General features: G+C 40.8%; 9 protein-coding genes across 11 annotated transcripts in view; 1 reads left to right on the forward strand and 8 right to left on the reverse strand.

The window, feature by feature from the left end:
• The window catches only part of STYK1 (serine/threonine/tyrosine kinase 1), a 22,470-nt gene extending 10,069 nt beyond the window's left edge, over positions 1–12,401 (reverse strand). Inside the window, exons 1-3 of the mRNA XM_075257543.1 lie at positions 12,236–12,401; positions 648–746; positions 261–389 (exon numbers count right to left, since the gene is read on the reverse strand). Coding sequence (XP_075113644.1) covers positions 261–389; positions 648–720 — 202 coding nt within the window. The 5' untranslated portion in view covers positions 721–746; positions 12,236–12,401. The remainder of the gene's footprint in view (positions 1–260; positions 390–647; positions 747–12,235) is intronic.
• Positions 12,402–33,083: 20,682 nt separating this feature from the next.
• Positions 33,084–34,545, forward strand: SYCE3 (synaptonemal complex central element protein 3). The gene is made up of 2 exons (XM_075288114.1): positions 33,084–33,192; positions 34,388–34,545. The coding sequence occupies exons 1-2, from the start codon at positions 33,084–33,086 to the stop codon at positions 34,543–34,545; spliced, it is 267 nt and encodes an 88-aa protein (XP_075144215.1).
• Positions 34,546–44,307: 9,762 nt separating this feature from the next.
• YBX3 (Y-box binding protein 3) lies at positions 44,308–56,786 on the reverse strand. Its single transcript, XM_075257583.1, has 9 exons — positions 56,533–56,786; positions 56,066–56,129; positions 54,580–54,613; positions 51,142–51,231; positions 50,639–50,761; positions 49,026–49,120; positions 47,726–47,900; positions 46,743–46,827; positions 44,308–44,877 (listed from the first exon to the last, which is right to left on the reverse strand). Exons 1-8 carry the CDS (start codon positions 56,630–56,632, stop codon positions 46,768–46,770), a joined length of 741 nt encoding a protein of 246 aa, XP_075113684.1. The 5' UTR covers positions 56,633–56,786; the 3' UTR covers positions 44,308–44,877; positions 46,743–46,767.
• A 1,935-nt stretch (positions 56,787–58,721) lies between these two features.
• GSTK1 (glutathione S-transferase kappa 1) lies at positions 58,722–64,542 on the reverse strand. Its single transcript, XM_075258133.1, has 8 exons — positions 64,423–64,542; positions 63,901–63,982; positions 62,831–62,959; positions 62,128–62,228; positions 60,783–60,818; positions 60,498–60,614; positions 59,554–59,647; positions 58,722–58,957 (listed from the first exon to the last, which is right to left on the reverse strand). Exons 1-8 carry the CDS (start codon positions 64,489–64,491, stop codon positions 58,914–58,916), a joined length of 672 nt encoding a protein of 223 aa, XP_075114234.1. The 5' UTR covers positions 64,492–64,542; the 3' UTR covers positions 58,722–58,913.
• A 1,433-nt stretch (positions 64,543–65,975) lies between these two features.
• Positions 65,976–80,604, reverse strand: LOC142183190 (glutathione S-transferase kappa 1-like). 3 transcript variants are annotated; one of them, XM_075258132.1, is made up of 8 exons: positions 80,475–80,604; positions 72,200–72,281; positions 70,489–70,617; positions 70,035–70,135; positions 69,183–69,218; positions 67,721–67,837; positions 67,428–67,521; positions 65,976–66,474 (listed from the first exon to the last, which is right to left on the reverse strand). In XM_075258132.1, the coding sequence occupies exons 1-8, from the start codon at positions 80,541–80,543 to the stop codon at positions 66,431–66,433; spliced, it is 672 nt and encodes a 223-aa protein (XP_075114233.1). In that variant the 5' UTR covers positions 80,544–80,604; the 3' UTR covers positions 65,976–66,430. The 3 variants fall into 3 exon arrangements, with proteins under 3 accessions (XP_075114233.1, XP_075114232.1, XP_075114231.1); XM_075258131.1 differs by lacking the exon at positions 80,475–80,604 and adding an exon at positions 72,954–73,116 and having other exon boundaries at positions 65,977–66,474; XM_075258130.1 differs by lacking the exons at positions 65,976–66,474; positions 67,428–67,521; positions 67,721–67,837; ... (2 more) ...; positions 70,489–70,617; positions 72,200–72,281 and adding exons at positions 74,925–75,225; positions 76,425–76,518; positions 77,261–77,377; ... (2 more) ...; positions 78,759–78,887; positions 79,380–79,461 and having other exon boundaries at positions 80,475–80,595.
• Positions 80,605–84,712: 4,108 nt separating this feature from the next.
• On the reverse strand, positions 84,713–85,660 carry LOC142219148 (taste receptor type 2 member 39-like). Its single transcript, XM_075288115.1, has one exon. The coding sequence runs from the start codon at positions 85,658–85,660 to the stop codon at positions 84,713–84,715; it is 948 nt and encodes a 315-aa protein (XP_075144216.1).
• Positions 85,661–87,291: 1,631 nt separating this feature from the next.
• On the reverse strand, positions 87,292–89,912 carry LOC142219149 (taste receptor type 2 member 8-like). Its single transcript, XM_075288116.1, has 2 exons — positions 89,255–89,912; positions 87,292–87,332 (listed from the first exon to the last, which is right to left on the reverse strand). The coding sequence occupies exons 1-2, from the start codon at positions 89,910–89,912 to the stop codon at positions 87,292–87,294; spliced, it is 699 nt and encodes a 232-aa protein (XP_075144217.1).
• Positions 89,913–119,781: 29,869 nt separating this feature from the next.
• On the reverse strand, positions 119,782–120,723 carry LOC142219150 (taste receptor type 2 member 40-like). Its single transcript, XM_075288117.1, has one exon. The coding sequence runs from the start codon at positions 120,721–120,723 to the stop codon at positions 119,782–119,784; it is 942 nt and encodes a 313-aa protein (XP_075144218.1).
• An 8,045-nt stretch (positions 120,724–128,768) lies between these two features.
• LOC142219151 (taste receptor type 2 member 40-like) lies at positions 128,769–129,710 on the reverse strand. Its single transcript, XM_075288118.1, has one exon. It carries the CDS (start codon positions 129,708–129,710, stop codon positions 128,769–128,771), a length of 942 nt encoding a protein of 313 aa, XP_075144219.1.
• Between the last annotated feature and the right edge of the window lie 14,469 nt (positions 129,711–144,179).

Here is a 144,179-nt window from a genome sequence, read left to right on the forward strand (position 1 = left end):
GACTCACAGTCTCTGTCTTTCCCTTCCTCTCTGGTTTCAGCAACCCACTGGGGAATTGCTCTACTATCAATTCCCTTACATTTTCTAAATTGGACAACCCTTTTAACTGTATAAGGTCCAGAGATGTTTAATGATTAGCAATTTTTATGATGTTTCAGCTCAGACAACACAAGATTGCACCTTACGTTAGAAGGATAATAATACATCCCTCATATTCCAGCATTCTTTGTCTATGGATTTTTATGAAAGATTGAATTTACCTTTTGCTCTTTTTTTGCTTAATTTCATTCCTCGATACCGCAACCAGAGAATAATAGCAATTAGGATTAGGGAAATTCCTATAAAAAGCACAGGGATCACGATCACCTCATACTGGTACGTTTCGACAACTGCAAAAGGAAAAACAATGATTGAAGTAATCTAAATTTTTTTACATTTTGCTGGATGACTTCAGTACGACCACTACACAGTTTATGGGGCTTTATAATTCTGGCTCTTCGCACTGTTTAGTTCTAGTGCCGGCAATAGCTAATATCATATGATTCGTGGAGGTTTAGCGTATTAGAACCCCACCATTCTGATATGTTTTCTATAAAACAAATATTCAAAACCTGGGAAGATCCCTTTAAGGACTGGATTATACTTACTGCAGAGTTTATCGGCGCTAGAGCAGTTCAGTAGAGTGCGTCCAGGTGGTCGGACATGTTGGTCGTCCATCATTAAAGGTGTTAGTTATTTCTTACAGTCTGTAAAGGCACGTGTAAAGCAGAGACGCATTTACAATCAATGAGTCTGAATGTATCTTACACATGGATAAAAACTTCTATAGGCTGAGCACCATTCAGCATCAGACTTATAGAGTTGTCCTATATATTGTATTAGTTCTCTATCTACAATATCTCTGAAAAGCTGATATGTTATTCTTAGGATGACACATCTATTAAAAAAGGCATTTGGGAAGTTAGCCTTTATTCTAGCCAAGGTGATGAAAGGCTGAGCATGCAAATTCCTCTCACACGTTCAGGATATTGCAATTGTAGGTTTGGTCCCATGTGATATCTGACTACCGTAACGCTCACGCAAAGTGTATCTGATATAGTAAGGCAGGCACCTTGTGTGTACACAGCACAATATGCAAACATAGTGAGCAAAGGTTACATTTAGACAGGAAAATGCATGCATTTGTGCCCATCGGATACCACAAGAACTATTAACATTTATTTCAATGGATCTTCTTTGACAAAAAAAAGATATATAGTATAGACTGATGGTCATGTGATATACAGTCCATGATCATGTGACAAACAGTCCGTGGTCATGTGATGAACACAACTCGTTATAGTCACTGTACAGTAATCAGAAATTTGCCTGGTAACGAGCTCTGCGCCTGCGTGTCCATCACATAACCATAGACTATATATCTCATGATCAAGGACTGTACATCATATGACCATGGACTGTATATCACATGACTATGGACTATATATCACATGATCAAGGACTGTATATAACATAACCATGGACTACATATATCACATGATCAAGGACTGTATATAACATAACCATTGACTATATATCATATGAACAAAGACTGTATATCACATGACCATGGACTATACATCACATGATCAAGGACTGTATATAAAATAACCATGGACTACATATATCACATGATCAAGGACTGTATATCATATGACCATGGACTATATATCACATGATCAAGCACTGTATATCATATGACCATGGACTATATATCACATGATCAAGGTCTGGTTTGAATCCATTGGAAGTAACCAGAATGAATGACAGTAAGCACAGACCTAGAAAAGCATGAAAAATTCATATTAAAAGAATATTGGAAAATTCAAGACATTTTTACACCCTGTTACATAATAGATATAGTCTTCAACTGAATCTGATAACTTGCTGCATCATGGAAAATCACAACAAAAGTCATAAAAAAACATTGATAAAGTAAAGTTGACGAAAACGGCAACAATTCATGTTAAACTAGTTTATATCTGTACCTCCTCATCCTGGGCCCATCTTCTGCCAATTTATCTCACTTTTAGTATGACGTCACTTGCAGTTTTTTCCAGGGTCACTTTAAGGATGAGGCCACATATTGCAGAAAAGCTACAATATAGTATTTTGCATCTTCCCCGGCCTCCTGCATGATCTGTAATTCCTGGTCAACCCCTTTAAGGGCAAATTAAGTTAAATGAAGGAATTGTGCCTTAAAGTCCTCTCCAAATATTGGCCCTGAGGAACCATCACCAGAAAGCCAAAGCAGGGTCCACATTGCTCTTTGTACATTTAGCCTAACATCATTAGTTCAGTCCCTTAAAATAGATAACAGGCTGCTGCTAACTGGTTTTAGCAGGACCAGGGGCATAACTTGAGGGGGTGTAGAGGATGCAGTCGCACTGGGGCCCAGGAGCCTTAGGGGGCCCATAAGCACTGGCCTCAGTATTGAGATTGCCGCTTCCATCTGGCCCATAAGCCAAGGAGACCCACAGATTACACGAACCACATTAAGGGTGATTAAACTCCTTAGCACCCGTAACCAAGAATTCAAGAATTCACTGTAGGGATGAGGTAGGGGGCCCCAGACAAAAGATGGCACCGGGGCCCACAAAACTTTGGTTACATCACTGAGCAGGACAGAGGCCCTATTACATACTAGCCCCCTGTGCAGCGAGCCAGGATGAACATGGAGTATGTTTACACTGTACTGTATCCTTCAAAGGTAGAGAAAGGCTGGATGCAGAAGTGATGAATTTGCTCTAGACAGGGACATGACTATAGGGGGTGCAAATGTAACATTCTACTATTTACTACTATTATAAATGGTACAGAGCCAGTAGGGACTCCATTACAGATTTTGCACTGGAACCCCCGGAGCATCAAGATATGCCCCTAGCTGCAGATTTTGTTGTTTGGTTTACAGTACAATACAAGTATAAGGGGTGTCCAAAATCCGGTTCACATGTCCTGAAAAATTTCTTAGCATGCTGTTGTGGAAGTGCCATGGATGTGCTGCACCGAGGACTCTTCTGCCACGTCTGTACCTAGCCAAGGTGTACTAAGGAACGTTAGAACTACAGTTAGACAACCTCGCCCTCATATTGTGATATCATACCTTAATCCATAAGTAAATAAGTATGTATAGGCGTGGACTGCAGTCTGATGCAGAGACCAAGCTCCTGTTACACTCTACAGCTCATGTGTCCAAAGTTAAACCCTTCAGGATGTCTCCAAGTCTCCAATGTAGACAAGAACAGACAATTTAATAACTTGTTCAAGCAGTTGTTATATTTCATTCAGCACATAGCTACAGTGTCCAGGGGCCTATCCGCTTACACTGTGCTACCTCAAGCATTACCTGTAAAGGTCACCGTGTCATGGGTATCTGCATATACATTGTAATCCCTTCAATTCTCTCTGAATCTAATTTCTATACATTTTTAATTTTAAAAAGGGGCTTTAGGTTACTATGACTAAAGTATCTGCAGAGCCCATGTCAGGCTAGTATACATAGCATATAGCAAAATACACCATGATACTCCATACAGAGGAAGATAGTGAAATACCCTGTAATATAATGATTTTCGTATTCTTTTCTTAGTATGGGGTTCTATGGGCAATGTTTTCCATCATATACCTATACAGAGGTATATTTACATCCTTGCATAGGATATACACTGTATATTATGAAAACTTCTTGACATATAACACAGAAGGCAAAACAGTGGAAACTACTTAATCTCCAGCAAACAAGCAGACGGGCGATGTTATATGTCATCCCATTTTCCTTGGTGTATGCAGTGTTATTCAACAGAGGAATCAACAGTTCTGATCACATGATATCCCATCTGCAGCCATGTTGGAACTGCTGTAGGTAAAATAAGAGATGGAGGGTAACAAACAATTAGGACAGTGGCACTGAGCTTCTAAAATGTCTCTAAACGGTCACTTACTTTTCAGACAACTAAGTCTCATATTACAGAAAATGTGATTCTGGATCAAAATGTAATACATTTTAAATATAATGTTACTACTTTCTGTCTGAAAACCTTTCTAAAGTTCCTGCCGCTAGATTTCTCCCTTTTAGCTAATTTGCAGTTCACTCTCACTGTTGCTATCCAAGGTCTGCCCATAGATACATTAGATAAGCAAGATGGGATCACAGTGAGTGAAAGGTGGAGGGGCTGATTCTCCTCACAGCCTCCACACATCTGCTAACTGATCTGTGCAAAGGACTGAACATTCAGCAAATCCCACAGCCTACAATGTAAGGCAAAAAAGTCTTCTATGTACTTGCATCTACTTCTGGCTGATTGTGTATTTGCCTTTACAGCACTATGGCAGTGGTTTATAACGGATGGGGGAGGTGATGGATTCCCTTTAAATATTACTACAATAGTTAGAGGATTTTAGGATATTTAGGTTTCACAATACTAAACTCAATTACTATGCAGCTGCAACCTTCTGTTCCACTCCATGCCCTACTCCTTGGTACAATAGGTTTGATATAGTTGAGATCGCTCAGATTACAAGGTCTTGTCTTACTTTGTAATATCCGTTAGAACAGTCCATTACAAAAATGAATGTCCCCTTTGATTCCACTTGTTTAAAAACAGATGTATAATGGATGGTAAGAAAATGTCCGTTACACCTCAGTTTTTCATGCTCATGTATCAAGCCTAAGACTTCTGATTTTGAAAGCTTTCCTACTTTGCAGCATTTCTATACACCAGTATTGTATGTCACTTATTGTGGCCACTGTACGCCATTACATGCTATCTGCAAATTCATCCATCAAACCATTATGTGACAGACTAAAATAACCTAAATGTTATATGGAGTATTGTGTCAATGCAAACTAGTTCATACAGATCTACACCTGAACCACCTTCATAAAGCTGTCCATTGTTCTGGTCTATAGGAGGATCAGAACAATGGACAAACATACCATTAAAATAGCAAACACATCCAGAGCAGGACGGACTCCATTGACTATATCAGGGTCCATTGATATAAAAGTCATACATGCAGGATGTTTTCATCTGGCAATTTAGAGGACACTCCGACACAGTCTCTGGACACAGATAGAGATGTAGCCCAATTAAGATGTAGCCCAATTAAGTTGACTTTGGGGTTGGTTGAAAAGTTAACTTGTTTGCTATCTCTGTAGATAAAGAGCTAAGACTGCAGTCCCCAATGGAGGCCATTGTGATTTGAGAAGAATGGCCACAAGAGCTGGCCAGGTCAGACACAATATCTTGAATTTCCTTAGACCTTTCGACAGCCTCTTTTAAAAAGCCTATTCACTAGGTTTGGTCAGTGATGAAAGGTCTCAAAGGGCCGTCTGCTGCGGGTTCCTGAGACCCTGTACAATTAGGTGATATTGTCAGGGAAAGTTTAGCCAAACTACAAATTTCTCATATAAAGGCCTTTGGGTCAAGTATAAAGATAACCATACACATTAGGCTTTGGACAGAATCGTTGCGGCCATCTGATTGATGATAGAATTTTTGGTACAAACAATCCCACCATTGGCATTAACAAACAAGCTTCAGCACAGGGTCCTAGGCATGGCTTATATAGCGGGGTCCCAAGGAAGGTACTTTTTAAAATCCATATTCCCTAAAAAAGTTGCAGTTAAACTTTGTGTCTCTAGGGCGAAGATTCAGTTCAGTACCCTAGTCCTTTATCTTAATACAATGGACAAAGTAAAATCCTTGTTGGAATCCTTTTCTCTCAGCACCCCTAGGTGGGTCCTTGTACCCTTTTACGTCATATGGATCATCTCCTTGATCCAACACTTTAAGACGCATTCACCACATATCATAAATGCAGCTTTTTTTGTTGCAGATTTGCTGCGTTGTTTTGAGCCAAAGCCAAGAATGACTACAAAAGGAATTGGAAATATATAGGAATTACTTATACTTCAACCTTCTGCTCAATCCACTCCTGGCTTTGGCTTAAAAAAAAACCACAGTCAAATCTGCAACAGAAAAAGCAGATTTTCCACAACGTGGGGCCTTAGCCTAAAGTTTTTTTCGTGACAGGTAGGGTTGAGCGATCGTGTTCGGAAAAAAACGGATTCTGATCGGCGATCGAGAAAATTTCACGATCGCGATCGGAATTCCGAACACGATCTTTTTAGGTGGGATCGGGATCGGTAGCATTTCCCACAATGCCTTCACACTGAGTATATAGTGTATACTCAGTGTGAAGGCTCCGCTGCGGTTCCATAGGAATGAATGGAAGCAGCCGACACACAGCCTTAACCCCCTGCGCGCCGGCTGCCTCCATTCATTCTAATGGGAGACTAAACTAACATGTCTCGTAGCTACTTACCTCCAGAGATGGCTGCTCTGCTGCTGTTTGCCTCGCTGCCGCTCTAGCTGCAGTCTTCTTCGCCTCGCGGCCCCCTCCCTGCCAGATTAGAAGAGTGTGGGCGGGTTAGGAGAGTGTGGGTGGGTATAGGGCGGGGAGATATCACGTCTCCCATCCCAGTACCCACCCACACTCTCCTAACCCGCCCACACTCTCCTAACCTGGCAGGGAGGGGGCCGCGAGGCGAAGAAGACTGCAGCTAGAGCGGCAGCGAGGCAAACAGCAGCGGAGCAGCCATCTCTGGAGAAGTGGACACCAGGGGGGACTGAGTAGCCAGAGGATTAAAAAAAATCCTCTGGCTACTTAGTGATTCTCTACACAGTGTGGATTCTAACAATTGTTAGATTCCATGCTGTATAGTGAATAGGATTGCTTTTAAAATCTGATCTCCGTTTAATAAAAAAATCCCATTGACTTGCATTGGGATCGGAATTGGGATCGACATCGGGTTCGAATGAAAAATGATCGGAAATCGGATTTTAAAATCGATCCTGAAAAGTCAGGATCGGCTCAACCCTAGTGACAGGATTTCTATCTGCAGCACTTCTTTGCTCAAGTTTTACACTTGTCTGCACCTGAATAAGAGTAGGTTCACACAACTGTTACTAACAACCTCCTCTGTCTGCCTCTGTTCTCCTGTTTTGTACGTTCATTGGGAAAAAAAATAAAAACAGTAAAAAAAAAAACACAGGTCTAAGATAAAGTCATACGTGCAGGAAGAAAGTTTCCACCACGTCTTTTACATTAAAGTGAATAGGAATTGACACGAGATGAAGGGGGCCCCATCTGTATCCATCACCTTATTGCCATTAATGTCCATTGATCTCATCCTATGACAGATCAGGGCGACGAACTATAAGAATAGTAGTATGAAGGAATTCTAACTTTCAAAATGTACAACCATGACCTCCTACTAACCTCCTACTTTTAGTGCTCTTTACTTCCCTATTACTTTCTATTGCTTTGTTCCTAACCTCCCTATTGAGTCCTTTGCTTTACTATTGATTCGATTGACGTAATATCAACTATGATGACTGAAAAGACAGACACAGAATTTGCCCAGTCTTGGCTTAACCTTTTGTACATTGTGCAATAGATGACAATAACATTATTCCGCCCACATTCAGCCAAGCTATCCAGAGGACAGAATACAAAGAGATGTGAATAGGCTTAGATTGTTTGCCATAGGTACCCAGGGTCTGTATTATTACAATACTCTACTATTAGAAGGGCTGTGAAATTAAATGGAGCTGTTATATCAGTTTTCCCTCCAACAAAAATATCTTTATCACTGTTCACCACTTTCTCCTTGTCAATAAAAACAAGTTGGAAGTGCCAAGAAGGTGGTCCAATGCCCAACAAGTGCTCGAGGTCTCACTTGATAGTCCTACCTAACACCTCTACACCTCTCCTTGTGGTCCGATTGACAATGCCAGCCTCACTGATACGGACCTCACTTGAGCTAATCTTCTCTTATATGAACTGGTGTCTACTTTGTCTCCTTGACTTCCCTTTTTTTTCTGACCTTGTAGTCCTCTCCTGGTTTTGACCCTCCTTTGCCCCTGACTTGTAAGTACATGGACACATACATGAGAAAGCATGGTAGATTACTATTGACAAGTCTACAAACTGAAGGGCTTTCATCTAGAAAGATGGAGAACTTGTCTGTCCTCTGTTTGCCGATACACGTTGACACTGTTTTCCCACAGGGCTGCTTGTACATTTTCTTAATGCCATGTCAATTACCTAATGTGTATGTTGTTTACCTATAAACACAATTGTGCATTTCTTTGATAATTTATTGTATTACCTTTCTTGTAGTCATCCTGAGTTACAGCCTGTGTTAGGGTAGGTTCACATGGCAGAATCCAACACAAAGATTACACTTCCCACTCATTTCAATGGAAGACAATTCTTTTTCCATTTGCGTCTTACTTGATCTTTGGGTGGATTACACTGAATTCATTTCTACAGTCTCAAAATGTAACTTGCTCTGGTTTACTTTCTGAATACTGTAGTTTTTTGTGTGTCTGTCAATGAGACTGTTAACGGTTTCCTAACATAGGCTAGAACTCAGGGTCAAAAGGGTAGTATTTATGATCATGGCGGTCACCTCTGGGATACACACCCATTGGGGTCACAGCAAATACTTCAATGAGAAACTGGATTTGAATGGACCAAATTCAAGCTATATAATGGGTGGGCACATCTGTAATCTGTATAGCACCCCCAAAGGTGAAATGAAATATTACAATGTCCTCCAGACAGGGGTGAACCAAGGGTATCTGCCGCCTGAGCCGGACGTCAGAAAGCGCCCCCCCCCCCTGGAGGAGGGGGCGGAGCAGAGGGGGCAGGACCGAGCGGAAGGGGGTGGGGCGGGGCTGCATGGAGGGGGTGGAGCCGAGCGGAGCGAGCGTCTTTAGCAGGCAGAGAGCAGGCAGGGAGAGGACCTGCTCTCTGCCTGAGCGTGAGGGGCAGGGGCTTTAGCAGCGCTGCTCCAGCGGCCTCCCCAATCCACCGCTCAGTGACGGTGACCATAAGCTGGCTTAGGTCAGCAAAAATTCCACCCTCCCTGGGGCCCTGGCATAGCGCCGCCTGAAGCGGTCGCTTCAGGTCGCCTCATGGGAGGTGCGGCGCTGCCTCCAGATCAAAAGATTCTCTTTGTACAAAGCTCTACACCTTGATCAAGAGATGAGGATCCTGAACAGAGATTGCATCTCTATTAACTCCTAATTCCTACCAGTTGGTAAGGAACCAGGTTTGTTAAAAATTTTCCAAAATTTTAGGTTTGGCCGCATCAAAATTTCACCACCAATCATTATTATATCGTGAGGTCTCCAAAGATGGTATTATTATACCATGGGGTCTCTCTTGTAATAATCAGATGCCCAGGGGAGGTGCAGTAAATAATATACAGTCATACTTACCTTTTCTCACCTCTCCCGGACCCCTTTGCAGAGCCCACTGTTCTTTTCCTGGCATCATCCAGCCTTCTTTGTGATGTCAGTGGATCTTGGTCAATGCTAAGTCCTCTTATTGGGCCTTACTAGGCATATGGAGGGCTCAAAATCATGATAAAGACACAATGATGTTGATACGTCCACTTCCCCAATGAGACCAAATCACAGGCCTCAGCATTGACTTGGGGTTGATGAAACCACAGAGGAGGACAAAAGAAGCCCAGGATAGACTGGACACTACGGCAAAGCCCCTGAGGGATGAGAAAAGACAACTATGCATGTTTTTTGTGGGGGTATGAAGAAACCCGCAGAGAATAATAATAGCACTTCTAGTTTATACTGGATAGACCTCACTGTTACTTGTCATAGATAATGTGAGACAGTGACATTTGACTAAATATTTCTTCAGTAGTAAGTGCTACAGGAGAAATGTAGCATTACACAGCAGCCATTCAAATGAATAGCCAGGCCAGCCAAAGCAGCATCCATTTTCACAGAGCAACTCTCCATTCTGGCTCATATTAAGGGATCCAAAGGGATCCAAGTGTGCAAGTTATAGTTCATGTCTGGACAATTATCTGAAGACATTCCTGGCAGGATTCTTCAGCGGACACTTGATGCACATGCCAAGGACTCAAACTTTGCAGTCCTGCTCATTTCATCCTTAGACGTAGTAATAAAAATATTATAGGAGTTTTTCACCTGTTGTGTGTCTATTAACTGCCACGTGGGCAGGTCTCTCTCCATTTACTTGTATAGGAAACAGCAAGTGAATAGAGACAGCCATGCATTTGAAAGCCCTCTGCAAATTTGGATGCGGCATAATAGGGGTCAAGCAACCCCCATTCTACAAATAGTTACAGGAGTCAGAGGTAGGAACAACAAGTATTAGTTATTTGTGGTATGTCCAGTGGATACACCATAAAACTCTAAGGTCGGAATACCCTTTAATGTAATCTCAACATCATCTTGGTCTCAGGATCAGGATCTCAAGGACCCCCAGGGTCAAACTTTCCCTTCAGTTGCAATAATACCAACTATTGTAGTAATAATAGTTTTACATATGCAGCATCAACATATTCAGTACCACTAGATGGTAATATATGAGCCCTAAAGATCCAGCAGAAGACAGATTTATTTAGGCTGAGGCCTCACGTTGCGGAAAAGCTGATTTATTTGTTGCAAATTTTGCTGCAGTTTTTTGAGCCAAAGTCAGGAGTGGATTGAGCAGAAGGGAGAAGTATAAGAGCTTCCTATATATTTCCTATTCCGTTTGTAGATACTCCTTGGTTTGGCTCAAAAAACTTAGCAAAATCTGCAACAAAAAAGCTGCAACGTGGGGCCTCAGCCTTATCATTTGCTGCCAGTTGCAATCCCCATGGTATTAATTGGTTGTGCAATGATGGCGTAGTTTAGGATGCAGTTAAAAGTGGACATGTGCTTGTCTGTATTGGTAATGGGTCCAAGGTTCAACACTATAGGGACCATATACTATATTCCATGACTCATAGGGAATACATTGGACAAGCGAAGAACCTCTCATTGAGAATACTTAGTCCTATTCTCTAGTTCTGGACAACACCTCTATAGTTAAACATACTGTAACTTCTGACATCAAAAATCATACAGTAAAGGTTACACTACATGGGGGATACACAAGTAGCAGCACCTAATATCTTTTCTGATCGTACATTATAGACACTATCTACACATTCCATACCTACAGAATGTTATCGAAAATGATATTACTGAAACCGAAGATTCCATTTCTAAATCTAACCAGATCCTAAAGCCTCCTGCTATTATGTACAGACATACTGAGCGGGTTCTAAGATGTTGTGATATAGAGCTTAATAAATGTAAGGATAGACATAAGCCTTATTTGTAAAGATGCCAAAGACACCAAGTCATTACCATAACAATTAACATTCTTACATCATTACCTATAAATTAGATATACATACTGGCACATGTATCTGTTTTCCTAAATGTGTGAATCAATTAGACACATAAGTAACATTCATACAAGATGAGAGACGTCAGCCTAAACCTCCGAATCAGATAAGGTACAAAGCCATGTGTCCGGGCAAAATAACAATGTAATGAATAGTATAGATCCCCTATCATGGGAAAAAGCGCCCAATGCGGTATGTACGGTACATTGTTATTGCGCTTTATTTCTTGTGTCTTCTTTTATTCTATCTCTTGTATTCGTCTTGTTCCCAAGACAAAGACTGTTCTGAGTTCCTTCATAAATAATGAATTATAACACAAAACTTGTAAAGGTCTTATGGCCATTTGACTATGTTGTATAATGGTGTCGGGTTATCAATCCTACAACGACGTTGTGAAAGCCACCCTAAGACATAGACGTGGACAGACCATTGGTACAAAATATCAGATAAGGGATTGGTAAATAACTAAAGAAAAACTAGAAACGTTACAAATCAAGAAGTCATAAATATTTATATCTGTATACAGTAACTCAAATATCTATACAATACATACAAGCTACCAAATTAACTGTGTAGACGATATATCTGTATACAGTAACGCAAATATCTATACAATACATACAAGCTACCAAATTAACTGTGTAGACGATATATCTGTATACAGTAACGCAAATATCTATACAATACATACAAGCTACCAAATTAACTGTGTAGACGATATATCTGTATACAGTAACGCAAATATCTATACAATACATACAAGCTACCAAATTAACTGTGTAGACGGTAGCCTTTGGGCTATATTTTGGAGGGTTCATCTTGCACACAACCATTGGCATAGTGCATGTACACTGCTGTATATCTATAGCACGGTGTAACGTACATTATAGGTATCACTCATATTCATTCACTTACCTTCTTGTAGCCTTTGTCCTTTCCTTATGAGCATGTTTACCCTTCCGTCCCCTACTATCTCAGCGATTGCCCCTCAACTATTTCCGTGTCTTCCTCTGTGACTCTCCGTAGCGCTCTTCAGACAGACAGGCCGGTCCCAGGATACACGGCTGTGATCAGATTTCCACTTACTTCACACCTGTCTGACGGGTCTTTCAGGCTCTGATGTGTACTGAATGACTCCCCACCCCTACTCAGTGTGTCGTACAGGCAATGTCCCAAGCAGACAGGGTGCAGCTGCAAGGTAACAACATGTATTACAGGCACACATCAAACATGTAGTACCTGCCAGCGACATGGACAACACTGGCATAAGTGGCAAGAAGGACAGTAGAGCACCACATACTGGCCCGATTAACTCATACACAGTGTATACTTAGACAGGCAGTCTGAACACATGCCAGAGCTATCACAGTGCATGATAAATCTGATCTATCTATAGACTGTCTGGTCTAAGTTTATACCACCCGTTTGTAAGTTTACTTGGAGCATGAATTTACTACCCAAACTACCCTCCATTTCTGAGAATCCACACCCACGAGTCTAGCGAGTCAAGAAATTTTAGTCCAAATTAGATTTGCCACAGATCACCAAAGAAGTCCCACGTTGTATCAAAGGGCTTCCTCATTGATACCAGTGTCTGGGCCACCGAATGCTGTTCACGCTAAACTTGTGGAATGCAATAAAACTGCATAAGGCTGGGGCCCTGCATGGCAAAAAAGCCGCCTTTTGGCCACAGGGGAAAATCAAATATAATATATATATATTTACTGTATATAAAAAATTTCTACTCAACTTTGCTTACCTCTTTGAGTCTCCTTGCAGCACCCGGCACTCTCTTGGTGACCTCATGTGGTGAGGGTCCCTGCTGAGGCCTGTGATTGGGCTACCAGCGGTCACATGGGCACACCAAGCATCATGATTTCATAGCGCTTGATGTGCCCATGTCACCACTGAGACCCAATCATAGACCTCAATGGTGAGCCCGAGCACATTACGTTACCAAGGAGGCAGGGAGAGAGTGCCAGACACAGTGAGGAAGCTCAAAGAGGTGAAGAAAAGTGATTATAAATATCTATTATTTTTTACACTCTCCTGGGCCTCCCCCTATTATACTGGGTTGTGAAGAGACCCCAGAGTTTAATAATGTCACTTTCCACTTTGACATAACTTCGGCTGTGTTTTGCCTTGGATAGCTTCCTCGGAGCCCTGACAATGTTGTACACTATGTCTTAAGCCAATTTAAGTTGCGCTTCATACCAAGCTTGATTGACCCAATACAAAAGTTTTGCAAACATTATAAAGAGAGTTTTTTATGCTAAAAACATGGCATATTGCTTTGCTGCTATGGATGTCCATACAGGACATTTGGTATACAGGTCGTTCATAAGAAAACCTCTTTAAGGCCAGGGCCCCACAGCAAAATACACTACATTTTAAAGTACCTGCAAAGCGGATGTGATTCCGGTTTAATCCTGTATTGTGTTTCTGCCACAGTATTTTCTGCAACATTTTTTAGCTGTGGCTCACTACGTGGGAAGATATTTTATGCAAATAAAATACATTGTTGAGATAGAAGTTTCTCTTATCAGATGGAAGTAGAATGGCCGCATTCCAGTATGGCCACAACACAGTGTATGGGGTCATCTACTTCCAGCTCCATATACTATTCCGATCCAGCAACACCTGATGGGTGGTCCCTACATATCCATTGCTCATGAACTAGTCAAAAGAACACACCATCAATATCTAATCTTGGACAATCCCTTTAATACATCACAAAGCTGATTTGTATGCTAAATTGTATCCAGTGTAAGAAGAACTCTATGCGCAATACGATGTGCAGTGAAATTTTTTTTACCAACAGCGCTACATTTTGGAAAACGCTCAGGACAGCAGAGAGATTTCTGGGCCTTGTGTATTTATAGGACAGAGCATTGTCAAAACTGATACTATTATTACTATTATATAACCAGAACTATAAACATTTACATACAACCTTCCTAGAAAGAGAAGAACGACTAAAGAGAACTATATAATTATAGGCGGCATTGTGATTGATTTCTGAAGGATTGCTTTATACATTATGGATATACAAATGACATTACTTAGAACATTAGACAATAATAGATGTCATACTCTTACTTACTGATCCCCTTCTCATCATTCAGCTCTCTGAATCCTGGATTCCAGCGATGGCCTTCTCACACGGACATATGACGTCTGCAGCCAAACACTTGTAGCACTGACTACACCACTGGTAAAGATAAATAATCATTGTTCTGTTTACTAATAATTATTTGCTAATATATCATATTATAGTTTATATTTGATACTGTTCCTTTCCAGAATGTTCACCCATGATCTATCTATTAGAACCCACCAAGTCCAGAAACCTTGATTGTTTTGGTACTATTAGCCAATGTTAACTATAGGTCACATTTATAATTATGCTAATTCTTCTATGGAGTGATGTTGATTGTAAGGGGACGTTCTGGTTGGCAGAAAGTTGGCTTAAGAACCCTTGTTTATGGTACATGAACCAAACCTCTATCTTTTTCTCTTCTACACCTCAATGCATGTCTATACGCGCAACTCCCGATGCCTCCGTGTAATCTTTCGGCATGGCTTAAATATGTCAATGGGGAGTGAATTATTTAGACTGGGCTCATTTATTGCTTGAACTTCAGTGTTCTGTCCTGACCAAGTCTTGGTCTCTCTGCTAATATGTTCCCCTGTTGCTTTCACCAGTCAGGTCTCCATTGTCTTTTGGTTATGGCTGATTATATTTTGGGGTTCAATTTCTCTCCTCAGCTCCCTAACCTTTCCTTTGGCCCGCTAACACAACACTCTTCTGCTTCAGCCTTCCAGTTACTCCTTGGTCCTGGAAGACTACACCACTGGGAGGCCATTTTAAAAGTCATGATGTTAGTCATTGTCCTCACTGCTCCAATGAGCCCATTTGCAATTGACCAAACCAGCGATCTGTCGGCAACAGAGGCACCAATGTGTGGGGATGGGTTGAACTGTTGGATTTTGGGACTGACTCTCTTTAAGGGGAATGACATTGGATTGTTGGTGTCTACCCTCTACTCTTGTCCGGTGTCCAGATCCATAACATGAGGTAAATAAAGTTAACATCTGACATATTGTTATTTCTGGGTTATAAGTTTTGAGCTATTGTCTTCTACTTACAAAATGGTTTCTATGGGTGGAGTAGCTGAGCAAATCCTTTGGCTAGATTCTTAGGTAAATGTTTTCTCTTGACATGGTATAAAAAATGAGATTCTTTTTAATTGAGAAGAGAAGAAGTTGGCAATCTTATCCAAAGGAGTGTCTTAAGAATTTCTTGGTCCACCAGCAATACAAGGATTATGGCAGAAACTTGCAGTGGCAATCCCTATCTATTTATTGTGCCTGTGCATGAAGTACTCTTTGCAAAGATTCCACTTTGGCGGGTGTAGACACTATCTTAGGTCACAGACATACAGAAGCAGGTTTACTCGCGTCACAGATAGGAACAACAAAAAGAAGAAAAATATAGGATGGCACTGAGGAAAACATCAATTAAAGTCCCAATAAATAGAAGGTAAACGTGAGGATCACAACTCTATGTGTAGAGCGCCGTGGGGGTGCTCAACGACCAAAAAAGCATTATGAGCAAAGTAGAAAAATGTAGAAAAATTAGGAAGGGCACTCACCCACATCCAGGCTCATCTTCATAAAATACTCTTTTATTGAAGTAACAATGTAGTTTAAAAACAAGTAGTGCAGGGAGGGAAAGAAGCATATAGGCAAGTAGGCAACAGCCGTTTCGCGCAGCTATGTGCGCTTTCTCAAGCCTCAGAATGCAATAACAGATGGACAAAAAAACAGCCCTAAGTACTGTTAAGATAATCAGGCATAATAGGAGTCTCCTGGACAAGCTTCAGATTCTGCCAATAGCACACAATGTCTCCCTTGAAAACTCACACCAGCATAAGCGGACCGGAGTGAAGACTACTTCATAAACCTTCCAGCCAATTAGCAATGAGCCGATGCTCATGCGTAAATGCTGCCAGAGTGGTGTATAAGAACCTCCGTGCCTCTCAGTCATCTAACAAGGAGAAGCACGGGTAAGCAGTAAGTGAAAAGAGCAGCCAATAAGAGAAAGGCCTACGCGCAAGCGCGCCTCTGCCTTTTATACGACACTCCAGCATATAGATTTAAGGCAGTCCGCCTATTGAAAAAGCGCCGACGCGCATGCGTATATGTCCTGCGTATATGTGAGGAATAGGCCTTCATGCTCCAATGCGCATGCGCGTCGGCGCTTTTTCAATAGGCGGACTGCCTTAAATCTATATGCTGGAGTGTCGTATAAAAGGCAGAGGCGCGCTTGCGCGTAGGCCTTTCTCTTATTGGCTGCTCTTTTCACTTACTGCTTACCCGTGCTTCTCCTTGTTAGATGACTGAGAGGCACGGAGGTTCTTATACACCACTCTGGCAGCATTTACGCATGAGCATCGGCTCATTGCTAATTGGCTGGAAGGTTTATGAAGTAGTCTTCACTCCGGTCCGCTTATGCTGGTGTGAGTTTTCAAGGGAGACATTGTGTGCTATTGGCAGAATCTGAAGCTTGTCCAGGAGACTCCTATTATGCCTGATTATCTTAACAGTACTTAGGGCTGTTTTTTTGTCCATCTGTTATTGCATTCTGAGGCTTGAGAAAGCGCACATAGCTGCGCGAAACGGCTGTTGCCTACTTGCCTATATGCTTCTTTCCCTCCCTGCACTACTTGTTTTTAAACTACATTGTTACTTCAATAAAAGAGTATTTTATGAAGATGAGCCTGGATGTGGGTGAGTGCCCTTCCTAATTTTTCTACATTTTTCTACAGATAGGAACAACCACTTCTGTTTTTCCCACACATTATGTGGTCTGGACATTTATAACAAAGGACATGGTGCCAAAGCAAATATTCCAGTTGCCTGTACAATTTTATATGTTTACTTTTCAGCTTCAACCCTCATTTAATTGAAATAATTTAAGGCTTGCTTTTATACCACGGTTTTTATTTCGATAACTCAGACTAGTTGTTACATTAAGGCCAGTTGCAGACGACCGTGTTGCAATCAGCCTGCCGTGACCCAAAAGCAAGAGCTGCACACGGGGGACACCGGGATATCCCTGTGTGCCGACTGTCCATGGGCCATGCTTCAGCGGTTCCTTTCATTAAATGAATAGGAGCCACGGGCTGCAAAATAGAACAAGTATAGGAGATGTCCTATCTGACGCGCGGCCCGCACACGGTCTGGGCCATGTCAGATAGGTCAGAGAATTAGGACATGTGGAAGATTACACAAATTTATTTTGCAAGTATTAGTTATTTCCTATGATGCCTGCTATTAGTGCTAAGCAATAGAAGAAATGAAGTTAACATCAGGACTGAAACAAGTACCTGTTATAGAGAGACATTTAACCTGTTGCATCTCTTTTCTAAGAATGTTTGGAATTTGCAACAACAACTTTTAGTATGATGAAACCAACAGCTGATAGGAGAAAGCTAATAATGCTGTACAGTATATCACAAGGTATTTATGGTCTATCCATAGGATAGAGGATAAATTGCTGATTGGTGGGGGTCCAACTGCTAAAGACCACCACCAATCTGAGAATGGGGGGGGGGGGGGTGTTTTAACTCCAACCTGGATTTTTTATGTCTCTGGGTAAGAAGTGGGGTCTTCCTGGGTATCCTACCATACAGTCCCTTTTCATTCAGAAGCCGACAGATAGTACGGGTTGACACTGTTGTACCCTCGGACTGCAGGGCAGCTTGAACTTGTTTGGATGTTAGTCGAGGTTCTTTATCCAACATCCGCACAATCTTGCGTTGAAATCTCTTGTCAATTTTTCTTTTCCGTCCACATCTAGGGAGGTTAGCCACAGTGCCATGGGATTTAAACTTCTTGATGACACTGCGCACGTAGACACAGGAACATTCAGGTCTTTGGAGATGGATTTGTAGCCTTGAGATTGCTCATGCTTCCTCACAATTTTGCTTCTCAAGTCCTCAGACAGTTCTTTGGTCTTCTTTCTTTTCTCCATGCTCAATGTGGTACACACAAGGACACAGGACAGAGGTTGAGTCAACTTTAATCCATTTCAACTGGCTGCAAGTGTGATTTAGTTATTGCCACCACCTGTTAGGTGCCTCGGGTAAGTAACAGGTGCTGTTAATTACACCAATTAGAGAAGCATCACATGATTTTTCAAACAGTGCCAATACTTTTGTCCACCCCCTTTTTATGTTTGCTGTGGAAATATATCCAATTTGGCTTTTTGACAATTCTTTTTGTGGTTTTCCATTGAAGACAAATTAAATGAAGATAATAATACCAAAGAATTTGTGATTGCAATCATTTTCTGGAAGAAAATGAGTATTATCTGACAGAATTGCAGGGGTGCCAATACTTTTGGCCAACACTGTAGATGTGAATGGGTGAATGGATCTTCAATCATGTTAGATTAGATTAGATTCATTGCTAAAATTTCCAAAAAGTATATCAGCATACATAAATCTACATATACAGCTCCAATATCCCTTATACATATTCTATAGAGATTACATCTGGAGTTCTGACCAGTAAGGATTATCATTAAGTGAGGTTTTCTATTGCTTACTGACTACAGCAAACAATGTTGTCAGACCAGTCTAGTGGAATGAACTAGCCACACCTATATGGGCACTGTGCAGTCTTGTGTATGTACTACTCTGTATGACTCCTGGCCTCAACTATACAGTCATGTGTCATACAGATTGTTGTTCTATTTAAAGGAATGCTATCATTAGAATCCCTTTTTTAGCTAATACCACATAGGAATAGCCTTAAGAAAGGCTATTCCTCCCCTACCTTTAGAATTCTTTTATGCGCCGCCATTCCGTAGATATCCTTTTTTATCTCGGTATGCTAATGAGTCTCCAGACAGCACAGGGGGTGTTTCCCCATGCTCAAACAGCACTGGGGGAGCCTACATCTTATATAGCCGCGCCTCTCCGCCGTGTCCTCTGCATTGTCTTCTTCCCGCAATCCTGTCTTTGGGATGTAAATCCGGCACATGCGCAGTCGGCTCTGCCATTGGGCTTTGGGCAGAGAAGACTGTGCACGTCTGTTCGGCCATTTTACTATGGCCGCTTACAGGAACAGTACTCTTTTTTAAGGCTATTCCTACATGGGATTAGTTAAAAAAGGGATATTAATGATAAAATCCCTTTAAAGAACATGGAGCGGAAAGAACATCTGCCACTATACAGAATCCTATAAATCTGACAATGCCGATGAGAAACGTATATATAAAAATAACCAAACAATAGTCTTACTGGTTGAAAAACAGACATTTCAAGCTAACTAATACAATAGTGCTGACATACTCATAGTTGTCACCTAAGCCACCAGTAAAGGCATGGGATGGATGGGAATCTGAAACCGTCATAGAGGTCTGGAGATAGGCGAGTATCCCTTCTCTTTTACATTACTCCACCCTAACCCTGTCTGAGGTTTAATGTATCAAGTTTAATTTTGCCGTTGGGACAAAACCTGGCTAGAGGTGTGTCTGGTATATGTCTGTATGCTGTATGTCTGTATGTCTGACAAACAACAGGGACAAACCTGGTATGAACTTGCTACAATACCAATGCAAACACAGCTACACAGTTGTGTGGAAGGCTGTTCTTAAGTTTGGCAGTCATGATGTTTTCAGTTGCAGTTCCAAGAAATTCTGGATTAATCTTATATGAAAATGCAAATGAGTTCTGCATGTAAACGCTGTACTCTTTGTCTTCATCCACCCTATTTATTGTCATAATCCACAAAAGGTTCAGTACACCCATTGAGGAAAAATATAATTCACCAAGATGGATTTGTTGGAATGGAATGAAACTTTCTCTGTGTGCATGTAATGATATAAGGCTGGGTTCACATATGGGCCGGGTCTCTGTTCAGAAACTGAGTCAGCGTCCGTCTACAATTCAATGAATTAGCAATGGTCGTGATAGCTTTGTATGAGATCCAGGGGAACCATAGGAGGTCCACCTGATAGATCTGCCACGCTCCTCAGGGATCAACAGGTATATGTGGTCCATTTCACCCACCCATTCCCTAATTACGGGCAATCATAGTAACATAGTAGTTGATGGATGAAGACAGAGGTCCATCAAGCCCAACCTCTAACCCTACAATGTTGATCCAGAGGCAAGAAAAATAAAACATGAGGCAGATACCAAATGCTCCATCTCAGGCCTCGTTCACATCTGCTTAGGCAATCCATCGGGGGGAGTCCGCATGGGGACCCCCCCGAACAGTCTAAAGAATGCATTGGCAAGCAGTGTGCAGTGAAAGCACATGGACCCCATAGACTATAATGGGGACTGTGTGTTTTCCACACAGTCTCCACAGGAACATGCGGACAGAAGAGAACTTCACGATCTACTTTCCTGTCTGCATGACTCGTGCAGAGATTGTGCGGAAAGCACATGGACCCCATTATAGTCTATGGGGTCTGTGAACGAGGCCTCAGGGGTAAAAAAAAATCCTTCCCGACTCCAAATCTGGCAATCAGTACAAAAGCTTGGATCAACTTGCCTTCATCAAAGGTTTAAGGCCCATAATCTATAATATTTTCCTTTCAAGAAAGGCATCCAGGCCCTTCTTGAACTTGCACACCCCATCACCACATCATCTTCCAATGAGTTACATAGCCTCACTGCTCTTACAGTAAAGAATCCCAGTCTATGATGCTGATGAAACGTTCTAACGTTCTCTCCTCTGGTTGTAGATGATGTCCGCATGTCACGGTCACCAGCCTAGGAGATGACTGTATGAGCTGCAGCCAGGAAGTCCTTTCTTGAGAGTAGCGATGGTAACATGGAGCCGAGAAAGTTAATCCAACTGAAGCGATGGCACCAGAAACCTCTAGACCAGTTTTGATACAAAAGTATAGTTTATATCTGCATTCCATTGCTTATTCTATTCATAACAATATAATATATATAGAACAGCCGGCATTATTATATAAATTCAGAATTTTCAATCCTATTTTTAGAATCTTACATTGAACGATTACATAAAATACTATAAATATACTATAGATAGAATATCTGCATAATTATATTATCAGCAATCTTTTTATTATTTCATTTTCCTTTGTTGTCAGCAAAATTTTTATCTTAATGGAATCTAAATGTTACCGACAGTCTGGAGCCACCTACAATATAACATCTATTGATTCACATCTACTCACATAAACTTCATATGAATTAAAAATAATGCACAGCAAATTTATGTGAGTTGGAATGACTTCAGCCATGACTAAGGTGAATAGATTTATTGATAACAAACAATAACCAAACTGGTATTGAAAAGTTGCCATAAACGGATCGCCATCGGGTAGGTTATCAATAAGATCCAACAACCAGGACCCTCACTGATCAGCTGTTTGAAGGGGCAAACAGCACTTATGCGCTGACTTCTAAGAGAAGCTGGAATTACAATGAAACAAACAGCATGTGATGCAAACAGTGAGGAAGTCATGGTAAATGCACAAGTGCCGTGTCCCCTTTACAGGTGTTGGACTGTCAATTATCTCTTATGGATGACCTTTCCTGAGGTTCTCTTTCAGGTCCTTCTCGACGTGAACAATATCATGATATCAATCCAGACAGGTAGATGGGGTTGTAATGGGGTTTAGAATCTAAATGATGAAGTAAATCTGTGTGTCAGATTCAAATATTGGTTCTAAGATTCTGGGTATCCAGATGTTCGGGTGCTGCAAAAGTTTATTGGAGGGCAACTATTAAAGTGGCCATGCATATTAGCTGGAAGCAGGTTGATGGAACCAAAGTGAACGATTATGACACCAAAGTAGTCATATACATAGGCCATGTAAGATCCATGACATGGTTGGAGAAAATTTTTGAATGGCCTGGTATATCTTTCATAAAAGTTTTGTGGGAAATGACTCAATGCAACTTGTTATTTATGTGTAAAGAGATTTTATTAAAAATTTTCAAGTACAATAAAGAAAAGACAAGAACAATGCACACAAACAGATGGTGCAATGGCACGCAGGCCGCACCTGTAAACAAGACCCCATCCAGCACAATGGAACATAATATAATAACAAAGGGACAGAAGGCCTAGAGGTACGGGACCAAAGAACAACAATAAGGGAGTGGGGGGGGGGGGTGAACCAATGGACAAAGGAAACACACAATGGAAACAACATTTAGGGAAACATGTATGGGAGGGGGGGGGTCAACAGAAGGAGGATAGAAAGACCACCAACCTCCTCCAAAGGAAGGGGGAAAAAGAATAACAAGATAGTACTGTTAGAGAGATGAGAATTCAGTCGATTCCTGGATCACCACCCAAGGCTGCCAGAGAGCGTCAAATTTGGAGAGTTCAAGGGAATCCTCCGCCACCAGGGCCTCCATTCTCCTTATTAAGAATGCTTTCAAAAATAGAGATGTTAATAGTTTATTGTTGGCCAATTAATAAAATGGAAAGTGAATGAAGAAAAGAGAAATCTAAATCCCATCAATACTTGGTGTGGCCTTCCACTAATTCTTCTAGATACACTTTTACGCAGGTTTAGAAGGAGCTCGGCAGAGAGGTTGTTCTCGCCATTTTGGAGAACTAAGCACAGATCTGTAGATCTAGGCTTTCTCCAATCCTTCTGTCTCGTCATGTAATCCGAGACAGACTGGATGATGTTGAGACCATCATATGATCTAAATCCCATCATAAAATATTGATGGGATTTAGATTTCTCTTTTGTTCATTCACTTCTTTTGTACATTGACAAAAATAAACTATTAACACTTCGATTTCTGAAAGCATTTTTGCCGCACATGCCATCACTGTAATTTTAACTCTTTCATTCCTCTTTTTCTTCAAGCTCTGAGTTTAATTTCCTTTACTACAAGCTTCCATCCTCAGCATTGCCCAGTTCTTATCTTTCGGCAGCGCCTTTCCCCGCATTCACCTTTGTACATTCTTTACGTCTTTGTGAATTGCTTGTGAAAGTCGATATGTCAATGTACAGATCCAGGTAACAGCCTCCAAAGTCATATATGTATACATTGCAGATAACGTACACTGTTCTAGTGCCGTGACAATTTTAGAGTGTCCTTAGTGGAAATTTGCTGAACCGCACTGTCAGTATACCGTCAGTAAATCAATATTTGGAAAGTGCAGCTTTTCATGTGACATTTTCTCCTGTTTGCTTATGCTAGATATCTTTAAACAAGGAAATAAATTGTAGAAAAATAGATAGAGATTGAAAAATCAAATCCATTTAGATCAAAGTTTACATTACCATCCTGTATGGGCAGCTAGGGTTTGATTTTTACATAGCACGTGTTTTTGAAAAGATTCTTATATTAAGGCCGGGACCCACTTCGGAAAAGAAAAATCATTGCGGTTTTGGAAATCCCAGCATGTCAATTATATCTACCGAAATGATGGAGGTTTCTCTATAGATATAATTGAAGCAGAAAGTCAGAAAATTACTTAAAGGGAGTCTATCATTCAAAAAGTGCACTTTATACTGGTGACGCTGTAATGTAGCCTTTATAAAGGTTATTCCAGCCATACCTTTCTTTTTGTGATCCACCCAGGGAGCACAGGAGGTGTTAGCCGTGGTCATGGAGTACAGGCGCGTCATTGTGGAAAAACGCCACTTTACTTCTGTGCCGTCCTCTTCTCAGTTATGTGCTTTCCCTCTCTCCTTCCTAGCTCCGTCGCTTCCAGCTTTGATGTTGGCCGTAATCTGGTGACAGATTTCCTTTAAGGGAGCATATACATCTAAGTAAAAATTCGGAGATTTTAAATGTAAAGTTTTAAAAGATTCACTCACTGGAGCAGATTTATTAAGACTGTCATATCGGCATCCTAACTCCCACAGTCTTGTTGAATTCTGTCCCCTGGTAATGGACTTACGGTCCACGAGCGCGAACCTTCTAGTTGGTTTGTCTTTCCCTCGCCCCCTATTCAAACCCCCATAATTTCCCTCCCTCCTTATCCTTACTTCTTCCTCCCCACATTAATTTTATCCCTTTTTTTCTCTTCTCATCTTCCTCTCTCTTTCCATCTCCCCCTGGTGCTCTTCCTCTTCTTTTGCTTCTATCCACCTCTTTCTTCATTCTTCTTCTGCTCTCTAGCACCTTACAAGGCCCGACCATTCTGGCGACCTCCCTGGTGGTCCTGAGATGTTTGGTTTAAGGCCTGAAAGTTGGCATAAAGGGATTGATAAATACCCCCATTGAGTTACATGGTCCCGTGTGTGGGAACAGGCCCTATTCCTTTCCGATTTTGTGGTCCTGCTATGAAAGGGGCTACGGAAGCACGGTCAGTACATGGGCAGCACATAGATTACATCCACGAGTCCCCCATGTGCCGCCCGTGCCATTCATTCATGGCAGCCGGTTACCACCCGGTCGTGTGCAACCAGCTTAACAGACAAATCTAACCGGATTGTCAGACTTCATTCCTATCCCCTACTATGCCATTGTTATTTTGTTAGATTCAATACAACATTTGTGAAGTTGAATCTTTGTTTCTGTTTTGCCTTTGTGACATTCTTTTTTGCTCTTTACTTTTTGAACATGGTATATAGTGATGGACATGGCCATTTGAATATACCTTTTAGACTATAATAGCACTATTACGGTATATTTCCATATTTGCCATCAGCAAACACCATCTGATGTGCATTCCATTATTAACAGTGAGTCACAAAATCAATATTACCACCCTGGGAACTGGAGAATAGCATGTGACATGTATGTGACAGTGTCATTTTTATGTATAAAAATAGCTTGTGGTGTTACTTCTCTTGTTGCTGGATAGATTTAGGTTTTTTCATATTATTAGATGACAACATGTGATGCAAACAATCCATGTGACCTGTAGACAGCAAGTTATAGAGCAGGAGAGGAGCAGATAGGGACAGCAAGTTACAATGGCCTCAGGTTACAATATTTTTAACAAACAGCACTGTGGTGTTTCCTGGACCATTGTAACAAGAAATTACATGTAATATATGTACAATGCCAAAACCAGTGACAATCGGCAACAAATGTGATTTCGCCGAACAGAACGGATATTTCACCTGGATCTCTGAATTGCATGCACCCGTTGCACTTCTGTACTATACCAGTGTGAACTAAATATTAGTTTGACTTCTGAACCAATTAATTAATTAGTTTTTGTCTCAAGTTACAATAATTTGGATCTTCTCAATGGATTTTCAGATTGCAAATTGAGGGTTTATGTAACAGGGTGGTTGCGTAGACAAGTTTTGCTTAGCTCTACCACTTATTGCCAAGGAGAAGAGAAGATAAAAGGGTATACCTGTTTTCAATGCTTTGCAGCGACAAAAATATGGATCTGCACCCAGAGGAGCAGGATTAGCATATGGATGCTCTGCATTATGTCTACAGCCTGATGCAAAGATATCACACGCATGGGAAATATAGCCTGATGATATGTATTGTGAGAGTATAATTGGGATTGTCCTTTCTGGGTTCAAAGGACATGTGTCTGTCTCATCAAAACCAGACCAAACAGAAGCAGATTGGTGACACTGGGTCTGCTTATATTGGTAAGGTTGCAAGTTTACAGAAAATAAAGCAATACAACAACAACAAAAAAAAAATCCTGGCCTGTCTGGTGAATAGTAAACATGAAACCACCCTAGCTAGCAGCTAGAGAGCTTCTTTACAGGTCACCAACATCCAACAACCTTTTGCTCACATATGTCTCCCACACAGACTGGCTTTCTGTGTCACCAGGCAGAGAGAGCGCTTCCCTCCTAACTTCTCTTAAATACCCGCCCTCTCTCAATTAGCTAATTTATTAATTAGCAGGTAAGGGGCTATGCCTGCTACTTCACATAGGAGAGGAATCTGGTATTATACAGTGTACACAATATATGTAGAAAGGATGAGCACCAAGATTAAGTCTCATACAGATTACCAATCCAAAATCCAAATATTATACAGGAAGATCACTTCACCATGGAGGCTTCTAACAGGTGAAACAAGACTTTTCTTTATTGGATCATACACACACACATCACAAAGTACATATTGTGCTATAGTTTGGCAGGGATACCTTCCTTTATTATACATGCTACGTCGTAGAGATCAGTGTGGGTCCCAGACATTTAGGGCATATCTGGTGCCAGATAAATAGTGCACCAAACAGATAGTCACCCAGACAGTGGTTGCCCATTTGTGCCCCAACATATTAAAGATGGATTGTTCATGCGGGGGAGTTAGTGTAGGTACCGTACATGTATGTATTGGGTAACTGAGACTTGTGGTTATTTAATCCACTCATTCTCAAAACCTCTGCAAAAATATCATTGCTATCTTTACTTGATCTGACATATGCACTTGTATGAGTAAACAGAGGGCTTCCGGTCAAAACAGAAAACGGCTTCAAATGTTATGCAAATTGCTCTATAACTACCAAGATACCATTTATAAGCTAGAACACTCCAAATGAATAGGTAAAAATAAAACATCCAATAAGTATTGCACAGAACAGGTTAATCAGGTACCATATATAGCCTAATAATTAAATTTCCAGAGGCGACCCAATGTACAATTGACAGAGAAATTTACATACTTGAATCACAGCTATTACACAAAGACCGATACTATTCAGATATAGATAAAAAGTCTCTTCAGTCAAGCCCAGCGTTAAACTGATATTGAAATAGGACGTCATCTACTGACGCAACAATGCTGGCCCCCAGGAATGAACTAGCAACAAAGAACCAATAGACTAAGAAGATGCAACAACTCATTTATGAATTTTAAAAGCCCAGTGTATTGCCCAGGGTATTCTTCCGAAACAAACAGGTTTATGTCACAGAAGAAAGCATTTCATAGTTCTTTACTGTCTAAAAATATCAAACAAATAATCTTGTTTCTGATTTGAGTGTCTTTGTTGGGCGATCCCTAAACCTCTCTCAAATACCCATAGAAAAAGGACAATTTCAGACCCCTGATTTTCCTGAATCTCAAACACTATGAGAACTACAGGCAGAAATTTGAAGGGACATACAAATGGAAAAGAGGTCTAACCTATTTTGAGCAATTATATATCTTGGCTGACCCTAAGACATACAAAACTTCCACAATGCTGCACAAAATTGTACGCCCCCCAGCAGTCATTAAACCATTTTACCTGACCAGCCGGGAAACTGACCTTGGCACTTCACTCGATGCCTCAGAGGTGAAGACGATCCTATCTAGGGCACATGGGGCATCGACTTGTGTACGCCTATAAGAAAAGCATTTCAAGTTGCTCTCACGGTGGTACCGCACGCCTGCTTGGCTAGCCAACCATGGACTCTCAACTACAGATGTCTGCTGGAGATGTGGTAAGAAACTTGGCACCCTGCTACACATCTGGTGGTCCTGTCCACTTCTGAAGCACTTTTGGCTGTCGGTGGAATCCAAATTACAGTCCGTCAGCAAAGACAGTTTCACGCTCACCCCTGCTTTGTTAGTGCTCTTTCTGCCCATTCCGGACATGCCTACTCACTCCCAGAAACTGATTTACCACCTACTTTCTTGGCTGGGATCCAGACGATAGCAGAAGATATTCAATGGTTTTCGGTTCTTCTACCTTCCTTCATCACTTTCCGCCTCCATCACTGCTACTCAGACCTTGAGGAGTATTGATCAGCAGCTTCTTCCCGCTCTCCCCCCCCTTTTTTTTTCTATCCCTCTTGTCTTTCTCCTCCTCTCCCCTTCCTCCACCTTCTTCCTACCTCTTGTGGTTCCCTCTCTGTGTCTATGTGTCCTACATGTATTTTTCACTTAAAAAAGAAAAAATTTTTAAAAAGTTGTTTATTGACTAAGTTGTAATGTAGACTTATTTGCTTCTATTCTCTATTGCAGGTGAGACAGTGCTGCGTCTCTTGTCTCCTCTTCACAGTTGCGTTGGAGTTGTATTCTGTTTTCTCCTGTGTCAATAAACTTGAATTTAAAAAAAAGAAAAAGGACAATTTGCTCTAGCACCATCTTTTGAAAGGTAGCTCCCTATAGATCAATTCCTGTAGCATGATATGGGATTAATGCCAAGCCAGGTCAACCAGATATTGATCTATATGGACCTTCCAAACAGTAACTCTAGAGCAAGTTATCCTTTCCTTTTTCTACCAAATATAGTCTATAGACTCAGGGAAGACAGTAGTATTCCTGAGGAGACATAGTACCCATTCTGATAGACATCTATGACCTCTCACTCAGCCAGTCTGCTCTGCATGAATGAAGGCCAATAACCCTGCAGAAAGGTCTCTCTTCTCTTTTTTGCAGGAGATATTCGAGTCAAACTTTAATCCCTGATCATGTCACTAGTTTTCCTAAAGGCAGTGCTAGAGTAAGTTTTACTTTCTTTCAAGGACGACATATGAATATTCTTTTCCAAAGAATCCTTAGCGAGGCATGTATAGGATCATAAGACCCTGCACAATGAACAGTATGCTGAGATATCAGTATTTTCCCTTAGGATACATATAGGCTTTATGAAACATGGGTCTTTCCCTTGTAGATGACTCATTTGATTTAGGAAGCAGTTGAGAAACAGCATACACGGTTTCCAAACCTATATTATTGCAAGAGAGCACAAAAACAATGCAATCTATATATAACCCGGTTTGGTTGGTATGAGCTAATCAGCATTCTTTCCCATGGACCTTTAGCTGGAAAATTCTCCATACACAACTAGGTGTCAATAAGAAACAATAACCTCTACCATGCTGCCTCTAAGGCTGTGGCCACACTAGCATTTAATGACCATTGGGGACCACCGTCCCCAATGCCACTATGCTGAGGGCAAAGTTCTGCAAGCAGGAATTTTCTCTCCACAGGTTTCCGATGGGTTTGTGTGGGTAACCGCTTTTGAAGCAGATTGGGTTTCCGGTTTTTTGGGGGGCGAACTTATCGTCAGACCTTTAGTCCAGCCAACAAGTACCATTCCAATAAGTACAATATAAAATTGGTGTACAATGCATAATAAATCTCCATCATGTCACTGAGACTGTCACACCCACAATCTCTAGAGCACCATGCCTTGTCGTCTACTGACATGTGCAGCCCCATCACAGTCAATGGAATATTTGTATTTTAGTGTTCCAAAGATTTCCAAGTCTGGATTCAAAGTTGCTCATAGTAGGCCACCACTATATTAACTTGCCTTCCCTATAGTGCAAAATTATATCTGCAATATACAGGTGCAATTGTAGGATTGAACAGCACAATGTGCACCAGGATTATCAGCGAGAGAAAGGAAATAACATACTTTAACAATATACAAAGAGTGCGCTGACGAAATTGGATATTGCCTTAAAAAAAAATACTTGAAGGTTCAGATTTGTCTTAAAAAATGTTCACATGAATTATTTTACCGGCTGATGCTGAAATACCGGAATATCAACATTGTGGCCAGATATTGTGTTGTTCAGCGGTTGTTCTAGTGTAAAATATTTGTTCTAATATAGTATATGTAATTAGGTCATAAAAAATTCATAGAAGTTCTTCTAGAACATCAATAATAGCATTGAGCTCCAGACTGATACATTGTAGCAAACGACTAGGCCCACTTCACATCTGCATTCGGTATTCCTTTAAGAACTATTTGTTTCTCTGCATGATTCGTGCGAACATTGTGCAGAAAACACATGGATCCCATTATAGTCTATGGAGTCCGTGTGCTTTCATTGCTCACTGCTTTTTAATGCGTTCGGTATTCCGTTCCGGGGAAAGGGGGGTCCCGAGCGAACTCCCCAAATGGAATACCGAATGCAGATGTGAACTTAGGCTTCTATTCACAGTGGCTCGCAGAGCATTGCCCAGATTACCATTAATATTACCATTAGTTTTTTGTGTTCTTTTTTTAAACATTCAATATATGGATTAAGTAATGTGTTCATTTTATTGCTATTGGTGTGATATTAAAGGTTATTCCCATCTCAGGAAATCGCTGACCACATATCCTGCGAATCTTTCCCTGGTGGTTGGGACTTGTGGCCAGTTATTTATGTCTCAGCAGTGGTTAACCCTTTAAATACTTTTGCGCCAAAGTATTATAGGAATAATATCTACATAATAAAAATAAATTAAAAAAATGACATGGAAATGTATAATATCCCATACGCCTTCCCATCCACTGGTTGAACTTGATGGATATATGTCTTTTTTTTCAACCATACTAACTATATAGCGGTCACTGATTCTGTGTCTGTTCCCATTGACAATGTAAATGTAAACAATATGGCGGACACTCCATCATGTTTGTTTACTTTTGTAATGGACGATAAAGTCGTACGTGTCACGGCGTTGCAGGAAAATACGCCAGCGGCTTCCCTATATTGAAGCAGAAAGTCTGCAAAGGAAAACTATGTGGACTGTCTGTGAAAAGCGCTGCAATGCATTTCCACCATGTTCTTTTCTGCAGTGCTTTATTTCTTCCTGTGGCCGCTATGTGGAGTTTTAACCATTATTACACGGCGATTCTAAATCGCACAAAGTACGTAGCAGTCCCTTTACAGATTTTGCATTGGGGCCCGGCACCACAGTCACTTCATGCAATGTTCAGTGAAGGAGAAGCAAATTGCCGGGTGTCTGCAGGAACTACAGCTAGGCCTCATGCAGTTACCATGGCGAGGCAGCCTGCCGAGTGGATGAGGTGGCAGTTACTGAGTGACGGGAGAAGCCGAGAATCGAGCGCTGAGGGGTCTGCGGGCGCGGGCGGGCTTTCTGAGAGAAAATCACACAACCACTGGACTATAAGGAAAAGTATGACATTAGAAGCAGTAGATACAGTAATACCTTGTTGCTATTTATAATATATATATATATATATATATACACACACACACACACACACACACACATATATATTTGGTGTCCCATTAACATGTAAAATATAATGCTGTGAAACCATCATAGAGAGAAGAAGGACAGCCATTAAAATGACATCCACACCGCCACGCTCCATAGCATCACCACAGTCCTCCATATAGTAGCAGCCCCTACATAGAGATAACTACAACCTCTATAATCCCAAATTGTGACAGTTACAGCATAAACCCCCTCCATATACCACCACAGCCTCTGTATACAGCCCGAGCCCACTTCCAGTCCCTGACCAGTGTCTGTCTAAGGCCTTATTCACATAACAGCCACCTCACATGATCGTTTTGCAAACACTTTGATTTCAATGTGTCTATTCACGTGTCTGTTTTTTTGACTGACAGTTTTTACGGCCTTCAGTAAACTGACCTGTTGTTTATTTGTCCGTTTCCACAGACACACAGACCCAATGATAATACTTGGATCCATTGTTAAATGGATTAACATCCGGATCGGTGGGTTGGGTCAAAAAAGTCCAATGAAATTCAACCGTTTTTCTTCCACTGATGCAAAATGGCTGACATTCGGCCATCCAAAACCAGAACACGGTGGATGCAAAATGGCCGTCAAAAATGTCAATGTCATATGTATAAAGCCTAAGGCTCCCTCACACAACCGGGTATATTACTACATAGGAATCCATTTTTGCAGATAGTACTTGGACCTATTTATTTCTATGGCCCTATACACACTACTGTTTTGTTTTTTGGTTTTTTACAAATCAGTGTCTGGCTGTAGAAACAAGATACAAAATATGGAGCAGGTCATATTCCTTTCTGGTTTTGGGACATGTATGTGTGAACACACCCTTAGGCCTCATGCACACGGCAGTGCAGCTGGGGCTCTTCCGATGCTCCGATACAATAATTTGGGAAAAAAGAATAATTGCAGTTTTTTGCAGTGATTTCCATAATGAAAACTTCGCTGAAACTATGCTGGGTGGTCACATACATATTAGCCCCTTTGAATAGGACAAATCAGCATTGAGACTCGGGCCAGCTCAAAAACGGAAACCAGTGCAGATAACAAAGACTTGGCCTTGGATTTCTGCCTTGTTTTTTTTTATTGTGCATTTCCACCATGTGAACATAGTCTTACTGATGCTGCCACCTTCTGGTTGTATTATGTGTATTGCCTCCAGCAATCTCCATGTAACATGGTTTGTAAATCTTCTTCGTATCTTTAGATAATTTTGTCTGTTATAAAGGTCCATGTTTTGTATACAGACACATTGTAATGAACAGCAGCTTGTGGCCCCCCGTGCCACCACACCATATTGGTTTTGGTGGGTTGTGATGGCAGGCAGCAAAGATTGAGTTGTAAGGATTAGGGGATGTCAGCAATGACTAGCCAAAGAAAAGCTCACTTAGGACATTGCTGAGCCCCATGTGTCATTGCGCCTCAGCTGGGGCTGCGGACATCATTCAATGGGCCAGAAGAGGCCCAAACAAGGTGAGGACCCGCATCGGACATCATAACAGAGCGCATTTGTGAACATTGACCCTTTAAGTTAATTAAAAGGGAGATGGGTCCACCCTAACGGACGATGGGCCCATGGGTGGTTTTAGAAGCAGCATCAATGGTAGGAAGTGACATCAGGGAGAAGCTTGGCATGTAGCACAGGTAACCTGATGGCTGCATCTACTGGGACGTCACACATTGTATCGGATCTTTAAAGGTTTTACAGAGTTTTTAGAATGAAGAAAACAAAACAGGGACAATCTCACAGAAAGGTAACAACAATATATATAATATAGCAGTGTATTCGTTCTGCCTAATTCTACTAAATGACAATTCTACTATACTTTTGGTACTGATGTTACGAACATTTTCTTAACCAGATGGCAGAGGCGAACTCAGACAACCAGACTTGTGAAGAGAATTGCAAGAAGTTGAAAGACCTTGAAAAGGATCTGGAAAGAATGATAGAACAAATGGAAAAGATGTCGAGTAGGTTCGGAATAAGGGATCTATCCTGAAGCAAAATACATATGTAAAAACATTAGAGCTTAAAGCTTACCTCCGCTGATGGTCGGGATCTCTTCTAGCTCACATTTACTTGACACTCCTTTTGCTTCTCCTGTCATGCTGTAGAGAACACTTGCTTGATTCCTTGAAAATGCTGCTATAACTTTACTACTTAGATGTGAAGGATACCGCCATTGCCAAACCACTTGGCAACCTGCAATCACCCTACTTACCTTCCACTCTCGCCCCGTCAGTGTCTGAGTTCATAGGGCAATATGAAACGAGCTTAATACATTTTATATATTTATTAACCTGAGTTCCCTCTACAGATTTTTTTAAGCTTTTTTTTTTTTTTTTTTACACGTGTTTTTGTGAAACAGACATATTAGGATAACTAGAGACTCAGAGCTCGTTCACATCTGCGCCCGGGACTCCATTGTGCAGGTTTCCGTTTCATGCACAAAACAGGGCAGGAGACGGAAACTTGCAGTCATCTTTCAAACCCATTCATTTGAATGTCTGGCTGTGAGCGCCAGTGAGCGTTTTATGCGCTCTGCGGCGAAACAGTTTTTTTTAAACCGGACACAGAGTCGGACATGCAGTACTCTGTGTCTGGTTTAAAAAAACGGTTTCGCCGCGGAGAGCATAAAACGCTCACCGGCGCTCACGGCCGGACTTGGCATGACAGGTTTCCGTCTTTTGCATGCAGAAGACGGAAACCTGATAACGGAGTCCAGACACTGGTGTGAACCCAGCGTCAGAGAGGAAGGATTTAGGCCTAGTTTACATCTGCGTCGGTAATCCATTCAGGAAGTCCGCATGGGGCCCCCTTCCTGAATAGACTACTGAACGCATTAGCACGTGGTGTGCAGGGAAAGCATACGGACCCCATAGACTATAATGGGTCTGTGTGCTTTTCGCATGGTCTCTGAACGGGACATGCGGACAGGAAAGTATTTCACAATTTACTTTCCTGTCCGCATGACTCGTGCGGAGACCGTGCGGAAAGCACACAGACCCCAATGACTCTCCCCCAAAGGCAAATCTAAAGATGGTACAGTTAGAATTGAATACCCTGGTGCTGCCATTGCCGCTCAGTTCCCATTCATTTGGGGCTCTTCTCGCTGTGCTAAAATCTAGATTTATTTACTTATTTCTGCTTTCTGTCTGTTATTAGTTAAGACTACATGGATGATGTACGAAATGGTAGCGACACGTAAAGATCCTGCCCTGGTTGACCAAATAAGAAGACTGGATGAAAGTTTTTTGCAATGTAAAGAAGAAATAAAGGAAAAGTGGAAAGCTATGCTAGAGGAAACCAAAAAGACACCATAGAACTATAAGAGCCAACAAAATGTGTTGAGCATTGTGCTTTCTCAGTGAAAACTTTCCATTCATTAAAGAATTTCTCAAGTCTGTGAGTTACCTATATTTCTGTAGATGACAGATGACAATTCTTTATACCTTCTCCATGACACCCTGGGAATGATGTTGACTTTATACTGTATATGACAGGGGTTATTTGTATAAGAGCATCCCATCCACTAGCTATGGACACATGGAGGGTGCTAGAGCAGATGATGTGTGCGGGGTTCAGGTGTCAGACCCCAACAGATCACATACTGTATACTTATACTATGGATAGGTCATCAGTATGAAATATCAGTTTGGGTCAGAAAACCCCTTTAACATATACTATACATGGTTCATATTCCTTAGGCCCAGTTTAAATCTGCATTTGGGCCATTTTTCATGGTTCCCCAAACGGAAACCCATGAACAGATGTGAACCAGGCCTTCGTGTGATATACAGCATAGTATATACCTTCAGCCAAGTGTTCCTTTAAGTGATTCATTCTTCTTTTCCTGGTACCATACTTTTTAAGTCTTTATAGTACTAGTAAATATATAAACAACTTTGAGACCCTTCATACCTTACATATTCTTAAATAGGGCCCGTCCCCTCATGTGGCTTGTATTCTTTAGTAAAGGATTACATTCTGCGTAATAAAACAACTCAAGCATTTTTTTTTGTAAGAACTCTGTCTTGTGCCGTTCTTCTGTTAGTCCTGCCATACATTTATGAATAAAGTGACAAATTAGTGCCACCAATTCGGGGGAGTCCCTGCACACTGACACTGTGACCCAGTGATTGCCATCAGCGGTGTTGCAGCACCCCAGAGTGCCTTGCAAGTGTTTCTTAAAGAGCTCTCAGGAGTGGTGAGAGCTCTTGAAGACACACAATTGATTTTGCACTGCTGTAATGAGCAATATGAACCATGAGGGGGCAGAAGAAGCTCATAATATTCCCAAATGAACCAGCATCATGGAGCCCAGTCGGGAATAATCACACATATGATGATGAAAGCAATAAACTCCAAACATGCCGCAAGCACTGAAACTACAAATAATATGTCTTAAAAAACAAAGTACAGTCTATAGCAATAAAACAGAGGACAAGATGACCCCTGAGATGGAACATTCTACAGATCATCAATATTTTGTTAATTCTTTACAAACCGCATAGTTTGCTGGTCTACACTCTGTAATCCGCTCTCTATTTAGTGTTACCCTGATACAAAATAACAAAGTCTTAAAATTCAATACATGTTTAATTCAAGTTTAGAACAGAAATGTTGGAAATGTAACATAATATCAGGAAAATATTATATACATGTTTCTAAAACAAAACTGAACCAGACTTCCTTTTTCCACATCTAACTTCAGTGCTGCCACACAATGTACTATAATGCACTGTAGATTTATTCCAGGAGGGGGCTACCAATGCTTTCAGTTAAAAGGGTTACCCAGCTTCTAATATCACCTATCCTTAGGTGTTGTAACCCTGTATATTTAATATTGAGGACCTATCCTAAAAATAGGCCATCGATATTGTAAACTGGACAACTCCTTTAAGTAAGTGAAAGCATTAGCTGGCTATAGGCTTTCCCTTATTATTTACCGCATACAACCAGTAATGAGGAAAAGTAAAGCAGTTTATTCATCGGGGTTCATTTACTTAAAGGAGCTTTCAGTGGATTATTTTTTGCCCAGATTCTTTATGTGTGACTACTGGGCTTCCTGGTTGGTTCTGACACCAAGTCACATGATTAGAACCAATTCCCTCCTCGCCTGCATTCAATGGTATTATATACATATGAGGGCTAGCTTTGCAATCAAAATGATGGAGTCCGTCAACCCCCATATATTTATTTATTTTGCTTAATTGTATACAGGGGTGAACCATGGCTTTCTGCCGCCTGAAGCGGACGTCAGAAAGCGCCCCCCCCTTCCCGGAGGAGGGGGCGTGTCCGAGTGGAAGGGGGCGGGGCCGAGCGGAGCGATCGTCTTTAGCAGGCAGAGAGCAGGTCCTCTCCCTGCCTGCTCTCTGCCTGCGTGAGGGGCGGCCGCTGGAGCAGCGCTGCTCCAGCGACCTCCCCAATCCACCGCTCAGTGATGGTGACCCTAAGCCAGTCCAGGACAGCTTGTCCTGGATTGGCTTAGGTCAGCAAAAATGCCGCCCTCCCTGTGGCCCTGGCGTAGCACCGCCTGAAGCGGTCGCTTCATAGGAGGTGCGGCACTGTTTGTATAGTGCCATCATATTCCACAGCACTTTACAGATATATAGGCAATACCATTGAACACAGACAGCAGGAAGATGGACGAGGGAAGAAAGTTCCAGGCACTGCTTCTGATCATCTGGTTCAAAAGCCTGACATTCAACATATAAAGAACCTGGGCAGCACGTTAGTAAAGAGTATACTCCATACCCTTTAATTGTAAGTATGGCAAGCAGCATTTTTCTCTCAGCATATTTTGTGCGGACAAGGCGCAGAAAATAGACGGACCCCATTATAGTCTATGGGGTCCATGTGCGGCCCTTACTATGAAGCAGGCCTTTTAAATCATGATTAGGCTTAGGTACGTTCTATGAATTGTCACTAGACCAGCTATCCTTTATGAACTTGGGTTATTTATTATATATATTCAGTTTGGAGCGGATATATTGTTGCTTCTGTTCTGTATTTATAACACTGCTGTAAATCATTAAACGCCGCTGTTACGAGCGCTCCCATTGAAGTGAATGGGAAGTGTTCGGCAGTCTGCCGTAACGCCGGCGTGTACGGCTGTGATACACGCCCGGCGTTACTCCGTGTGAATGCCCCTTACTATGATTTACAGCAGTGTTATAAATACAGAACAGAAGCAACAATATATCCGCTCCAAACTGAATATATATAATAAATAACCCAAGTTCATAAAGGATAGCTGGTCTAGTGACAATTCATAGAACATACCTAAGCTAAGGATGTCTGTTTGTAGGGTACTTTGATTCTATGGAGTATATTTTATTAGTACATTACAGCTTATGTGTCTCTTCATTATTATAGAAATAATAATAATCCAGCCCATGGAGCACTTGTTACTAAGGTGCATTGTTACTAATATTTCAACAAACTTCATAAATCACCAAAATGAGCAAATATTAGAAACTTTGTATTAGATCTCAGAGAAAAATTCTTCTTTCTCCACTTACCAGGCTTTTTTTACTTCTCCAACTCCATCATAAACTGACACTCCCTCAGACATCACCTGCTGGACCGAAGTATCAGATAACATGTGCCATAGAAGTATATGGAGAGGGAAAGGGGGGTTTAAATAAAAGAGAAGCACAGCTAAAATTACATTTTTCATCTCACCCAAAGTGCTTAATTCACATCAGTACTGGTCAGTAGTTATCTATAATGTAACCTATGAGACTTCTGAGGGAGTGAGAGAGTTAGAGAGCAGGATCTCCTGTGTTCTATATATGCTATGGGAAACATCATAACAGTCTCCACCCACTAGATCGGGGACAGCAGAGAAGTAGAAATGGATCATGGAGGGGGAAACTGCTTAAAATTCAGAATATAAGTTATATAATGTCTTAAAATGGTACTGCTCTTCCTGTACTCAGACATGGCAGCTTATTCTGAAAATGTATTGAAAGTTTAGTTATGTTTTCATTGTGCTACTACACAGCCCTAGAACCATGGAGGGCAGAAAGAGAAGGGACATTACTATTTGCTGAACTGTTCCTATAAGCTATGCAGCCATCATTACATTATGCTGATATGACGCAACACATCTATTGGGCCCGATTCACATCTACATTTGGGCCATTCCATTCCCCTCTCTCCATGAAGGAGACCACCATGGACTGGACACTTGCTCCACTGTACATAGTCCCTTGGATTGATGACATTTTTATAAGATGTACAGTATTTTACGAGGATATTTGAACTAAATGTAGTAACAAATCCCAAGCAAGAAAAAAACAAAAGCTTCCCGGAAGGAAACCTTTTTCTTCTTCCCACTCGAATACAAAGTAGAGCAATAGATAGCTAACTTACAATGATCCGAAATAATAGACAAGTATATATAAAGATAAATGTCAACTACTTATACAGATGTTTGAGACAAAGATCCTTGTAGATTTAACACAACAGGGCAAGGGTAGCCTATACCCTTAGTGGGGACTTTGCTGAACATGGTTGACTCAAACATCACTTCTTCCACTGAAAAACGTGCTGCTGTCTCCCGGTTTAGACAATAGATGGTCCCGTCCAACACTGCACATCTAAAGGGAACCTTGCTATTTGGAAAAGTTGTTGTATATTCAGACCAAACCTTAGCAGTGGTGTTATATTTTAAGATATGGACAGTGGAGTCCTTGTGCATGTCAAATCTATAAAGGATATGGCCAACGGCTACCATGTCGCAAGAACGGCCCTTGCTGGCATTGAAAGGACATTCTTCCCATTGATCTTGTCCAGGATTGTATTTTAGAAGCCTGTAAAATAAATGACCCCCTGATATATAAATTTCTCCTCCACAGGCTGCAGCTTCATGGGCCACAGCAAAAGATCCCTTTGGGAGGGAGGCTACAAAGGTCCATTTGTTTGACCTTGGATCATATCTCTCCATTGTATGCAAGCATTCTCCACCAATGGCATAAAGGTAGCCATCGAGAGGGACGAGCTTCAGCTGAGACCTTGCTTGGTTCATTGGTGCCAGTTGTATCCATATGTCCGTTAGAGGGTTATAACAAAAAAGTTTACTGGAGCATAAGCTGTTTTTGCCCTTTTGGATGCCCCCTGCAATGAATAGGTAGTTGTGCATAGAGCAGATACTACAACCTTTAAGACAAGCCTCCTCAGGAATATTAGTGACTTGGCTCCATTGGTTTGACTCCATATCTAGTGAGTAAAGCTGGTTTTTAGATTGATCTGGGCTCGTATCCTCCGAACGGCTGATATTTTTATTTAGGCCAAATATACTTTGCGTTTCAATTATACAAAGAGACAATTTACCTCTCATTCTTAGCTGGAGGATTTTTTCTCTCTCCGAACCTGTTAACTGGCCATAAATAGCCGAGTTCTTCAGGACGTTTAGGTAGTTGTCACTGATCAATGTATAGACGGCCTTCAGGAGTTCGGGCACGCTGTTCTTTCTGGCTATCTTTAACAACTCTAGACAGTTCCCAAGGGTTAGCTGAAACCTCACACCTTCTCCTATATTGTGAAATCCCTTTGGAATACGAATAAAACATCCCCTTGCTACTTCTTCAAGTGGTCCATTCTCCAAGGAATGTAATTTTGTAGTGTAATATTCTGTAAGTAGACATAACATGCTCTGTGCTTTGCTTTTCAATGCTGATCGGTGGCGTGAAGGCCCAGAATATATATTATCACAGCTCTTGGTCATTAGGGGCTTCTTCCTTTCAGAAGTCAACAATGATTGAGTTTCGGCAATAGCAGACATTATCCTTTCCCTGGAAAATGGTTGATCGTCTGATTCTACTGTATCCAGTCTTTCATGATTTTTATCTTCTTCATTATGAGAAGGACTTGATATACACGATGGAACGGAGCCCTGTTCAGAACATGCATCATTGGAACTAGGATCTGTGTTATCAAGATTTTCTGATGAAGACAGCAAGGAATCAGATGTTTGCATCAACTCGCCTACAGTCATGTCTTCTTCGGATAGATAAGGGTCCTTCTTTACTGCTTGCGTGGTATCAAGAATATTTGGTTCACTTATGTCCATTGTAACATATGAAGCACTTTGGTCATCAGTTGAGGAGAACGGGCTCCAACTAGACAGTTCTTCAGTAAACATTACAGTGTTCTCCAGAAGGTTTGAGTAGGGGTTGGCAATGGCAGTCTGTTGATTTTCACCAAGGCATTCTCCTGGCTTATATTGAGATGTGCACGCAAAATTATTAGTGTCTACTTGTTTCTGATACCTACTGAGATATCCATTAGTGATGACTGCACAGAATTCCTTTTTGTCCATGGTAACAAAGTTAGCATCATGCATGTGCCAGTTGTAGAAGACATCATTGTCTTGTTTGTCCCTTGTTGATCTGATACTTTGACTCTCAGTGTTGGTGACCATTGATGTGTTGAGAGTGGTCGTGTCACATAAGAACTCCCTTGTCACCGTGTTTGGTTCATCTTGTGTTATATTGTACGATGTAGAACTTTCTAAAGAACTTTCCACATCAGCATCTGAATTATTACTTTCTCTGTCGGTAGACATAGACACTGATTTCTCGGTTGAAGGCGAATTGGAGCTTTCAACATCACTTTGGCCTTCAACTTTCTCTTTAAGACGAGTAATTGAAGTTTCAGGTCCTTGAACATCCAACGGGTACATCAGATCAATATATTCTGTAGAATTATACACAGTTGTGGTATTCCATTGTAGTACATGGTTAGTATGATGAGAGATTGTGTTTGTAATTTTCCTTTCTTCCATTGTATCAGCCTTGGGTAAGCGCAATTCTACAAGGCTTTGTGAGCCACCAGAAATTTGTAGATCTCTTGAAATTAACTCTTTGTCGTGTTTTCCATTACAATCATTATAAAGGGTGTTGACTGGTGAAAAGAATTTTCCATTTTTCTCATCAACATCCTTACACACTTCAGGAACACTCATGGAAGCTGGTATGGAGCGCACAATGGAAGATTTTAAGTTCTCATTGGCTTCTTCTAGCATATTATCAGAAGTCGCATACGTCTTGTGCTCAATACTGGATTGTCGTGTGTATGTAGTATGGTTATTATATGTAAAATGGAATTTTTCATCTTGGCAGTGACCTTTATAAAAACTATTTGTCAATACAGTGTCATTATTGGATGTGGTTATGGCGATCTGTTTAGCTTCTTGTATTATATCTACAGTCTGAAGAATATCCTGCACGTTGAATGTTGTATAGATTGTCCGCTGTTTAGTATTGTGATGTTTTGTAAGAACTTCATAAGAAAGTGGACTATAAGACTTCATGAAAGTACCGACACTCTCCTGTGGTTCAGGAAGATCTGGGGCACATGCATGCACAGAATCTTCTCTTATACGTTCCTTGGTATTGCCTTCTGTATTCTTGTGACTATTTGAACCAAACAAGTTGTCGTTTGTGTCATTACAGGGTTTAGTATGATTTGCATTGTTTATATCAGACTCACAATTATAATTTCCATTAATTTCACGGGTATTCATATTAAATAAATCATTATCCAGACTCACATTTACGGCCTTGTGCTTCATAGTCCATATTCCAGACGCCATGTTGCCACCACCAATAGTCTGGCTCTTGCACCCTGGGTACTCAACACTCATAACATTGGTACACTCACCATTGCTTGAACTTTCAGTGTTGACCTGCTGTTCCTTTGACCTTTCATAAGATGTCTGGGTAAAGCAGCTAGAAAATACTGGATTCTGTGTATCATATGTGTTATCATTCATAATGGTAGCAGGAAATCCCGAAATACTAACATATGCATCTTCTGGGTCGTGCACAGTACATTGGGCACCATCCACGTTGTTCAGTTTGCTGGATACTAATGCTACGTCATGTACCAGCCTTTTATGATCAGTCAAACATTCCCCATCTCCTTTCATGTAGGCAATTTTTGGGCAGGACGTATCTACAGAACTCTTTAAAAGTCCATGTGAGGAACAGTCAAATTCTAAAACCTTCAGCCCTTGTTCATCACTGACCTGAGGTTCCTTGGTATTATTTTCCAGTATTCCTTTAGGACCATCCTCAACTGGCTCTTGGGTGCACTGAAACTTTGACTCTTTACCCTCTTCCTTCTCCTCCTTGTCACGTGAAAAAAACCATTTGATGGCGACCGCCGTGGCAGCTGCCAAAGCCAATGTCCCCAGGGCACGAAGTACAGCAGGGAAGTCCTGGCTGGATACAGAATCCTTTTGACTCATTGTTATAGATATTATACCAATGGAGAGATGGCTGTTGAAGATGTCCGGCAACAGAAGCCGAAAATCCGTTTCTATCAACTTCTAGACTTCAATGAAGAAGCAAAATTCCCGAGAAAACTGCAAACTGTTGCTTCCCGATGCTGGTGGCACATCTCTGTTAATGTATTGCTCAGTGATCTTCTCTTGTGTTTTTTTTGCTGGCAACACGCCACTGGTAATGTGATCAAGGTAGACGATTGTATTTAAGGTAGATCTCTAAATATGCCCCAGTGGAGCTGATATATAGTATACAGAATGACCGTTCTGAAATATGTTATCCATTGTATACTTCTATTATTAGCTACATATACATGTGCATTGACTTCTATGTATTTTGGCTTTGTTTTCAGCATCCTTGGCTTTTTCTGTTGGCTTTGTTCCACGTGTCCATATATCAGATTTAAAGGGGTTGTCCAGTTTTCATTGTTTACATTGCAAACTGTTTATTTCATAGTGGCTATACTATACAATTACAGTCTTATCCCATAGAATTGAATGGTATGAGACTGTAATTCCATTTCATGGCCACTATGCACAACATAAATGGGTCCTGGTTGTCAGATCCCCTTTCCATTTCTCTTGGCTTGACATATCCCGATTCCTGAGATGTGTCCCACTAGATTCTTTGAAAAAAAAATCAAGATTTTCTGATACTCTGTCAAGAAATGTCTTTGCTATATGTGTTTGTGTGTATAGTCACAAGCTCACCAGGACGTGTATCTAAGCCACCAATGCTGGACATACGTAGGTAAATATGGTCAAAATGTGCTGGTTTTGACATAATTAGGGATTCACCTTACCTGTATGTGACAGTCCAACAGACCTTGATAGTGGTCATTGGGGAAAGAAAGATCACACATGTTGGATTTTAATATGCACAATCTTTTTTACGTCCATGAGATAAACCGTAACCATAGCCACAGGTTTCTGTCACGGCCATCGACTGGACAAGAGACATTGCTATAGGGGTTGCAGAAATAGCAATTGCTACTGGGCCCTGGAACTCGAGGGGGCCCAAAGGCTTCTCTACCATATAAGACAACACTAGCATTATAGATAGAACACGGTAAACGGGGTCCTGCTTACAGACTTTTCATTGGCGTCCATAACTGTATGTGGAAACTTTTTTTTTTTTTTTTTTGTGCTTTGGCTAACAAACTAACGCTCCACCATGTCAGTTGTACCTCCAATATAGGAGAACAACAATGGATTTTTCAGACATTTTTAGTAATACTGGTCATCAAAATGTTCACTATGTATATGACCTGGTTGGGGGACTAGACAGAAAATTGGGTCATCAACCACCAACATATGCTCAGTGCTAAACTCAGCCACTTTCCAACTAGGACGTAATAGTCTACCAGTGAAACATATTTCACGCAAATATGCTCAGGGTTTTTTTTCCCACCGATTCCATAAACTATGTGATATATCAGATGATATCGGATGATATTGAAGCTTCCAGTCCACCTTAACAGCAGCAGCCGCAGCAGCGCCCTATTCAAATGCACGTCCTCAGGTATATCATTACAGGAGTCGCTGGCTGCTCTGTGTCATGTTACCTTTGTTTATCTCACCAGTGGAAGTCTCCAGGGACAGAGGTGTATGCAGTAACCAGCCACTTCGGGTTATATGAAGTTGTCCTTCTGCACTGAATAGTCTATGGTATTGTTTTTAAGTAATGTCTATGGTGACATTTTACGTTGGTCACTTTTCATAGATTATTCTTAAGATGAGCAAGAAGTTATTTTGTATCATACCCCATTGAATGAACCAATACAAATAATGATCTTTCCAAGGGATTGATTTTATTTCAAGGCATCTGAAGGTTGTTTTTGGCTTGTGCAAAATAACAAACTTATGTATCTGTGAACCAAGGTCATTATATGGCCCATGATGTCACCAGATGTGCAACAGCTAGGAGGGCAAAGGTTGTCTGAAGCTTTTTTTCCATTCCATCAACTATTCTTTGCTTCAAAGTGCTGCAGTAGCTGGAAAGTCCTCTCTTACCAATACATCTCCCCAGCCATTGTAGTACTAGGCTCAGGGGACATATTAGTACCAATAGGCTTTATCAATGAATTTTTGACAGTCTTTATAATCTGTTCTGCACATATTGATATGCTCACAAAGGGGTTTTTTGTAGTTTTTGATAATAGTATATATATATTTAGTGTTGGCAAGCTTAGGTTGTAAAGCACCAATTGTTCACAGTGCAGAAATCGGCAGCAGTCAAGCTGAGTAGCAAAGAGGCGATCCGTCACCCTCCTAATTATTAGGCAACTTTAGAACTTCTAGCATTAGTAATAGTTAGTGGCCACTTGTAAGGTTCTTCTGTCTTCTGCTCATAGTTTGCCTACAAAAAAGGAAATGATACCAAAAATAAAACATTCACTTTACATCTCAAAAGTTGGATTAAAGAGAACCTTTCACCACATCCAACGAGTCCAGTTTTTTTTAATAGCTGCTGCTCCACTGATTCTGACACAGTTGGAATTTTTTTCTCTAGCTCCCACCGTTCCTGAGCAATCAATGCTCTTATCTTTGGTGTCTAATATACTATTTAGTCTCTGTACTGTCAGGTGGGCGAGGTCAGGCTCACACCACCCTTCTGATATTATAGCGCTTAAGGCGTACCTCCAGTTATAAACAACTTTTCATGAATTAATAATATGGGTAAAAATAAGAACGTTCGTAATATATCTTATTAAAGAAATATGTTCTCTTCTCCACTTTTCAGGAAGTTACTTTCTCCATATTAGTTTATAAAGAGAGGAGGGGGATTAGAAAAGCTACTCAAATAATGACAGCTGTTATACTCTGCAGTTCCTTGCCCTTTTCATACTACTAAGTTGTTGATAAGAAGCTGATAATACACAGAATAAGGCAATAAATCAGTTATCCCGCCAGCAGGATAATTCTGCTCAGCCACGCCTTTCTCCATAGATGTCTATGTGTGAGGCTGAGTGTGGAGATGGATATAGTGTAAATAAGCAGTGAGATTGAAGATAAGGAGCAGGAGAACAGCTTAAGTGGAGAAGGAAACAGATCTCGTTAATAAGATGTATTACAAAATTTTTTATTTTCGCCTGTAATATTCGTTTATGACTGGAGGTATGCCTTAAATAGCACATTAGGCTAACAGGAATTGTTGCTCAGGAACTTTGCGGGCTATAGGAAAACTGCACTGGAATCAGTGGAACATTAGATATTAACAGATGCTAAAGACCTGAATTGATGGAGGTAGTGGAAGGTCCTCTGTGCAATTCACAGGGTAGTATGGTGGTTCACTGGTTGCAATAGAGATTTGCAAACTGTTTGTAACAGGCAGAGTCCATTCCAAATTTTCCAAAAAAATTTGGGGCCAATGAATCCTGAGATTTTTGGGCACCCACTCTTACTGACCTTTCCTGGGCATCTAGAATAATTTCCTGGCTTCTGACCTTCTCCTGCAAGTTCCACTTCTGGTGTCTTCTGCAAGGTTACATGCCCCAGGTTCAATCACATGCATCAGCAGTCCTGTGTAGTGAACTAATGCCATAACACTGGACCAAATCCTCATGACATTGGTGCATCCCATGTGACCACTGAGACCCAATAAAATGCCTCTGCAGAGACCCTTGGGCATGTGATACTGGATAACACACCAGAAGAGGATGAAAGACCCTGGGAAAGAAGGCTACATGCCCAGGAGAGCTGAGGAGTTGAGAGTATCAGTGTACTTCTTTTATCTGCACCTCCTCTTGTTATATTCTGGGTTCTGAAGATAACCCATAGTATATTAATAGCACTTCCAGTTTGCATTTGCAGGCAAACCTCATACATATTTGCAAGGTTCACCCATTACTAAGGAGCACTTCCAACGTTGGGATCCTTTACTCATATCTGACCAAAGACAACATTTGCTTCAAATACATAGACTTTGTATGTTCTATCCCTGCTTGCTTAGTTTCCTTCCACGCTCCAAAACTATACTGAATACAGGGCATTATTATAGGGTCCTAGTAATTGGACCATCATTGATCTGGCAGCTATCACCCACCCTATGCACAGCTTATTGTCTATATTGTCCCTTTTGTTAAATATGCACAGAATAGGAAGATCAGATCCATCTTTTTGTGTTTTAGTAAGGACATATGAATCAGATGTTCAGTACAGTCCTGTTGCGAGTTGGGCAGAGACATAGAAGTGACTGTAACTGTAACTGACCATCTCACTTACATGATGGAAGATCGGGTCACTCAGATTACACAGCATTGCTTTTCTCAGCCACTGGCACGGGCTTCTCAGCTGTGGCCTCAGCCGGCTACAGTACATAGATAAGACAAATTATTTTCATGTCAGCATTGAGTACATCATTAATTACTATGGTAATAAGATAACAAGCTCACAACATAACACAGCATTGTAGCGTAGAGTAGACGAAATATAGGAAGGCTCTGCCTACGTTACATACTATATTCTATTGTATTCTACTGTCACCAGACCTCAGATAGATAGGTTAGGGTCACACGAATCGAGCAGAGTTTTCCATTTGTGAATTGGTGTTTCTGTTGTTGAGTTATTATTGTTTTTGTCAATATACAAATGAACTCTTTGGGGCAATGAGGACGTTTCAGATGTTCCAAAGAGGAAAGTGGCAATACTCTCATTGCATCACAGAACTCATTTCCAAAGACAATATCTTGGCAAATCAGGCCCCAATTCACATGCCGAAAACACTGATTCTGGTGACTCTAACCTACCTATCTCCATACCTGGTTCTAATTACAAACTCCCTTTAAGAGGACCAGTCACTACTCCTGGCATGTCTGTTTTATTAAAATCTTGTACTCCCCATACTACGACAATCCTGTAACATCTCGTATTACTCAGCATTGTGGTGTTATTCCTCCTAGAAATATACTAACAAATTGACAACAGGGTGTCACTGTTCCCGTTGTCCTTAGACTAGAAAAATCGCCTTCTTTTAGAAGAGCAATCCTATAAGTCAATGCCATTTTAAGACATTAGCACAGTTATATGGCTTTGCCAATATTTCTCAACCCTAAGTTACATCAGTTCACGTAGTGTCCAGCTTGCACGGACAGATTTCAGCTAGTCACGATTTCACTTGCATTTTTGATGTATGGTAAGCTTGGTGTAGAAGACCCCATAACAACTCTTAGAAATTAAATACGGCTTATACACTGTGTCTTACATACCTTGGCCTCCTTAGTCCCCGGGGTTGGAGCACTTCCTTGGTTAGGGCGACGCCGGTAGTTATAAGGTCTTCGGAAACCACGTCGGTTTTGTTGATCTGGAGCCCCTGCCTCATACTGGTTTTCCTTGTTTTCATTTTCTCCAGTAGGTGGACCTGGCCTGGGCTGAGTCATAGGTCTGTGTAGACACATAGATATAGCTGTTGTAATGTTCTTTTGTGGGTTTCTTCTTATGTAAATCCAAATATATAACAACCAGCATTATATTGCATGGGGTAGAGCCAGCCTTGTAGATAGGTAAGGGTCACCTGAATGAAATATTTGCAGATATATCGCTTTTTTTAGCTATTTGGAGCAACAAGGAGTGTCCATTACTACAAAATAATAAGCCCCGACGCCAGCTTTGCTCCAAAAAGCTAATTTGCATATTGAAAAAATAGTCATATCTCAGTAGCGGAGGTGCTGATTCTCAAGGGGGAAACGCAGTTTGATTTACGTGACCCTAAGCCATCTGCAGGACTGGGACGATATGCTGGGTTCTGGTTACAGACCCTCTCTAAATGGATTTCTCACCATAAAATTTCTTCCAAAAATAAAGAAAATGGATGATTGGCCACTTTCCAAGGTCCAGCTTATAAAAACCTCTCGCAATTACTTGTTATCTCTCTAGGATGTTGAGGCCAGCCATACTTATATGACGGCATTTTATTGGCTAATCATCCATGTAATACACAGATTGACCAAATCCGCCAAAGACAGAATACACAGATTAAGCCAAAGGTGGCTTCTACCTGGTCATGGCATTTTAACATAAATATTAGGGAAGATTTATCAAGACCTAAGGCCCATTTCATATCTGCACATGGGTTTCTGTTCGGGCAGTCTACTTGAGAACCCCCAAACGGAAATGTAATCCGCATAAAAAAGTGGGTTCTGTATGGTTTCCACACGAAAAATTCAGAGAGAAAAGTATTGCTTGGAGGCCTTTTTATTGAATGGAATGACCCAAACTCAGATGTAAACCAGGTCTAAGACAGAAGAGGTGCAAACCTTGGATTTCCTTTTTACACAGTAATTGCAACAAAAAATTGGCACTAGCGCCGTTTTTACGCTGCCTTTACCACTTTCCAAAAACTATCTTTATGACATTTTGAACTTTATCTTTTTGACACATATTGATACTAAAGACATCTTAAAGGATGTTGGTAAGAACAATGGGCTTATGTCATTTGGACAACACTCCCTTGATCTCCATAACCAGAGTACCATCACCAACCAAACAAGGCCCCTCAACACAACCTACCTGCGATACCTTGGTCTGTAGTTGGCTGGCTGGCGAATTGGTTGCTGGGTTTGGTTTGCATCAGGGGCGCCATCTTTGATCTCTCCATCACCTCCCTATAACATGGTAAAAGGCTGTTTTAGTTAAAAAGTATAAATATTTCTGGATTAAAATTAATGGAAGTTCCTTTTCAAAAATTTTCTTAGCATCTACCCAGTGACGTAACCGGAGCTGTCCATACATAATAGATTTTTTGTGAGTCATCAAAGACAACATAATCTACCATCAATCTACTATGTATCAGGAAGTCCAACTCTTCTATTGTTGGAACAAAGATTGTCCTTATTGGATGTCTACATTGCCGATTCTTTGTAGAACCCAGACATAAGGGAAACCAGAGGAGTAGATAGGCAAGCTATACATATCAAGGGAAGGAATTTTTTCCCCTGAAATGGGGCAATTGGCATGAGCCTCATGGGGTTTTTTGCCTTCCCCTAAATCAACACTGTAGGGGATTGTAGAGTTATAGGTTGGACTTGATGGACTGATGTCTTCATCCAACCTCATCTACTATGTAACTATGTACTATCTAACTATGTATATCAAAAGCTCATATAGCCAATGGCTATCTGTCCCGATATCCATATTCACATACACACTCTGCCGATGCTAGACACCTTGGGTAACAGCTATCAGTGAATACATACGCAGGTATGTTATATGGAGAGTACCACATTATCCATATCCATAGTAATTCCTACATATGGCTATACTATTAGACATAGTTGACCATGCAGCATGTCTCCAGCCCTTAAAACATGACAAGTCATTGTGGGCATGACCCTTGGCCATGTGTGCTTGTAACCCGAGTTGTTCAAGTTGACTGGGCTTTCACACTCCTTTTTCTCTTATAATCCTAAGCATCTGTTTCTCTCTCTCACACAGTCTGAAATTCAAGAGACAAATTTAGACTTTCAATAACAGCAGCTGCTCCAGTTAGTTCATCTACCCGTTCATTTCCAGGAAGAAGAGACTGACAGTCATTTAGAAGTCCGTAGTGTGACGTCTCTATCAGTTACATTACTTTGCCCATTTTGGTTTAATAAAACTCATATAATGTATACAGGCAACAAAGTCCTGACAGTGGTGTGAAAGCATAAGTGACCCCTTTATTTGAGTAAGGATCCCCTTGTAAGCGATCAAACACAAAATGAAAAATATAACTTACTTCATTACTACTATATAACTGGAAGCACCAATATTATTAATACACTTTTCCAAATTTCACCACCTCTCCCAATTTTATCCGTACTCCCTACCGTTCCCAAGAAATTGGTGGTGTTAATTTCAGCACTCAACCTGCAAATTGGACTCTCCAATGTCCAGTGGCTGGTCCTTGGCTTGGGGATATAGTCTGGGACAGCCTACTTGACAGTAGAGAACATAATTAGTATATTTAGGGCTGAAACTAACAATACAGATTGCTCAGGAATGGTGGGGGCTAGAGAAAAAATTCCAATTTCACCAAAATCAGTGGAACAGTGCCTATCGAAGGTCGAGTTGGTGAAATAGTGTATATTCCCATAGACTAAAAATACATTGATAATGCGTAATGATTATAACCTATTACGTACCTCTCTTGGAGGTCCTCTTCTGCGTCCATAGTAGCCACGGCGATACCTACGGCGATCAGCAGCATAACGGCTACCTTGGACAGGAGCTCCTTTTGGGCCAGTTACATTAGCTGCTTCGGCACCCTGAAAATAATGGTTTTGGAAACACAAAATTTAGTTCCTATATGAAATATGCTGATGATAAATAGTCATGATACACCACTTAAAGGGGTATTCTGGACAAAAAGATGTAGAGGTCATCAGTCGAGAGGGGTCCCTGACCATTGGGACCCCAATCAATAGCCAGAAAGAGGGCCCCAGTCTCCTGTTTTCTCATCAGTTCTACCATGGCAAGGGGCCATTTTATTTGAGCATGTGTTCTGCAGCTGCAATGGAGGTCTATTGAAGTGACACCCCAAAAAGTTTTTGTCAACTGTATACCCCAAATGGTGATGTCAAATTTCTCTCAATAAGACAAATTTTAAGAACAAAGTGCTAGTGTGAATACTTATCAGATCTCTTACCTTTTCCCCAGCAACAACATCAAACTCCACCACCTCTCCATCCCCTACACTTCGCAGGTATTTGCGAGGATTATTTTTCTTGATCGCTGTCTATGAAGTAGAAAACCAAACCGTTTAGAAAATTGTACCCAATTTCTTCACATATATACATATAAGTTATAAAAGATCAGTATTTGCAATTGTACTGTAGTTGTATCCAAGTTAATAACCAGCTGGGCCAAGGCTGTTGGAGGTCTTAGGGTTAAAATTTTTGGTTGACCTTCGTTGGGGGTCTGACACCCGTACTCCACACCAATCAGCTGATCCAGTTGCCTCTGGGTGCCCGATGTTACGGCAAATAGCGGTGCCAAAAGCAGAACTGTCCCTATTCAGGTAATAGGACCGGAGCTGTAGTACCCCAGTGCTACTGCTACACAGTGGATGGAGCCTTTAGCTCTGATCCTATTGCTTCTATAGAAGCTGAGCTGCTTCTGGCTCAATCCTTTGCTGAAGCCACTGGTACAAGGTGTAGAGGAGTCTGAACCCTACTGACCAGACGCTGAAAAACCCCTTATATAGTATCGCATTAACATTGCTACATTTGTAAGAGTCAGTAAATCCAATGACAAATTGACAACCTAATCTTTTGTTCAGCTGAGATATAACCAGGATTTGGTTAAAGAGGACCTTTCATGTCCTCGGGCACATGTGGTTTTATATACCGTTAGAAAGCAGACAGTGCGCTAAATTCAGCTTTCCCATTATGTGCCCCGGGGGAAGAGATATTGGTGCAATTACTGGTATCTCTTCACTGTCAGAAGGGCGTTCCTGACAGTCTAGCTGTGGGAAACGCCCCTCCTGATAGTACTGTTCATAGTGCTTTACTGTCAGAGGGGGCGTTCCTTACCGCCCAGCCATGATGCTAAGCTGTGAGGAACGTGTCCCCCCCCCCTCTCTCCTGACAGCCAGAGATAGCATAAAACCAGTGATACAGTACAGCCAGTTGAAGTGACCATCTCCCCTTGGCAAATACATACTGGCAATACAAATTTGTATGGATTTTCCTGGTAACAGCTCAGTTAGAGGATTGCTACCGGTAGGAAGAGCCTATTTTAGAGCCTGTTTTCTAGTAAAAGAAAGTTAGATAGGTTACATATATTACAAAAATGTTCACCAAACACCTCCTGAAACAATAGCAAAAAAATAAAATAAAACAAAATGGTGGTTACACTTTAAAATATGTCTTGTAGGTGGGAATGTCTGGAAAGCAATGGAGTGAACAAGGTGGTGGAGGCTCCTTACACTATATATAAACCAAACCATGGGAGAGAACATTCCGTCATGCAGTATCTAATATGTGTACAATATAAATTGTACAACCACAAGTGGTTTAGAATAAGATGTGTGTCATTGGCAGGACATGCTGGTCACCTCCTACTTCATCATAAAATTCAGACCATAAAGTTCACCTCTTTAGCACTTTTGCTGTGCTAGGCAGTATGTGAAGGGAACAGGTGCCTGCGTTATAGGACAGCAGCAATAACAGGCTCTGTGCCATAAAATGGAATGGAACACTGCTCGAAAACTGGAGCCCCTCCAGGCACACTGACTGCTTATCACCAAGTTAGGCAAAGCGTGCCCTCATGCAAACAAATGGCATTGTCATACCACTCTACTGTTTTCATATTTCAGTCTGTTGCTAGGAAGATGAATTGTCTGGGTGCTTTCTCGGCATGGAACATGGGGACACTACTATTAAGACAAGACTGTCCCAGTGACTTCTCCAATTGACCCTTCACTCCTCTGTGTCTTAGTGACTTTCTCAAGTTACAGCCTGACAGAGCTGGCACTAGATACGTTTTCTATTCTAACTGATCAGCACAAACGTCTAACCAGAAGGGATGAAGTCAGTGACAAATCAATCATTATCCTAACCATAGAGCATATGGGGATTTGTAGAAGATAATATTAGAAATACTGTCACCCATGCGGGTTAATGCTGCAGCCTCATCAGTACTTACCAAGCACAGTGACATACATTTGTACAGCACCTGTCTTTGGTATTGCAGCCTGGCCATTCATTTGAATGTGACTAAGCTGCGTTCAGGCCATGTGAACTACTAAAGTAATATCACATGGCCTATGGAGTGAAATAGACCATCGCTGATTCAAACAGCTAATCTGTGGGGGTCCCGGGTGTCAGACACCCATGAATTTTCAATTGGTGACCTATCCTAAAGATGGGTAATCTATTGAAAAATTCTTGGAAAACTCCTTCAGGCTAAGGCCCCATGTTGCAGAAATGCAGCTTTTTATGTTGCAGATTTTGTTGCGTTATTTTGAGGCCAAAGCCAAGAACAGATGGGAAGGGAAATCTATAGAAAGCCCTTATATTTCTGCCTCTTGCTCAATCAAGTCCTGGCTTTGGCTCAAAAAACCGCAACAAAATCTGCAACAAAATAAGCTGCGTTTCCGCAATGTTGGGCTTTAGTCTAAGGCTGTGGAAGCACATTTTGTGAGCCAAAGCCAGGGTTGGATTGAGCAGAAGGTTGAATTGTAAGAACTTCCTATATATTTCCCATTCCTTTTGTAGCTATTTTTTGGCTTTGGCTCAAAAAACCTAAGCAAAATCTGCAACAAAAAAATGGTGCATTTCTGCAACGTGGGGCCTCAGCCTCAAAGAAGTTGTCCAAGATTTTTTTTGTTCATGGGCTATTTATGTTTCCCCATTTATTGAAGATTTTAGACATACTTTTGCCTTTTGCCAAGGAGATGAAGCTTAGCAGCAAAAGGTGCGCGACTTGAGAAAAGGTGATTAACCTAAAAACACCACTGTGAGCCAAAATTTGTTTGTAAAAATCTGCCACAAAGTAAGTCCTCTAAAGAGAACCTTTCATGTCCTCGGGCACATGTAGTTTTATATACTGCTAGAGTTCCTCCTGAGAGTACTCGTCCATAGACTAGTACTGGGGGGGTGTTCCTCACTGCTCAGTGTCATGCCTGGTTGGTAAGGATCGCCCCTTAACAGGAGGGGTGTTCCCAGCTAGACTGTCAGGAACGCCCTTCTGACAGTGAAGAGATAACAGTAGCTCTTGCTCTGGGGCACATAACGGGAAAGCCAACAGTGCCCTGAATTCAGCGCACTGTCAGCTTTCTAGCAGTATATAAACCCGCATGTGTCAGAGGACATGAAAGGTTCTCTTTAAGGGGGTATGAACTAGATATGACAACGTAAAGATACACCAGATTTATCATCTAATATGGACCACTGTGATAAATCTGACATATTTTCAGTCGGTCTAATCTGAAATCTGAAGACCTGAATAGTAAATCTATCCTATGTGCACTGCTTTCCAAAATTTATCCTTGGAGGGCCTTAGGGCTTCCATTGGCTTTCTATCGTCCCTCTGCCATACAGTACTCATTCATACTCTCACAATGGATTGAATTACATCTCACCTGGTGGACAAAGACATCTTCTTTGGTGTCATTTCTAGGAAGATAATAGATAAGAAAAAAAATATGACTTACATAGGCTTGTATTATTGTCAGACATAAGGCTGTTGTAAGATGGTGAGAAGGATGGCTCATCTGGTATAATGGTGGAATCGGCATGTTTAATGAGAACCTTTCACCACCTTCCCCAACTACAACTGTTGTATCCATTAATAAATCTTAGTCTACTGGTTCAGGCGCAGTTGGAATTTTTTCTCTAGCTCTCACGATTCGTGGGTGGGTATAAGGGCGGGTTCACATCTGCGCCCGGTGTCCGGTTTAGCCAATCCGGACAGTTTCTGTCTTCTGCTCTGCGAAACCGGACAGGAGACAGAAACCTGACGGTCAGTTTTCAAACTCATTCACTTGAATGGGTTTGCAGAGGTGACCGCCCATGTGCGTCTTGTGCCTGTCAGCGGGGAAACACATTTTTTATTTCAGCCTGACACAAGGTCGGACATGTATAAGATTGTAGGCTTACAGTACTCAGTAGATGTCTATAAGTGCGCTATTAGGTTAGCTTTACATGGCTGATTTTGGTTCAGGATTCACCAGGCAAAATTTGGCACAATGGCTCTAATTCATTGATTTCAGCGGGAGGTAAAGGTGGAATTGCCCTGAGGATCAAGTAGGTCATTTCCTTTTTCCGCTAGCTGAAACAAAATCAGCTCCCAAAAATACAAAGCATCTGCCTCCCATGGAAATTAAAGGGAAAAGGAATTTTTGCAGCAATTTCCGCCACAAAAATTCCGCTGTGTGAAACTAGGCTTAAGATGACAACCAACTTGGAGATTGTACTGAGCTGTATAGCCCCACTTAAGAGTCCTTAAGAGATAATATTTTTCTTACTGATTTCCCATTCATTTTAACACACAGAAAATGGCCTGGGCTCAGGAAAGTCTTGTTATGGCCAGTGATGACCACCTGGGGCCCTGGCCAGAATTGTAGTAGTGTCCAGTGATAGGACCATTGCTTCTTTCACGTTCCAACCCATTACTTTAATAATAGGTACAGTGGCGTAACTAAAGTCTTGTGGGCCTAGTGAAATCTTTTGTCCGGGGCCCCCTACCTTATCCCTACAGCTGGTTCAATGGGAGCACTCGTAGAGTAAAAAGCAGCCCATTCATTTCAATGGGGAGCGCTCGTATGCCAGCTCCCATTGAAATGAATGGGATCTGCTTTATACGCGCTGATTCTGAACGTGTTTTAACGATCAGAATCAGTCACCCTATCCATAGTGTGAATGCACGCTAAGTGTGGTTCGGGTAATCTGTGGGTCTCCTTGGTTTATGGGCCAGATGGAAGCTGCAATCTCAATACTGATGCCGGTGCTTATGGGCCCCCCTAAGGCTCCTGGGCCCTGGCGCCACTGCACCTTCTCAAGTTATGCCCCTGAATAGGTGTATTAAGCCAAGATATAGACAAATAGCATTGCAGGCTGAAAACTTACCGATTTATGAATCCATAGCCATTCCTTACATTGAACCATTTTACAGTCCCCTGGACTTTGGTCGCTGGAAAAATAACATAGTGGTTTCAATAGCCATAAGTGTCATAGTATTTATATATCTACAAAGTATCTTGAGCTCAGATCGGTCATATAAAAAGTGATATAATAGTAGATCATATAACAGGTGATATTACATATACATAAATCTATTACAATCTTACAAAATAGAAGACTAGTATAATATAACAGAAGGAGGTCTCCACGTCTCCGGCAGGACTATGCTGAGCCACATTTGGCATATTAGAAGGGAGTAGTTGAACAGATGTCAGTCACCCAGGCCAGAAATAGACCATGACAAGAGCATGAGGCTTAATTCACAAAAGTGAAGAAACTCCACATGTTGCCGTGCAATGACTACTACTCACACCACTACGGGATTACTAGACGTCTATTATCACACAACTCACCCAATACTTTCCTCTCCACTTCACCTGGACCAGGGGGCGCAGCGCTTGGTTCAGTTGCTGGAGCTTTGGGCTTTGGTTCCTCAGCTGTTGCCTCACTCATGGCTGTGAATCCTTGTTGTTTTTGTGTTCCCTGCGATATGGTTTTGGGAGAGAAGGGAAGGAGAGGCAGGGAGGATTGCAGATGGTATTTCGAGGGATCTCTTTCCTCGATCGGTCTTGTTCTCTTTCTGTCACTGATCTTACTGCCCTAAAAATGGCCCTTCAGAGGCTTTTATAGGGTGGGGAATGTCCACCCCTCCTCTTCTCTCCTTTCTTAAAGGAATATGACATCGGATTACTCATCCACAGTATGAGTAGAAGGATTTATTTTGGTATGATGGTGTCCTGTGTTCTACCATAGCAATTTTCTAAGGCACTTGGAATTAGTTACCATGCCAGATATAAATACATAAAAAACACCTGTCAGCTGCTATATACAATGATGAATCTTAGCATTTGGGTTATAAGACTACATGCACATTTTCAATATTAGACAAGTTCACACCTGCGCCCGGTATCCACTGGGAGGTTTTGATTCCCATTCAGTTTTAAAAATGTGGAGAGAAAAGTCCCATATTTTTCACCCTTTTTAGGTGGAAACCAAGTAGAAACTATTACAGTCTTTGGGGTCCGTGGGCAACCGCTTTTTTAAGGGGGTCCCCAAGTGGATTCCCGAATGGAAACCCGAACACAGGTGTGAACCTATAGCAAGTTGCATATTTCCCAGTGAAAATCTGCAATATTATCCAGAACCAGAAAAGTAGAGGTGTTGTTCAAGATACATTAACTTATTAAACTATCATAAAGTATCTAACAAGATCTTATACTCAGAGGTGGAATCTAAAGCTCTTGGGCCACAATGGAGAATCTGTAATGGGGCCCATAGCTACATTATGCTATTTAGCAGCCTATTTTAAGTGGCAGAACAACCTTAGAGGCCCCGTGAGGGTCCCGGGCCCTATAGCGACAGCTACCACTACACCCCCAATAGCTATGCCCCTTGTTACACCATAGGAGCCAAACAGGAGAGTATCTAAGACTGGGCCCACCTCCCCAGTATAAAGCCTTTATTGGCACTCACATAGTATAAAGCTCCCTTTACTGTCCCCCAACATAGTAGAACGCCCCCTTAAAGGGGTTTTTCCTTGAAGTAAAGTCAGTAGGGCCTTTCTGACCATAGCCAGGCTGAATGTGGGTGAGACTTAGGGTGATCAGCATCACCCTCCACTTCAATAGGAGTGCTAGAGATAGCCAAAGTACAGCAATGTGGGGACCCCAGCCTTAGAAGTGGATTTAGTAGTGGTAGATTCCCTTTAAAATGACAGGATCTAAAACTGCTTTACTGTAAACCTGAATTACCAGTCAAGAAATAATTCTATGCAATGTAATGTGCACCGATAGGCAGTTCATGACAAGGCCTCTTAGGAGACATGACACATGTACAGCTACAGCCTATATCCCAAGAGTTAATCTACAGTGACTGTATATAGCTCCTGATAGACTGGAGGTGCACAGTAAGGCCAGGGCCCCAAGATGTGAAAACTCAGCGATTTGACCGCAGCAGAAACATTCAAGTAAAAGCCATGACAATGCTGCAACCGGCTTGCCGTGATTTACAAGGATGGGCTGCACATGGGAGACACGGCGATGTCCCCATGTGCCGCCTGTGCACGCGCCGTGCTTCCGCAACTCTATTCATTAAATGACTAGGAGCCAGGGGAATCAGGGGCCGCAAAATAGGACAGGAATAGAACCTGTTCTATCTGATGTGGCCGCACTATCTGCCCGCACATGGGACTGTCATATTCATGGTCGTGTGTGACCCATAGAAAAGAATGGGTCAGTGTGCTCTCCATGAAATACACGGTACGCACACTGACCTGCACCACGGTCATCTGCAAGGGGTCTAAGTAATAGGAATGGTGCAGCATCCCCGTGGTTCTGCAACACCACATGCTCACTAGCAGCTTCTGGCACTTGGAAGCTTCTAGAACAGATGATCCATGCGGGGTCCAGGTGTTGAAGAAGCAGATGGAGGAAATGTTCTTATGCCTGCAGGTATGGAAACATGATGTACATACCACTTTTTATAGGCAGCAAATTATGATTTTCCATGGAAGAGCACAAAACATAAGCCAATAAACTGCAAATATAAAAATTGACTTTATTAATGAAAAAAGGTGAGAATTTACAATATGTTCTTAACCCATTACGGTTCAGCACCAAGATAACGTCTGGAGGCTTCACGATTGATGATTAGAGCAGTATTTATACAGTCATTTTAGCAGCTGGTTACTATATTAAGTCATTCCTTCTATGCTCCTTCCTTTCTGATGAGATAGTTACAGTCGGGATTTTTGTGGGACAGGACCCAACCATTTTTCACCTGCAATAGAATACAAAGAAGATGAAATGTCTCTAAAGTGACTACCAGCATGGTGAAGAGATCCTTTAAGCATGGAGATCCTTGCTACAGTCTGCAGATGTAGTTTGTCGTTTCAACTTTGATGTAATTCTTCTAGGTGCCCCTAGGGGGCTGTGTAAGGTCTTAGTATAAATTACTCAGTAATTTTTTTTCCTGTAAATGGTTGATCTGTAACTAGCTGTCTATCTGCGTCTTTGTATGAAATAATTGAAGGGCATCTCCATGTCTATGCTCAGTAACTTTGTATTTCCATTGCTTTGCTTAAATCCTACAAATACATTTACAATTATGCTGGTTGTCATTGGAAACAGTCAGCAAGTTTGTCAGAAGACATAACTCTAAGCACACCCTTCCCCTTATAACAGTTCATGTAAGATGTTACTATTTAGTACGTCCGATTACTGTACAGCGACCGAGTAAAGACAGAACAAGCAATATGCAGACACCAAGAGCGTGCAATGCTGGGAAATATTACCTCTATACAGTATACTGAATTTTATTCCATCTCACATTGACTAGATCAAAATAAAAAGTTTAGTCTGTACTGAAACACTGACCCAGATAATGTGCAAGAAGCTCAAACCGATCAGATCCAAAGAACAACTCCGGCTTTCCATTTATATGAGCCACTATGGAGGGCATCCCAAAAATCTGCACAGCAATGAGAAATGTACAAATCAATGAGGATCAAATGGCACAAACCAAGAGGACATGTATTATATACACACACACACACATATACATACAGGGGTCTGAGAGCTAAGAGAAGTGCTCCAAGGAGCTGAAGGCCCACCCCCAGTGCACCAATTGCCTCATTTGCATAATACTTTAAGACTGAGGCCCCACGTTGTGGAAACGCAGCTTTATCTGTTGCAGATTTTGCTGTAGAGGCCAGAGAAGGTTCTGATCACTTGGCTGACTATTGTGTGTGGTCATTTCTTTAGACAAGCACACTTGTATCTGTCGTACCTTTCATAAACTTTGCCTTTAGTGTTTGGGTATTAGGCCCCTTGCACACAACCATGGACTAGGTCAGTGTGGTATACGGGTTTTTCCCTGACCCATTCATTTCTGTTGGCCCATGCACATGACCAATTATTATACGGATCAGTCTGGGCCACAAAACCTAGGACAGGTCCTATTCCTGTCCGGTTTTGTGGGAGTGCTTCCACCGCTCCTATTCATTGAATGAATGGGGCTGCGGAAGAATGGGCAGCACACGGATGACATATTATAGGGGTCCTAAATGGTCACCTTCACTTCACATCATAGTAGTGAATGCAGCCAGGTCCCATTCACTGGATACATACAGATATATACTGAATTTGTGGTCTGTATAAAGGTGGCATAGATTACAAGAGTATAAATAATTAAAACAAAAAACAAAACACAAAACATTATCCATAAATATTCATACAAAACACATACATTTTTGTAATTGCAAATATACCACCGAGTGTGGAACAGATCGGAAAAAAGCATTAGCTATGATCATCATTACCCCATACGCCAACGCGTCTTCGGTGTTTTCCTTGAGCTTGTTTTTCACTTCCAGTGAGTTCATTGTGGACAGTAATTTTTTAGCCGAGTCTTCAGACATGCCAGCTTTTTTGGAAGCCTGGATGTGGTTAGAAAGAAATATTATAATAAGAACTTCTATGGTATATACTGTATGAAAATACTTCAATAATCTGGGAAAACAAATTAACAGAGAACTAAATGTGCTGAATATATTTACAGCATTGCGCGATTTACTTCTAACCTATATATGAGGCCTTATCCCTACCTCGAGCAGACTCTCTGCTTCTGTGATGTCTTTATCCTGGAAGGAGGAAATACACAAGAGACGTAACAATATATACAACAAACTAAATGTGTACAGAGGCTTCCTATTCAGTCTATTTAACCACTTCTGGACCGGGTTACTTCCCCTGGTTCAGGAATGGACACTTCTTTGGGTTCAATTGTACCTGCGGTTTTGAAGGCTATAACATTTTTTTTGTTCAGATTATTCAAATAATAATAGTGTGTTTTTTTGGGGTTTTTTAAGTGATAAATAGGGCTTTATTTTCTATTTAACCCTTTCCCGCCGATGGCATTTTTTGATTTTCGTTTTTGACTCCCCTCCTTCTAAACCCCATAACTTTTTTATTTCTCCGCTCCCAGAGCCATATGAGGTCTTAATTTTTGCGGGACAAATTTTTCTTCATGATGCTACCATTCATTATTCTATATAATGTACTGGGAAGCAGGAAAAAAAATTCAGAATGGGGTGGATTTGAAGAAAAAATGCATTTCTGCGACTTTCTTACGGGCTTTGGTTTTACAGCGTTCACTGTGCAGCCAAAATGACATGTCCCCTGTATTCTGTGTTTCGGTACAGTTCCAGGGATACCAAATTTATATGGTTTTATTTACATTTTGACCCCTTAAAAAAAAATCCAAAACTGTGTTAAAAAAAATTTTTTCTAAAAGTTGCCATATTCCGACGGCCGTAACTTTTTTATACGTCCGTGTACGGGGATGCATAGGGCGTCTTTTTTTGCGGGGCCGGGTGTACTTTTTAGTTCTACCATTTTCGGGAAATGTTACTGCTTTGATCACTTTTTATCAGAATCAAAACAGTGAAAAAACGGCGGTTTGGCAATTTTGACTATTTTTTCCGATATGGCGTTTACAGATCAGGAAAAATATTTTTATAGATTTGTAGAGCGGGCGATTTCGGACGCGGGGATACCTAACATGTATGTGTTTCACAGTTTTTAACTACTTTTATATGTGTTCTAGGGAAAGGGGGGTGATTTGAATTTTTAATACTTTTTATATTTTTTTTTACTTTTTTTTTATTTTTATTTTTTGCATTTATTAGACCCCCTAGGGGTGTTGAACCCCAGGGGGTCTGATCACTAATGCAATGCATTACAATGCTAATGCATTGCAAAAAATCATCCTTTCTTTTGCAGGCTGCATAGACCAGCCTGCAAAATAGAGAATTTGCAGACAAGCCTGGGAGCCTTGTACGGCTGTCATGCCGTACTATTACGGCGCATGTCGGGAAGGGGTTAATACCTTTCTATTGTTGTACTACAAACAGGGTAATTGAAGGCCATAGCCCAGGATGTAACACCGACCTCAAACCAGATTCGCCGCCATAACTCCCGGGAGACTCCTTCAACAAACTCAGGATGTGACAACTGAACAGCCGTCAAAAACCGCATGGCTGACAGACTACCTGAAAAATGGACGCCAATGAATAGAAAGGATAAGATGAGCAAGAAGGGAAAACAAAAGATTTCCATAGAAGAGAAATACTGAAGAGCGACCTACATTATATTATATTATAGTATTGTAGTAATACAGGGATGTAACAATATATTAATTTTACATGTTATCAGACCTTTAAATATATATATATGACTGGACTTAGTATATATTGTACCAGGCTGCTTGTGTACAAAGGACCAGGGATATACTATAAGGATATAGGAAAGGGTTCTTCATAGTCAGAGCAGTGACACTATCCCAACACAAAAGTTGTAATGCACAATAAGTTGGACCACCAGGTATAAAGAACATCTTACCTGTCAGACATGTTGAAAATTATTAATGGGGACCTGGATGTAGGGTCGCTTATCTAGAATGAAGGGACGGCAGCTCTGCTAGGCACCATGTCCCTACAATTCCTGTGCAGTTCAGTTAGGAGATGTGAAGAGCGGCCATAGCCTTGCATTAGTCTGTAGTCTGACTATCTCTCCTGTATAGAGCCGATGCAAGGCCGCAGCCCATCCAATGTCACTTCATGTCACCCTGAGACAATGTCACTATAACACTAACCTTTCTTAATGACAACCTGAAAGAAGTCACTTGGTTGACGTAAAGGAACTTGATAAAACTCTGACTGCCTTTCAATGTCCTTTCCCATGTAGGCGCCTTTCTTTGGAACCATGGCAGGTGGGGAGTTACCTGTAGGAGAAAAGAAAAAGTCATTCATGTGGTTTATAACATCACTGACTCATATCAGCGTTACATCTTAGGTTATATCTGTCTGCATCTGACTGGTCGATATGTATAATACGTCCCCTGGTCATTGCACAGATAACAGCGCCCCCTGCAGAGGTCCCCATCTATCAGAGTCTTCCCCTCTGAGTACTATGGGGGCAGTACTGCTGGGAAAGGTCTCCAGGGGTCTCGCTGGTAGTCACAGCCAGCATGAAAACAAAGTTTTAGTGACAAATAAACCACATATTAAAGTGGACAGAGTACAAACCATTCCTTAATTCTGTCCCAACAAATCTATAAGTAAATGGTTAATACCTTTGTTTCAAGTGCACGTTTCTGTAACCCCCACTCGTCATTACGCCCTTTCCCACATTAATATAGTTAACCAGCAATACTAGTCTAATACAATCACCCTTTCACCTACATCTTACATGTCTACACAGTAGTAGACGATATGAAGGTCATTTAACCATTTCATTACGTTGAGTATCCTGAGTGCACACTCAGCTCTGCTACATCTGATATATGTGCTATAGGCTTACTTCTTATCAGAGATGGAGTTTGGCCTATTCCAGCTTAGATATACTGTGTGTTCCTATTCAAGCACTGTAGCCCTGTGCAGTGTATAGAAGTGGTCCGTCCGCTACAGCAGCATCTGGCGCCTGGAAGCTGCCGGAACAGACAATCTGTGCAGGATTTGGATGTCGGACCCTATAGAGAATCTGCCAGCGCTTCCATAAGTATAATTGATATGCTGCGATTTCCAAAACACAACTGTTTTGAAAATCGCAGCGTGCCTGAAATGCGTATATTTTCACCGTGGACAAACTGCTACATTTGTGTCAGACCAAGCCTAGCCACTGGTACAAAGTGCTGTCCCTGCACTAAATTCTAGCATTACCTACCAGTTGCATGCATTATTCCTCCCAGTAATGCAGGGCGTAAACGAAGGTCTACGTTCCATATATTCTTATACCGTAATAGGACCTGTTAGAACAGAAAAAAAGAAGCCGGATAATTCCATATAGAAAAGGTAACGCAAACTGCAAACCCCGGGCCGGAGCTGCCCATTAGGTTGCACCTCACTTGTGCAAACCATAGGTCACATGTCATTGTAAGGGTCAGTTTTGCTGGCCATACAACGTCCGTTTTTTGTGTTGGACAGGAAAAGCATTCAGGTAAAAGAGCACTTAGGTTTGGAAATGTGTTACAGATATGCAAGTGTACACATAAGCTGAGCTCGATTGCAGCGTATATTTAAGAATTGCACTATGAGCCATTACAAATAGATCATTATCAAAAGGATAACACATAACAGTAATATTGATACAGCCCAAGAAGACACCAGGAAGTGCCTGACATAGGGAATGCACAGTACAGGGCGCACCAGGGGCTGCAGGCTCAATAACCCAAATAAAAGCTCTCACCTCAAACCCCAGCCAGGAATAGGGGGAGACCACATCATAGAACAGCTCAACCACCTGACGTCTTGACATGTCTGCTGTGATCGCACTCCAAGAAGCATTGTGGGAAAAGAGCAAAGTTTACACCCGCCTCTGCTGCTAGGAGCCTGACCCTGTCTGCAGACTATAAAGACTAATAGTGCCATCTACTGTTAGCTTCAATGGTTACACCAAGCCAGCTGCAAACAGAAGCTCTCATTGTACAGGAGGGTGCAGCTTATAGGTACAAATCCTGGAGAAAGTATAAGGCCACCATCACACACTGCTGTTTTGCTGCTGTGGCATTGTCGGGGACATTGGCCTGTTTTTCTCAATGCAGAATGCAATCATTACAGGTATAGTTGTTGACAGTCCGTCTCGCCATGTATACTGGGGCACTACAGTATGTGTAACAGCTAGCAGCTAAGGGGGCCACACGTCTCAGGGTGGGAACTACTGGTGGAATGGGAGCTGAGCCCGATCCGGCCAATGTGCAGAGAATGAAGTGACACTGCCAGTGGCTGAGAGGGACTCCTTATCTGGGAGATTGGTCGGCATCAGACATTGGCAATCTGAAATTAATAACCTATCCTTGGGGTAGATCATAAATATCTATTAACCTAGAAAATCCCTTTAAGGGCCAGCTATTCTCCACTAGTTACTATTGTTATTTTACATTGTTGCATTTGTGTGCACTGAACATTGATACACTTACTTTAGCTTTACAGAGTCATAGAATATAATAGTATCATACAGATAACCACAATAGTAATCTATGCTGTAATGCAGGAGATCCCTGTATACGAGAAGGTCCAGGCTTCCTTATTACCATCATTGACAATCGCCTGATCTGTATGACTGATCCTGCATAAGTTGGTTTGAGCGTTTTAAGCAGTTGGTGCTGAGCAACAAGACACAAACATCCCAGGATTGTCTCCATATTGACGTGGTACAGTATTTGTTGCTTGGAAATTTCTGATTACAGTCCTAGACAGGCGTTGCACAATATAGATCAGTCCGGCCCTGTGGTGCGGTCAGGGATTCAGATGTGTTTAGGGTCTGCCAGGCAGGATTAACCTCAGCTAATGTTACATTAAATAAATAAATTTTATATATATATATATATATATATATATATATATATATATATATATATATATATATATATAATTCACAACATTCCAAAAAAAATTGTATTTTTTTTTAAACCTAAAGTTTTCATATTAAAAATAATTTAATTGTCCATGCCATATACCCAGCTCCTGCAATTTTCACTCTGCCCACTAAGCCTAAGACTGAGAATTGCCATTTCTGAAGGGGTTTTCATAGCAGCAGCCACCTCATTTACATCACAGACACGATAGACAGGTTCACAATAGATTTTGACACATTTATGAATAGGGAAGAAGCTACAGAAAGTACAGTGGTAGCAGATGCCATCGACCCTGGCAAGCCATTAAAGTCACATAAGATTTTCCACTATTCTAAATGGCACAGGTAGGGGACCCAGGAGCTTCAAGTTATGCCTCAGTCTATAAATGAGTATAAGGTGTTATAATGGCTGACACTTGTCTGGTAGGGACAATAGATGATGTTTCAGTTTATCTACTTTATTATTACGACGGGCATGCTCCATGTGACCCCTGAGGCCCAATTACAGGCCCCTGAAGTGACGTCTGGGGTACGTGACCTCACTCACAGGTGTATGAGCTGCAGAGAGGATGCTGTGGGCCGGCATTGACTGTCGTTGGCACCTTTATGACAGCCATTATGGTGTTCCAGAGCCCCGAACATCTCAAGAAGGCTGTGGGCCCTGTCACAACTCCATTAAGTAAGACAGTCATGTTTTCAATCTGAAACACACTGTAAAGCAAGACCATATAGCTGTATCCATAAAGTAGCCAATAAGCTGCAGTGTGAACTGACTTTATTAAGGCAGAAGCAGTCATACAATATTAACTCCCGCTATGCTGCTTCCTCTTGGGTGATGTAGTCACAGCTGGGATCTTTGTGGCACGGGTCCTAACCATTTTTCACCTGCAAGAAAGCATAGAGAAGATGAAAAGTGTTTTCCAGAAATAATCTGCTACCAGCGGTGACGTGATCCCTTACAAATGGAGAACATTACTGTTTGAGGGTCTGCACTAGTATTCTGGAGGATTGCACAATGTCAACTTTAATATTTTCCTGGGTGGCTGTAGGTGGCTATACGCGTTCTTTGTATGAATTAGTTATATAACCTCTTATATAAAAGCCGACACACAGCACCTCCACCGACCAGCTGTTTGAGCAGTCTACAGTATTTAGATGGATGCTGCAGTTTCTTCATTACGTACCAAGCACAATGCTGTACATCGTATACCAGTTCTCGGTGCTGTAGCTTAGGCCTGGTTCACATCTGCATTCAGGGAGGCGATATGGGGATCCCCCAGACGGAATACCGAATGCATTGACAAGCGGTGAGCTTATGAAAACACATAGACCCCATAGACTATAATGGGGTCCATGTGTTATCCGTGCGGTCTCCACACGAGTCATGCAGAGAGGAAAGTACTTCATGAACTACTTTATATAGGGAATATTCTATAGATATACACCATGTAGGAAACATCTGCTTCCACCTTCACTGTATACAATGGGTGGCCTTAGGGTCACTTTTGGTCCCCCTGACCACTGGGGGAGACCCAGAAGTCAGACACTTATCTCCTGTCCTGTCTCCTTACTGGGACAAGCCCTTAAAGCAGGCAGTTCTTCCTATATCAGACTACATTTGCAAACCATCAAAGCAACCACTGCCTAAGACCCAAAACCAAGGAATGCTGGGAAGTATCAGCCCTGAAGTCCATGTAATCGATCTGTGCCCTTTGATACTGTCTATAACTCCACTGGTGACAATATGGCTATTGTAAGCTAAGTATATGGCATACTACAGTCTATTCAAGCCTCTCATTTACACATTAAGATAAAACAGTCTGTACTGAAATACTGACCAATGCGATGTGCTAGAAGCTCAAACCGATCAGATCCAAAGAACATCTCTGGCTTTTCGTTTATATGAGCCACTATGGAGGGCATCCCAAAAATCTGCAAAAGCAAAGTAAACCAATAAGAATGATAAATAGTTCAATTATATGAACTTCAATAGGAAAGAACTTGCAGTACCCCTTCAGGCCACTGCACAGTGTATGGCGCTGTATTACTGTAGTACAGATCTCCTTGAACTAGCTGATCATCACACAGATACATAAACACAATACCATTAAAACATTATGCTTATTATTACCCCATAACCTAAAGCTTGATCTGTGTTTTCCCGGAGCTTATTTTTTACTTCGGGTGATGAGATTGTCGACAGTAATTTTTTACCCAAGTCTTCAGGAATTCCTGCTTTCTTAGCAGCCTGAACAAAACAAATGAATGAATGAATGAATGAATGAATAAATAAATTACATAAATAAATATTTAAAAGCCTGTACTATATAGTCAAGGGAAAAGAGAGAGACTGGACAAAGAGGGGGACTGGACAAAGAGAGAGACCGGGCCAGGAGAGAGACCGGGCCAGGAGAGAGACTGGACACAGAGGGAGACTGGACACAGAGGGAGACTGGACACAGAGGGAGACTGGACACAGAGGGAGACCGGGCCAGGAGGGAGACCGGGCCAGGAGGGAGACTGGACAAAGAGAGAGACCGGGCCAGGAGGGAGACTGGACAAAGAGAGAGACCGGGCCAGGAGGGAGACTGGACACAGAGGGAGACTGGACACAGAGGGAGACTGGACACAGAGGGAGACTGGACACAGAGGGAGACTGGACACAGAGGGAGACTGGACAAAGAGAGAGACCGGGCCAGGAGGGAGACTGGACAAAGAGAGAGACCGGGCCAGGAGGGAGACTGGACAAAGAGAGAGACCGGGCCAGGAGGGAGACTGGACACAGAGGGAGACTGGACACAGAGGGAGACTGGACACAGAGAGAGACCGGGCCAGGAGAGAGACTGGACACAGAGGGAGACTGGACACAGAGGGAGACTGGACAAAGAGAGAGACCGGGCCAGGAGGGAGACTGGACAAAGAGAGAGACCGGGCCAGGAGGGAGACTGGACACAGAGGGAGACTGGACACAGAGGGAGACTGGACAAAGAGAGAGACCGGGCCAGGAGGGAGACTGGACAAAGAGAGAGACCGGGCCAGGAGGGAGACTGGACACAGAGGGAGACTGGACACAGAGGGAGACTGGACACAGAGGGAGACTGGACACAGAGGGAGACTGGACACAGAGGGAGACTGGACACAGAGAGGGACTGGACAAAGACAGAAAGACTGGACAGAGAGAGAGAGAGAGAGAGAGAGAGAGAGAGAGAGACTGGACAAAGAGAGAGAGAGAGACTGGACAAAGAGAGAGAGAGAGACTGGACAAAGAGAGAGAGAGAGACTGGACAAAGAGAGAGAGAGAGAGACTGGACAAAGAGAGAGAGAGACTGGACAGTGGCTTCAGTGTCTGAAATACCAATAGGTTAACTATTAGCCTAAGAAATATTTCCAGTGACCTATGGTCCCATAATTCGACATGTATTCACACAACAGACTATATGCTTGAATTACTGCTGGTTTGCAATGGATTTGCCGGAATATTAACCCCATTGAATTCAGTAATCCTCAGCATCTCAGGCTGAAATAAGCGATTTGTTTGATAAGAGATTGTACAGACATATAAGATGTGAATTTGCATGAGGCCTCATTCTTACCTGGAGTATACTTTCTGGTTCTGTAATGTCTTTATCCTGCAAGAAGAAAATACAGGTAAAGCAAACAGAACCATTCACAAGTTAGATAATGCTATATATAGTCAACTAAATACAGTGTACATGCAAACAGATTGAAGGCAACGTCTTGCTTTTCAGTCTTAACCCCCCCCCCAAAAAAAAAAAACAAAAAAAACAAAACACTACATGTATTCCCTGACTATACAAATGTGTCCTTTCTCACCTCTCCTCTTGGCAGGACATGTGCACATGTATATGTAACAAGATGACTAGCTTTTCAAAATAACATTATTTGAGATATTCTGTGGAGAATAAATACTATATGTGTATATATGGCCACCCAGTGGTTGTATTGCAGACTGCAGCCTATCAAAGGTTTACAACAGTGTATTGGTTTCATGAAAAATCTGACTAACCAATTTGAACTAAGGTAAGACTGGACATATCGGCACAAGTGATGACATCAGTTTAACCAAAGGATAGGAAACCTTTGACACGCCATCTGTCCTATCATGCATACTTGCTCCGATTTTCTTGGCACTCCCACAGAAGTGAATGGAGCATGCTGGGAGTTGTAACCACTGCTGGGACCCCCACCCCAAATAACTACAGCAGTTGGTAATCTAAATTCGTTCCATACAGAAGAATAGAGTGGCAGCATGCCTGACTGCTAATCCATTTAGATGGGGGTACAAGGAAACCCCATTCTGATAATCAGGAGGGGTCCCAGCAGACAGAACTTGGCAGAATCCCTTTGAAACCGTGTTTTTGCAGAACAAAAAAGTAAATAAGAGTAATGTGAACAGAGTCTAATGGACAGAATGCTAAACCAACCTCAGACCAGATTCGCAGCCACAACTCCCTGGAGAGCTGCTCGAGGAACTCTGGATGTGACATCTGAACGGCCGTCACAAACCTCATGGCTGAGAGACTCCCTGAAAAGTGGGCCCAAATAGGTAAAAGAGCAAAATTACATTTTAAATAGATTTTAATATATTTACTAAATGACCAAGTCTTGTATGTAGAGACAATAAATAGGATACTGGACACTTATATAAAGTGTTACCACCAGTTATACAGGCACCAGATTACATAACTAAAGGGTCTACATCTCTGCAGGGGACCATACCTCTGGGCTTCATATAGGAAATGCAAAGACGACTCAGACGACCCCAGCACCGGCCCCTGAACACAACTTCAAGCCAAGGTAATGCAAAGATGTGATGCAGATCCAGCGTCACTGCAGTCAGACAGGTCGCAGCCACCTGTCCACATCGTTAACACTAACCTTTCTTAAGGATAACGTGAAAGAAATCACTTGGTTGTCGTAGAGGAACTTGATAAAATTCAGCCACCTTGTCCAAGTCTTGCATCATGTAAGTGAATTTCTTTGGAATCATGGCAGGTGGTGTGTTTGCTGTTTGAGAAAATACAAATGGCAGTTTAATATTACAAAGTAAATTTCGGCAGACCCTAATGACGGAGACCCATGTGCAGATGTGACCCTAGCCTAACACATTTTGTCCCCTTTCTGTGAATCCTGCATCTCTATTCTTTCCCTGGCTTCTGTATTGAGCGCGGTCTCTGGCTCTCACTGAGTGTGTATGGAGTACGCGCTATGTAAGATGTAGAGAACATGAGTATAGGGGAGGGTCACTTCAAATCCGCAGATAACCGCTTTATAAAGAGGACCTTTCATGTCTCCTGACAGTACTCGGAAGATATTAGGCGCAGGATTAATTGGAAAATAAGAGCATCCTCCGAGGTCCATGCGCCTGGACAGAAATCAGATTTCTGGTGTAAAATCTGACAAATGTGATAGGGATGATTCCAATAAAACCACCCCCAAGCCACCCCCCTTGAGGACAATTGCTTTTGGGACAAAAAAAAATCCATATTGAAGGTATTGTCAAACAGGCCTCTAGCTTAGGATGCCTTAGGACTTCTCTAACTACTTTTGAATGTTCAGTCATGGCAAAACAGAAACTTCTAAACAAAACGTCATTTGTCCTCTCAGCTCATGTAGACCCGTTGGAGATCCAAAAACCCGCCTTCTTACAAGCCTGGGAGTCGGAACTCCACATTACTCTCTCAGACGAGCAGGTACAACAAATCCTGTCGCATTCCCATGGCTTTTCTCCCTGTGTTCGCCTCCCAGAATCTCATTATAAGTTGTTGACTAGGTGGTACCGGACACCTGATTGGCTCCTCAGGCACAACCTAGCGGACAACTCGACCTGTTGGAGATGCGGATCCCAGGATGTTACCCTCCTCCATATTTGGTGGTCGTGCCCTAAGATACGAACCTTCTGGCTAGGGATTCAAGATGTGGTACGCAAACTTACCTCACCCACCTTTGAATTGACCGATACTATGGTCCTACTAGCGCTTCCATCCTCAACATACAAACCTTCCAGATCAAACCTCCTCTCATTCCTGATCTTGGCAGCGAATTCTCTTATTCCGTTGAACTGGCTGTCCCCTGTCCCCCCCACCTCGTCTGACTGACTAGAAAAAGTCAATCAAATTTCTAGGTTTGAAGAACTGACATCCTGGAAAAATAGATCCCACCACAAATTTGAGAAGTTGTGGTCTCCCTGGCGCCTGCTTTGGCCATAGGTCACGACCTATCCTCTCCGTCGTCCTTTCACCTTACTCTTCCCTCTCCCCCCCCTTTTTTTTTCCCTTTTTCTTTCAGCCTCTACTCTCGCCCCCCCCCCCTCTGCTCCTTTTCTCCCCTTCTCCCCTCCTCCTCTCCCTCAGAATAATGGTATAGTTGGCAAAGTCCACCATAGAAAGATTTACTCCTCTCTTTTTTTGAACCCCTACATGTTGTTCTCATGATGTTATGTTTAACACAATGTTCCCTTGTTTCATATGCTTATTTTAATTTTCTAAGCTCAATCTCTCATTGTCTTGTTAACTTGAAAAATCTTAATAAAAATATTAAAAAAAAAAAATAAAATTTGCAATTTTATAACCTCTGCAGTATTACTTACCAGTGGCACCTATTATTGCACCAAGGAATCCAGGGCGCAAATGAATGTCTACGTTCCATATGGTCTTATACCGTAATAGCACCTGAATAATAGTAATAATAAGAGCAGAATTCAATAGACGGCAGTAAAGGTCACATATACAAAATGTTACCTGCACCTTATTTGTGCAAAACATAGGCGAGATACTGGATTATTGTAGGTTTGGTTAAGTTGGACATGCAGTATCAATATCAATCCAAATTGAGATGTTTTGTTTCTTGCGGACTTACAAATCGCTATGAAAATGCTTATGACACTATACACATGGAGCACTAATACCGCTGTATACTGAGCCTTCATACATGACCTCTAAAGATGACCAGACCACTACATGGTGCAATATACAAGAATATCCAGAGTCACCGAGACCTCCGACTGTATTTACAGTGATTATATATATATATATATATATATATATATATATATATATATATATATAACACCGACACTGAAGCACAGAGAGAACTTTACTATCATAGTGCTCAACAGAACTATAGAAATAAATCTTGTAAACATCTACAAGTAGGATTATATCCATGTATATTCAGCCGTAGCAATATATTAAATGAGTGACTACTAACAATTCCCTGATATATTGTTACAATGAAGTTGCAACAGAAATAAAAGTCACCCAGGAAGTGTCTGAACATGTGCAATAGAACAGTATAGAGCGCACCGTATATTACGGGTACAATGCCCAAATATAAGCTCTCACCTCAAACCCCAGCCAGGCATAGGGGGAGACGACATCATAGAAGAGCTCCAGCACCTTCCCCTTAGACATGTCTGCAGCACTCACACTCCAAGAAGCATTGTGGGAAGAGTTTACTCCTTCCTCTACTACTCAGCTGACCTTGTCTGCAGACTAGAGAGAGTAAAGACTCGCACTGCCATCTACTGTTAGCTTTAATTATTGCACCTTGACAAATTCTCAAAATGATAGGGGGGGGGGGGGTGAATTTGTTGATAAAACAGGTGCAAATGATAGAGTCTGACTATTAAGATAAAGGTTCGGTGAAATTGCAAGTCTTGTGTTGAATCCAATCTTGTGAGCTGCATCTGTCACTAAATAGTTAAAAACGATGAGAAGAGACGCAAAAAGTGAGGATTGGTTTAAGCGAAGGGGACCCCAAACAGAAAACCAAAAGCATTTGCTTAGCAGTGTGTAGTGAAATCACACAGACCCCGTAGACTATAATGGAGTCCATATGCTCTCCACACGGTGAACGCACGGAATACGTGGACAGAAAAGTAAATAATGATCTACTTTCACGTCCGCATGATTTGTGTGGGCAGCACACGGAAAACACATGGACCCCATTATAGTCTATGGGGTCCATGTGCTTTCACTGCTAACCGCTAGCAAATGCGTTCGGTAGTCCATTTGGGGGGTCCCCATGCAGACTCACTGAATGGATTACCAAGCGCAAATGTGAACAAGGGGTCATGTAGCGAGCCACAGCCAAAATGCGCTGCAGAAAAGGCCATGGCAGAAACACAGCACAATTTTTCTGCAGTGTAAGGGTCAATGCACACTGAGTTTTTGTGTGCTGATTTTTGACGCTGAATTCGTTCCAGAATTTGCATGGAAAAAACACCTCCCCATAGAGTTCTATGGGCTCCGTTTGTTTGTTTTTTTCTACTCGCAGAATTTTTCAACAAGCAGAAAAGAAAAGCTTCCTTCAGGTAGATTCTGTCTGCAAAAACCACTGCAGTCAATGGGATACTGAAATTCCGCGGCTCAGAATTGGGTATGGAACTGGCAAAAACTGCGCGGCAAAACCGCATCATATAATGCATCCAAAAAACTCCAGGCATTTCTTTCCATGCGGAAAATTCCACGTCAAAATCAGCGCACAAAAACTCTGTGTGCATTTTTTTTTTAATGTGGATTGTGAGCCCCATATAGGGATCACAATGTACATTTATTTTCCTAGCAGTATGTCTTTGTAGATTGGGAGGAAATTCACACAAACACGGGGAGAACGTATAAACTCCTTACAGATGTGGTTCCTGGCAGGATTCAAACCCAGGACTCCAGCGCTGCAAGGCTGCAGTGCTAACCACTGAGCCGCCGTGTTGCCCCCCCAAAAAGACTCTGTGCGCATTGACCCTTATGTGGTTTTGCAGTAATGCCTAGCACACGTCACTAAATATTTCAGTGGCTTCAGCGAAGGACACGTGACATCACTTCCTGTGACGTCCCAGGGTCATTTGCCGAGGCCACAGATTGGCCTCATTAGTCACATGACCACTGAGCCCAATTAGCAGCTTCGGCAGTAGGGATCCCGGACGTCACAGGCGGCATGGAGTTTCACTTCAAGAAGACACCGGAGCACCAGGGACAGGGGTGTATGATTTTTTTATGTATCTTTTTCACCTTCCCCGGGCTAATTTGAAAATATTTTTTTTTTTGCTCAGAAAACCTCTTTAGGCCGGAACCCACGGGACGGAAACGCCGCGGGAAAAAAAAATCACAGCGTTTTACAGTAAGGGCAAAGTGGATGGGATTCTAGCAAATCTCATGGCCACTTTGCATTAACTGCAGTGCGGACAAGCTGAGATTTCCAAAACCGATGCAGCTTAAGGAGTCACAGCCTGTCAATTATATATACGGAAACGCAATTGTACTTCATAATGCAAAGGACGACTTTATAGCTTCATGAATGCAAAAAATACAGTAAACTGTGAATATATAAACTAGTTTTATTCAATAAGGCAGAAATGGTGAATTATAGATTATTAACCCATTATATTCCAGCTCTATAAAACCATCCATGAGTTCTCTTTACTGCCTGAAGATTCCAACATGAATACAGATTATTTATAACGTACATTCATTTAACAAGCGACGATCATAAGTCATTGTGCGGACACCTCATACGAATACTGTCATACAGTAGTAATAACTCCTATTATGCCGATTCCTTTATGATAAGGACGTCACAGCTGGGATTTTTGCGGCACCGGGCCCAACCATTTCTCACCTGCAAGAAAGCACAGAAAAGACATGAAGTGATATTTCTTGCCAGTGTTAAAGGTAACATGTCACCTTTAGGTTTAGATTCTTAATAGCAGATACTGATACTTTGTTTCCTGATCTGTTCTATCTTCATAAACATGATTATGGCGTTTGCCAGCTTTCCTGCATCTACGCTGATCCAAGTAACAGAACCGCGCCAGGGACATTTTCTGGTGACGATCTGTCTGTTTCCCGAAATGGATTGTCACTACTACTCTTCCACCATCTACTCCATCATACTTACCTTCCAGACTCCTCCCTATCTTCTGACTGCCGCGCACGTTCTTGTCTACACTCTGCTGGCGATAATCCGCCTCTGTGCAGGTCCCAAAGTAGAGATGGATCGTCGCTACAGAGCCGCGCTGGGACAAGAACACGCACCAGCAGTCAGAAAAGAAGGATGGGCGTCCCACAGGAGGAATAGAGGTAAGTATATAATGGGGTCGGGGGTTGAGCTGAGTATTTAGGGAAGGGCTAGTATTTGTGAGTAAGATAGCCAGGGAGGGGTGTATGAGAGGGAGGGAGAGAGGAAGTAGAGCGGGATTGAGGTGAGAGGTAACTAGCGGTAACTAGCGTGGAAGTTACAGATCAGGAAGCTGAACCTTGTAAACAAATGCAGAAGATGCCAGGAGCTCCCAGAGATCACTCAATACACGGCTAGAGATATATGGATGCATTTACTAATCCATTAATAGCACTGACAGACACTTTATAAAGAGAAAACCTTTTTTGCCCAGAATTTGAATTTTTTTTTTCAAATGCCGACTACAAAAATGTGCTACCTTTGTATCAAAGCAGCTTTCATATACACACTAATATATCCCCCCATGGACTTCTGTGAGAGAATGATGTGTACGAGTGGGAGGAGGCGAGTTGTGACCATCACCAATTGTGAATGGTGTAACCTGTGTTAGCTATATATAGTTGTTCTCTTTCAATGCAACTCTATCTGTGATAACTATGATGACAATATCTGTGATAACATACCGTTCCATAGTGACTACAAGACAGGACAGTATGGCGCTGGGAGGCAGGGACTCCTCCTATAATCCTAGAAGTCACTGCATACTGTACACTGATGTATACATGGATAGTATACTCTATTTTATCAAATATACTGAAATAAAAGCACACAAATACCGTAGTCTGTACTGAAATACTGACCCAGATAATGTGCAAGAAGCTCAAACCGATCAGATCCAAAGAACAACTCCGGCTTTCCGTTTATATGAGCCACTATGGAGGGCATCCCAAAAGCCTGCACAGCAAGGAGACAAATGAAATATAGTAAAGGTAAGACAAGGTGGATGACATATTGTGCAAAGGCTGTAAGAGGGCAGAATGATGACGTTCCCCAGTGCTGGCCTAGACTGTAGAGGCTGATGCTACATTTTGGTGCCCGCTTAAAGAGAGTCTTTCACCCCATTCACCAATTTGAGCTCATTTAACCCTTTAAAAGAAAACCCTCTGCTGAGAGTCTTTAAATGCACATTCCTGTTTGCAGAGGGCTAGGACATGACATGGAGAGGCTGCGGGGATTCTTTGGACATTTCACAAGTGCCAGTGATGGATGTCGGAATCCCTCCTGTCTTCTGATGATGACCAGGACAGTTCATCTATATATAATGTCTGGAGAACCCCTTTAAGTTCACAATCAGAGTAACAAAATGTAGCCTTTTGTATGTGCATGTTGTCTGAAAGCAACTCTGTGTCGGCCATATTAGCCGTCATTGCTCTAGTCATTTACTGTATTCTTGCAGTCACGTCTATCTGTATAACTTCTTTCCTCTTAGGTTTTATTCCGTCTGTGCCTGTACAATGTAAAATGGGATTTATCACCATTGACCACATTTTATTTATACATCAGGGACATATCAGACGAGCTTTTTGTTTCCATACAAATGGATTACTGCCATTCTGTAAAGATCTATGGCACAACAAGTTGTTCAGATGGAAGTCCCCACCACTTATTACTCTAACCCCAAACCCAAGATTATTACCCCATACGCCAAAGCTTTTTCTGTTGTCTCCTTGAGCTTGTTTTTGACTTCTGGCGAGGCAGTTGCGGACAGGAATTTCTTAGCCAAGTCTTCGGGTATTCCAGCTTTCTTAGCAGCCTAAACAAGGTTAAAAAAAATTGTTACTTGTATATACTGGGTTATCCTGACAGGTGCTGAACTATCTTGGCCCATCAGCCGTTAACTTAGGGTCTATTTTTGCACCACATTAGACAGTTTTACTCGATTTCAGAATGTGAATATCATTGTAGATACTTTGGGCTACCAAATGTTCACAGAACAGAACCCCTGTTGCAAATTCCTTTACAATGACTGACACGCTAAGGCTACATTCACATCTGGCACCGTTGCAGTGTCCACTGGAAAAAACCCTACATACAGGTCAACAACTATTCTAGCAGTCCGTCTCCCTGTTGTTCTGGTCCTAGACGGACTTCTAAAGTAAGTGCATATGCATGAGGCCTTATGCTTACCTCAAGCAGACTCTCGGGTTCGGTGATGTCTTTATCCTGTAAGAAGGAAATACAGTTAAACCCGACAAATAAAATAATACACATTATATACAGCTGAATATATACAAGTGTGGCGGATTCCTGTTCAGTTTATTCAATGACTTGATAGAATGTTAATGGATACATTTCTGATCTTGTGTTCCTTTGTAAGGCTACGTTCACACCAGCGTCCAAACTCTGTTTTCAACATTTTTCGAGCGGAAACCCAACAGGCCCCATTCTAGTCTATGGGGTCCATGGGTAACTGCTTTTCAAGTGGATTAGAATTCCGTTTTTTCTCCGAAAAACGTAAAGCCGGACGCTAGTTTAAACTTAGCTGAAGGAAAAAAAATTAAACAATAGAGTGAAACTAGTAATGTGAACAGGGCTTACATGTTACAGCAAATTATGTAACACCAACCTCAGACCAGATACGCAGCCACAACTGCCGGGAGACTCCCTCAACAAACTCAGGGTTTGTCATCTGAACCGCGGTCACAAGCCGCATGGCTGAAAGAGTCCCTGAAAAAAACGGCCCAAATAAAGTAACGGAGTATTACTAGTAGAGCTTTTAAAGGGGACTCAAAAAAACATGGCTGCTTTTTTTTTTCCAGAACAGCACCACACCTGTCCACAGGCTGAGTGTGGTATTGCAGTTCACTACCAATTATTTCAATGAAGCTGAGCTACATAACTAGACATATACCCATGGAAGTATTTAGACTGTTTCCTATAAAGGGCAGCCATGTTGTCTAATCTTGGATAATTCATGTTGTCTAATCTTGGATCACATAAATTAGATGACATTTTCCAGCACATTCTACAGATGCTCGATCGGTCCTTGATATGTTCCTCACACCATTCCTGAACCATCATTGCGACGTGGAGGGAATCATTATAGTGGTATGTGCCAAACTAACATACACAAGCCGGCCAGGAGTCAAGCAATATGGCAGAACATTGCACCACCCGACTAACCATATACTAACCTTTTTTAAGCATTACATTAAAGACATCACTTGGTTCTTTTAAAGGAACCTGATAATACTCGGTCAGCCTTCTCAAGTCCTTCCCCATGTAGGCACCTCGCTTTGGAACCAAGGCAGGGGGGGAATTACCTATGTGAGATAAGAAATGAGAGTCATTTCTACTTAAACATCAAAAACATCCTTCTGTTATGTTACTTGAGTACATGTGGAAAAAAACAGCTTTGAAGTATTTATGCTAATGAGACAGATGGTGCACTGGGGGCGGGGCTTCAGATCTAGGAGCACTGCTAGGATGGGTGATGTCATGATGATCATGATGATCCGAACAGCACGCTCCATAGAAACGAATGGATGCACCTGGTACTTCCGCTTTGACGTCGGCCGGCCGCTTAACCCACCGTGTGCCGGCTACGTCCATTCATTTCTATGCGAGTGTGCTGTTCGGATCGGCTGATCCGAACAATACTCGCTCATCTCTAGTCCTGACGATGGCTCAAAAAAAAAAAACGCAGCAAAATCTGCAACAAAAGAAACTGTGTTTGTGTAACATGGGGCCTTAATCTATAAGGGGCATAACAGCTTATACAGACAAGCTACTGTATCTGTTCTAGTGTTACATACCTGTTGCAGTCATTACTGCTGCAAGATACCCAGGGCGTAAATGAATGTCTACGTTCCATATATTCTTATATCGTAGGAGAACCTGTTATAAGAAAAAAATAATAATTCCATATAGTAAAAGTTCTATATAGAAAACTTTACTTGCAAATTCTGGTGCTGCATATCATGTTGTAGCCCATGTGCACAGGTAGGATAGTAAGGATCAGTGGCGCTGGGTTTGCGATGCCCTATCAATATACGTATACAGAAGCTGCGCTTTTCAGTAGTGTCAGTGATCCCTTACCTATAGGTTTACAACATACTAGCACATGGATATGGAGATTGTAGGGGACAGCATACAATCAGCTGTACGGGGCCCCTTCTGGTTCCTGTACTCTATAAAAGGGGGCTGGAAGCCGATAGCTCTGTGACCGGGCGCCAATACTGCCGCTCCCGTTTAAGCCAACAGGAGCTGAGCACCCAGCCACTATACAAGGCATGGAGCCATCAGATATGTATGGCCTATCCTAAGGATAGTGCATAAAAAGACTAAATCTTGTGCAACCCCTTTAAACAGATGCATCAAGTGTCAATATTACAGATGGCGCACTGCATTATCTATGTAGCTTGTACATTTAATACAGCTCCTGTTAGAAGAGCATGCTACGTAAACCGCACAATAGTGCACTACACAAATAGCGTACCATTCCATCTGTGATGTCGGTGCTTGCTATGTATCTCCTCCAACTGATGATAAACCCTACAAGTTACCAGGCCAGTACATGGTGTAGTGTGTATTTATAGAATAAGTGACACATATAGATATAAACAAACAGACAATACACAATAATAACACCGACACTCTGCAATAAACTTTACTACCATAGTGTTCAACAGGATAACTGACAAGGCTTGTATAAAATCTACAGCGCAGTATAGCGCCGGTATTACAGATATATAAATGTACACATAGCCACATGCGGGAATGCACTAAGAGCAACTCCTTAATATATTGTATATGAAATTGTAATAGCAGAGTCACTAGGAAGTGTCTGCACAGACCAGTACACGGCGCACCATGTGCTGCACTTACTATCCCCAAATTAAAGCTCTCACCTCAAACCCCAGCCAGGAATAGGGGGAGACGACATCATAGAAGAGCTCCAGCACCTTACGTGTAGACATGGCTGCTGCACTCACAATACAAGGAGCATTGTGGGAAGAGTTCACTCCCGCCCCTTGTATATGACCTTGTCTGCAGACTATAGAGAGGAAAGACTTGCACTGCCATCTATTGTTAGCTTTATTTATTGCACCCAGCTAACAAACACACAGGGTCACGTGTATAAGAGGGACAAGTATATGGGTGAAAGTTTAACATGTGTATGCATATCAATAGGTTTGAATAGGCTTTTATTCAAATACTAGAAGAAACTATATCTGAATATAGACATTATGAGGTCTAAAATGCACAAACTATGATATGTTACATAAGCTGTGGTCTAATATACAGTTATGCATCAGATAAATAGCGTCTAGAACAATATAGTTACGTTTATTATTGCACATCTATTTCCAAAAGCAAAAACAAGGGCATTAAAGGAGGAAGGAGTGGCAGAAGGACTTTAGTCAAAGGTAGAGACTTTACATCCAAAAGAGGGACACTTAGGAATGTTGTAGAAAATTTCTCATTTGCATTCGACACTGTGTTAGGACATGATGGCCTAGATTTACTAATAGACAGTGTAAACTTAGACAGTCTGAAAATACACCAGATTTATCACAGTGACTGATGCACTGTCTGTGTGTCACCAACCACAAGACCTATTATCACCTTCGGTTGACTCCAGTGACTTTGTGCACCTTCTCCTCCACCGGCACTCCTATGGCTAGATCTAGGACCACACATATGTTGTAAAATGAGATCCCCCAACCCACGTGGTAAGGTGGTTGCTGGTTGCTGAGTGGTGGTCTCTTAATTCACTTCTATGGGAGATCCAGAGAAAGGAGACTAACCATGCAGATGTGCGACCATTAGACTTAATTTTTTCTGTAGGCTGTAGATATTGGTGCTGTTACTTTCATCTACAAATAGAAGTGTATTATAAAGTGTATTATCAGCAACCCAAAGTAATGGAACCAATATCTTTAGAACTGGGCAAGCTAATAAAAAGGTATGAGATTATAAAAGCAGAAAATTCAGCTTAGGAGAACTAGTATAGGGGTATATAAAGCTCAGGTCAGAGAATGCGAAGGATCCTCTTTAAGCTCTGGGTCTCTATTGCCTGTGTACTGCAGTAGATTTGTCTCCTGCCATAGTCAGATTGGGGGAAATTGAGGGCACTAGACAAATGATCCGGGGCCTGTGCCCTCTAGGTTTTCAGGTTTTCAGCTACTGACTCCAATAGTACAATATGTCTTGAAAACCATTATTTATTGATGACTACTACCTTGGTTCCACACATCTGCAGCAGGACCCCGTCTACTATATGTCATGTATACTATTGATGTCTTGTTATGTGACAGAAGGGGGTTTGGGGTATCTCCAAGATCCAGGACCCTAGCTGTGACCCCCTATGGCCAAGACATTGGATCCTCCAGAACAGGGGTAGGGAACCTTTGGCTCTCCAGCTGCTGTGAAACTACAGCTCCCAGTATGCTCCATTCACTTCCATGGGAGTTCCCAGAACAGCAGAGCCAGTATGCATGCTGGGAGTTGTAGTTTTGCAACAGCTGGAGAGTCGTACGTTCCCTACCCCTGCTCCAGAAGAAATAATCCTATACTAAGCATGTAGGTACTTAGCCACTTTTTAAGATATCCTAAATTAAGCTGTTGTGTATATAGCTTACATCATAAGACTTGTCACTAGTCTCAACTAATAGGCTATTGTCCTTTGCAAGACTTTTGGGTCCAAAAATTCCTCTATGAGCAGATACATTGTGATTTTATTACTATGTATGCAAAATAAATGTAGAAACACCTGGCAATGCAACATAAAAAGCAAAGAACAGATTTGCAAGGTATAGTAAGCGTATCGGTGTCTCCTTAGGCCACTAATCCTCCTTGCCTAATGCAAATCTTCTGGGATGCCGGATCCAGTTTCTTGATTTGGATAGCATGGAAGGTGTTGTGAAACAAAATGCAAAAAAAAAAATTTGTTACCCAAGTCCAAGCTTATTGTGAATATGAGTTGTTGTTTATATGTTTCTGTATACAGTAGCTCTCAGCGAAGGGCGTATGGAAATCAGGAAGGGAATTCAATGTATGGATTTCACTCTGTTATCCAGTGCAGGGAGCGACTCTTGTATGAAGAACCTGCTTAACCGAATAAGAGGAATTTACTATCCCGTCTTCCCATCTATGCCAGTTTTGTGGGGTAGATGGATGCAAATGTGATGCATCTTTGACGCAAGGCCCTTTCTTGTACCAAAGATGTGCCACATTGTTCTTTCTGCACCCCCATTGCTGAAAGTGTGGTGGAGACCGAGATGGGAATATCTCAGCACAGCAAATTTACTAGAAGTCACACACTGGGTGTAATTTAGAATATCATGCCTTAGTGGAACATGGTATATAAGGTAACGTTCTTGCAGAATGTTTCATTATTGTAATAATTTTACAACAGTGACATCACAACGCCACATGACATCACACCGCATGAACTGAAAATGATGTACATGTATATAAAAATCTCAGACTATGGTAGTTATTAAAGGGTTTGTCCAGTTTCAGCAAATAGCTGTTATTGTTATTATGGTAAATTGCACAATTTTCCAATGTACTTTCTGTATCAGTTTCTCATGGTTTTGTAGATCTGCTTGCTGTCATTCATTATTTACTTACAGTAGATAAAAATCAGTTCATGATCAAGTCACGGACAGTCCATGATCATGTGATGTATTGTGCATGGTCATGTGATGTATGGTCCACGGTCATGTGATGTATGGTCCACGGTCATGTGATGAACACACATGTACACTCAGTGGCGTAAATAGGAATGGCGGGGCCCCATGGAGAACTTTTGACCCCCCCCCCCCCGACTGCATCCCCCTGCCTCCTGACTCTCCCCACCTCATCATTCCTGTATGCACTATTATGCCCCATAGTGGCTCCTGTACACAGTATTATGCCCCATCGTGGCCTTAGCACACAGTATGATGCCCCATAATGGCCCCTGCACTCAGTATTATGCCCCATCGTGGCCTTAGCACACAGTATGATGCCCCATAATGGCCCCTGCACACAGTATTATGCCCCATAATGGCCCCTGCACACAGTATTATGCCCCATAATGGCCCCTGCAACACAGTATTATACCCCATTGTGGCCTTTGCACACAGTATTGTGTCCCATTGTGGACACCCATGAACAATTATTATACTCTGAGGTCTTTTCAGACCGATGTATTAATTTTTCACAAACTGTTGACACACCAAAGACCTGTGAATGACCCCTTAGGGCTAGTTCACACTTAAGGTTAGTTCACATGTTGGCCGTCCGCGCGGGTTTTGACTCAGAGAGAGACGCAGCGAGCGGCGCTTATTTTTGCAAAAAAACACGCTGAAAAAAAACGTGCGATTTTCGCCTCCTATTCACTTCTATTGCTTTCTTCAGGCGGAAAATGCCTGAAGAAAGGTCATGTCGCTTCTTTTTTCTGCTAGCAGAAAAAAACCTAGCAAAAAAAAAAAGCTAGCAGAAAAAAAAGCTAGCTGTTCACATAGGGCTCCATTGTAAAGGGGCTGATTTTGAACCGAAATCCGCTGTCAAAATTAGCCTCTTTGCCCACGTGTGAACTATCCCTTTATCTCTGGTTATCAATCCCTATAAATGTATAAAGAGAAAATTCTATATTGTAAATTTCCCTATTGTATAGGAAGAATACAGTCAGTTCTGTCTGGTTCTGGCAAACCGGTTGTCAAAAATACATCTAAATCACTGAACCAGGGAGAAGTGCAGCCCCAATCCAGGTCTGCCAATGGTGAAGTACCACTGCATTACTTGTAGCCACAGGTGCTCCTCACCCCTTCAGCCCCATATAAATATGCTGCAATATTCAAAAAATTTTGCTCCGGTGACCGTGATCCAAAGTAACAAGGCGGCGCCCATGCAATTTGAAATGTATAAATGTTCATCTGACAACTAGATAACAGAGGTGCATTTTCATAATATTTTACTAAGAACCAAAACACACGTGACTTTATATTCTGTTTATTCCATACATACATATATACAAAAAAGTTAACTATCTATGGTATTCACATCTCTAGTAATGCCACTAGCTCTATACAAAGTTTAATGAAAGATATTGAATTCATAGTGTTACATGTACATGATACAAATATGTTGGATACGATTAAGAAACATTTGCTTCACTATTAGCAGTCTCCGTTCCAGATTTGATACCAAAAATCTCTCTTAAGGCATTACTTAGCTTTCTATTTCCTGTTATCAAAATGACAGCATTTATAACTGGAAAGCCTGAGACCACAATGAAACATAACGAAAAAAGCACAGTGCCTATCTCCGTCGTCTCATTGAATATTGTGCTAAGAGCCCCATAGAAAACTAAGTAGGATATCAGAAGGAGAGTCACGGTTCTGGCAGCAGATAAATGGGACCGGACTTTGCTACAGCCCGAACTTTCGCTGTTTTGTTTCATGCGCCTCATATGCAGGCACAGAGAAGAGATGAGGGTTCCCGCTGTGATAAAGATGACGGTAAAAGCAACTGCAGAAACCACTGTGTAGATCTGAAACAAGCACTTGCACCTGCTCTGGATACTCAGAGTAAAGTCCAATGTTCCATTACTTGAAGAGTTAGACACAGGATCAACGGTGGTCCTATAAATGTCCCAATAAGCAGGCAGTCCGACAGCCCAAGATAGAGCTACGCAGAAGGCAAGCAGCCAAGGCACCATTAATGGGAGCGTTGACTTAAGCTTATGGAAGCACGCTCCACTGAGACTGACAATCTTCACACAATAGTAGTAGCACAAACAGGTAGAGCAACAGAGACTGGAGAAAGCCAAAGAAGCCATCGTGGCCGATAGGACATTAATGACGGAGACTTGTGCGTAGATGACCAAAAACAAAAAGTAGAAAACCACATTGGCTAATACTGTTGCTTGGAGGAAGATATTGGAAAGCACAATGCAGGCGATAATAAGGTCACAAGGATTAAGTTCATGAGTCTTCAGCCAGTCAAGGAAATGAATGACCAGGATAAAAACGTTCTCGATGAATCCAATCAAAAATAAAACAGCATGTATGACCACTGCAAGAATAGGGTGTATGTCCGACATGGCGATCGATCTCTAGAGGATTACTGGCTCACAATGTTCATTACTCGGTCCATGCAAGTCATTTGGTATTTTAATCGAGCAGGCAGAAATTATTTCTTTCTCCTACGTGAAATTATCTTTCTCCTGTCATGCTATTAAATGAGACATCCTCTTTACAAATCAGGCGGTGAGCGTATACGTGACTATAATTCATGTCAGGCACTGTCTGTATTGCTATGCAATACCATGGACAACAATATGGAGACGCACAAATATTTGCATGTCAATCTCCTCTTGGTCGGGATACTTCCAGCTTCTGTTTGCCATATACAAATGACATGGTTCATCTGGATTTTGGTTCATCTGCGTTCTCCCATAGCACAGCAGCTATGGAAACACACAGTCAGTGTGTTGTTATTTGTTTGTAAGGTAGAAACTAAGAAGGTTAATGACCTCCCCACTTATACGTGACCACAAAAAGTAATCCATAGACTAGCACTAGAAGACCACTACTACGCATTCCTGCTTTATTCAATGGGTTTTCCATGTTGGCGAAGCAAAACCCCATTACAAAAAGGAGCTGTCCCTTATGTAATGTCTGAGTATAGAGATTCAGCATTCCTTAAAGCAGGGGCATTGGACTGGGGCCAACAGGTGAAGGTCCAAGCTGAATAGTAGCTGATCGGGTTCAGTAGTTAATGTATGTTTTCAACAATAAGATTTTTGCCTTTCCCTGGATCCACACTGTAGGGGATTGTAGGGTCATAGGTTGGACTTGATGGACTGATGTCTTCCAACCTCATCTACTATGTAACTATGTCCCTGGCTATAAGGTTTACCCCATTTTTATACAAAATAAATAAATAAATAAGGAAACAATAATTTCATATTATTTTCACCTTCCCTTGTGTTCAATAGAGTAGAGAGGTCAATGTCACTAACTAGTGAGGGGGCAATAGGGAGCTTTAGATTGTGTTGGAGGCACCCATGGGCATATATAGTATGGGGCACTAAGGACACTAAGGAGCTTTATACTGTTTGGGGGGCTTTAAAGGGGTTGTCCGGGATATAAAGGTATTAGATACTGTTGAGATATCCATAGGAGCTCTGTACTCTGTAGAGGTGGTGCCTGTAACTGCAGTCTCACTTGAATAGGAGCAGGGCTGTTTCCTGCCGTATACCTAGGATATGACTTCTGGCAGGAAAAACACCGAGTCGGGATGGGTGTTGGACCGCAACCAGTCTGATACTGACAACCTATCCACAGTATAATATTTTCCACAGTGGCCTCCACACAGTATAATATGCTCCACAGTATCAATTATGTTTAGGTCCTAGACAACCCCTTTAATACATTATATCTAGTTCATACTATTATATTGTTTCTATTATATTGTTTCTATTCCATATTTAGTGTTAGAAGTAGAACAGTTTTTCATTCCATTTATGTAATTTAGCTTTTTTAGAGCCTTTTATTTTTAAAACAGTAGCTACAATACACCTAGAATAATGCTAGAAATGCATGTTATTTTTTAACCAATGTATATGTACTTTTATTTAAATTGTTCATTTATATAATGACACAGATCGACAATTAGAAAACATAGCTCAGATTTACAAGGCGATAAGCTAATAATACAAATCAAATCAAATTACATAAAAGCATTTGAATAAGATGACACAAATTGAAGACCTATAAAAGTATGGACATGAACAAACATAAACTAAAGAACATAAACTAAACAAAACAAGCAGCAATCTATGTTTGTACATTACTTCTTCATGGTTAATAAAATGTGAGATACCTTTGTCTGGAGCCCCCTACCCTCTCCCTACAGCGTATTCTTGATAGAGACAGTTACGGGTGTTGCAGTGCTATCTCAGATACAACTTTAAGACCCACAACTGCAGTTGTCAAGAATATAGTGAGTGAGCAGCACAGTGCCCGGCATATAAACAATACTGGGGGCTGCGTGCTGTGGGAAATGGTTGATCTGCAGGGTCGTAACAGTCTAATAAATCTAAGAGCTCAGTGAAGGTCTAGCACCCAGGGTCCCTGCTAATCAACACTTTAAAGATACAATGGTGGTTTTGCGAGCACCATCACGCCTTCACTATTTACATTGCACAGTATCTAATTTATAATCACTATGTGATGTTATTACAGTTTGCAATAATAGTGCATGATTGCTATAAAACAGATGCATGTGATAGTGAAGGGCCCCCAAACAGTATAATATGCTGCACACTGACCCACACACAGTATAATATGCTCCACAGTGGTCAACACTCAGTATAATATACTCCACAGTGGCCCTCACACAGCATAATATGTTCCACAGTGGCCCCCACACAGTATAATATGCTCCACAGTGATCACCACACAGTATAATATGCTCCACAGGGGCCTCACACAGTATAATATGCTCCATAGTAGCCCCCAAACAGTTTAATATGCACCAAAGTGGCCCCTGAGCAGTATAATGTGCACCACAGTGGCCCTCACACAGTATAATATGCTCCACAGTGGTCACCACACAGTATAATATGCTCCACAGTGGCCCTTACACAGTATAATATTCTCCACAGTGACCCCACACAGTATAATATGTTCCACAGTGGCCCTCACACAGTATAATATGCTCCACAGTGGTTACTACACAGTATAATATGCTTTACAGTAATATGTTCCACAGTGGCCCTCACACAGTATAATAGGCTCCACAGTGGTTACTACACAGTATAATATGCTTTACAGTGGCCCTCACACAGTATAATATATTCCACAGTGGCCCCCACACAGTATGATATGCTCCACAGTGACCCTACATAATATAATATACTCCACAGTGATCCCCACACAGTATAATATGCTCCACAGTGCATATAACAACCGTGCTTTCCCCTACGACTACCGTGGTGGTCCTGGGTCCGGCCATTGCCAACTTGCCATAAGCCCCTACGGGCCCGGTTGCAGTTGCACCCCTACAGTTGCGATCGTTATCTCCCTGCAGCACAGTATTCAAACACACCTTTGAAAAAAAACATATACATAAAAAGTATCCCACACATTATACATTTTTAATAGCAGTCTAGGGCAGTATATGGAATATGTATCATATTGTGATGTTAGTCTTAGCTTGCACTTTTCTACGTTTACCGCCTTCCCTGACTGTAAAACATTGTAGATTATTACTGTAATCACTGATCATTGCTGGATGTGAGGTATCAATGAATATCAATATAAAACAACCATCAGTATATTAAACTATATACAGTAACTGCATTACCAAAGCATATAACTGTCATAATTGCATCTAATTAATAATTAATTAGTGGTAACAGTGACTTCTGTATTGCCTGCACTAGACTGCATACCAAGGAGTTTCTTCAAAGTATTTGTCAGTCTTCTGTTTCCAAAAATTAAAATAACAGAATTTATTGTCGGGAAAAAGGAAACAATAATTAGACAAAGAGTCATCGTTATGTCATCGGGAAAGCCATTGGGATTATATATTATAGTAAAAGAAGTATAGAAGATTAAGTAGAATATTAGTAGTAAAGTCACAGTTCTAGCCGCTGATAGATGAGTACTTATTTTAGAACTTCCCAAACCTTCATTGTTCTGTCTCATCCGCATCATGTGCTTGCACAGAGAGGTGATGATGGCCCCGGCGGTGAAGAAAATGATAACGAAAGCTATGGAAGCAACACCATTAAACAAATTAAACATGCAGTTACATCTACTGGCATATTTAGCAGATACCAATGTTGTTAGGTTCCCTGTAATATTAAGCGTAGTGAATGAAACATGCACGTATAAATCCCAGTAAGCTGGCATCCCAGCACACCAAGACAAGACCACCGAGAACGCTAGAAACCAGGGCACCAATGTTGAAAGCTTGGCCTTCAACTTGTAAAATAATGTTCCTCGGAGATTAACAATCTTCACAAAGTAGTAAAAACATAAACAGGTGGAGCACCAGAGGCTGGAGAATGAGTACGTAGCTTGCATCGCTATAACCATGTAGATCACCCAATCTAGGAAGTAGTAGTCCGGATATAAGAAGAACGTAATCTCTTGGAAGACAACCGATCCTTGAAGCAACATGTTGGAAATTCCAATTCCATTGAGGATAAGATTGCAAGGGTTAGGCTCTCGGGTTTGTAGCCAGTCTATAAGATGAACTATTAGGATGAAACCGTTCCCTAGTACACCCGTCACCAGAAATATGCAATGGACGAGCACATAAATAACACTACTAGATACCATGTCCGTGCTATTCAAAGTTTTATATTAAGATCCTTTAAAACTTAAGGTTTCTTAAGATTTTACTCGAATGTAGAACGTTGGAGATTTTGATTTCTGTTGATCTTGACAATAAATTTTTCAATGGGTAAAATCTTGGCTTGATGGAATCCAATGTTCTGTGTAGGTTCTTGATGATTCTCAAGTCTGTAGATTCCAAGATAAGGTTCATTTTTCAAAGCTCCTTGTTTAAAACCCATTCAATGACACCCGCTGGTTTACAAGGGCATCACAAAAATAACATATTTGCAAGTCAACAAAGTACCTGTCAATTGTTTTTCCATATTTCTTTTGAAGAATACAAATAACGTGGTCAAGAACATTTATCTTTACTTATGACACAAATACTCTTTACTGCCAAGCGCTTACTTGTACTTAGTCAATGTCACAAACAGTATTTCTCCAAGAGAATATTCTAGAAGGTCTGCCCTGTCAATGGTTATAGCTAGAGATATTCTAGGAGCAGTAGTGGGAGTTAGGAAACAATGTTCCATCTACTTCAAGATATACATTGAACACATTGCTAACGCAGTTGGACCAATATGCCTCTATTGTTTCATAGGTTGAGGCATCATTGACCCTTATAATTAAGATGCCAGGAAAACCCCTTTTGCCTTTTCCTTAGTGGTACATTGATTTGGAAAAAAGAGTGAGGTTACTGTACCAGGACACATACTGATTTACATACAGAATTACTGATACAGAATTGGTTTTGACCAGGCTTAGGGGTTGTCCAGAATAAGAATTATCCCCTAAACTAAACCCCCTCCTTCTAGTTTACTTCAATTAAAAAATAAAATTCTGATAATCCAGTGACGTTCCATTTCACCACTTCCAAAACGGAACTTCACCATTACTCTTCCCCCCTCCTCTATCACCATCAATACTTACCAAGTATCTTGTGTCTGGGGCATCTCCTCCCCTCTTCCTCTCAGCTAGTAGTGGGCAGAATAGGTTAGCTAGGAAGAGGGTGGAGAGGCTAGTAATGGGTGGGATTACTAGACTAGGGAGACGGGGAGGGTGGGAAGGGCTTGTGATGGGCGGGATCGCTAGGCTAGGGAGACAGGGAAGGGGCTAGTAATGGGTAGGATCGCTAGGCTAGGGGGAGGGGGCTAGTAGTGGGTGGGATGGTTTAGCCAGTGAGAGGGAGAGGAGTGTAACAGAGTGAGAGAGGAGGGGGCTGAGTGAGAGGGAACTAGAGTAGAAGCTACACAGAAAGCTGCACAGCAGGAAGATAACACCTTGTAAACAAAGGCAGAGGATGCCAGCATCAACCAGAGACACCCAGAAATCACTCCAAACACTGCTAAAGGTATATGGGTGTGCATATTAACCCATTACTTGCACTAACACACCTTTCTATAAAAAAAATATTTTTTACCCAGAAAACGCCTTTAATATTTAACTTTCATTCAAGGACAATTTGTAAGTTTCAAAACTATTTGTGCGCACTCCAATATTTTTGGTGTTAATAATTACAATACATTAAATTTATGAAGATGTCTTGTAAATATATATTTATAGAAAAAGCTTTGCAGTTTGTAACAACCTTAAACCTTTTTAGTCTTATGATAACTTGTTCCTTCAAACAATTGAAAACAATGATCTAAAACTTCACATTTCATACTATAAAATACATACAGTGACCCTGTTTAGCGTGTACCAAGTCCTACTGTAGACCCAAAGCCACTCCATGTACTGCCATGAGACACTGTAGTTTTTCCTAAGAGCAATGCTTCTAGAGCAATACATTTCCATAATACAGCATGTCATGGCACATAAATCAGGTTTTTTTAAGGCAATTTTTAAGGAATCTTTGAGAATAAACCTCCCTGCTTTAACCCCTTCCCGGCGATGGCATTTTTTGATTTTTTTTTCGTTTTTGACTCCCCTCCTTCTAAACCCCATAACTTTTTTATTTCTCCGCTCCCAGAGCCATATGAGGTCTTAATTTTTGCGGGGCAAATTTTTCTTCATGATGCCACCATTATATATTCTATATAATGTACTGGGAAGCAGGAAAAAAATTCAGAATGGGGTGGATTTGAAGAAAAAATGCATTTCTGCGACTTTCTTACGGACTTTGGTTTTACGGCGTTCACTGTACAGCCAAAATGACATGTCTCCTATATTCTGTGTTTCGGTACGGTTCCAGGGATACCAAATTTATATGGTTTTATTTACATTTTGACCCCTTAAAAAAAATCCAAAACTGTGTTAAAAAATTTTTTTTCTAAAAGTCGCCATATTCCGACGGCCATAACTTTTTTTATACGTAAGTGTACGGGGATGCATAGGGTGTCTTTTTTTGCGGGGCCGGGTGTACTTTTTAGTTCTACCATTTTCGGGAAATGTTATTGCTTTGATCACTTTTTATTCAAATTTTTATCAGAATCAAAACAGTGAAAAAACGGCGGTTTGGCACTTTTGACTATTTTTCCCGCTACGGCGTTTACCGAACAGGAAAAATATTTGTATAACTTTGTAGAGCGGGCGATTTCGGACGTGGGGATACCTAACATGTATATGTTTCACAGTTTTTAACTACTTTTATATTTGTTCTAGGGAAAGGGGGGTGATTTGAACTTTGATACTTTTTATATTTTTTTATATTTTTTTTACTTTTTTGAAAAAATTTTTTTTGCATTTATTAGACCCCCTAGGGGTGTTGAACCCCAGGGGGTCTGATCACTAATGCAATGCATTACAATGCTAATGCATTGCAAAATATCATCCTGCAAAAAATCATCCTCTCAGCCTGCAAAAGAGAGAATTTGCAGACAAGCCTAGGAGCCTTGTAAAGGCTCCCGGCTGTCATGGCAACGTGACGTCGGCCCTGGAGCATGCTCCAGGAGCCGGCGATCCTGGGCAAAATGGCGGCGCCGGGAAAATGGCGCCTCCGACGTCTTTGACCGTGGCGCCGGAGGGGTTAATGCCTCCGATTGGTCCGGGGACCGATCGGAGGCATTAGAGCCGGTTGTCTACTGCTTAAAGCAGTAGACACCCGGCGGCTATGGCGGCCGCCCGGCTCCCGGGTGGTCGCCATAGTTACAGACCCGACATGCGCCGTACTATTACGGCGCATGTCGGGAAGGGGTTAATATGAACCCAAAGAATTCTAGTGTTGCATTATGGATAGTTTTGTATTATGGGACAAGCTACAATACATTTATAATGTTTCTGAATAGGTTTACCAGTGAAACATCCCCATAGAAGGTGTAACGTGAAATTCGATGTCACAAATTCTGAGCTCGAAATATCAGACATTTCAAGTTTTATAGATTGCAGTTTTATTATTTATTCAATAAGTACATTATTTTTATTATTTTTTCATATTTCTGTTTAATATCATAGTGATAATATAACAATCTGCTTGAATAAGTTAGCTAGCTAAATATGACATCTTATTATAAGTCATTATAAAACATATATCCCTGGTCAACATTGGTCAACACGGTATCCGTCCATGGTCAGCATTGCCCAACATGGTATCCATTGTATAGCACATATCCATGGTCGACATATCCACGACATCCAAAATCTGCACCATAGGTCAATTTTTCATGCGGAAAGAGATCCACATCATGTGCATGAGAAATAGAATTTCTCATTCACTTTAATGCTAATGGTTTACAGTACAGATTTTCCACATTGAAATCCATATGGGAAATCCAATGTGGATCCAAATATGGGAAAATTGTAAACCTATGCCAAAATCCAACTAAAACTCAAAACACAGTCTAAAGGACTTGGGGGATTGGATAATAGGGAAAATGCACCAAAAAACACATTTACTACAGGGCGCTAGGTCATGGCTGTAGCCGCTACTTATTGACTATATGAGCTCATATAAGACAGTATGGAAAATAATATACATATATACAGTATTGTGACGATCATTGATCATCCATGTGGTACTAGTTAGTTGTGACATTGACTTCCGTATTGCCAGCACTAGGTTGTATACCGAAGAGTTTCTTTAAAACATTTGTAAGTTTTCTGTTTCCGAAGATTAAAATAATAGAATTAATTGTTGGAAAACAGGAAATAAGAATTAAACATAAAGTCATTGTTACGTCATCTGGGAATCCTCTAGGATTGTATATCAATGTAAAAGAGGCATAAAAAATCAGATAAATCACGAGAAGTAAAGTCACAGTTCTAGCCGCCGATAGATGAGTATCGATTTTGGCGTGTCCAAATCCTTCATTGTTCTGTTTCATGCGTCTCATGTGCTTACATAGAGAAGTGATGATGGTCCCACCCGTAAGGGAAATTATAATGCAAGCAGCAGACGCAAGGCAGATGTAGACATCAAATATACAATTACATCTGCTCCAGTATTTAGCCGACTCTAGAATTGTGATATTCCCTGAAATATTCAAGGTGTTGGTAGATACGAGCAAGTATAAATCCCAGTAGGCAGGCAACCCAGCACCCCAAGACAGGAGAACAGAGAAAGTTAGCAGCCAGGGCACCAATGTGTTAAGCTTTGCCTTTATTTTGTAGAATAATGCTCCGGGAAGGTTAACAATCTTCACACAGTAGTAGAAACACAGACAGGTGGAGCACCATAGACTGGAGAATGAAAATGTGGTCACCATGGCTAAAACCATATAGATAACATAGTCTTTAAAGTAGAAGTTAGGATACAAAAAAAATGTAATTTCTTGAAAGACAACTGTTCCTTGAAGGAATATGTTGGAAATTCCAATTCCGTTGAGTATAAGGTTGCTGGGGTTATGTTCACGAGTGGTCAACCAATCCAAAAAGTGAACAGTCAAGATAAAAATATTGCCGATTAAACCTGTGACTAGGAATACACAGTGGATAAGCACATTAAGAATCACAGTTAGCGTCATCCTGAAGATGTAGAATAGATCGAGGCTTAGCTGTAAGATTTCTCGAAATGTTTCCTCTTGGCAATGTTGTTTGGTCTTTGTTTTGGTGCTAGACCTACAGATAGTATAAGTTACCCGTGTGCTCTGACAATCCACATCTATGAATGTTTTGACATGTGTACCTGCGTAGTCCTAGGTGTAGAAATTCATAAACAACATTTCATTTTAAAATAATCTTCCTAAATCGGAATTCAATCCCTCGATACACTTTAGAGCTCAACAGAATACGTAACACGGCTAACCTATTTGCATGTCAGTGGAATACTTGAGAGATACATTTCCATTTTAAAAAAGGACTGTCTGGTTTCGATAAGTCATGTTTACACACTTTTTCAGGGAATTCTTCAATTATACTGTAGAGAGAGTTCTTTCGTTCAAGATTGTTAAGAGCATCTGGAAGACTCGGCATGAAAATATTGCACCTGGACAGACCATCCATTTAATTGGAAAGTGTTAATATCTTATTTCATCTATGTTGGCCCTGTAGGTAAATAGACATGTAGTGCGTCTGCACTAAGAGCAAGGTAACCCTGTGATCAGCTTAGCATTGAGAGATTCTTCTATCAAAGAGCAATATCTATAGCAGATAACACTCTAAGAAAATATAAATCTTGTAACAAATGAGTGTACTTTTGCTTTGCTTTACAGAAATAGGGAAGGCTGCTGCTGCTGATTGCGACTCATCAGCCTTCCCTGCTCTCACCTCCCCCCCCCATTTACACAGATCACACAGTGCTCAGAGAGCATCACTGAGACTTCCGGTGCACCCTGGAGGCTAATTAGCATATCAATAAAAGTGGGTGAATTCAAAAACAGCTTAGAGGATATAACAATTGGCTCCTTTTTGTGAAATCCTACACTTTTTTTTATACTTTCCCTTGATGCTCTATTGAGACCCTTGCCCTGCTTCTCACTGTGTATGGTGTACAGGCTTGTGTAAACTGAAGAGAAAATGAGGGTAGGGTCAATTCTAAATTATATCTGGAGTAATATAAAACATAGAAACTTGCTTTTAGGGTCATGTGATACTAATGGTCAGTGCACACTGAGCTTTTTGGCGCTGATTTTGACACTGAGTTCTATTCGGGGGCTTTTTTGGAGGCTGATTTTGAGGCAGATTCAGCGTCAAAATCAGTGCCAAAAAACTGTGTGTGCACTGACCCTTAGGATGCAGTTCTATCTATGTAATTTCCAGAGCTATCACTGGCATAAAACACAGTCAGGATAGCTGCATATACATATCCTCACCCAAGAAGCAAGTTTCTGTGTTTTATAATACCCAAGATATATCTGTTTTAAATTCAGGATTTCACAGAAAGGAGCTAAAATTTGTTAATGAAGTATATTACAAATATGGCATCTAATAATGCATATAGCCCAGCAAAAATAGTGGCCTTATACGGTTATATGGAAATCGTCTCACTGCATCCGGGAATCTAAGGGATGCCTCTACATTTCATACGAGCAGAAAATAATAAATAAAATATGACATTATAAACATTTTTATTAAACAAGGGATTCTAAACAGTAAAAAACACATATATACAATACATATTTAGTAATCCCCTAACCATAACAATAATATAATAAACTATTGAGTAACGCTTAAGACGTAAGAAAAATCTAATTTGCGTAATAGCTTTTTTTATGCATTCCACCAAAAATAAAAAATTCTAAATATTAGCTTATACTTACTCCTAAATAGTGTCCTAAAAATCTACAATTTGTCTAACATCAAGCAAGGCCTAACATAACTGTATAGACAGAAACCTAAAAAGAAAATGATGGAAGGAACGAAAAATTTCCATTCCTCAGATTCTTAATTCTTTACCCTTGAGTGAATGTTCTAGAAGTAGAGACTTCTGAATTTCCCATACTTGACTGTAGACAGAGCAACTTTTTGAAAACAGTTGTAAGGTTTTTGTTCCCCAGGATTAAAATAGCAGAATTTATGGTTGGAAATAAAGTCATATAAAGGAAACAAAGAGTAATTGTCATGTCATCTAGAGATCCCGATGGGTCATTGAGGAGAGCAAAAGTAGTGTAGAAAATCAGGTAGATTATTAAAAGACTAGTCATGGTTCTTGCCGCCGATAGGTGAGTATTGAGTCTACCGTGTCCATGACCTTCATTGTTCTGTCTCATCCGCTTCATGTGCTTACACAGTGAGGTGATGATGGCTCCAGCCGTAAAAAGTATTAAAATAAAAGCCACAGAAGCAACAAATGTATATACCTGTAATATACACCTGCATTTGCTCTGGTATTTGGGTACTATTATAGTGGTTATGTTTCCTGTAGCATTAGTTGTTTTGAAGGAAATGTCCAAGTAGACATCCCAATAGGAAACCATTCCAACACACCAAGGCAAGACAACAGAGAAAGCTAGTAACCAGGGCACCATAACCGGAAGCTTCGTCTTCAGCTTATAAAATAACGCAACGCGAAGTTGTACGATCTTCACACAATAGTAGAAACACAGACAGGTGGAGAAGCAGAGACTGCACAATGACAGTGAGATGTATATCAGTTCGAGTAGGACCGTTACACTTTCTTGAATGTAGAAGTCAAAAAACAGAATGTAAGCAAATTCTTGAAAGACGACACTGCCTTGAAGGAAGATGTTGGAGATTGCTATTCCATTGAGGATAAGGTTACAAGGGTTATAGTCGTGAGTTCTCAGCCAGTCCAGAAGGTGAACGATCAGAATAAAACAATTTCCAGCTAAGCCAGTTACCAAAGATACAGAGTGGATAAGCAAGTCAATAGCCACAAAAGATGACATGTTAGAGAACTAGAACTTTTTTATATATGTCCCCGAAAGCTTATCCCGAAAAGATTTAGAATTCGAGATTTATCATAAATTAACCATATAGAAGTCGATGTATTTTGTTGATCTTAGCTTTATTTCTTCCTTACAAGTTGTACTTTGGGTTCCATGACTGAGAGTCCGCAGAGTTTAAGGAAGATTTAGAAGTTCATGTTCATTCTTGTGTTTTTCTTTCTTTAGACCTGTGTCCGTAGACTCCAAACAAGGTTTCAATTTTGACACTTTCCACCTCAATCCCTGGAAACATATTACCAGTCTTTGAAATAGGTGGCAAAAACATATTTGCAAGTCATTAGCGTACATATGAATTAGTTTACACCTCTCTATTTTCAGGTATCCAAATCAGGTGGTTTGTCACATTTATGTGTTTTATGGATGATACAAATTGTCTTTGTAGGAAGGTATTTATTTAAAAATGGCATACGTGCAATAGATAGACAAAATTTACTCTTTAAGACTGGGGTCCCACATTACCATTAAGCCATGCTCATTTGCTGTATGACATGTAAAAGTGTCTTAAACACTTAATAAATGTGGTGCAATTTCTCTAGTTTGACCCCAAAGTGTAATAAGTGGAGGTCCAGGGGAGGTGTAAAAAATACAAAAAAGCATTTATTCACCTATTTTGGGCCTCCTGGCAGCATCCGACATTCTCTCTCTCCTTCTCTTCGGTGACATCATGTGCCTGGGGTCACGGCTGAGGTCTGTGATTGGGCCTCAGCGGTTATATAAGCATCATGTTGTCATTGCTGAGGCCCAATCCTGGCAAGTAGTTCCCATTGGAATGTTAACATACTTAAAGGAGTTTCTGGGCAAAAAATATTTTTTTAAAAATTTCTGTTCGTGCTATAAATGGGTTAATAAGTGCAACCAAATACCTCTAACAGTGTTTTGAGTGAATTCCGTGTTTGTATGGGAGCGCCTGGCATTTTCTGCATTTGTTTGCATGGTGTAGCTTCCTGCTGTCTTAGCTAATGCAATGCATTATGGTATCACACTATCTCCCTCTCACTCCTCCCCCTCCCTCTCTAACACCCCTTCCCTGTCTCCCTAGCTATCTCACGCACTACTAGCCCACCGCATTATACTTACCTGTGTTCTTCCTGTTCATACTTCCTTCTGCAGGGAACGGCTCTTCCTCTTCTTTGACTCTGCCAGCGCCTGCGCAGCAGTCCTGGCACTGTGCTGTAGCCAGCACTCCATCTATAGGAGTGGGTGGCTCATTTGGGAGACAATAGAGATGGAGTGTCGGCTACAGTGTAAAGTAGTGAAGGAATTTTTATTTATCACGGACAACCCCATTAACTTGGATGTGGTAACTCCTGCAAATTATTCTGGCTTTTCATACTTTAGCTTTGGAGGCAGTAGATTTTGCTTTTCATTGTGCAGTTAAGCTTTTACCTACCTCTGTTGATCTCAGGCAATCTAAAATGTATAACTTATACCCTGACGGCAGCTTTCTCTTAGATATAATGGTAACAGAAAGTTCGCGGAGGAAAACTTTGTGAACTTTCTGTTCAAAGCGCCTCAGTTTTTCCTGCGTATCATCCTATGGGGCCTTAGCCTTAGTCTTTTTTTTTTTTTTTTTTACAGGTTTGAGATTGCTCGCCTACATTGGACACTGATAATAAACTACATTGTGAGTTAAAACAATTTGGCTTTATTGCAAAATTATTCACTGTATACAATATAAAATATCACCGTTTTAATGAATTTTCCACATTAGACAGAGAAATGCAAAAATAGGTTAACTTGACCCTTTATTTTACATTGTGTCAACGTAAGTTTTACTTACCCTCCACCTCACCTTAATGTCAATACATTTGGAAACAAATCAGGGAGAACATCTCTATTCACAGATATGCTTGGACACTGGAAAATCCAGTAGGTTAGTTGTCTTGTGAATATACTATAATTGTATATATATATATTGTATTGTCACAGTCAAATTGATAATTTTACAGTTGGGTCATGTTATGTCGCAGCATGTCTGGGCAGGGTCCCCGTTTCTGATAATTCCATGCAGTGCCCAATACTCATATAGTCACATGCAGTGTCTAAATATACAGGGAATACAATATTCAGACGGCATCATATAGTATTTACACCATGTCATAGATTACATAGATAGTGCCACACAGTGCACACATATATTACTTCTACAACACACATTACAGTGCACACATTAACATAAAATAATAAGTATTCTTATTAAATCCACAAACAGTTAAAAATATCTATCTATCTATCTATCTATCTATCTATCTATCTATCTCTCTATCTCTCTATCTCTCTCTCTCTCTATCCATCCATCCATCCATCTCATATGTCCATAACCTTATCAATCATTCAATAAGTTTATTTTAGAAAATTTAGAAAACCAGTTTTGTGGTGTAAAAAAAAAAGGCAAATTTTGTTACACATCATATTAACACTACGGTGTGTGTCTCTATTGCCTCTTTTCAAAAGGGTTCACAAAAGTGGGCAAGATTTATAGAAACTAGGACAGATTTATTATAAATTGTGTAAGATACATTTCAATTTATAGTACAAAGGCAGTGTAAGGTGCACCAAATATATAAAGGGGCATACATTGTACTCCTGCATGTACACAATACCAGTCTTTATAAATTCCTCCCATATTGTCATTTCATGTCCCTAATAATAAAAATTAGTGAAAATGAAACACCAACTTAGGCGAGGTTCACATCTGCGTTTGGTATTCCGTTCGGGGAGTCCGCATGGGGACCCCCCGAATCGAATACTGAACGCGTTAAAAAGCGGTGAGCAATGAAAGATGAGATGATAGTCTAAAGCGGTGAGTAATGAAAGCACACGGACCCCATAGACTATAATGGGGTTTTCCAAATGGTGTCTGCACAAGTCATGCGGAGAAAAAAGTAGTACTTGAAGTACTTTTCTCTCCACATATCTCGTATGGACACCACACCGAAAACACACAGACCCCATTATAATCTTGCGTTCATAAGGGGGTCCACAAGCGGACTCCATGAACGAAATACTGAACGCAGATGTGAACCAGACCTTACATTACTCCTAACGCTAGGTTCACACCTGCGTTCTGGTTTCCGTTCTGTGCTTTCCGTCTTCTGCATGCCAGAAGACGGAAAGCACAGACCGGGTCCGGCCGTGAGCAGCGGTGAGCGTTTTATGCTCTCCGCCGTGAAACCGGATTTTTTTAATCCGGACACAGAGTACTGCATGTCCGACTCTGTGTCCGGATTATAAAACTCGGTTTCGCGGCGGAGAGCATAAAACGCTCACCGCCGCTCACAAAGACTCCTGCAGGTTTCCGTCTCCTGCTCTGTTTTATGCAGGAAACGGAAACCTGAACTACGGAGAGGAGAACGCAGATGTGAACGAGCCCTAAATGATGCCTAAATGTTTTCTAATAAAAAAACAAGTACAACTACGTAAAAATATGTTAAAATAAGTGGAGGTTAAAGAAAGGAATGTAATGAAACATTTCAGCAACTCTTAAGAGCTAAGATTCTGGAATCACTGGTAAGTGGTGACAGTGAATTCTGCATTTCCTAAACCTGACTGCATACAGAGAAGCTTCTTCAAAACATTTGTAAGATTTCTGTTCCCAAAGATTAAGATAACAGAATTTATGGATGGAAACAGAGTGGTACAAATGAGACAAATAGTAATTGTTATATTATCTAAAGATCCTGTTGGGTCATTTAGGGTCGAAAAAGCAGTGTAAAATATTAAGTTAGTTATTAAGAGACAAGTCATAGTTCTTGCCGCAGATAGATGAGTATGGAGTCTACCGTGTCCATGACCGTCATTGTTCTGTCTCATCCGCTTCATGTGCTGACATAATGAGATGATGATGGCTCCTGATGTGAGAAGTATTAAGAAAAAAGCCACAGCAGCGACAAAATTATATACCTGATATAAACAATTGCAGTTGCTCATGAAGTCAGAAAATGTTATAGTTGTTTCATTTCCTGTAACGTCAGTTGTGGTGTTGAAAATCTCCAAATACGTATCCCAATATAATGGAATTCCAATACTCCAAGACAGGACAACAAAAAAGGCGAGTAGCCAGGGCACCATAACTGGAAGCTTTGCCTTCATCTTATAAAATAAAGTCCCACGAAGCTGTACGATCTTCACGCAATAGTAGAGACACAGACAGGTGGAGCAGCAGAGACTGCACAAGGAAAGCGATGTGATCAATACTTCAAGTAGGACCGCTACAATAAATTGTCTGTAGAAGTCGTAAAACAGAACGTAAGCAAATTCTTGGAAGACGACGCATCCTTGAAGCAAGAAGTTGGAAATTGCAATTCCATTGAGGATAAGATTACAAGGGTTATAGTCGTGGGTTCTCAGCCAGTCCAGAAAGTTTACGATCAGGATAAAACTGTTTCCAGATAAGCCAGCTACCAAACATACAGAGTGGATAACTAAGTCAAAAGTAAAAAAAGATGACATGTTGGAGATGTAGAAAATGTCCCTAAAAATGGTTATGATGGAAAGTTGTAGGATTCAAGATGTATACCTAAATGAGATCTATATGGTTGATCTTGGCTTTATATCCTCTTTATAAGCTGGGCTTTAGATTCCATGGCTGAGTCTTCCAATTTGAGAGTTTATGTTTCTTTCTTTAAATCTGTGTCTGTAGATTTTAAGCAAGATTTCAATTTTCGTCCATTCCACCTCAACCCCTAGAAACACATTACTCATCATTGAAGTAGATGACAAAAAGAACCTGCCATATTTGCAAACCATTAGCATAAATGTGGATTACTCTACACAGCTCTATTTCCAGGTATTTCAGGTATACAAATCAAGTGGTTTGTCGTGAACATTTATGGAAGACACAAATTGTCTTTGGAACAACTGGAATTTATTTTGGTATAATAGATCATTTCAAGAGTACGGTCATGAGGTCTATTCCTGTCCATATGGTCTATTAAGTCATATGGATGTAATTTTTTTATTTTGTGGACATCCATGTATTACAGCTAAATGACCTACATGTGATAACACATTACCCAAATAGTGATCTTTCCTAGGTAAAAACTGCTTGCTGGGGTCATCACTAGGCAGCTCCCATGGGTAAATTTTAAATAGGGGTTTGTTTCTGTTCCAAGCAGGCAGGGTAACCTTCTGTCCTGCCATGGATGGCGTTTTTGGGGGACACCTGCTATGGAGGTAGTTGTGGGTCCTAGAGGTAGAACCCCTGTCTATGTCTAATCCAATAGATATGCCATTAAAAGCTGATATGTAAACACCTCGAAAGGGATTGTTTCAACAAATAGTGTATCCCCCTATCCTCAAGTGGGGTATAAACTGCAAATGGGTGGGAGTCTAACCACTGGGACCCTCACCAATTATAAAAACAGGGGTGTTTTTGTTCCCCATTCCACCTTATATCTATTTCCATGTATGTTATATCATTTGTGTCATATTCTTGTCACAAAAATTGACTTTTGGTTTCAAATTAAATAAAAAAATTTTAAAAAAGTTTCAAAATGTTTAACCTCATAAGGATGAAGTCTTGTAAATGTAGAGCGCCGATTTAAAGCCATTTTCCTCATTTTAGCGAGAAATATTCTTCCTGACTCTAAATATCAATCAGAATATATTCCTTGATGACCAACCCATCACCAGCAATCCGGGCTAGAAATCCTGTCATCTTGTAGAAAGGAGTTATAATCTTGTGTCAATATTGATCCCCACTTAAATTGATCCTCACTTAAGGGGCGTTCACACTACTGCCACTGTCTGCCCAGGGGTTTCTTTCCTAAACCCCAGGAAACTGGACAGGGGACGGCTTGCGGGTTTTAAATCTGACTGCCCGCAAGCCATCCCCTGTCCAATTTCCCCAGAGATTAGGACGGAAACCCCTGAGCGGACATCAGCTGTAGCATGAACATCCCCTTACAGATTTGCAACAATGTTTACTGTGTTGCTACATAATGTATTTCTCTGTTATACTCTAGTGTAACATTGGGCTCTATATCGGCAAATACTGCCCATTCCTTATTAGGCCACGTTTCTTCCTGATAGGCCACGTTCCTTTTTTGTACAAGTTGTAAAACGTGTCTAAAACACTAAATGTGGCACACAGCGTCATGGACAGTTTTAGGCACAAATTATGCCCACATTCTGGTGCATTTTGCTTGATAAATACCCCCATTGTTTTGTTTCCAATGAGATTTCTATAAAGCAAACAGAAAACAAAAATCATGGCGTGTAATGGATTTTTTATTCCTCAGGTATTCATTCCTTAAAACATTAGAAAATATGTTTATAATGCTGAGCTGTACACAGTCATTATTATATAGCAACATATGGAGTAACTATACTTTACTATAGAACTTTTTGGATACTCATGATATAGTATGTACAAATGGTGTCATATGTACATGGCCAAATTTAAGATGGTGTCTTTCACTGCCACATGACCTTGTTTCCAGTATTGTTGGTTTGATAACTAAAACTCAGATAGATTTGCCAACAATTATTGGTTGGACGCCTAACTAGAGGTCTATGTCTTACCTGCATCTCTGATGTAAATTGGAAACAAATGAGCACAGTAGTGACCTATTGCTGTCCGGGAGATGAACGGCTGTTCTTAGTAGAGGATTTACATGGCTGTGTTATATTCTTTCACCAATGACTGTCTAAAATGACAGATGCTTATTTTAATGTCATATACATAGAAACCCACAGTAAGGAATGGAAAGATAGAGATTTTGCATTTAAAATTGAGGTTTGGGTGGCTTTCAGTGCTCACGTATGTGGACAATGCAGGACATTGGGTAGAGATGACAAGCCATAAAAGTGTTATTGGTGGGTGTTTGAGACAGTGCTTGGATCTAGATTTTGGTGTATAATACAAAGACATAATCTTCTTCCTAGACAGTTCACCTTAACCCCAACACTAGCTATTTACAGCGGTGTATTTGGAATTTCCCAAAATTGGAACCAATACTTCCCCTGTAGTAGCCCTATAACTCAGTATTCTGCTATCTACATACCCACAGTATAAGGTAAACTTAGTACCCTGCAAAGTGTGCTGCTCCCTTAGTGCTCCCACACACAGTACATTGCCTCCTTAGCAGTCTCCACATCTGAAGAACTAACCACAGATCTTCTGTGGATGTACGCTCGCTCAGATTGTTATATCCCTTCATGTAATCCCAGACAGACTGGATGATGTTGAGCTCAGGGCTCTGTAGGGGCCATCTCATCACTTCCAGGACTCTTCCCTCAGAAGGTGCTCACACCAGATAATGACTTGAATTCGATTTCTCTTTTGTTTATTCCCTTAATTTTTCACGTTTTTGAAAGCTTTCTTACTTTTCCACGCCTGCCTAAAACTTTCTCACATCATCTTACCTCAAACTAAAATGGTTAAAACATATCCTATATGTATTATTCATGTACTGATTCACTGTATCAAACCGTAAAGGAAAATGATTATTTTTTTTTATTCCGATGCATAAAAATCAAAGAACTTTCCAATATAATGTTTCTTCTGTTCCTTTTCTTTATTTTCTTTGTACACAGACAAATAATGGTTACAGGTTTTGTTCCAATTAAATAGGGCAAGGAGTTGAAGGGTGAGACCAAGCGTGGTGAATGGTTCTAAGTCTAGAAATGAGACATTTACTTTCTATGTTGTGGTTCTATAATAAATGGTGGAGATGATCAATAGATACAGGACTAGAGATGAGCGAGTAGTACTCGATTGAGTAGGTATTCGATCGAATACTACGGTATTCGAAATACTCGTACTCGATCGAGTACCACTCACTGTTCGAATGTAAAAGTTCGATGATGAACCAGCATTGATTGGCCGAATGCTATATAGTCGGCCAATGAATGCTGGTTCTTTTCCTACCTTTAGAAGTCTTCTCCATGCAGCTTCCCTGCGGCGTCTTCCGGCTCTTCATTCACTCTGCCAGGCATCGGGCCTGGGCAGAGCCGACTGCGCATGTCCGCTTGTAGTGCGGGCATGCGCAGTTGGCTCTGCCCAGGCCCGATGCCTGGCAGAGTGAATGAAGAGCCGGAACACGCCGCGGGGACGCTAGAAGGAGAAGACTGCATGGAGGATCCAGCCCAACCCTCACTCGTGGACTTGGTAAGTATAATTTGATCGAATGTTGCCTACCCCTGAAACGAGCATTTTCCCCCCATAGACTATAATAGGGTTCGATATTCGATTCAAGTAGTCGAATATTGAGGGGCTACTTGAAACGAATACAGGACAAACAATAATCAGCAGTCAATATAACAAAAGCCCACTAGATAGTAGTTACAGTGATTTCAGTATTAACAGCAAGAGGTCTCATACCTAAGAGCGTCTTCAAGCTGTTTGATATCTTCCGATTCCCCATTATCAAGATAATCGAGTTAAATGTTGGGAAACTGGCAATCATTAAAAACGAAAAGACAAATATGAAATTTCCAACACCCTTTGCCTCAATGAATATTGTACTCAGGAACCCATAGAATAGTAAGTACAGCAGAAGCAGAGAAGTCACCGTTTTTGCTGCTGATAGATGGGACTGAATTCGTGAATTTCCAGAACCGCCATTGTTTTTCTTCATCCGTATCATATGCTTACACAAAGAAGTGACAATGGCTCCAGCTGTGATAAATATTATAGCGAAAGCAGCAGCAGCAAATATCATGTAAGTCTGAAATAGACATTGGCATCTACTTTTCAGCTTGCAAGAATACGTTAAAGTTAAATTTGTAGCTGTCAAAGTCGGCACAGGCTCATAGTCCGTGTACAGATCCCAGTAGGCTGGTACTCCAAGTGACCAAGATGCAGCAATAGAAATAATGAGGAACCAGGGAACAAATAGAGGAACCTTTGCCTTGAGTTTGTAGAAGAAAGACCCACTGAAATTAACAATCTTGATACAATAGTAGAAGCACAGGCATGTGGAACACCAGAGGCTTGAGAATGACAATGATGACATGATGATCACCAAAGGAACCACCACCCAAAGTTGTAAATAGAACTCCAGAAACATATAGTTGGTGATCTCATTAAATGCAATTGCTCCTTGAAAGAAGATATTGATGAGGGTAATGCTGTTGATGATGGTCATGGCTGGGTTGAAGTCCTTGGTTTTTAACCAGTATTGGAAATGAACCATCAAGATGAATAGATTTCCTAATACGCCAGTCACGAGAAAGAAGATGTGGATGCCAACTACCAAAAGAGGAGGAATATAAAGCATTCTGGATTGAGATTCAGAATAAATTAATGCCCACTCCTTCCTTGTAGATATATGGCAATAACTGACCTGTGCAATTCCTACTTTATTTGTGCCAGTTTATCGTAATTCTATCTTCTTGGTGTTGGGAAAATGCAACGACATTGTGGAGAATTGTCCATATATAAGAATTTTCTTGTCCTTTTAAAATTGAAATAAGGCAAATACAGTGAAGAGACTCATTGGGCGTTTTTCTCCTGTATAATTTCTGGTGTGGTTTCTAATATGAAGCCATTAGTTCACGCACACACACCATTATAAATGCACATTACCATACGAAGCTGCACACAATGGTATATCTCATGGAAATGTTTGCAAAATGACCAAATTACCCATTTTGACATATGCAAAGGATGTGGATTACTGATTTATAGCTACTTTGACCACATATAGTGTGAATTGATGCCAATTGCCCCATTGTTTCCACATTCAAACGTCCATTTGTCTGTGACAATGACCTGTAACCTGCAGTGCAAGCATCAGGATGAAAGGCATTGGCACCTGGAGAAGGAGGTTTCAGTGAGTAGTGAGTGGCAATGCTCCACCCTCTCTTGGGTTGGAAGGATCCATACAGCTAAAATGGCCACTTTACCAAACTTTCCCTATTACTTCTATATCCATCTGACTCCGGTAGCCTCCTCCTCCCTAGCCAGCCTACAGAGGGAACTTTTCAACTTTATTTGGGCATATACACGGCCTCGAATCCGGAGACATACTATGTATTATCACCACAAAAGACCAGTAGGCCTGTCGGTCCCCAACCTATATAAACATTATGTAGCTGCCAGGCTCTCAAAAATTTGTGCTATATATAATGAAATACACTGCCCATAATGGGTGGCCTTTGGTTCATCTTTGTATGCTACAACTTTACTGCAGGCTCTATCATGGGCCCCACAATCAACTTCCCACCCGTTTCCAGCCACTGCTATAGTAACAAACTATATTCTGCAGCTGTGGCAGAGGGTTCGATTTAGTTTTTTGCAATTCCACCAAGAAACAGTTACCAAATTTTAATCAATCAGTTATATGTACCCCAAAATTTGGGGTTAAAAATTACAATACATCCTGCAAAAATTAACTTCTTGTACAACTATGCAGGGGCATAACTATAGGGGGTGCAGAGAACGATTGCTGTTGGGCCAGAGAGACTCAGAGAGACAAGTCATTGAGATAGAACATAGTAAATGGGAGCCCCATTACAGATTTCGGCCCAGGAGCTTCAATTTACCCCTCTACAGCTATTTATGGCTTTTGGAATGCAAGGGATGAAAATAAATCTGTTTCCCAAAGACCACAAGAGCTTCCTCTGTAAGGGGCTAAAGCAATAAATTGTCGCAAAAAAAGAACCTTAAAGATAAAATTCTGATAAAACCTTTGTGAGATGTTGTGTGGAAACCAACCTTATTCCCTTCATAGATTATAGGTTTGAGATAAATAACACACTACATTGTGAGATAAAACTATTTGGCTTTATTCTAATATTCACTGTAAATTACATCAAATATCATGTTTTAATGAATCTTCTACATTAAGGAACAGTTTAGACAAAGAAATTTTTTAAAAAATCTTAATTTATTTTATATTGTGTCAATTAAGTTTTCTTGCATTCCACCTCACCTTGATGTCATGTTCTAACATTTCAAAAACAAATCAAGGAGAACATCTCTATTCACAGATATACTTGGTCACGGGCAAATCCAGTAGTTGAGTTGTTTGGTGAATATACAAGTGAGTTGTCACAATCAATTATGTAATAATATAATAGCTGAGGCAGAAATACTGAACATGGTCCATATTTCTGATAATTCCACACAGTGCCTATTGCCTGGACAGTCACATACGGTGTCCAGATATATAGGGGATTCAATGTTCAGATAGTATTATACAATGCCCAGCTATAGGGAATACAAGATTTAGATATAATACTACATCATTACCCAAGTACACAGTGCAATAGATTACATAGATGGTATCATACAATGCTCATGTATATTGCTTCTACAATGCCTATACATTGCCCAGATAAATGGCATCACATAAATCGCTTGTCTTGTTGCATACAATTAACACATTGTTATATATAGTGCCTAGAGTCAGTATACTGTTGTGCCTATATACATACAATAGTTACTGTGCCTATAATAGAGACACCACATCCTGAAAGTCTAAGACTTCTTTGTATTCTAATAGGAATAGTGCTGTCCTTCGCTGATGAAGACCTACATCTTTATAACTAGCAATTCCTCAAATTACAATCATGGCTAGGATGTTCTTAGATCAGAATGTACCACATGCATGCATTGGCGAGGCTTGAACCCATGGCCAAAGCATTTCAGATCAACAATGCTAAGCCACCGTGCTAGCCTAAACTCTACATGGAAGTCATGTTCTTAGACACGGTAACATTACTTGTTTTACGCATTTAAGGGACCACTTAGTGACACTTAGACAAAGGTACATTCCCAAATTCCTGAATTGTCCCATAGCATCCAGGACTTTAACAGATATCTCTAAATTTTACATATGTTGATAACAATGCCATTTTATTAAAATATGACTTTATAAATATATGTATTACACAAATCTCCCTGAAAGACTAAAACAATATATATATATAGTTCCTTGGTATTCCGTAACTGCAGCAACTGTGATGTTATTGTGTCAGTCGAAAGGAAAGTAATGAAAAATCCCTTCGATTCTTAAGTGGAAAAAGTAATTTTGTCTACAAAAGGGTTAAGATTCTTGAATCATTGGTAAGTGGTGACAGTGACTTCTGTATTTCCTGAACCCGACTGCATACAGAGAAGCTTCTTCAAAACATTTGTAAGATTTCTGTTCCCGAAGATTAAAATGATAGAATTTATGGTTGGAAACAAAGTGATAAATATAAAACAAATCATAATTGTGGTATCATCTGGAGCTCCTGATGGGTCAGTGAGGATAGTAAAAGAGGTATAAAAAATCAGGTAGATTATTAAGAGACAAGTCATGGTTCTTGCTGCCGATAGGTGAGTATGGAGTCTACCGTGTCCATGACTTTCATTGTTCTGTCTCATCCGCTTCATGTGCTTACACAGTGAGGTGATGATGGCTCCCGATGTGAGAAGTATTAAGAAAAAAGCCACAGCAGCGACAGCATTATACATTTTAAAGCTACATCTGCATTTACTCATGAACTGTGGAATCTTTATAGTTGTTACGTTTCCTGTAATGTTAGTTGTAACGAAGGAAAACTCTAAGTAAGAATCCCAATATAATGGAATTCCAATACACCAAGACAGGACAATGAAAAAAGCTAAAAGCCAGGGCACCATAACTGGAAACTTTGCCTTAAGCTTATAAAATAATGTCCCAGGAAGTTGTACAATCTTCACACAATAGTAGATACACAGACAGGTGGAGCACAAGAGGCTGCACATTGAAAGTGATATGATCAACACTTCAAGTGAAACCCATACTGACACTTGAATGAAGAAATCAAAAAACAGATTGTAAGAAAATTCTTGAAAGACAACACATCCTTGAAGGAAAATGTTGGAGAATGCAATTCCATTGAGGATAAGATTACAAGGGTTATAGTCGTGAGTTCTCAGCCAGTCCAGAAAGTGAACTATCAGGATAAAACTGTTTCCAGCTAAGCCAGTTACCAAACATATAGCGTGGGTAAATAAGTAAAAAGCAAGTACAGATGACATTTTCAAGATCTAGAATATTTCCCTGAAAAGTGATATGATATGATGGAAAGATGTAGGTTTCAGGATGTGTCCTAAATGAAATATTCAGGGTTTGATGTATTTTGTTGATCTTGGCCTTATATCTTCTGTATAAGCTGTGCTTTAGATTCCTTGACTCAGAGTCTTCTGATTTGAAAGATCTTAGAATTTTTTCTTTTATCTTTGTCTGTAGATTTCAAGCGAGGTTTCAATTTTCAATCATTCCCCCTCAATTCCTAGAGACACAATACGTTTCATTGAATCAGACGACAAAGAACATTCTGAATTTGCAAGTCATTAGAATAAATGTGAATTACTCTACACAGCTCCATTGCCAGGTATTTCGGGTATACAAATCAGGCGGTTTGTCTTCAACATTTATTTAGTGGTTGATGGAAGACACAAATTGTCTTTGTAACAACTGGTATTTATTGTGATATAATAGTTCATATCATGTTTTCTGCCATCAGGGCATTCCATATGTCCTATTAAGTCACAAGGCTGTCATTTCTTATGTTTGATGCAGGTCAACGATGTGTTACATCTGAATGACTTACATGTAATACCACATTACCCAAGAAGCAACTGCTACATGTTAAATCTTTCACTTCCCAATTCTTTCCAAAGTAAAAGCTGCTTGAAACTTCCACATTAAATATTCCCCATGTCTATGGTGAAACAATGCCTTTAAATTATTTCTAGCAGATCATTTGGTTTAAGAAGCTTAGTTTCTGCACCAAGTAGGCAGGGTAACCTGTCTTGCCCTGGTTGGGGATTCTGAGGATGCCTGCTCTGGAGGTAGGTTTGGTCATATAGGTGAAACCCTCCCTTATCGGTCATTTGTGCCATATCCAATAGATATGCCATATGTGGCTAGTAGAGATGAGCGAATCAAAACTGATGAAGTGGAATTTGATCTGAATTTCAGGAAATCCTTGATTCGCCAAGAAGCTCGATTTCCTCATGCTTCGATGTATGTCTTCCTAGAGGCTGATGCCACCTCCACATTATGTCACCTTGCCACTCTGTGGCCTCCTCACACTGCTGCCACCTCCACACTCTGTCACTGAGAACTCTATGGCTTCCTAAGGCAGCTGACCAAGTACTCTATGGCCTCCTAAGGCTGCTGCAACCTCCAGACTCTGTCACTGAGCACTCTATGGCCTCCTAAGGCTGCTGCAACCTCCACATTATGTCACCTTACCACTCTGTGGCCTCCTCATGCTGCTGCCACCTCCAGACTCTGTCACTGAGCACTCCATGGCCTCCTAAGGCTGCTGCAACCTCCAAATTTTGCCACCTTTTGAAAACTTTGCTCATCTCTAGTGGCTAGTTAAGATGTGAATACCCCTTCAAAGGAGTTGCCCCACTCAATAATTTGCAGAACAGTGTGGAGTAGGGTTCAACTGCTGAGAATGGGGGTGTTTTGCTCCCCCCCATTCTAAATTAAGGGGTGAACAAAGAACATCCCCCAACCTAAACTCGCCACAAAGAAAAAAAATCTCTGTTTCCCAAAGACCACAAGATCTGCATCCGTAAGGGGTTAAAGCAATATATTGTCATAAAAAAAACCTTAAAAATAAAATTCTGATAAAAACTTTTTGAGATGTTGTGTGGAAACCAATCATATTCCCTTCATAGATTATAGGTTTGAGATAAATAACAAACTACATTGTGAGATAAAACAGTTTGGCTTTATTGTAATATTATTCTCTTTAAATTACCTAAAATTTCATCTTTAAATGAATCTTCTACATTAAGGAACAGTTTAGACAAAGAAATGAAAACAAAAAAAATCTTAACTTATTTTACATAGTGTCAAAGTTTTCTTGCATTCTAACATTTGGAAACAAGTCATGGAGAACATCTCTATTCACAGATATACTTGGTCCCTGGCAAATCCAGTAGTTTAGCTGTTTGGTGAATATACAAGTCCTGGACATGGTCCCTATTTCTGATAATTCCACACAGAGCCTATTTTCCAGATAGTCACATACAGTGTCTAGATATATAGGGAATTTAATGTTCAGATCGTATCATACAGTCTCCAGATATATAGGGAATTTAATATTCAGATTATACAGTGTCCAGGAAGTACAATATTTAGATATGATACTACACCATTACATAGCACATTCATTACCCAAGTACACAGTGCAATAGATTACATAGATGGTATCATACAATGGTCGTGTATATTGCTTCTACAATACCTATACATTGCCCAGGTAAATTGCATCACACAAATTGCTTGGCTGGTATCATACAATTAAAACATTGTTATATATAGTGCCTAGAGTGAGCGTGACTGTTCAACCTACATAGATACAATAGTTACTGTGCCTATAATAGAGACACCGCATCCTGAAGTTCTAAGACTTCTTTGCATTCTAATAGGAATAGTTCTGTCCTCCTCTGACGAAGCCCTACATCTGTATAACTAGCAATTCCTCAAATTACAATCATGGCTAGGTTGTTCTTAGACCAGGTAACATTACTTGTTTTACGTATTTAAGGTACCACTTAGGGACACTTAAAGGTACATGCCCAAAATCCTGAATTGTCCCATGGCATCCAGGACTGTAACAGATATCTCTAAATTTTACATATGCTGATAACAATGCCATTTCATTAAAATATGACTTTATAATTATATGTATTACATAAGCCTCGCTAAAAGACTAAAAGAATATATAGTTACTTGATATTCCCATAATTGTCTATTCACAGATATACTTGGTCACTGGCAAATCTAGTTAGTTGTTTGGTGAATATACAAGTCATTGTGTCAGCCAAAAAGGAAAGTTATGAAAAATCCCTTCAATTCTTAAGTGGAAAAAGTCATTTTGTCTACAAAAGGGTTAAGGTTCTTGAATCATTGGTAAGTAGTGACAGTGACTTCTGTGTTTCCTAGACCCGACTGCATACAGAGAAGCTTCTTCAAAACATTTGTAAGATTTCTGTTCCCGAAGATTAAAATGATAGAATTTAAGGATGGAAACAAAGTGATAAACATAAAACAAATAGTAATTGTCATATCATCTGGAGGTTTTGATGGATCAGTGAGGATAGCAAAAGCAATATAAAAAATCAGGTAGATTATTAAGAGACTAGTCATGGTTCTTGCTGCCGATAGGTGAGTATGGAGTCTACCGTATCCATGACCTTCATTGTTCTGTCTCATCCGCTTCATGTGCTTACACAGTGAGGTGATGATGGCTCCCGATGTGAGAAGTATTAAGAAAAAAGCCACAGCAGCGACAGCATTATACATTTTAAAGCTACATTTGCATTCATTCATGAATTGTGGAATCTTTATAGTTTTTATGTTTCCTGTAATGTTAGTTGTAACAAAGGAGAAATCCAAGTAGTAATCCCAATATAATGGAATTCCAATACACCAAGACAGGACAATGAAAAAAGCTAAAAGCCAGGGAACCATAACTGGAAACTTTGCCTTAAGCATATAAAATAATGTCCCTTGAAGTTGTACAATCTTCACACAATAGTAGATACACAGACAGGTGGAAAAGCAGAGACTGCACATTGAAAGTGATGTGATAAAAACTTCAAGTACGGCCCATACTGATACTTGAATGAAGAAGTCAAAAAACAGATCGTGAGCAAATTCTTGGAAGACGACACATCCTTGAAGGAAAATGTTGGAGATTGCAATTCCATTGAGGATAAGATTACAAGGGTTATAGTCGTGAGTTCTCAGCCAGTCCAGAAAGTGAACTATCAGGATAAAACTGTTTCCAGCTAATCCAGTTACCAAACATACAGAGTGGATAACTAAGTCAAAAGCAAGTAAAGATGACATGTTGGAGATGTAGAATATTTAATATAAATTTCCCCAAAAAGTGAGCTGTAGTATGATGTAGGTTTCAGGATGTGTCCTCAATTAAATATTCAGGGTTTGATGTATTTTGTTGATCTTGGCTTTATATCTTCTGTATAAGCTGTGCTTTAGATTCCTTGACTCAGAGTCTTCTGATTTGAAAGATCTTACATTTTTTTCTTTTATCTTTGTCTGTAGATTTCAAGCGAGGTTTCAATTTCAATCATTCCACCTCAATTCCTAGAAACACAATATGTTTCATTGAATCAGATGACAAAGAACATACTGAATTTGCAAGTCATTAGAATAAATGTGAATTATTCTACATACCTCCATTGCCAGGTATTTCAGGTATACAAATCAGGCGGTTTGTCGTCAACATTTATTTAGTGATTGATGGAAGACGCAAATTGTCTTTGTAACAACTGGTATTTATTGTGATATAATGGTTCATTTCAAGTTCTCTGCCATCAGAAAACCTTCATCTATTGGTCATTTATGTCATACCCTATAGATGCCATATGTAGCTAAGATGCGAATACCCCATTCAAAGGGGTTGTCCCACTAATTTGCAAACAAGAGTTCAACTTCCATCTCCATAGATTTCTATGTAAAAAGTAACTCATCCTAAAGGAAACACATTCCTTTAATAAGATATGTTACAAAGTTTCTTATACTCACCTGTACTATTCATTTATGAAAAGTTGGTTTATAATTGGCGGCATGCTTTAACCGCCCAACCATGAGACTGTAGCAACCAGTCACATGGTTGGGCGGTTAAAGTCAATTGTATAGGATATCATTGATACAAGAAAATTAACAAAAAACGACCTTGTCCATTGGAGCTGCACAGGATTTATCAGGTGAGTAATGATTCTATTTTATGACATTTCCTCTCTTAAGCTTATTTTTTCAAATCCTTTAGGCTCAGGCCCCACATTGTGGAAATGCAGCTTTTTTCTTATAGAATTTACTGTGGGTCTTTTTTTAACCAAAACCAAGATTGGCTACAACAGAAATGTGAAACTTATAGGAAGTTCTTATATTTCTACCTTCTATTCAATCCACTCCTGGCTTTAGCTCAAAAACCGCAGCAAAATCTGCAACAAAAAGACTGCGATTCCGCAACGTACACCCATATACCATGAGCAGTGTTTGGAGTGATTTCTGGGTGTCTCTGGTTGCTGCTGCATCCTACTCTGCAGTTTCCTGTGTAACTTCTATACTAGTTCCCTCTCACTCAGCTTCTGCCTTCTCTCTCACTCTGTTACACTACGCCGCCCTTTCTCACTAACCTAGCAATTCTGCCGATTACTAGCCACTTCCACCCTTCCCCATCTCCCTAGCCTAACGATCCAGCTCATTACTAGCCCCCCCCCCCTTCCCCCTAGATAACCTACTCCGCCCACTATTAGCAAGCCGGAAGAGGGGCGGACCCGTTCTCGGACACAGGAAGGCTTGGAAAGTATTGATGGGGATGGGGATGGAGCGGGAGAGTAATGGTGACTGTTTCGGAAGTGGTGAAACGGAACATCACCGGATAATCAGAAAGTGTCCCGGGGGCAGTCACATGACTGATCCAGGGATATGGGTAATTATATATATTTTTTTAAATTAAAGTAAATTAGAGTTAGGAGGGTGGAGGGGGTTTAGTTTAGGGGTTAATTCTTAGTTTATCCTGGACAACCCCTTTAATCCTCTACTTGATCAAGATAAGGAACAAAACTCAACACCAACACTTTACTTTGCATCATGCTTGCAGTATTTGTCTAGACCAGTGATGGCGAACCTATGGCACGCATGCCAGAGAGGGCACGCAGAGCCCCCTCTGCTGGCACGCGTGCTGTCGCCCTGATCGCTCACTAACGGCGAATCCGATGCAGGATTCCCCGTTAGTGAGCGATCGCTGCCTTCAGCTGGTTGTGCAAATGCGCATCCAGCTGAAAGCTGTCAGTGTAGCTCAGTGTAGGCCACGCGTACTACGCGGCCTACACTGACTACAGAGTGTGACCTCTGAACAAGCGCGGGCGTGATGACGTAAGTCATCAGCGCGTGCAGTGAACAGAAGAGAGAACACCCGGCAGCTCTTCAGGTAACTATATTGTGTTTGTTTGCACTGTCAGGGGAGGGGGGCAACGGCGGACATTTCATGTTGTGTAGGAGGGGGCTACTGTAGACTTTCATGCTGTGTGGGTAGGGGGCTACTGTGGACCATTTTATGCTGTATGGGAGGGGGCTACTGTGGACCTTTCATGTTGTGTGGGAGGGGGCTACTGTAGACTTTCATGCTGTGCGGGTAGGGGGCTACTGTGGACCATTTTATGCTGTGTGGGAGGGAGCTACTGTGGATCTTTCATGCTCTCTGGGAGGGGGCTACTGTGGACCAGTTCATGTTGTGTGGGAGGGGGCTACTCTGGACCATTTCATGCTGTGTGGGAGGGGGCTACTGTGGACCATTTCATGTTGTGTGGGAGGGGGCTACTGTGGACCATTTCATGTTGTGTAGGAGGGGGCTACTGTGGATCTTTCATGCTCTGTGGGAGGGGGCTACTGTGGACCAGTTCATGTTGTGTGGGAGGGGGCTACTCTGGACCATTTCATGTTGTGTGGGAGGGGGCTACTGTGGACCATTTCATGTTGTGTAGGAGGGGGCTACTGTGGATCTTTCATGCTCTGTGGGAGGGGGCTACTCTGGACCATTTCATGCTGTGTGGGAGGGGGCTACTGTGGACCATTTCATGCTGTGTGGAAGGGGGCTACTGTGGACCATTTCATGTTGTGTGGGAGGGGGCTACTGTGGACCATTTCATGTTGTGTGGGAGGGGGCTACTGTGGACCAGTTCATGCTGTGTGGGAGGGGGCTACTGTGGACCAGTTCATGCTGTGTGGGAGGGGGCTACTGTGGACCAGTTCATGCTGTGTGGGAGGGGGCTACTGTGGACCAGTTCATGCTGTGTGGGAGGGGGCTACTGTGGAGTATACAGGTATAATCCTGTGTGGGGGCCACTGTGGGCCAGATTGTACTGTGTGGGGGGCCACTGTGGGCCAGATTGTACTGTGTGGGGGGCCACTGAGGGGCAGATTGTACTGTCTGGGGTCCCCTCACTATGTATATCACACAGTATTTGTTTTATAGCAGACGTGAAATTAGTACAGGATGTAATAACATTGCACGGTAAACTATAAAACAGATCCTGTGCGATGTAAATAGTGAAAATTAATTGTTTAAAAGTACAGAATGCAGAGACCTTTACCTTTCAGTACAAGATCTGTAAAGCCCCAGTCACATGACTGTAATTTGTGGGTCCGCAATTGTGGACCCACAGAGTTTTAAGGTTAAATTGCCGTGTTGGCACTCCGTGATAATTTATTTGGTTTTGGGTTGCAGTTTAGGCACTCGGTCTCAAAAAGGTTCGCCATCACTGGTCTAGACTCTTGTAGCACTAACTGCAAACAAGGGCTTTTAGTATCCAGTAGATCCAGTGCAGAATCATCTGCTATGTCATTCTTGGTATTATCTTTGGCTTTAACTTGATTTTGAACCTACGACCACTGCTTTTTCTTACTTTATGACACACAAAATTAGTGGCAGTATGCATACTTCCACTCCATTCAGACAGAAGAACTGGACCTCCATTCTCACGAATGGTAGGGGTCCCAGCTGTTGCATCTCTACAAATCAGCATGTTATTTACTATCCTGAGAATAAGAGATAATATTGAAACTTGGTCCATTCCCTTTAATCAAATTCAATCTTAATTAAAGACTTTTTCCTTTGGGATTTATACGACATCTAATAGAAAACAAAATCATGGCTTAGGTATACTTTCCCTGAAAAATTACAGAAAAAGTACAAAATGTTTATAAAGATGATCTGATATGGCAACACATGGGGTATCTTTTTTTTATTCAAATGACATGAGGTATCTATGACCCTTTAATACAGATCTGTTTGGACATCATGTACTCATGGTGTACTGTGTCATATGTAAGTGTCTTGTCTTGTTTAAGATGGTGTCTATACCAGCAAGTAAACTACATGACTTTGTCTCCAGTTTTGAAGACTAAATTTCAGGTAGATTTGCAAATAATATTGGTTGGACGCCTAACTAGAGGTCTATGTTTTACCTGCATCTCTGATGTAAATCGGAAACAAATGAGCACAGTATTGAGACATTACTAGTCAGGAAATGAACCAGTAGCAGATTTACATGGCTGTGTTATATTCTATCATCAATGACCGTCTGAGATGACAGCTGCTTATTTTAATGTAATATACATGGAAACCCACAATAAGGAATGGCAAGACAGAGATTTTGCATTTAAAATTGAGGTTTGTGTGGCTTTTACTGCTCACGTATGTAAACAATGCAGGAAAACACGTAAATATGACATAACTTGGACATTCCTTAAAAGTGTTATTGGCAAGTGCTTAATGTCCATCTTTTATATATGAGCAGTCTGTGTGAATGGTTGTATTTTATACTGGATACCAAATGAGATCCATCAGAAATTAGAGAAACCTCTTTCAGTTGACTCCAAGATTTTGGAATAATTTTGCTTCTTCCCTGACTCGATTTAATTCAGATTTTGGCATACAATACACCTCACATTTCATTGGACACATAAAAGTTGTATCCCACCACCACCCCAGACCCAAACACTTGTTATTTAGGACTTGGAATTTCAAGAGCGAGCAGCAACAAAATCTTTGGCAGTTTTGGTGTTGTAAAGGTGTCAATAACAATGACTTTGGGGTTCCTAGCCCATCTTATCTGACCAAAGTCGGTGAAATGTGTCACCTGCCATTAGACAGAGAATGATATGCTGCCTATCATGTCTTATCAGCAACCCATTGGAATGATCTAAATCTGCATTGGAAAACATGCAAAAATAACACTTGAATGTATCTCCAATTAAGATAAGATAACCTTTTAAAAGTCCCACCATGGGGAAATTCAGTAATATTGCTCCTGTAATATTTTTAATTTTCACTTTTTTAATCTTAGGATAAGAAGAATTAACTTCACACAATGTACTTCAATAACCAACAACCAAAGATATATAAATTGATAAATAAAATATCCAAGTACTTGCAAGTTTGCACTATTTATTGGTTTATTGCTTATTTGTCAAGGTATACACATGAAATCTATGGTTACATTTTACTATGGTAATAAACGATATCTCATGACTACTACATGTCAAATATTAAATAAAATAATCTAAATTATAAAATATTGGTTATAATTATAAATTGGCCAAGATCTTTCACGGAGAACCAGAAACTTCAGTATTGCCAGAAACGGATTTTACTCCTAAGACATACCTCAACTTGTTTGATAATTTTCTATTTCCAAAAATCAAAATAACTGCATTTGCTGTTGGGAAACTGCAAACGATCATAAAAATAACACTAAAAAATACACTCCCAACATCTTGTACTTCAATAAGTACAGCAGTGAGAGCTCCATAGAAAATGAGATAAAGTGTAAGAAGAGAAAACACAGTTCTAGCGGCTGATATATGAGCGGATATCCTTGCAGGTCTGACACCTTCATTGTTTTTCTTGATTTCCATCACGTGCTTGAGAAGAGACTTGATGATGGCCCCGGCAGTGAAGAGGATGATCATGAAAGCCACTCCAGAATACACCATGAATATGTAAAATACACAGTCACATCTGCTCTTAAAATTCAAGTTATAGGTTGATTGTACATGTGTAGCATTATCAGTGGGAACTGGACTAAGTCTGTAAACGTCCCAGTAGGTTGGTAGTGCCACAGTCCAAGATACAACATTAGAGAAAACTAGTAGCCAGGGTACAATTATGGAAAGTTTTGCTTTCAGCTTGTAGAACATTGTCCCATTGAGATTGATGATCTTCACACAATAGTAGAAGCAAAGAGTAGTGGAGCTCCAGAGACTGGACAACGCCAGAGAATTCATTATAACAGCCAAGGAGTTGACTACCCAGACCTGAACAAAAAATTCCACAAATAGGAAGATACAGATCGCATTGAAGAAAAAAGATCCTTGAAGAAACAAATTTGAAAGTGCAATAGAAACAATGATAAAGTCAATTGGGTCCAGTTGATGGGTTTTCAGCCAGTCTAGAAATTGCACTACTAGGATAAATAGACTTCCAGCTGAACCAGTGAATAGCAAAATGGCATGAAGAACAACAAGAATAATTGTATTAACATAAAGCATATTGGAATTTGGTCAGATGTTTTGCTGTGATCAAGCAAGTCAATTTTTGTGTAACAGGTAGTTGTCTTAAATGCCGACCCCTTTATAGTTTAGGTCCGTCTTGGTCAGTCTAGGCAGGTTGTTGTATTCTTATATTTGTATTCATTACCACCTTCTGTAAAATTATTACAAATGAAATGTTTACCTAAGTAATATTTCAGCGATTTTTTTACCCTCTTTCTGATTGGAAAAGTTGATGCAGAAGTAAAAAATTGAGAACAAAGAAAATGACAGTGAATATGTCAGGATAAAGCTTCTTGCAGGTTAAACATTCATGCCAGAATCTCCAAGGAAAGAATGTAAATGAAGCTAATCCTATATCTGTTCAGGATTTTACAGAAGAGCACAGTAGTATGAAAATATTTGCAAATATCAATCTGTCAATAGTCTTCTATTTTTTTCCATGACATATACAAATCTTGAGGATTTTATTTCCCATATTGCATGTCAACAGAAGATGAATAAGTCATCTTTCATGAACAATCAATGTGAATTAACCCATAAGAATTGTTCCTAAGTTATTATTAGCTTTGAGTTGGGACCAATGGAGCATTTACTGAGCCACAACCCGGGCTGACCAAGCACTCTGGCGGTCTAATATGACCCTGTTCGAGGAGACAACTAGTCAGAGGAAAATTAATATAATATATGTATACCATAGGCATCATTTTAAAAACATTTTCTATGATAGAGATGACCAAATCTGCAAAAATTTGATTAAAGTTTCAGAAATAAGTAAGTTCACAGTCATGTAGCTGTATTTCCCTTATATAAGACTATGGTGTTATGCTCAATTAAATAGAATGAATAGGTCATCCCTTGTACTGAATGCCAGTGATGTTTTTGACAGATCTAACAGCTGTTAAAAACAGATTTACATCTCTAACCCCTTCCCAACATCTGTCATCCTACTATGGTAGCTGCCGAGTCTTTAAAGATGGCAACTATTCTGCAGCAGAGCGGCCACTACAGCTATCAGATCTCCACTGTAATGTGGAGGAGACCCCAAGCTAATGCCCATGATCACAGTTCAGTCTGATTGTGAGCATTGCACTCCGGTGTGTGTCCCCAACATTAAAAAAATTACTCCCGGGGCCGTTCCCCACCAGCTCCATACCTTTAACGTTGTAGGCCAGCTCCCACGGGAGCTGACCTGTTCTTTTGATAGCTACCAGGCTGTCAGGCTTGTCATAGGAATATTACTATTGAGGTTGGTATATGACCAGCCTAACACTGGTGTATGAAATGTAAGGGAGGGTTCACACGTCTATGCCGTGGGAGCTTTTGCATTGATTTCAATGGGAGCGGGGATCGTATGCGCTGTGCTATTTTGCGGTGCAAAATAGTAATTGGCAGCATGCTTTAACCGCCCAACCATGTGACTGTAGCAACCAGTCACATGGTTGGGCGGTTAAAGTCAATTGTATAGGATATCATTGATACAAGAAAATTAACAAAAACCGACCTTGTCCATTGGAGCTGCACAGGATTTATCAGGTGAGTAATGATTTTATGTTATGACTAGAGATGAGCGAACAGTGTTCTATCGAACACATGTTCGATCGGATATCAGGGTGTTCGCCATGTTTGAATCGAATCGAACACCACGTGGTAAAGTGCGCCAAAATTCGATTCCCCTCCCACCTTCCCTGGCGCCTTTTTTGCACCAATAACAGCGCAGGGGAGGTGGGACAGGAACTACGACACCGGGGGCATTGAAAAAAATTGGAAAAAGTCATTGGCTGCCGAAAACAGGTGACCTCCATTTTAGACGAATAGTGGATTTCAAATCCGGGTCATATGAGAATGTGAACTTTGTGACTATGAGACAGGGATAGCTGTACAGGCAGGGATAGCTAGGGATAACCTTTATTTAGGGGGGAATGTTATTAAAAATAACTTTTTGGGGCTCTATCGGGTGTGTAATTGTGATTTTTGTGAGATAAACTTTTTCCCATAGGGATGCATTGGCCAGCGCTGATTGGCCGAATTCCGTACTCTGGCCAATCAGCGCTGGCCAATGCATTCTATTAGCTTGATGAAGCAGAGTGTGCACAAGGGTTCAAGCGCACCCTCGGCTCTGATGTAGCAGAGCCGAGGCTGCACAAGGGTTCAAGCGCACCCTCGGCTCTGATGTAGGAGAGCCGAGGGTGCACTTGAACCCTTGTGCACCCTCGGCTCTGCTACATCAGAGCCGAGGGTGCGCTTGAACCCTTGTGCACACTCTGCTTCATCAAGCTAATAGAATGCATTGGCCAGCGCTGATTGGCCAATGTATTCTATTAGCCTGATGAAGTAGAGCTGAATGTGTGTGCTAAGCACACACATTCAGCTCTACTTCATCGGGCTAATAGAATGCATTGGCCAGCGCTGATTGGCTAGAGTACGGAACTCGACCAATCAGCGCTGGCTCTGCTGGAGGAGGCGGAGTCTAAGATCGCTCCACACCAGTCTCCATTCAGGTCCGACCTTAGACTCCGCCTCCTCCGGCAGAGCCAGCGCTGATTGGCCGAAGGCTGGCCAATGCATTCCTATGCGAATGCAGAGACTTAGCAGTGCTGAGTCAGTTTTGCTCAACTACACATCTGATGCACACTCGGCACTGCTACATCAGATGTAGCAATCTGATGTAGCAGAGCCGAGGGTGCACTAGAACCCCTGTGCAAACTCAGTTCACGCTAATAGAATGCATTGGCCAGCGCTGATTGGCCAATGCATTCTATTAGCCCGATGAAGTAGAGCTGAATGTGTGTGCTAAGCACACACACATTCAGCACTGCTTCATCACGCCAATACAATGCATTAGCCAGTGCTGATTGGCCAGAGTACGGAATTCGGCCAATCAGCGCTGGCCAATGCATTCTATTAGCCCGATGAAGTAGAGCTGAATGTGTGTGCTAAGCACACACATTCAGCACTGCTTCATCACGCCAATACAATGCATTAGCCAGTGCTGATTGGCCAGAGTACGGAATTCGGCCAATCAGCGCTGGCTCTGCTGGAGGAGGCGGAGTCTAAGGTCGGACCTGAATGGAGACTGGTGTGGAGCGATCTTAGACTCCGCCTCCTCCAGCAGAGCCAGCGCTGATTGGTCGAGTTCCGTACTCTGGCCAATCAGCGCTGGCCAATGCATTCTATTAGCCCGATGAAGTAGAGCTGAATGTGTGTGCTTAGCACACACATTCAGCTCTACTTCATCAGGCTAATAGAATACATTGGCCAATCAGCGCTGGCCAATGCATTCTATTAGCTTGATGAAGCAGAGTGTGCACAAGGGTTCAAGCGCACCCTCGGCTCTGATGTAGCAGAGCTGAGGGTGCACAAGGGTTCAAGTGCACCCTCGGCTCTCCTACATCAGAGCCGAGGGTGCGCTTGAACCCTTGTGCAGCCTCGGCTCTGCTACATCAGAGCCGAGGGTGCGCTTGAACCCTTGTGCACACTCTGCTTCATCAAGCTAATAGAATGCATTGGCCAGCACTGATTGGCCAGAGTACGGAATTCGGCCAATCAGCGCTGGCCAATGCATTCTATTAGCCCGATGAAGTAGAGCTGAATGTGTGTGCTAAGCACACACATTCAGCACTGCTTCATCACGCCAATACAATGCATTAGCCAGTGCTGATTGGCCAGAGTACGGAATTCGGCCAATCAGCGCTGGCTCTGCTGGAGGAGGCGGAGTCTAAGGTCGGACCTGAATGGAGACTGGTGTGGAGCGATCTTAGACTCCGCCTCCTCCAGCAGAGCCAGCGCTGATTGGTCGAGTTCCGTACTCTGGCCAATCAGCGCTGGCCAATGCATTCTATTAGCCCGATGAAGTAGAGCTGAATGTGTGTGCTTAGCACACACATTCAGCTCTACTTCATCAGGCTAATAGAATACATTGGCCAATCAGCGCTGGCCAATGCATTCTATTAGCTTGATGAAGCAGAGTGTGCACAAGGGTTCAAGCGCACCCTCGGCTCTGATGTAGCAGAGCTGAGGGTGCACAAGGGTTCAAGTGCACCCTCGGCTCTCCTACATCAGAGCCGAGGGTGCGCTTGAACCCTTGTGCAGCCTCGGCTCTGCTACATCAGAGCCGAGGGTGCGCTTGAACCCTTGTGCACACTCTGCTTCATCAAGCTAATAGAATGCATTGGCCAGCACTGATTGGCCAGAGTACGGAATTCGGCCAATCAGCGCTGGCCAATGCATTCTATTAGCCCGATGAAGTAGAGCTGAATGTGTGTGCTAAGCACACACATTCAGCACTGCTTCATCACGCCAATACAATGCATTAGCCAGTGCTGATTGGCCAGAGTACGGAATTCGGCCAATCAGCGCTGGCTCTGCTGGAGGAGGCGGAGTCTAAGATCGCTCCACACCAGTCTCCATTCAGGTCCGACCTTAGACTCCGCCTCCTCCAGCAGAGCCAGCGCTGATTGGCCGAATTCCGTACTCTGGCCAATCAGCACTGGCTAATGCATTGTATTGGCGTGATGAAGCAGTGCTGAATGTGTGTGCTTAGCACACACATTCAGCTCTACTTCATCGGGCTAATAGAATGCATTGGCCAGCGCTGATTGGCCGAATTCCGTACTCTGGCCAATCAGCACTGGCTAATGCATTGTATTGGCGTGATGAAGCAGTGCTGAATGAGTGTGCTTAGCACACACATTCAGCTCTACTTCATCGGGCTAATAGAATGCATTGGCCAATCAGCGCTGGCCAATGCATTCTATTAGCGTGAACTGAGTTTGCACAGGGGTTCTAGTGCACCCTCGGCTCTGCTACATCAGATTGCTACATCTGATGTAGCAGTGCCGAGTGTGCATCAGATGTGTAGTTGAGCAAAACTGACTCAGCACTGCTAAGTCTGCATTCGCATAGGAATGCATTGGCCAGCCTTCGGCCAATCAGCGCTGGCTCTGCCGGAGGAGGCGGAGTCTAAGGTCGGACCTGAATGGAGACTGGTGTGGAGCGATCTTAGACTCCGCCTCCTCCAGCAGAGCCAGCGCTGATTGGTCGAGTTCCGTACTCTGGCCAATCAGCACTGGCCAATGCATTTCTATGGGGAAAAGTTAGCTTGCGAAAATCGCAAACTGACAGGGATTTCCATGAAATAAAGTGACTTTTATGCCCCCAGACATGCTTCCCCTGCTGTCCCAGTGTCATTCCAGGGTGTTGGTATCATTTCCTGGGGTGTCATAGTGGACTTGGTGACCCTCCAGACACGAATTTGGGTTTCCCCCTTAACGAGTTTATGTTCCCCATAGACTATAATGGGGTTCGAAACCCATTCGAACACTCGAACAGTGAGCGGCTGTTCGAATCGAATTTCGAACCTCGAACATTTTAGTGTTCGCTCATCTCTAGTTATGACATTTCCTCTCTTGAGCTTATTTTTCCAAATCCTTTAGGCTCAGGCCCCACATTGTGGAACTGCAGCCTTTTTCTTGCAGATTTTGTTGTTTGGTTTTTTTAGCCAAAACCAGGAATGGCTACAACAGAAATGTGAAACTTATAGGAAATTCTTATATTTCTACCTTCTGTTCAATCCACTCCTGGCTTTAGCTCAAAAAACCGCAGCAAAATCAGCAGCAAAAAAACCTGTGATTCCGAAACGTGGGGTCTCAGCCTTAAACTTCATCTTGATCAAGGTAAAGAACAAAACTAAACACCAACACTTTACTTTGCATCATGTTTGCAGTGCTTGTCTTGACTCTTGTAGTACTAACTGCAGAGAAGGGATTTCAGTATCCAGTAGGTCTGCTATGTCAGTCTTGGTATTACCTTTCGCTTTAACTTGACTTTGAACCAATGACCACTGCTTTTTTTTGACCTCATGACAAACAAACATACGTTATATTTCCTTTACTTTTTTGCATCCCACAGATCATATAGACAGTGAATGTAGTGGCAGTATACATACTTCCACGCCACTATCCTGAGAATAACGGATAATATTAAATCTTGGTCCATTCCCTTTAACCAAATTCAATCTTAATTAAAAATGGTTTTTCCTTTGGGATTTATATGACAAAAAAATTGTGGCTCAGGTATACTTTCCCTGAAAAATTAAAAAATATGTTTAGAATGCTGAGCTGTATGATATGGCAACACATGGGGTTATCTATGACCCCATAATACAGATCTGTTTGGACATCATGTACTCATGGTGTACTGTGTCATACAGTATGTATGTGCCTTGTTTAAGATGGTGTCTATTTTAAAAGTAAACTACATGACTTTGTCTCCAGTTTTGAAGACTAAATTTCAGGTAGATTTGTAAATAATAATGCCTAACTAGAGGTCTATGTTTTACCTGCATCTCTGATGTAAATCGGAAACAAATGAGCACAGTAGTGAGACATTACTAGTCAGGTAATGAACCAGTAGCAGATTTACATGGTTGTGTTATATTCTATCATCAATGACCGTCTGAGATGACAGCTGCTTATTTTATTGAAATGTACATGACAGCCCACAATAAGGAATGGCAAGACAGAGATTTTGCATTTAAAATTGAGGTTTGTGTGGCTTTTACTGCTCACGTATGTGGGCAATGCAGGAAAACACGTAGAGATTATATAACATGGACATTCCTTAAAAGTGTTATTGGCAAGTGCTTAGATGTCCATTAGAGATGAGCGAGTACTATTCGAAATGGGAGTTTTGAATAGCACGCTCCCATAGGAATGAATGGATGCAGCCAACAGGCAGGGGGTTAAGCGGCTGGACACCCGCAAAGTCTGCAAGCCGGCTGCTTCCATTCATTCCTATGGGAGCATGCTATTTGAAACGGGAGTTTCGAATAGTACTCACTCATCTCTAATGTCCATCTTTTATATCTGAGCAGTCTGTGTGAGTGGTTATATTTTATACTGGATACTAAATGAGATCCATCAGAAAGTAGAGAAATCTCTTTCAGTTGACTCCAAGATTGTGGAATAATTTTGCTGCTTCCGTCAGATTGATTTAATCCAGATTTTGCCATACAACACACGTCACATTTCATTGGACACATAAAAGTTGTATCCCACCACCACCCCAGACCCAAATACTTGTTATTTAGGACTTGGAATCTGAGAATTTTCAAGAGCGAGCAGCAACAAAATCTTTGGCAGTCTTGGTGTTGTAAAGGTTTCCATAACAGTGACTTTGGTGTTCCTAGCCCATCTTATCTGACCAAGGTCGGTGAAATGTGTCACCTGCCATTAGACAGAGAATGATATGCTGCCTTCTCATGTCTTGTTATCAGCAATATCATTATCTTTTCCATCCAGATCTAAATCAACCCATTGGAATGATCTAGTGCTGGAGTCCTGGGTTTGAATCCCACCAGGAACAACATCTGCAAGGACTTTGTATGTTCTCCCCGTGTTTGCTTGGATTTCCTCACATTCTACAGAGACATACTTAAAGGGAAAAAAATGTACATTGTGAGCCCTATATGAGGCTCACAATCTACATTTTTTTAAAAAAATGCCAATGCTGGCGTTGTTTCTATTTTTTCATGAGGGGGCTTACACCCAATACACAAAATTAAAGTAACTTTCCTCTACCCCTACTGACACTGTTCCTCTGTTCCCAAATACTGGTGTTGTGCATCTCCCATTAAGATAAGATAATCTTTGAAAAGTCCCGTCATGGGGAAATTCAGTAATATTGCTCCTGTAATATTTTAAATTTTCACTTTTTTAATATCAGGATAAAAAGAATTAAGGTCACATAATGTAGATCAAGTAATCAACAACCAAAAATATGTAAATTGATAAATAAATTATCCAAGTACCTGCAAGTTTGCACCATTTATTGGTTTATTGCTTATTTGTCAAGGTGTACACATGAAATCTATGGTTAAATTTACGTTCCATTCAACTAAGTAAATAAATTGTATTCCAATTCAAAGACTAATATATATATATATATATATATATATATATTTATATATATATATATATATTCTAATAATATATATATACACTCTAAAATAGAAGTTAGTCATAATTATAAATTGCCAAGATCTTTCACACGGTAACACAAACTTCAGTGTTCCCAGAAACCAGTTTTACTCCTAAGATATACCGCAATTTGTTTGATAGTTTTCTATTTCCAAAAATCAAAATAACTGCATTTGCTGTTGGGAAAGTACAGGCCATAATAAAAATAACACTAAAAAATGCACTCCCTACATCTCCTACTTCATTAAATATGGCATTGATAGCTGCATAGAAAATGAGATAAACTATAAGGAGAGAAAACACAGTTCTAGCGGCTGATATATGAGCGGATATCCTTGCAGGTCTGACACCTTTGTTGTTTTTCTTGATTTCCATCACGTGCTTGAGAAGAGACTTGATGATGGCCCCGGCAGTGAAGAGGATGATCATGAAAGCCACTCCAGAATACACCATGAATATGTCAAATACACAGTCACATCTGCTCTTAAAATTCAAGTTATAGGTTGGTTGTATATGTGTAGCATTATCAGTGGGAACTGGACTAAGTCTGTAAACGTCCCAGTAGGTTGGTAGTGCCACAGCCCAAGATGCAACATTAGAGAGAACTAGTAGCCAAGGAACAATTATGGGAAGTTTTGCTTTCAGCTTGTAGAGCATTGTTCCTTTGAGATTGATGATCTTCACACAATAGTAGAAGCACAGAGTAGTGGAGCTCCAGAGACTGGACAACGCCAGAGAAGTCATTATAACAGCCAAGGAGTTGACTACCCAGACCTGAACATAAAATTCCACAAATTGGAAGATACAGATCGCATTGAAGGAAAAAGATCCTTGAAGAAACAAATTTGCAAGCCCAATAAAAACAATGATAAAGTCAATTGGGTCCAGTTGATGGGTTTTCAGCCAGTCTAGAAATTGCACTACTAGGATAAATAGACTTCCAGCTGAACCAGTGAATAGCAAAATAGCATGAAGAACAACGAGAATAATTGTATTAACATAAAACATATTGGAATTTGATCAAATTTTTCGCTGCGATCAAGCAAGTCAATTTTTGTATAGCAGGTAGTTGTCTTAAATGTTGATCCCTTTATATTTTAGGTCAGTCTTGGTCAGTCTAGGCAGGATGTTGTATTCTTTACCATCTTCTGTAAAATTATTAGAAATGGTGATATCTTCCTCCTTTCTGATTGGAAAACTTGATGCAGAAGTCAAAAAATTGAGAACAAAGAAAATGACAGTGAATATGTCAGGATAAAGCTTCTTGGTCAAACATTGGTGCCAGATCTCCAAGGAAAAAATTTAAATGAAGTCAATCTTATATCTGTTCAGGATTTTATAGAAGAACACCGGGGTATGAAAATATGTGCAAATATACACTATCAATTTGTCAATTGTCTTCTATTTTTCCCATGACATATACAAATACTGTGGAATTTATTTCACATATTGCGTGTGAACAGAAGATGAATAAGTCATCCTTCATGAATCAATGGGAATTAACCCATAAGAATTGTTCCTAAGTTATTATTAGTTTTGAGTTGGGTGCCTTCTGCAGGACCAATGGAGCATTTACTGAGCAACAACCCGGGCTCGCACTCTGGCCCTGTTCGAGGAGTCAACTAGTCAGAGGAAAATTAATATAAGTATACCATAGGCATGATGTTAAAAATATTTTCTATGATAGAGAGAACCAAATCTGTAAAAATGTGATTAATTTTTCAGAAATAAGTAAGTTTACAGTCATGTAGCTGTATTTCCCTTATATAGGACTATGGTGTTATGCTCAATGAATGAATAGGTCATCCATTGTACTGAATACCAGTGATGTTTTTGACAGATCTAACAGCTGTTAAAAACAGATTTACATCTCTAACCCCTTCCCAACATCCGTCATACTATTATGGTAAATGCTGAGTCTTTAAAGATGGCAACTATTCTGAGGCTGGGCTGATCATCTGGGTGCACTGCACAGAAATGGTCACAGCAGGCTCTATCTGCTCAGGAGGCTGAGGGCCTGTGGAGAAAAGGGTCCACTTCTTAAGGCCCTTTTCAACTCTGTGGTTGCTTCAGCCATTTTTTTTCAGTGTAGCCTGCTGGGGTAGTAGTATGTCAACCAGGGACAGAGGACTGGCTGATCAGAAGGGCCAGCTCTGTCCTGGGGAGCCCCCTGGACCCAGTGCAAGTGGTGGGTGACAGAAGGATCCTGTCCGTGGTGAGCTCTGCATGCGGGAGAATAAATCCCACCCCATGTATGGGACCTTGACAGCACTTGGCAGCACTGTAAGTGACCGTCTGCTTCACCCCAAGTGTGAGAAGGAGCACTATCGCAAGTCCTTCCTTCCTACCGCGATCAGGCTATATAATCTACATCACACCAAGCGAAGATCACTCTGCACAGAGAACTAAATGACCCTGAAGTCATCCTTCTTTCTTCTCTTACTTAGCTTCTATGGACTCCTAGTATGTCTTCTTTTATCAGCATATGTGTGTCTATTTCTGTAATATATTACTGTTTATTATCCTGTATCTTGTATTACTATGCTGCTGTAACATACTGAAATTTCCCCACTGTGGGACTAATAAAGGATTATCTTATCTTATTCTGCTGCAGAGCAGCCACTATAGCTACCAGATCTCCACTGTAATGTGGAGGAGACCCGAAGCTAATGCCCATGATCACAGTTCAGTCTGAATGCGGGCTGTTCCCCACCAGCTCCATACCTTTAACGTTGCAGGCCAGCTCCCATGGGAGCTGACCTCTTCTTATGATAGCTCCCAGGCTGTCAGGCTTGTCATAGGAATATCACTATTGAGATTGGTATATGACCAGCCTAACACTGGTGTATGAAATGTAAGTCTTAAAGGGGTTTTCCAAGACTTTTGTATTTATGACCTATGCTTAGAATATACATAACACTCAGCAGGATATCCATATCACTGGCACTCAGGCAAATTTAAGATCACCTTCTCAGAGTGGTGGCAGCTCTCAGGTGAGTGCCACTACCATTTTGTAAGATGGTCTATTTGCAGCTCTGTTGAAGTGAATGGGGCTAAGCTGCAGTACCCAGCACAGCCCCTATGTATAGTACATCTCTGTGCTTGATATTCATTAAAGAGGCTACAGCACTCATCCTAAAGCTGCAATCTCTTCAAACAGCTAATCAGATATTGATGACAGGCTATAGACTCCGTATATCCTAAGGTCTTTATATGTTGTCCTAGACAACCCCTTTAATAAATCCCTTTAATAAATCTACCTCACTATTGTCTGCCTTATGTCTTGTGGTTAGTTACAAAGCAGGCTCCAGCTACAACGTATATTTTTTAATATGAGAATAAATTTTTTAGATTGAAATCACTTACTCACTGTTCACCATCATGGCTTTCCAGATGCTACAAATCTACAGCTCAATAGAAATGAGTGATCCAGTTCGTAATGTGCTGGGTTTGTTACAAACATTCCAAAAAATTCAGATTTGGATGATCCTGAAATTTTTGAAGTTTGCCACCTATAAATCATTATTGTACTTGGTCTTCTCAGGTCTTCTCAGACCATCATATATACCAATTGGTATTGGTATTGGTAGACACAGTAGAGGGGTACAAAAGCAATATTCACTTTCACTTGCCACTCTTGGGCTCCCTCCTGAGTTTCTTCTGGCATCCTGAATGATACCAGACATCCAAGGGGACTGCTAAGGACTATGATTGGGTCTCAGCAGTAACATGTGGTGTGTCAACATCATGATGCCCCAGGTGAGGTGAGGAAAGGTGAGTGGGATTGTTTATGCTTTTTCCACATGTTCCCTGGAACCCCGATTAATATACTATGAGGTCTAAACAGAACCGACACTGCCAGGAAAACCTTGTGAATATTGGAGAAATTAATCTTATGAGATTTGACGATCTCTAAGTTTTCATAACAACTGAAAGTCCACATGTTTTAACTAAGGTCAAAGCTGCTAAACTAAAAAAAACTATTTATTGTACTATCATGGTATGCTCAAAATTCACACATTGTATACACTATCTGTCTCTGGATAAAAGAATACTTAGAAATTATGATATTGCAGGGGACACAAAACATGAGTCTACTCGAAGTAATATTTAAGTAAATTGAGACACAAAGAAAGACAAAAGTAAGATTTATTTTTTAAGGATATGAGACAATGCTTATAAAGTATTCATTGGGGTTCTGTAAGGAATGGTGGGGTCAACCGATATAGTATAATCAATAGATAAACAACAAATATTGATACAAATATTAATTTCTATTAGCAATAGCACAATACAATTACAACCATCTAGTTAGTAGTTACAGTCACGTCCGCATTAGTAGTATGAGGTCTCATACCTAAGAGCTTCTTCAAACTGTTTGACAACTTCCGATTCCCCAATATCAAAATAATCGAGTTAAGTGTTGGGAAACTGGAAACCACAAAAAAAGAAAAGACAAATATGAAGCTTCCGGCATTCCTCACCTCAATAAATATTGAACTCAGGAACCCATAGAACATCAAGTACAACAGAAGAAGAGAAGTCACCGTTTTTGCTGCCGATAAATGAGACTGAATTCGTGAACTTCCAGAACCTCCATTGTTTTTCTTCATTCGTATCATATGCTTACACAAAGAAGTGACAATGGCTCCAGCCGTGATAAATATTATAGTGAAAGCAACAGCAGCAACTATCATGTACATATGAAATAGACACTTGCATCTGCTTTTAAGACTGTAAAAAAATGTTAAAGTTACATTTGTAGCTGTAAAAGTAGTCACAGGCTCGTAGTCCGTGTACAGATCCCAGTAGGCTGGTACTCCAAGTGACCAAGATGCAGCAATAGAAATAATGAGGAACCAGGGAACAAATAGAGGAACCTTTGCCTTGAGCTTGTAGAAGAAAGACCCACTGAAATTAACAATCTTAATGCAATAGTAGAAGCACAGGCAGGTGGAACACCAGAGGCTTGAGAATGACAATGACGACATGATGACCACCAAAGGATTCACCACCCAGACTTGCACATAGAACTCCAGAAACATGAAGGTTGTGATCTCATTAAATGCAATTGCACCTTGAAAGAAGATATTGATGAGGGCAATGCTGTTGATTATGGTCATGGCTGGGTTGAAGTCCTGGGTTTTTAACCAGTCTTGAAAGTGAACCATCAGGATGAATAGATTTCCCAATACGCCAGTCACTAGAAAGAAGATGTGGATGCCAACTACCCAAAAAGGATTAATAGAAAACATGTTTGATTGAGATTGGCTTAGGAAAAGATTAATGTCCACTCCTTTCTTGTAGAAGTATGGCAACCATTGACCGGAACACAAAATATTCCTAGTTTACTTATGCATATGCATTTTGCATGGCTAGTTTATGATAATTCCATTCTAGGAGGCAGAAAAGTGCATTGTAGAGAATTACCTCTATATAACATGTCCTTTAGTCCTTTTATAACATAGGAATAAAAGCAAGGCAAATACAGTGAAAAGACTCATTGGGTGTTTTCCTCCTGTACAATTTTTGTGTGTGGTTTGTAATACAAAACAACTCATTCACCCATATCCGATATTAAAAATACACATTACCATACCAAGCTGCATACAACAGCATATCACATGGAAATGTTTGCAAATATTTGCAAAATTCTCATTTTGAAATATGCAAAGAATGTGGATTTCTCATTTCTATTTTGACCACACATATAGCAAATCAATGGAGAATTTTTAATTTTTGCATTAAAAAGTTCATATATCTGTGAAGTTGACATGTAATGTGCAGTGCAAGGAACAGAGTGAAACGAACTGGCTTGTGGGGAAAGGTGTTTCCGTGAGCAAAAAGCGGTTGGTTTATGGCCTGGGTTCCTGTGCATTTGTGAATGCACAGAATGAGCAAATGTGGCAGAGAACATCACAGAGATACAAGAACAGTAGGACATTGATAAAAGAGAAGAATATTGGTCACAGAACCTTCAAATCAGTCAGTTCCCTATCTGTGAACTCAGAACCAAAGACTGTAGAGTTAAGGTGGCCATCAGGGGAGACCACAACAGAGCCAGGACTAGGTCCTCTCCCATGATGGGTTGAGCATGTGTAAGGTACTGTTTATGTGCATGCACACTGCTTGTACGCTGTAATAGTGAGGTGTTCCCTGTGTGAGGTAGTCACACATTTGTGTATTTTCTGCTATTGATTCTTGCACCTATTAGCTGTGCTGTACATAGTACTTTTTGTTGCTCCACTCGATGTAAAGCCTTTACACACTAAGGCCTGACACTTTGTAGTAATGCTGGGGTGAGAAAGTTTCCTATAAAAGAGGATTTTACTATACTTTTTGGGTCTTCTATCTGAAGTCCCATTTCTCTTTGTTGCAGAAAAATTTGTGTAAGGCCAGGGCCCCACATTATGAGAATGTAGCGGTTTACATTACCTGCAAAGTGAATGGTATTATGGCTAATCCCATTCACACTGTCAATTATACCTATGGAATCTGTTGAAGGTCTCCCTTTAAAGGATAAATTAGGTACCCCTTGGTAAAATTATAAAAATGTGGCTTATTTTGATAAATGGATTATTTTGTGGCCATATTTAAGATTAAGTGGCAGTCATTAAGGTGAACAGCCACTCATGTTATGTATATATGGCATTAACCTGTGAGTGAGGTTATATAGCTATAGCTTATGTAGGGAGGTCTTGAGCATGGGACTCCACACTGTGATGGTTATATGTCCTAAGATTCTCAATTACAGACAGAAGGTCTAAGGGCCCCTTCACATGGCTGATACGCTGACTGCTTTAGAACGTGTAAACGTTCCGTAGCAGCGGCATCTAAAGCAGTTCCCATTGTTTTCTATGGGAGCCGGCATACGTGCGCTCCCCATAGAAATGAATGGAAAAAGCAGCCCATTCATTTCTATGGCGAGCGCGCGTCTGCCGGCTCCCATAGAAAACAATGTGATCTGCTTTAGACGCCGCTGCTACGGAACGTTTACACGTTCTAAAGCAGCCAGCGTATCAGCCATGTGAAGGGGCCCTAACAGCAGTTGGAAATATCCTGTCCTTTACTCTAATCTTTCCTTTTTCCATAGATAAATACAATAGATAACTCCTTTTGACATAACATCATAACATTTTATTTTATAGGAAACCGATGAATAACAGTATTTCATCATTCATTTCACCAATGGGAATCCATTAACTAATAAAATTGAAAACAAAACAAGTTATTAGGCAAAAGAATATTAATCATTTCCTATTTGTTAAATATGAATGTTTTTATCAATTAATTTATTGATTTTATCGATAGTGGGAAAAAAAATATGATTATGAGCCATTAGAAATTAAAGTCCGGTAAAAATGATGTTTGCTACAATTTAGATAAATGTATTATATTCCAAGTCAGAAAATACTAAATTTCATACATTAAAAAAAAATTTCTTAATATAGTCATCAGTACAGTTTGCAAAGATCTTTTATGTGGCGACAGACACTTCAATATTCCTAGAAACTGATTTTACACCCAAGACATACCTCAACTTTTGTGATAGTTTCCTATTTCCAAAAGTCAAGATAACTGCATTTGCGGTTGGAAAAGTGGATCAAAATATATAGCATTACCAGTGGGGAATGGACCAGATCTGTCAATGTCCCAGTAGGCTGGCAGTGCAACAATCCAAGATATGATGTTACAGACAACCAGTACTGGAACTCTCTGCCCCAGGAAGTGGTGAGGGTGAATTCATTAAACAAGTTCAAAGAGGGCCTGGATGCCTTTCTTGAAGAGAAAAATATAACAGGTTATGGACTCTAGATTTTAAGGATACGTTGATCCAGGGATTTTATACTGACTGCCAGATTTGGAGTCAGGAAGGAATTTTTTTCCCTGAAATAGGGCAATTGGCATGAGCCTCATGGGGTTTTTTGCCTTCCCCTGGATCAACACTGTATTGATTGTAGGGTTATAGGTTGGACTTGATGGACTAATGTCTTTATCCAACCTCATCTACTATGTAACTATGTAGTAGCCAGGGTACAATTATTGGAAGCTTTGCTTTCAGCTTGTAGAATACTACCTCATTGAGATGGATGATCTTCACATAATAGTAGAAGCACAGAGTAGTAGAGCACCAGAGACTGGAGAATGCCAGACCTGTCATGATCATGATCAACAAGCTTACTATCCAGACCTATATTATAAATTCCAAAAACAAGAAGGCACAGATCTCATTGAAGGCAAAAGATCCTTGAAGTAATATGTTTATAAACTCAATAGAGACAATGATAAAGTCAACTGGGCCAAGTTGATGGTTTTTTAGCCAGTCCAGAAAATGAACTACTACTATAAAAAGGCTTCCAGTCAAGCCAGTAAAAAGAAAAATGACATTAAAAAATACTGGAATAATTGTGTTAACATACAACATGATAGACCTCCGAAAGAAAATAATCTGCTGAGTTCAAAAAAGTCAATCAGAAAATATTTTGTTAGGAGTTATTTTTCCAACCTCTTCATATTGTGGATCACTTTGCTTTATTGAATCATTTTCATTCTGCGATAAAATAATTTAGCAAAGAGTACTTCCAATTTTTATCCTCTTTCGCCTTGGTTGGTTGACCAGTTTGATGTTTGTTAGTGCCATTGAAATGCTTCTGTTACAGGTAATTTTCTGAGATAAGGAAGTGAAAGCTTCTCCCAGATTAAATATTGGAGTCAGAATCTCCAAGAAAGAATTTGAATGAAGCGAATGACATATTTGTTCTGTATTTTACAGAAGGAAACACTGGTATGAAAATGTGTGCAAATGTGCAAAATTGATTAGTCAATTGTGTATTCTCAAATATGACATGCCGTATAAATGACATATACAAATCCTGAGGCTTGCATTCTATTTCCTATATTGCATGTCATAAAACAGAAAAAATATGGAATCTGTGAAGCTGCTTCTAGCAGCAAGTGTTGGGCTGCAATTCAGTTTCAATTGGGAAATCTGTTCTTGGATTCTTGGGAATCTTGGGGTATGTCATCGTGTAAGAACTTGGGTATACCGAAGGTTGGCAAGTCCAAGCCTAGCCCCTCACACAAGGAGTTGGTAATGAAGAGGAAATTTATGTTCCTGTTTTGCTACAGTACATAGGGTAAGTAAAATATATACATTAGTTTAGGAAGATTTACTACTGATAATTAGAATTGTGTAAATTAGTAAATGTTTGCATCTTTGCTTATTTATCAATATATAACAGGTTTATATTTGCCTCCTATAACATAGTGGAGGCTGACATGCTGAACTACAGATCCATGTTGGGCTCCCTCAGAGAAGATATTTTTGATATTTGCAGTTGAACTATGCTGGGAATATATAACCATTGTGTTTAGTGGATCTCTTAAAACCGTAAAGGTGAAGGGTTTAATATCAAATATATAAAGGTAGTTGAATATGGAAAAAAGATGGTCGACACCATAATAGATGGAAGTGGGAGAAAGACATAGGTAAAGTATCAACATCATCTCGGGCAAATATTCAGATGAATAACTATTGTATATCACATTTTTTTAACTTAATCCTTTATTTATACACAATAAAATATACTGTCAAAGCACAGACTAAATCCTATTTCCAAAAATGCAACTCGTATTAATATTATACAGTATATAGAAGTTGTAATGTAATTACCCTGACGACTTCCTCTGGCCGAGAGTTCCATAGTCTTACATATTCTTACAGTAAAGAACTCTCTTCTATGTTGATGTAGAAGCTCTTTATATATATATATATATATATATATATATATATATATATATATATATATATATAAACCTATAGGATACCCCTTGTTATATACATTGTACAATCCTGGGTATAAATAGCTCATGAAATAAATCTCTGTATTGCACTTTGATCACTCTACACATATGGGTACACATATTATTAAATCACCATTCATCCATCTATTTTCTCAATGACATAGCCCTAAGTTTGCTGATGTTTGCAATGCTGTAGACCGTTCTATTTACAACTTTGGTCTGACACCTTAAAACTTGCCCCCACTATATTATTGTATGTCTTTTCTGTGCACTGGTGCATAAAATGTACACAATATTTCAAGTGTGGTCTGACAAGTGATTTGTAAAAGGGTAGAGCTATGTTATCATGTGCATTTATGAGCAAACCTTGATCCAATTCTGACATCTGTAGGACCTCCATAGTAACAGTGACCCAATCTGAGTATGTATACTACCCGCTATGTTCCATCACTGTTTTTATGTACCAACCTTTTAAGTGAAAAGAATTTCAGAAGATAGTCCACTACAGATCTTGGATTAAAGACAAAGCAGAATATCTGTTCCAAAAGAAAGAGAGAACTATTGGTTTGTCTTGGCTGTGATCCCAGATAACGCTCACATGTCTGGAAGAACAAACGTTGATCTATAGAGGGTGGTGAAAGTGTTGGTTTGATGTTATAATGTGTAGTAACCAGTAGAAGATTTAAAAGCACGACTTTGATTTATACATCTACATACATCTGGATTTTACAGACCATATTTACCCATGTGTATGGGACATAAATGGTAGGTCTATGTTGAACAAGGCTATTAAAACATTTTATAATCAGTTGCTCAAAGGCACGTCAATGCAAGTCAACAAAAAACGAGTTGGTGTATTTTCCATTTCCTTATTTGTTAAAGATAGATGTTTTGGTGTTTACTGTTGTAGCCCACAAATGCATGAAAAAGTGTAAGATGTTGGCAGTATTATGGTAGAATTCGATTATGATTCCGAAACTAGGGCTCTCACTTTATTGCTGTGAACTTGCAATACTTAAGTACCCCATGGGGGAAGGTAAGATTGATTCTGGCCAGAGAAAGACACAAGACTCTATGGCATGTGTCAAGTCTTCTGAAAGACTTCCCAGCAATCTGTTTATTTTATAACAACAGGCCTTAAAATTCAACCTAGGTTTTATCCAACGGGAATGGTGCCTTTGTGACATTGCTTCCAATCAGAATTGAAATATATAAAGCATACTTACATTTAAATTACAAGTGTGAAAAGCATAAATCATATTAATAGAACAAAGCAATCTTATCCAAACATTCCAAGAGTGCATTGTGTACAGAAAGCATCTTGCTCAGACAAAGGAATTATTCTAGTACACTTAGTAGAAACATGTTTCGGCATATACTTTCAAATTTACCTTGACATGAGCGTAACATAAGTTATGAGCTATTGGAAATAAAAACCTGATCAGAATTACTTTCCATCCTACTTAAATACATTGTATTCCAGACTCGAAGACTACTATATTTCGTACATTAAATAAGTCAGGCATAAGTACAAAAGATCTTCTATGATGTGCCTGTGACAGAAACTTCAGTATTACTAGAAACTGATTTCATACCAAATATATACCTCATCTTCTTTGATAGTTTTCTATTCCCAAAAATCAAAATAGCTGCATTTGCAGTTGGGAAACTAGAGGCCATGATAGAAGAGACTATAAATATTGTACTCCCTAAATCTTGTGTATTAGTAAATAACACATTGAGCGTTCCATAGAAAATAAGATAAAGTATAAGGAGAGAAGTAACAGTTCTAGCAGCTGATATATGAGCTGATAATCTTGAATGCCTGAGTCCTTCATTGTTTTTCTGGATTTTTGTTACATGCTTGAGAAGAGACTTAATGATGGCCCCGGCAGTGAGGAGGATGATTGCGAATGCCATGGCAGAAAATACTATGTATACATTAAACATACAGTTGCACTTACTCTTAAAATTCAAGTGATAAGTTAATGGTATATCTGTATCATTATCAATGGCGAATGAACTTTGTCTGTCAATGTCCCAGAGGGCTGGCAGTGCAACAATCCAAGACATGATGTTAGAGAAGACTAGTAGCCAAGGAACAATTACTGGAAGCTTTGCTTTGAACTTGTAGAGTATTGTCCCATTGAGATTGATGATCTTCACATAATAGTAAGCGCACAGAGTAGTGGAGCTCCAGAGACTGGAGAATGCCAGAGCTGTCACAATAACAACCAATGGGTTGATTATCCAGATCTGTAATAAAAATTCTATGAATAGGAAGAAACTGATCTCATTGAAGGCAAAAGATCCTTGAAGAAATACGTTTGCAAATCCAATAGAGATGATAATAAAGTCAACTGGGCCCGCTTGATGGGTTTTCAGCCAATCTAGAAACTGCACTACTAGAATAAATATGTTTCCAATCGAGCCAGTGACAAGAAAAAAGACATGAAAAAATACTGGAATAATTGTGTTAATATACAACATGATAAACGTAAACAAAAAAATAATAATAATTCACTAAGTTAAAAAAGTCAGTAAGATTTTTTATTTACCACTTATTTTTCCAGAGTAGATCACTTTGATTTGTTGAATTCACTTCTATTCTTCCATGAAATAATTTAGAAAAAAATAGAAGAATTGTGTATATAAGTCACTGCTTTCTCCTTTGCTGGCTGGAAAGGTTCAATTTTGTAAGTGCCAAAATATAAATTTTGATACGGAGAGATTGCTTAGATCTCATTGAAGGTTTTTCTAACATTAAACATTGAAGTGAAAGAATTTAATGGATTCTAGTGTTATATCTGTTCTGTATTTTACTGACAGGCACACTGTTATGAAAATGATTGCAAATATACACAACTGATTTGGCAATTGCGTAAGGTATCAACATGACATATACAAATGGGAGGCTTTTCTTTTATTTCCAATACTGCATGTCACAAAACAGAAAACAAATATCTTATCTGGGAATCAAACCCTAGAAGAAAATGTTGGCTCTAGATCAGTTTCAAGTGTGACATCTTATGTTGGACCATGGGGCTTATTATTGTGTCACAATCTGGGCAACTTGGTATTGACCATTGTGGAATTGTTTGGCTGGTCCAACCCAAGTCACTTTACTCAAGAAGTTAACAAGTCAAATTGCTATTATCTCATGGTCTTGCTTTGTTCCTTAACCAGATGCAGACCACCTTTTGACTATATACTTCTGGGTGGTCTGCAGATAATGCTGAAAGAATCTATATATATACATGCTTGCGGGGTTAAGAAGCTGCAGGAGCAGGGATCATCCCAGAGAGAAGGTATGGATGCTTTATTATTGTCCCTGCCTTCTTGACTGCTGTATAGACAACTATGGGTGCTGTCAAATTACAGTCTTTCCCCCAGGTGTTTATGTGATCCAGAACTGGGAACTGTATGACTGGCTTGTTCTTAGAGCACCCAGATCATGCTTTTTTGCTTCCCCCACTAAACTGACTTTTACTCTGAAGTCTCAGCTGAATTCTCTCTCGCTAGAGAAAGATGCATAGAAGTTCATAGAGGCGTCATTTTACAGCTCACAGTAAATGTCTATGGAGAAAGGACAGTAAAAAGTGAGCAGCTGTTGAGCGAAAGATGAGAGAGAGCGAGGCAGAGAAGATACTGCAAACAAGCTTAACTAGGAAGTCTTCTGCCTCAACGTACCTGATTAATTCACATGAATGCAGGTCAGTAATTATCTATATTGTCCTATTGATCGTGTAGCTTTTGAGTAAGGTAGAGAGAAAGTTATAGAGTAGATCCTTCTCAACTTCTGTGAGCTTTGTATGGGAGTCATCATGGCAGCCTAGTCCCCACCCACCAGTTGTGAGACTGCTAAAAATTAGAGACAGAGCCTTCTATAAGAAAACTGCTGTAAAATGCAGGATATGAATCATAGAAGCCAGGTAAGGTAGAAACAGTGTTATTTGTTATGTGCACATACTTTATTGATTTATACAAAGTTTGTTGACATGTTAGATAAACTTTAACCACTGAAGTTTCAATATTATTAAATGGGTTTTCCAGGGTTAGGATATTGATGGTACCAATGGCGTAACTAAAGTCTTATGGGCCTCGGTGCAATCTTTTGTCCGGGGCCTCCTACCTCACCCCTATGGTGAAGTCTTGAGAGTGATGATTACAGGTGCTAAGGAGTTTAATTAGCTTTAGTGTGGTTAGGGGGATCTGTGGGTCTCCTCGGCTTATGGACTAGATGGAAGCTGCAATCTCAATACTAATGCCAGTGCTTATGCGACCCCTAAGACTCCTGAGCCCTGATGCAACTTCACCCTCTGCACCCACTCAAGTTATGGCCCTGGATGGTACCCACAGATCTGCTGTTTGAAGACAAGCATTTTGGCGAGCACTTTGGCCTCTACTACTACTTACCAAGCATGGTATCATCCATTGTATAGCAGCTGTGCTTGGCTCAGCCATCACATTTACTTGAATGGAACTAAATAGGCAATATACCAATGAATGTAACATACTGGCATGTGAAGCAGAAGTGAAGCTTACTCAATAAATCCAGAAAAGCCTCTTTAACCAGATAGTAAAAACTTTTACCGTCTTAAGAAAGGAGGTGGGCTTGTTGGGAGGGGTGGTCCACAGTCCATTTTTGCATTTTTTTCTATTCACAACATGCAGTAAAAAATATTAAATTAGTATTTTTCAGGGTGTTACAATTACAGTTTGTGGGGTTTTTTAACAATACACTGAATGTCCTTACTGACTAATAAAACTTAACATTTATTAAAGATAATTAAAAACATAGATCCCTACAAGGTTCAATTATATACATAAAGGTGGCGTGTTTTGGATTTGGAATATACTGAAGAGGTCCAGGGCTAATTAGCAGTTAAGTGGAATTTCTACTCTTCCTTTGTGTAGTGTATTCCCCTGTGGCCCCACCTGACCCTCCAATATTCCTATGACGTCCACCCACTTAGCTTTAAAAACAATGGAACAGCACCTAGAGGCAAGAAACATTTATTTAATTATTTATTTATTTATTACAGAATTAAAATTAAATATATAGTTAAAAGATTATTACATAAAATGGTTTAGAAGCTACAGCGAGATCCCATCAGAACAATCAGTACAGATAATCACATTAACCACAACATATAGAATATTAGTTTTTCTTATCAGATGGAAACATAACTACAGCCCTCTAAGAAGTAGTTACAGTCACGTCTGTATTAGTCGCAGGAGCTCTCATACCTAAGAGTTTCTTTAAGCTGTATGACAACTTCCGATTCCCCATTATCAAAATAATTGAGTTAAAAGTTGGAAAACTGGCAACTACAACAAAAGAAAAGACAAATATGAAGCTGCTGTTATTCTCCGCTCCATTCATTATTAAACATAGGCAACAAAAGAATATCAAATACAGCAGAAGGAGAGAAGTCACCGTTTTAGCCGCTGATAAATGAGACTGAATCTGTGAATTTCCAGAACCTTCATTGTTTTTCTTCATCCGTATCATATGCTTACACAAAGAAGTGACAATGGCTCCAGCCGTGATAAATATTATAGTGAAAGCAAAAGCAGCAAATATCATGTACATCTGAAATAGACATTGGCATCTGCTTTTAAGACTGAAAGAAAAGATTAAAGTTACATTGTTAGATGTAAGAGCAACGG

This window comes from Leptodactylus fuscus, chromosome 10, assembly GCF_031893055.1.
Source record: "Leptodactylus fuscus isolate aLepFus1 chromosome 10, aLepFus1.hap2, whole genome shotgun sequence".
NCBI lineage: Eukaryota > Metazoa > Chordata > Amphibia > Anura > Leptodactylidae > Leptodactylus > Leptodactylus fuscus.

What these genes read in the sequence shown, in the direction of transcription:
- LOC142183190 (XM_075258132.1), bottom strand. Translation starts at nt 80,543, where the DNA reads ATGTCTACACGTAAGGTGCTGGAGCTCTTCTATGATGTCGTCTCCCCC. An exon ending in TGCAATAATAGGTGCCACTG is followed by an intron (nt 70,618 to 72,199) that starts GTAAGTAATACT and finishes TTTCTCAAACAG; the next exon opens with CAAACACACCACCTGCCATG. An exon ending in GGCTGCGAATCTGGTCTGAG is followed by an intron (nt 69,219 to 70,034) that starts GTTGGTTTAGCA and finishes TTCTTCTTGCAG; the next exon opens with GATAAAGACATTACAGAACC.
- SYCE3 (XM_075288114.1), top strand. Translation starts at nt 33,084, where the DNA reads ATGGCAGAGGCGAACTCAGACAACCAGACTTGTGAAGAGAATTGCAAG. An exon ending in ACAAATGGAAAAGATGTCGA is followed by an intron (nt 33,193 to 34,387) that starts GTAGGTTCGGAA and finishes GTCTGTTATTAG; the next exon opens with TTAAGACTACATGGATGATG.
- GSTK1 (XM_075258133.1), bottom strand. Translation starts at nt 64,491, where the DNA reads ATGTCAAGACGTCAGGTGGTTGAGCTGTTCTATGATGTGGTCTCCCCC. An exon ending in ATTCCTGGCTGGGGTTTGAG is followed by an intron (nt 63,983 to 64,422) that starts GTGAGAGCTTTT and finishes CTGTTCTAACAG; the next exon opens with GTCCTATTACGGTATAAGAA. An exon ending in AAGACGCGTTGGCGTATGGG is followed by an intron (nt 59,648 to 60,497) that starts GTAATGATGATC and finishes ATTGCTGTGCAG; the next exon opens with ATTTTTGGGATGCCCTCCAT.
- LOC142219150 (XM_075288117.1), bottom strand. Translation starts at nt 120,723, where the DNA reads ATGCTTTATGTTAATACAATTATTCTTGTTGTTCTTCATGCCATTTTG.
- YBX3 (XM_075257583.1), bottom strand. Translation starts at nt 56,632, where the DNA reads ATGAGTGAGGCAACAGCTGAGGAACCAAAGCCCAAAGCTCCAGCAACT. An exon ending in GGCTATGGATTCATAAATCG is followed by an intron (nt 54,614 to 56,065) that starts GTAAGTTTTCAG and finishes TTATCTTCCTAG; the next exon opens with AAATGACACCAAAGAAGATG. An exon ending in ATGTTGTTGCTGGGGAAAAG is followed by an intron (nt 50,762 to 51,141) that starts GTAAGAGATCTG and finishes CATTATTTTCAG; the next exon opens with GGTGCCGAAGCAGCTAATGT.
- LOC142219149 (XM_075288116.1), bottom strand. Translation starts at nt 89,912, where the DNA reads ATGGTATCTAGTAGTGTTATTTATGTGCTCGTCCATTGCATATTTCTG. An exon ending in GATGAGACAGAACAATGAAG is followed by an intron (nt 87,333 to 89,254) that starts GTTTGGGAAGTT and finishes ATACTTTTATAG; the next exon opens with GTCTTCAATTTGTGTCATCT.
- LOC142219148 (XM_075288115.1), bottom strand. Translation starts at nt 85,660, where the DNA reads ATGTCGGACATACACCCTATTCTTGCAGTGGTCATACATGCTGTTTTA.
- LOC142219151 (XM_075288118.1), bottom strand. Translation starts at nt 129,710, where the DNA reads ATGTTTTATGTTAATACAATTATTCTCGTTGTTCTTCATGCTATTTTG.